Source organism: Aricia agestis, chromosome 14 (genome assembly GCF_905147365.1).
Source record: "Aricia agestis chromosome 14, ilAriAges1.1, whole genome shotgun sequence".
NCBI lineage: Eukaryota > Metazoa > Arthropoda > Insecta > Lepidoptera > Lycaenidae > Aricia > Aricia agestis.
Window position 1 is genome coordinate 2,646,133 of NC_056419.1, and position 144,179 is coordinate 2,790,311.

The 144,179-nt window shown below is 36.4% G+C and overlaps 1 protein-coding gene and 1 long non-coding RNA gene across 2 annotated transcripts; one reads left to right on the plus strand and one right to left on the minus strand.

Moving 5' to 3' along the window:
- Nucleotides 1-24,867: 24,867 nt before the first annotated feature.
- On the plus strand, nucleotides 24,868-82,637 carry LOC121733659 (spondin-2). The gene is made up of 8 exons (XM_042123983.1): nucleotides 24,868-25,030; nucleotides 55,627-55,819; nucleotides 71,222-71,421; nucleotides 77,289-77,393; nucleotides 78,894-79,073; nucleotides 79,345-79,562; nucleotides 79,867-80,042; nucleotides 80,303-82,637. The coding sequence occupies exons 2-8, from the start codon at nucleotides 55,651-55,653 to the stop codon at nucleotides 80,500-80,502; spliced, it is 1,248 nt and encodes a 415-aa protein (XP_041979917.1). The 5' UTR covers nucleotides 24,868-25,030; nucleotides 55,627-55,650; the 3' UTR covers nucleotides 80,503-82,637.
- A 22,023-nt stretch (nucleotides 82,638-104,660) lies between these two features.
- LOC121733676 lies at nucleotides 104,661-117,445 on the minus strand. Its single transcript, XR_006036593.1, has 3 exons — nucleotides 117,356-117,445; nucleotides 115,503-115,504; nucleotides 104,661-104,688 (listed from the first exon to the last, which is right to left on the minus strand). It is a non-coding gene; the product is annotated as an uncharacterized LOC121733676 (long non-coding RNA).
- Nucleotides 117,446-144,179: the final 26,734 nt, after the last annotated feature.

Consider the following 144,179-nt stretch of genomic DNA (forward strand, 5'->3'; position numbering starts at 1 on the left):
TTTTTTGACAGATTATTTATTAAATAATCTGTCAAGTTAAGTGGTGAATAGCCTATTCGGAACTTATCAGGAAGTGGTGAAACAGGCCCTTAATATTAGAACTATAATGACACACGCAACTCCGTTGTGCCAAAATTAGCTTATCGTGCGGGAACCGTACATTTAACTGGGACAAAAGGTATACTATATTGTAAAGGACATAGTATAGTATACTTAAAGGACCCGGGACTTAAAGTGTCTCCATACAAAATTTCAGAAAAATAGGTTCAGCGGTTTGGGCGCATAGAGGTGACAGACGAACAGACACTCTTTGGCATATTTTATAATATTAGTATGGATGTAAAAGTCGAAAACCGAAAGACCATAGGATATTTTTCATTGAAAACGTTTGTTGCACTATTGGCTGCATTTAATGGTGACTACTCGCTGCAAGCTCACCAAATCGAATGTTTATTCGAGAATATAATATTATTTATATAATAATATGAATTCATATGCATAAATATATAATAACTTATGAAAAAGACCGTATACATCATATTATTATTTAGTGCTGGATTTATCGCTGGGAATGAACCCAAGCAAGCAATAATATTTTCCTACATCAGATGGTTTTCAAATCGATAAAAGAGAGTAGTAAAAAATTATTCCCACTTTTCCAGTGTTATCGGGCTGTAATAATAAACTTAACATCAACTTTACGAACTATCTTTTAAAAGCCTCGCAGCCGAAGTATTTTATTACGGAGTTTGTCGCGACACCGAATCTCCCAATAAACCTTTCGAGTGTTATCAGAAAAGTTGTAGGTTTAGATCTAGGGATGCTTCATTCATTTTCAGGCCCCTCTCCACGTTGTCATGATGGAAAACCATGATTGCTAAGCGATAGTTTTCACAAGCAATCACATGTGAATGTTATCCACTGTATCTCACTCTATAATACCGAATTATCTTACTTTCTTTCTTTCGTTCTGCATGTTCCAGTGTTGGCATTACCTGTATCTGTATATCACCTGTATCTTTGAATTGTGGCCTAAGGTGGAGACAACAGATTTAAGTACCGAGTTTAGTTTTTTCACGATTGCGGTCTGTTGATACGACGCACATTTGTTTTTATGCAATAAGGGGGCAAAAGAGCAAACGGGTCACCTGATGGAAAGCAACTTCCGTCGCCCATGGACACTCGCAGCATCAGAAGAGCTGCAGGTGCGTTGTCGGTTTTTAAAGAGGGAATAGGGTAATAGGGAAGGGTAGGGAAGGAAATAGGGGAGGATAGGGAAGGGAAAAGGGTAGGGGATTGGGCCTCCGGTCAACTCACTCACTCGGCGAAACACAGCGCAAGCGCTATTTTACGCCGGTTTTCTGTGAGAACATTTCTCCGCTCGAGCCGGCCGAAGCATGGCTCTCCCACGTCAAAAATACTGGTGAGGTACTTTAATAAGTTAAAACACCATTTCAAGAATGAACCTAGTATAAGCGAAAAGAGCTGTTCTCCAAGAAGGTCGAACGGATCCAGTCGGACTGATGACAGGCCGTCTTGACCGGTACACACACGGGAATACACAAAAGGGTTCGGTCGGTCTGCACTCTGCGGTCAGTTCTACCGGATCGATCTCCCTATGTATGGGGCCCTTTACGGACCTGTGCCTGCTATCTCAAGCGTGACGCGGAGGGAAGGGTTTTTCTGATAAACTGGGTCTTTATGACCCGGGTATTATTGAAGGGTTATGAGGGGTTGAGGCCGATTCATGGCCCATTTGTCACATACTGGCCGAAAATCTTAATTTATTACTGCAGTAGCGATTTTACTGCGAAAATCTTTTTTACATTTCTATTGCCTATATTTCGTTTAAATAGGTATAGAAAATATGTATAATTTGTAAATTTCTTATACCCACTAAAATATATAACTGTAAACTGATATGATGTAACTTGATAAGATCTTAATTAAATTTATAGAGTAATACAATTAATTTTGACGTGGGAGAGCCATGCTTCCGCCCGAATGGGCCGGCTCGACCGGAGAAATACCACGTTCTCACAGAAAACCGGCGTGAAACAGTGCTTGCGCTGTGTTTCGCTCACTCGAGTTTACCGGAGGCCCAATCCCCTACCCTAATCCCTTCCCTACCCTCCCTTATTCCCTTCCCTTCCCATCCCTACCCCCCCTATTACCCTATTCCCTCTCAAAAGGCCGGCAATGCACCTGCAGCTCTTATGATGCTGCGAGTGTCCATGGGCGACGGAAGTTGCTTTCCATCAGGTGACCCGTTTGCTCGTTTGCCCCCTTATTTCATTAAAAAAAAAAATTGATTCATTTTTGTAAATGATTATACGTTTAAAATAATATTATGTTGGTTTTAACAATGAGTTTCTAAAATACTTAGTAACATAGAATATCATTGGGTTTTAAACATTTTTTCTTTATGATTTGCGATGAATCGCGACTCAAGCATTCACTGATACCCATAAAATTCTCCCAAAACACGCTTTACAATAAACAACATAAAGATAATTCTGATCGCCCCTTAAATTCGTTATGGGCCTATCATATCGTTTCCCAATCGAAGGCTCTCAACAACGCTATAAACCGGGATTATAGATGGCGTGCAGGACGGTAAGCGTCGCGATGTTTGGGTTCCGTGCTGGGATGGAAAAGCCATGCGATTAAAAGCGATGAGATGATGCTTTGCAGCCGTTTGGCAACGAAGTGCTGCGCACCGACGCTCGTGTTACTGTCCTGTGTTGAAGAAGTACTTACGTTGCCACATTATTTTTTTACTATACAGTGTGTTAGTGTAAACACCGTTATCCTTGAAACCATCAAATGAGGCCGTCAAAATGAACAACTTTTTCTATGAGAACAATGCTGGGAACTCAAAAAAAATGCTGTCTTCATAATATTCATATTCTGTGGATGCCCGGATCGGTAATTTGTATGGGTATAAAGATGGATTTTTTTGAGTTCCCAGCATTGTTCTCATAGAAAAAGTTGTTCATTTTGACGGGCTCATATTTTGATGGTTTCAAGGATAACGGTGCTTACACTAACATCTTGTATATAAATTATTATGTTTCAACATAATTTTTTTATATTTTTGAATGCACTTTTAACGGTTTAGCTGGTAAGTATGCTAGCAGAACTGACAAAGTTGCACGTCAAAAAGAAGGTGAGATAAAATGTAGAGTAACTGAAAAAGTTTTATACGTTGTAAATATATTTTAGACACAAATATAATGCAAATTAATAAGAAACCAGAAAGTGTCGAAGTTGCACCTACAAACAGGCGTACAGAACCCTCCAGGCCGTTGCTTACTCTTGACCGATTTTTCATACTTATGGTAGGGATTTCTGCTTATAATAATATACGGTATTGAGATTCCCTGAGTTATTGTCGTGCGCTTTTGTATTTTACCGGCGATTTCACTCGGTTTTGTCCGCTATATCGTTGGCTCTTCAGCCATCTTTTATTTATTCAGCCCTAAACAAGGAGATCAAAATTCTGAATAGCATGACATTTGACAGGAAAATCCTAAGTATTAATGTTCTTCTCCACGTTGGACATAATATGATTGATTATTTATTGTTGTTATTTATTGACTAGATGACGCCCGCAATTTCGTTGCGCTAAAATTCGTTTATTGCACGGGAACCGTACATTTTTCGGTATAAAAAATATCCTATGTTCTTTTCCGTAAAATTAGTACAGCGGTTTGTGCGTGAAGAGGTAACAGACAGACAGACGGAAAGCCATATTCTCGCATAATTATAATAATTAGTATGGACTATGGATAGCTATGACGGCCACCACTATTGGGGATCCCGTCTGCAGTACGTACGGCGTTGATCATGGACGCATAATATGGCTAGCTTAATCATCGTAACAGCCTACGTGAAGATACCGCATAAAACACGCTATAGTCGTCAATCATATCTCAAATATCAAAATGGCCCTATCAACTTTAATCCGAACGACTCAAGTTTTATCCATCTTCGAGGTGGAGGAGTTTTGGCCCGCCGCGCCGGTGTAGTTTACCGGAGGTTCCGGGGGAGGCTCCCGAACGAAGCGCGCATCACGTCGCCGAAAGAGACTTTACGTGATAAAGTGTAGTGTGATTGTGTGTGTGAATGTGTAAATAATATATATTAGGATAAAATTGTTCGGCGTGCATCTGTTGTCTGATTGCCATAACACAAGTTTTTACTTAGCATGGGATTAGACGACGTGATGTACGCTACCTAGCTTTTATACTATTATTATTATTTGCTTACTAAAGAAAGAAAAGAATTTGAACTTTGAAGTCAGGCCTTTCAAGAGGCCACATGGCGCATAGTAGCGGTCACGCGAGTTTTTTGCAAATTCTTCTTACCAAGCTAATTTCAAAACCGGTGGTGGACACTAATTTGGATCGCTCTGAAAGTATTTTAAGATTTTGAATGTTTTCTTCAGTAATATTTTGAAGTTTAATTTCGGATGTGGCCCTAAGTATACTTCGCAAGTGATATTCAAATCACTAAGGTCATAATACATATTTGGGGTCACTAATCCACTTGAATTTTCAGTGGGTCCAAATGGAGTTATGGTCGAGCAGATTCGCCCACACGGTCTAGGCTCCATGAATCAAAATTAAACCCTATTTTGAACATCTCAGGGTGCAAAATCGACTGGTCCCATCGAAATCATGTATCTAGTAATTAGTGTAATTCTATTAGTGGGTACCAAAACTGTATTAGTATGCGTGGCTTGATTTAAGGAGGCACAAGATTTAGTGCACCCCGGGGATAGTCCCGCAGGACTGTCCCGGACAAGATTAATTATGGACACTCTAGTGCCGAATTTGTTCTATTGTCTGCTTTTAATGTGTTTCAACTTCCAGCTAGATAATTTAGACCCGTTTTACTAAAAGGAATAACAGACTAAACTTCCATTATTGCAAAAAAATATTGGATTTAAAATATTTCTTGCCATTATTATAATATGATATTGAAACGTTATAAGAATGATAATATGAAATAATATTATTTCTATATATAAAAAAAAAAACATTCTGCGAGCTTTCGAAAGATAATAATTTTGGCCAAAAACGGCTAAAGCTGAAGTCGCTTCTTAAAATACGTTTGTTATCTTGTCTCATAGGGAAATAAAAATCATACAAAATCAAAAACATAAACATAAATATTATAAAAATTTAACAAGTGAGAACATATTTTCTGAGTGTACAGTAATGTAATTGCTCGTACAAAGAAAAGCTCGGTGTCTCTCGTGAAATTGCAGCCGGTAATTCCGCTGAATGCTTTTAAATATAACATATTTCTTTATAAATATTTTATGGTGGCATTTGAGTAATTTTCTCATTGAAAAAGTACTCAGAACACTAAATAAGTGTTCTGAGTACTTTATCGCATCTTTGTTAATGATTTTGACTTTTATATTTTACTAGACGTGTATTAGACGTTGTCCGCTAATTCGATGCACCGAGATTCCTCTATCGCACGGGATACGTACATTTTTTGGGATAAAACCTATTTTATATCCTTTCCCGTAATTGAAAGTTTTTCCATACCAAATTTCATCAAAACCGTTTCAGTTTTACAAGAGTACTAGTAGGGTTTAAAATACACAATTGAACATTTAAATGTTCTCATATAAAATAGATACCAAATATACTGGAAATTCACGGTTTTCACGCGATAAACGAACTCTACTAATTGAGGAGCTGGCGAACGGAACCGGATTAGTCCGCGAGAAAAAAAATTACATAGTGGCTAAAAACTAGTATCAACTACTAGTACTACTACTGTACTTATTATATACTAGCTGGTGCCGCGACTTCGTCCGCGTCAGCATAGTAGATCACGTCACAAGTATTATTTTTCAAAAATATTCAATGTACAGAATTGACTTTCCTACGATTTTATTATATGTACTTATAGATGACTTACATTGTTCCTAAAAAGGAGAAAACACCACGATACCATTTCGTTATAAGTAACATATCCATGGTGGGGGGTGTTCAATCAAATGACACTCGAAAACCGTATGCTTAGTTTAGTTTTTAACTTTGTTCTTCAAAAAGGAGAAATGTAAGTCGGTGACATAGTTTTGTGTAGAGGAAAATTTTAAGGAAAATCCTAGACGATATCGTAATAATATATAGCCTATGTGTTGACCCGACCTCTAAGTAATATCCGTGCAAAATTTGAAGTAAATCCATCCAGTACTTTCTGAGTTTACCCCGGACATACATACAGACAAACAGACTAACAGACAAAAATTCTAAAAACTATATTTTTGGCTTCTATATCGATTGTAGATCACGTCGCAAGTATTATTTTTCAAAAAATTTCAATGTACAGAATTGACTTTCCTACGATTTTATTATATGTATAGATATCCGGTTTTGTTTGAAAGTATTAACAGGAATTGACGCAGATGGGTCATGAGAAGACGATTCGAAAAAAATGTACTTTCGCTCTCTGGTAGACGTATCCGGTTTTGTTCGCCAGCTCCTCAATTATAATATTATAATATAATTAATATAAGAAACTCAACATCCACCGCTATACAGGGTGTACTTAACTAAGTGATAATACTTTAGGGTGAGCATTGGTCCCCTGTATAGAGTTCACTGTGAAAGTGGGAGCACTGAAAGAGTACTCTTTTACCTTGTTCGTACAATTTACAATGCTCTTTCAGAGCTGCTACTTTTACAGTGATCTCTATTTAAGGGATATATAATTATATACACACTCTAAATTATTATAAGTTTGTTTTGTTACAACCTGTATATTTTCTCCCAGATCAAGGCATCGTTTACTGGCTACACAATAGTTATACTTGGACTTTATTTCATTCTACTGAGCTTCAGACATCTCAAAGGAAAGTAATAACTTTTATACTATTTTTATACGATTCCCTTTATACTAAACCACTTCATATTATTGCATAACATCAATTTCTCTTATTAATAATCCAGTGTAGAGTCTGGCGGTTTTAAGATCTTTTTATAGCTTGCATTACCTTCTTTCATCGGCTGAAAGCATTCCCCAAATTCGAACATTGACCCTAATAAATACATGTTTTTTCGTTTCTATTTTTAGAAGATTGTGTTGCTATTTTAGGAGCGGATGAAAAACACAATAAGGAATATTATGCAAAGGTTGGAGCGGAGGGCAGGCAACAGATACAGTAAATAATTGACGTGAGAGCCATGCTTCGGCACGAATGGGCCGGCTAGGAGAAATACCACGGGCTCACAGAAAACCGTGAATTAGCGCTTGCGCTGTGTTTCGCCGAGTGAGTGAGTTTACCGGAGGCCCAATCCCCTACCCTTTTCCCTTCCCTACCCTCCCCTATTACCCTATTCCCTCTTAAAAGGCCGGTAACGCACCTGCAGCTCTTCTGATGCTGCGAGTGTCCATGGGCGACGGAAGTTGCTTTCCATCAGGTGACCCGTTTGCTCGTTTGCCCCCTTATTTAAAAAAAAAAGACCAAAATCTGTCGTCGTATTGCACACATAAAGTTAATATACCTTTCCGCTAGGTATATTAACTTTATGGTTGCACACGACATAATAATTATTATTAGAAACGTTTGTCAAACGTCGAAAAAAACTTTTTGCTTACTATCTATCTGCTGGTGCTGCTGTCTAGCGTGCGAAAATATTGCAGTAATGTCCTATTTGACTTTAGTACTTTGTTGAAAATTCTGTGGAATCATTATTTTAATTCTTGTTTCTCGAATAATTTAGTGTAAAATGCAAATATATGACACAATACGAGAATCAAAATAATAATCACATACAATTTTAAACTGGTAACAAAAGGTACTGACTTAAACTTACATGTATTTTTAACTTATTAATCAAATATTTATTTATAAATTGTACAACACAATTAGGTTAATTTTTTTTTAATGAAATAAGGGGGCAGACGAGCAAACGGGTCACCTGATGGAAAGCAACTTCCGTCGCTCATGGACACTCGCAACATCAGAAGAGCTGCAGGTGCGTTGCTGGCCTTTTAAGAGGGAATAGGGTAAATAGGGGAGGGTAGGGAAGGGAATAGGGTAGGGGATTGGGCCTCCGGTAAACTCACTCACTCGGCGAAACACAGCGTAAGCGCTGTTTCACGCCGGTTTTCTGTGAGAACCTGGTATTTCTTCGGTCGAGCCGGCCCATTCGTGCCGAAGTATGGCTCTCCCACGTATAATTATAACTTATACCTAACAACAACAGAAGTTAACAGGTAACACTAACTATAGTCCGTTCAGAACTTTTAAGTTTATTGCGCCTAAGAGTTAAAAAGCCAGTCAAATCTTATGTGGTTGGAATAAGGGTCATATAAGAGGTAAAATAAATGAGAACATTGCCGATACGTGTCGAACGACTTAAGGCTCTTCGCTAATTGACTGTTTACAGTCTGTGTTTGCTCGGGACTCCGGTTTCAACAGGAGGCGCCTTAAACGCTAAATTATTGTCTTGCACTAAAGGAACAGGCAGGATGGTGAAAAGAAAACGAGCTAAATCGACTGGTTCTACGTATATCAGCCTCCTTATTCAAAATTCGTTATCAAAATGTATACGGTTTGACATAAGTCATCGCTAAATGACATTTCGCTTTCGAAGACTAATCTCGTCAAAAAAAGAAAATTTCGTGATCGTTTTTAATTAACGAAAGGGTCTTCCGCTACGGCCCTTTTACATGAAAGCGTAGGTTCTACTTTAGTAGCTGTTATTCCTTTTCAGGAAAAGGAATAGTTTTACTTTAAAATACTGTTTAACGCGGCGGAACCGCGTTTGTGATTAATAAAGTGAATAGGAACAACTCAACCACTTTCTTGAATCACCGAGGCAAGTTAGAAGCTATAAGAATTCTTTAATATTACACATATTGGCAATATAACCGAAGAACAATTTCTTTTTTGTTTTCTGCTAATCTAATTCTTTGAAGTTAAATTTAATTCTTGTTGTGAAAGCAGAGTGCACGGTTGATTTTCTTGCTACGTTTTAAATACTGCTCGATAAGCGAAATGGTTCTCATTTATCTTTAAACATTGAGATTAGGATTTCAGTATTGAGATAAACTGAGAGAATTCTATACTAGAAATAGAATCCGGGCAATGAAATCAACCCGCGTCGGGGGGAGCATTATAGATTCAATTTTGATAGATTCAACATTGGATCCGACATTTTCAGCACAAAATATCGGGTGACGTTTGATTTTCAAATTGTATGTCTGCCACAATTTAGATGCGGTTCGGGGACGTATGAGATTTGATTTTGGTGCGATTCGCGGCCGCATGAAACGTGATTCAACGCTTTATATGCAGCGGCTCGAACGCGCGGATGAGCGGGTATATTGCGAGATCACAAGCAAATGTATGGAAATGACAGATTGTCGCGCTGCTATTTAAATGAATCGTTACATAATATTATATTCTAAAGTGAAGCCAAACCGCGCGTTTAGGCGGGCGCATGTAAATCCAGTCTTACTGCGTTTAGCGACTCCATGAGATAGGTGACCGAATAGTGCATTTAGTTTCTTCAGGCGTATGAGATTCGATAAAGTGTGATTCACGGGCGTATATAGTTTTATGTTATGTTTTGACTTAATGACATAAAAATGTTAAAAAATAAATCACTTTAAAAAAATACAATCTTTATTAAATAAAAGAATTTCTTAATTCTATGAAAAAAATATTTTAAAAGGCTACAAGAAAACTTTGTAGATGCACAGATATTTCTCTCCTTACATTTCTCTCTTTCACGGATATTTCTCTCTTTGTGCCTCGCCGGATGAAAGAAATACACGAGATAATGCCGGGATACTTAAACGAACTTAATTCTAACTTTTTCAAAGAGCACAACAAACTATTTTTTTTCGGGTAGGTGCAAAAAAGGAACAGTAACGTTTTTGAGGACTAATTATCCTTATTAAATAGTTAAGCCTAAAATTTTGATTATTTTTGAGTATAATTGTGTTTAATACATACGGTTTTGTGGCCAATAAACATTTGTGGAACTTTATGTGAAGCACAATAACTTAATCAAGACACCACCCACCAGCTGATTCATCTCTCACAAGTAAATCAAGTTTTCTTTTAATTTTATAATGTCACAACTAAGCGAAATCACTAAGGCACAGCAAAGCCTAGAGGAACTAGTGACGAGAAAAATGGAAGAACTTCAGGCCCAGCTCCAGTGCGGTTCTGCCAAAGACACAGTCGCTAAAGTAGCTGAGGAATTTCGCACATTTAGGGACTTGACTTATGCTATGCTCAGTCTTCTTCGCAAGCAGATATCTGAATGCTTAAGTGCTATTGACACGATGGAGTGTAGGTCGCGCAGGAAAACACTCATTTTCTCCGGTGTCCCCGAACATGATGGTGAAAATTGTTCAGCACTTGTACTAAACATCATTCACAGTAAGCTGGGAGTAAATGATGTGACAACTAATTCATTTAAAGCTTGCCATCGTCTCGGTAACAAGGATCCTACGAAAACCCGGCCTATTCTCGTTAAGTTTACTTCCTTTGTAAATAAGAGTGCGGTGTGGAGAGCTAAAACCAAGCTAAAGGGCACTTCTACATCGCTTAAGGAGTTTCTAACTAAGCCACGGCAAGCACTGTTTGGCAAGGCAAGGTTTCATTTCGGCTTGAGGACATGCTGGACACAGGAAGGTGTAGTGGTCATCAAGACTAATGATGGGAAGCGACATAAGGTGATGTGCATGGAGGAGTTGCAGCCTCTGATGTCGAAATACCCTAAAGTAACTCCTGGAACATCCTCTATTTCAAAAGAATAAGTAGCACTGCATGTCTCCCAGGTTATTTTGTTTACATATGTCTCTGACTTATTTGTCACAGTGTGTAATTGTTTGTATATTACGTAGTCCTACATTGTCACGATATTATGTTTTTAGTTTTATAATTTAATATGTTAAAGGGTATTTTCAACACGTCTTGTTTGCCGATTTAACTAAGAAATTTACTTTGTTTTGGTAAAAATTGTACAAACTAGACAACTAAGACTGAGTTGCACCAACTAACTTTAACTTTAACCTTAACTATAACCGGAAAAATTGACAGATGTCGTATGAGAGGGTGTTTGGACGCCATATTTAACTTTAACTTTACCCACGCCTCTAGTGCAACCCAGTCTTATTACTATAATGTCACTTGTCAAATGACAATTTATGTCAAATTGACATAAGTCAACTTCTTCTTCTGCTTTGATTGGATAACTCAACCATAATGTAACAAGTACTAATAATGTTATAATTAATTGTTTATTAGAAAATAATTTCATATCAATATGTTTAACTATTTTGTCTGTTGAGTTAATTGCTACCTGTGTAATTTTATTTCTTAGTCGGTTGGCGGGTGGTACAGATTCACAAAATTTGTATTTTTTTTATTTTTTTATTTTAATTTTATTTTAATTTTCTTTATTTAATTATTATTTTTTACACTATAATATTCATATTAATAATATTATCTATTTTATTATATTTATTATTCTTATCTTAAGTGTACATGTCTGATACTGAATCTTATTTTACTGCCAATGAATCAAGTTTTACTTCCTCTGATGACGATAACTCTGTTATTACATTAGGTGATATTATAAGTCAAAAGTTTAGCTACCAAAAGAACAGCGTTATTAACATTTGTCACATTAATGCGCAAAGTATTCCAAGTCATTTCAGTGACTTGACTGAAGCGTTCTCTGGTAAAAATGTACACGCTGTCCTGATTTCAGAGACCTGGTTTAAGCCGCATCTTCTCTCCACATCATATGCATTGCCTGGTTACGTTCTGATACGCAACGATCGGATTGATCGGCGAGGCGGTGGTGTTGCCATCTATCTCCGTAGTGATTTCCCCTTTAAAATAATTGCCTCCTCCCCTTCCGTATGCTCTGCTGCTGCAGAATACCTTTTCCTTGAAATCGGCATCAAAGGCACTAAAATAGCTCTTGGTGTAGTCTATTGTCCTCCTTGTTCGAATTATTTCTTACAACTTGAGCCTGTATTGGAAGTTTTGGGTTCGGAATATGCACATCACATCGTCATGGGTGACTTTAACACCGATCTATTAGATCAATCCTCCCTACGTACATCTAAGCTTACACAAATAGTCGAATCAGCTAATCTCCATTTTTTACCGCTCTCTCCCACACACCACAACATCAATGGTAGTGACACCTGGCTGGATTTAATTCTTACATCTAATTCCGCCCCGATCCAATCCCATGGCCAATTCCCCGCTCCTGGTTTTTCCCACCATGACCTTATTTATATTTCCTACACTTTAAAACCACCTAAATCTCGTCCTAAAATAATATCTAAACGTTGCTTTAAAAACATGGATTTGAGTAAGCTTAGACATGACGCAGCTAACATTAATTGGGAGCCACTACTTAACGCTTCAACCATCGACGACAAAGTTGACATTTTTAATAATATTTTAAATAACCTTTTTGATATTCACGCACCGCTTAAAAAAGTCAAACTAAAACACAAACCAGCACATTGGCTTACTGCTGAAATTAGAACGGTAATGAGGTGCAGGGATCGTGCCTACGCGAAATTTAGACGTGATCGTTGTGAGGCTAATTGGAATAACTTTAAATTGGCTAGAAATCGTTGCAATCAGATGATACGCAATGCCAAACGCCGCCATATTCTCGAAAACGTTGCTTCTTCATCCCCATCTAATATTTGGAAATTTCTTGAAACAATCGGTGTGGGTAAGTCACAGGATCTTGAACTACCTAGCAACATCAGTCCCGATGATATAAATCTCCATTTTTCCAATACTAATGTTCTGGATGATAATGCTAAATTTCGGTCATTAAGGTACTTAAACAGCTTACCTAGTCCTAATCTTGTGCCACTCCAGTTTTCTCCTGTTAGTACGGACGAAATCAACAAGACAATTAATTCTCTAGTGTCTAAAGCTACGGGTTGTGACGACATTAGTCGACGCATGATTACCTCTATCCAAACCCAAATATTACCTACGATCACCCACATTATTAATTTTTCCCTTGAAACTTGTGAATTCCCTTCCTTGTGGCGCAAAGCTCACGTCCTCCCGCTTCCGAAGGTTCCCAATCCCACTCACCCTACACACTTTCGTCCCATATCCATCCTTCCCTATTTATCTAAAGTTCTCGAAGCCTGCGTTCACAAACAGTTGTCCAGGTTTGTCTACCAAAACGATTTACTTTCACCACACCAATCCGGTTTCAGACCTGGACACAGCACAATCTCAGCACTGTTAAAGGTGACAGGCGATATAAGAGCGGGCTTTGAGAACTCTAAGATTACAGTCCTCGTGTTAATAGATTTCTCAAATGCGTTTAATAATATCGATCACGACATTCTATTGGCAGCCCTTTCATGCCTAAAGATTTCGTCTGTAGCACTAGCATGGATTTCTTCCTATCTACGGGGACGTCGGCAGTCTGTACGCACAGATAAGTCATTCTCCGATTGGCTAGATCTTGAAACGGGCGTCCCTCAAGGCGGTATTCTTTCTCCACTTCTCTTCTCGATTTTTATAAATCTCATCACCAAAGTACTTCGCAGTGCGTATCATCTGTTTGCTGATGATTTGCAAATATACAGTCAAGCCGAAATCGAATACCTACCATCTGCTATCGATATAATAAATCAAGATCTCGATGCTATAAGACATTGGTGTAGTAACTTTGGCCTGACAGTTAACCCAGCAAAATGCCAAGCCATTTTAATAGGTAGTGCCAGGAATTTAAGCAAGATTGATCAAGGTGCTCTTCCACCAGTCATCTATAACGGCTCTGTCATTCCATATTGTTCGAACGTTAAGGACCTTGGATTACACATTGATTCGACTCTTACTTGGCAGCCACAAATCTCACACGTCTCTCGCAAAGTCACTGGCATCCTGCGATCCCTGTATCGGTTAAAAAACTTCCTTCCTTCTTCAGTCAAGTTAATGCTCGTTCAGTCACTTATCTTTCCCATCATCGATTACGGTGATGTGTGCTATTTCGACCTAAACGCTGACCAGCTTAATAAACTTGATCGCCTACTCAACAACTGTTTAAGATTTATTTTTAATTTACGTAAATTCGATCATGTTTCCACCTTTCGATCTAAACTACACTGGCTACCAATACGACAGCGCCGTTCTACTAGGGCCTTGTGTATGCTGTACTCCCTGTTGCATCACCCCAATGCTCCTAAATATCTAACCCCCCTTTTCCAATATCGTTCCAGTACCCATGACAAATCCCTTCGATCCTCTAACAATGCACTCCTTTCTTGCCCTTCCCATAGATCAGACATCATCCACTCGTCTTTCAACGTACAGGCTATAATACTCTGGAATGCTCTTCCTCGAGAAATCAGGCTAACCAAAACCAGGGACACTTTTAAACGCAAGGTTCGTGAATTCTATTTGACGCAATTGGCACGAAAGTATTAAATATTTGTTTTAATTACACTTTTTATTTTATAATTTATTATTATTATTCTATTAATATATATAATATATATATATTATGTATGTGTATACATTATTATATATTAAATATACATTATTTATATATGTAGGTACTAGTATTTTTAAATTATATATTATTATATAGCATGATGATGTTTTTATATAAATATATGTAGTAAGAAATTTGTATTAAATTAGGCATATTTTTATGGTATCATTAGAGTAGTTTCATATCACTAAGTGAAATGCTTACTTATGATCCTAAATTTAGATTGCATTTTGTTTATTTTCTTTACTTACATCTTTTCGCACTTTTGGCACCTACACAATTTTGTTTCTGAACACCTAAAGGTTGACTGGTAGAGAATGCCATCTGGCATTAAGTCCGCCTATGTACTAACATTGTGCAAAAGTATAAATAAATAAATAAATAAATATTTATATATAGCGGGAATAAGATTCAAACAATCCTGCGGAGCTTAGACGAATTTCCGGAGTCTGGAGCGAGGCGGGTTAGTGTGTGTGTGTATGTGTGTGTAAACAAATAGTGAAGGTTTTGTGTGGTTAGATTCTTTAAAGATAACTCTTTGATGCTAACTTAACTGCTCAACTATTTTTTTTTCTAGAAATATAGTATATTAATAATTTATTATCCTTGCATATTTTCTGCTATTTGTCAGAATTATATGCTTAAATCTTTATTAATTAGACTTATAAGTTTGAAAATTTTGGCTACTTACAGTATTTTTAATAAATAGAGTGATTTAAGAGGAATTTTTATATGTATAGGGGAATTACATGCATAATCGTGAAAGGAAAAACAGCATTTTCCTGGTAAGCTGATTATAAGTTTCTATTTCTTTAAACTTAAAGCAAAACTTTGACTAACTAATGTATTACTTGTTAGCACACAAGTTTGCAGACAATACAAATCGCGTACAAAATGCTTATACAAACTCTGTTCTTATACGATTTGTCGGACAGACCCGCTGGGAAATTCCCCGGCAAACAGCAGCCGCCGTGTGACAGGACTCGGGGCACGGGGCCCCAACAAAATGACCAACGTGGTTTAAAATTCATAATTTTCATCAGTGTTACGAGGCCCCAAACATTTTTTTTAATTTTTCATTTTAACTTGCTTTGCATAATCTATGAATGATAATATATAATGAAAATAGGCATAATTTAACAAAATTGCTAAGTATTTTTTGCGGGCGAGAAATACGATTGCCATGAAAGCCTCCTAATGTTATGAGTTTTTAGAAACTGGTTAAAACTATCAGCACATCAGAGTTCAAATTTTCAGTTCATTTCATCAAACTCCCAGTTAAGGCCTCTAAAATTCATATTCCCATTCCCATTTATTGATTGACATTACCTTTTGACGTTCTCTTTTTAAAATGCTCATTGAGTCCTAGAAGGCCTCAAAGCTAGGGCCACAAAACCTTCACAAAAAGGCAGTTATTCCTTTGAAAGTTTTTTCCCATAAGAGGGGGTAACACGGGGCACCGAGACAAAATGACCACGACAAATTCCTTTCAAATTCAATTGTCTTTGTCATCGCTAGAACAATAGCTTTGTCGCATTTTTCATAGTACGCACACACACAAAGAGATGTCCTTTGTGAAGTTCACACGAGCAGAAATGTAGTCTTCAATACGAATGCTTTCAACGTATAATTACTATTTTGGTGAAATCAATTAAGGACCTTTTGGACTACTGTTCATTTATAACGCTTATTTAGACAGGTAAATGTCTTATTCGAAAACAAAATCTTCTACCAGAATAATTATTTTGTGTCCAATACTAGGTATATTAGACTTCATCTTGTAGGAGAAAAAGAAAGAAAGAAACGTAATTTTCTGAATGTCAACAAAAATTTTTCTCTGGTTCAACTGTAAACTATCAAAAAAGCGAAAAATTACTATCAACGAAATTAAGTTTTTTGGTCTAAATTAAATACCAACTAAAAGTTTGTTCGGAATTTAAATAGAATCAAATAATACTAATGAACAAAGACATGAACTGATCGACAAAACTATCCAGATTCTAGACTAGTTCAGAGTGAATAGAAGTCCTTTCCAAATAAACTCTTTGTACGTACGGTTGTTAGTAACGAGTATAATACAATAAGGGCCTGTTTCACCACTTTCTGATAAAGTGCCAAATAGGCTTTTCACTTACACTTTTTTGACAGATTCTCCATACTTCATCTGTCAAGTTAAGTGGTGGATAGCCTTATCAGGAAGTGGTGAAACAGGCCCTAAATGAGGTATTTGTTTCGTATAAGGGTCGATTGAAACAACCTTTTGATATAATATTTCGTACTAATGGTATTGGTAAGTGCAAAACAGAACCAGCTTGCTACAAATTAATCTATTAAACGTGTAGAACTTATTTGACAGCATCTTAACTCGCGCAGAATTTCGTTTATCGTTAGCGATGACAATAATTACTTATTTTCTTTTAAAAAACCTACCCTACTAATATTAACCAGAGCAATAACAAACATGGCTGCTAGCCGGTAACAGGTTTTTCCGGCTGAAATCTCCATTACCCGAGACGCATCGGATTTAATTAATAGGGTGTCTGCACAGCCGCCCGCCGCCCGCGGCGTCAAACTCAATTGCGGTGTGCAGCTGCCTTATTGCTGGAAAATCCCGGTGTGTTTCCAAGCATTAAGATACCTAGTTTTACACTGAAAATGTTTGTAACTTCTGTGTTTGTTTGTCTAATGAAGGAGTCAAAATAATGAATAGAATAAAGTTACCTATTTAGTTTTTCAACAAGAAAATCTAAAGTATCTAAAATAAAAATATTCTCTATTCTCAATCTTGAATTCCAAATGAGCTTTTTTGGTCTAAGTATGGGTATTTAATGTAATGCAGAATATTGACCTACAAAGCTATTAAGCAATAGGCAAGCAATAATCAAAACACTTTTTTCTTTAGGCTCCAACGTTGGTTGTATCCTGAAAAATTTATATCAGAATATTATGATATCACCGCGTTGCACGTTGTCCCCGTAGAGTGCGAATTTACATGAGCAGGCGATTTGGACGATGAGTTTATATTGATCCTTGTCCGTATGGATACAATAACAGCGGTTTATCTCCCGAAAGACATTAAGAACGAAGATTTTAGCACCTTTTTACCGGCGTTTACCCCGAAAAGTTTCTCTTGGATCTAGCACCACCTATTCGTAGTAAAGTATATATTATAGTCAGCGGTATCGTTTTGACTAGGTACAAAAGAATGGATCATGTGTAAAATAAATGGAACGTTACTTTCCTACGTGGGATACGTGTGGGAGAGCCATGCTTCGGCACGAATGGGCCGGCTCGACCGGATAAATACCAGGTTCTCACAGAAAACCGGCGCGAAACAGCGCTTGCGCTGTGTTTCGCCGAGTGAGTGAGTTTACCGGAGGCCCAATCCCCTAACCCCTACCCTATTCCCTTCCCTCCCCTCAACTATTCCCTTCCCTTCCCTTCCCTACCCTCCCCTATTACCCTATTCCCTCTTAAAAGGCCGGCAACGCACTTGCAGCTCTTCTGATGCTGCGAGTGTCCATGGGCGACGGAAGTTGCTTTCCATCAGGTGACCCGTTTGCTAGTTTGCCCCCTTATTTCATAAAAAAAAAAAAAAACTAATATGGCTCCCGGCAAGATTCAGAAATAATCGGCAGGCTTTTCTGAGTTCAACTCCATCCACGGAATGCGTCACTAATATTCAAATCCACGCAGCGCCTGCTCTAATAGTAGAGGAGGGGAGGGTGCTATTTTTGTAGTCAATCGAGCGTTATGGAGACCTAGTAGGTTTTGTATAAATAAAATAAATAAAATAAAATATGTTTTATTTCTGAGTAAATTTGAATCAAATTTTTTCAGAATGGTCTACCTGATGCCTACTATAAGGTAAAGTATATTAGGTAAAGCTGATAAAAAAATAATAAGAGCGTTTTTTTATTTCAGAAACTGCAGCCATTTTCGGAAAATTGCTTATTTAGGTAAATTATAAATATATTTTAGACAACGAGGACTAAATCATTTAGTTTAGAGCAAAATAAAATATCTGCGAAACTTGGTTAAGAAAATATGAAGGCTTATTTTTTATATTTTAAAATGTCCCTACAGGCTTACCTAACCTTTGAATCGTCAGTGCTTTATATGGAAGCTTCTTTGGTGTATACTAAACATCCCCTATCTTAATCTGACAGATCCGACACATTTCAATACTAAAAAAAAAAATACTTACCACCTGAGAAATCTGATTTCTATAACATAATAACTAGACTCGCTCGAGCTACTCCCGAAATCCCCTCTTCCTCTCCCCAACTATAATGTGGCCGAAACCGCTGTTGTCATTGACAGCTACTTCGCGTTTACAACCCCATGGCAATGTTAACCTAGTGTCAAGATCCTTGAAGCCTCTGCCTTTTTACCCCAACTAGACTATAGTACAAGGATCTAAGCTTTTGTGGGATATTTAACATTATTTAGTGTTCACACGCCGTTAGCCGTATAAACAGCTGAAGTAACGTCGGCAGCATAAAATTTTACGACCACTATTACTAGCGTACCGTCAACAAATAAACTGAAAAACGATGCAGTTTCGCAGTATGTTTCGAAGAATAGTGCAGTTTCTGTTTACACCGACTCAGTTTATACATTAATAAAAGATTCATACCGTTATTTTTATTAGATTTGTCATTTTTTAGTTAAGGCGAGGATAAACCCCAATTTGTTATTCCGTGACTCCTGGTTTACCTAGTTCCAATATAATAACGAAGTGTTAAAAATATGAGATATAAAGCACAATATTTAAAATATCTTAAACCATAAACATTTTAATAAAACGTAATACTTTGGCTGTAATTAATTTACAAACTCACCTCCGATAAAAATCTATTTTATCGAAATATAAGTATTAACTAGGATAATTATACATTTTATTTGAATAAATTATTAGTAAATCTATATTAAAATGTCCTTAACCGAACAACTTTGTTTCCTAATATTTATTTCCAAAGATATTTAAATAAACATGAAAAATAGAAAAGATCCGCCCGAGTAACTACAGTTTTATGCTAAGCTAATAAAATGAATCTTATTGCGATGCGTATACGCTTGGTCTTTTGCTGTGTGCAAGGTTATCGTTTTGGATTGAGATTAATCCCCGCATCGGATCAACTGATGTGAAGCGATAGCCGCCGCCCATGGACATTCGCAACATCGGAGAAGTTGCAATTTAAAAGGTAAGTGGATGAAGTGGATATAACTAACATTGTGGATAGGTATAATAGTGGATATAATAATATTTACTCGTTTTTTCCTTGTAATTTAAACAAATCTTGTAATCTACTTCATCATCTGGCTAATATATCAGGCTATAATATATACTATAGGTTTTTATTTAAAATCATTGTCTCGGCCCTAAAGCCTACGTTCAACACTCAACCTTAGATATTATTAAGCTCAAAAATTACTAATTATTCAAAAAAGAAATTGTGTATAACAAGCAAAGATAATCCTATTTGCTATAAATAAAACTCGTATCACGCTAGAGGTCGCAAATTAAATATTTCGCTGACCCTACCTGAATCGCTAATCCCTTTTCTGCGGACCGTACAATAAATTTGGCGTCGGGAATGCTCTATTTATTTTATGCATTCCGACCGAATGATTTTCTGGCCGAGTTAATTTTCCATTTCGTTAATGTAGGGCTCGAATTGGAAAAAAATCGGGCAAGTGAGAGTTGGGTAGTAGTTGCTGGGTTCCGTAGATTTTATTTCAAGTGGGGTTGCATCGATGACATTTCCATAGGAGAAATACGAAGAAATTGTCAATTAGGATGACAGTAAAATGACTTTGACAGAAGTCTTGTCAGTCTTGTCAGTCTTTATTTGGCCGTTTGAGGATTATCTAGATTTCGTTGATTGTTTACTTATTTGTTGTAATACTAAAACATAATACTCTATACCTGTCCTTTAATTACTTCCTCTTATTACTTGATGAATAATGAATGTACAAGTACACGTTATTGGAAATAAAATCCATTTTTAAATTTTTTAATGAAATAATGGGGAAAACGAGCAAACGGGTCACCTGATGGAAAGCAACTTCCGTCGCCCATGGACACTCGCAGCATCAGAAGAGCTGCAGATGTGTTGCCGGCCTTTTAAGAGGGAATAGGGTAATAGGGGAGGGTAGGGTTGGGAAGGGATTAGGGGAGGGTAGGGCAGGGAATAGGGTAGGGGATTGGGTCTCCGGTAAACTCACTCACTCGGCGAAACACAGCGCTAGCGCTGTTTCACGCCGGTTTTCTGTGAGAAAGTGGTATTTCTCCGGTCGAGCCGGCCCATTCGTGCCCAAGCATGGCTCTCCCACGTATAAGTGGGAAGCCATGCCTCAGTTTAACGCTGAACTATAAATTCAATATGAGAAAGCGTCACGGATCTCTAAAAATAAAATTCTTTTAACGAATATCGTTAAAGTAGTCGCCAAATTGCTATGTCGATTCCGTATTCGGGGCGCGGAGGAAATTTTAAAATGATCTCCGCTACGCCTTCAAAGGATTTTGCAGAATAACACCTTTCGCTGCCTCAACTTTCCATGAACAGGTAGCATTTTTGGAGGGTTTCTCTGGCACGCAGGATATGGTACGATCTGTGGGTACGATGTATATTTCACAGAATCCTTGTGCAAGTAAAACTTACGTTATAATTTACTCAAATTTCAAATGGCCTCAAATATTCTTTTTGTGTCGTCCTAGACAAGTCAGTCGCTTGTCTACTGGACGGTGTGGCTATATAATTCTGTCTACTCTGCTATTACTTCCCAATAAAAAATGTCATACAACGGTTTCATATCATTTCACACAACGAATTCTAAAATGCGGCGCATTCGGTGCGCGCGTGCAGATAAATGTGCGATCACCTTTAAAGAGACCGAAACGAAACTTCCGGATAAGGTATTCATCACACATCGAAACCTTAATGTCCTGACCTATTAAATATGTACCATTATAGTGGAGGTAGCGCTCTGCGGTTTAAGGTCGTATTTATTGCCACCATATTGCCAGTTGCCACTAACCACCGACACGCCACAGCCCACTAAAGATCGGATTGCCAACCTCAGTCTAGGCCGTAAATTCATAAATGGTATCACATCTGGGTATACCAGACGTGATACCATAATAGGTCTATAGACAAACGAGCACAATATTATCACCCTTATTCATACATGCATAAGATCCAAAAGTATTTAACCCATCGCAGAAATAAATAATAATACTAGTTGACGCCCGCCACTCTGTTGCGCCAAAATTCGTTTGTCTCGTGGGAACCGTACATTTTTTCTGGACAAAAAGTATCCCGGGTAAGAACACATCCTTTCCCGTGACTCAAAGTATCTCCATACCCAGAAAAATCGGTTTAGCAGTTTGGGAGTCAAAAGGTAACAGACAGACACACTTTCAGCGCTGCTACTTTTACAGTGAAATTGATATAAGAAACACATACACACCCTTAAGTATTATCACTTAGTTTTTTTACATCCTGTATAATATGTATTAATTATAATGTACCATCGCGGAAATTGATTCCTAGGCAGTTGACAGACCTACGTCATGTGGTCGGCTTATGTCAATTCAATGTTAGCTGTGATCGGTCGGATGGGTTTGACGTAATGGTGCGTCCACATTTGTATCATTTGCGCGATCAGATCTCCGATCGGCGGGGCTAAAATGGTCGCTTTGAAGAATCATGATATGAAACATAATATGATTCATTTTTCTAAAATCGCAAAATGCAACTCTGTTTGCAATTCATTTCTGTATTTTTGTACTGATTTGACATTTGTCAGTTTGACAGTTTTGACAATTCATTTGCTGAATTGATTGAGAGGAATTGCTAAATGTGACCATTTTAGCCCGCATACTTGATACGGCACGATGATCGCGACGGAGATCTGATCGCACAAATGATACAAATGTGGACGCACCCTAACGCGACTAAATTACTAAGTTCGCCATCAGCCTAGGAATCAACTTCACTGATAGTACAGTTATAACAGTATCAAGATATAACTCAGCAGAACGGGTGCCAAATCAAAATCACATCCAACTCCTCCCCAACTTATATAGAACTTTGCGACTCTACGAAAGTTGTCTATGTCTCAATAAGCCACGAAGTAACTATTGTCTATGGGTCACGTCTTTCCTCAAGATTCTCTCCTTCCTTACTGTATTAATTGCGTTCAAACTTTCTCTCTTTATTTTTCTGACCGGTATTTTTGCAGTGGTATTAATTCGTCCAGATGTAAGTGATATACGTATAAGATATAATAGAGTAGTTTGTAGAGACTGTTTAATATGATTGATTTATTGATTTGATAAACAGTGTTTATCCAATCAATAAATCAATCATATTTTTAGTACACTATCTACCGCTACAATCAACAAAACTTGGTTGACTACTGAACCCTAACAAGCTGATTTTTTGTATATTGATAGGTTAATAGTTATATAATTTAAGAGTAATATTGTCCTACAAATAGAAATCCAATAAATCAATCCATAAAGTCCTAAAGACCATCAAGTCAAAGTATGAAATCCTTTCTATCTCTGTTAGCTACCACTTTCAAGATTTTTCGCAAATAAAAATGTTGTACGTCTTATCTTATAAATGAAGCTACTCACAAAAATTTTGCTTGATAGAAATAAAAATAAATGTACTATTTACTTTTCCCTGAAAATGATGCCATAAATGTTAATAAATTAACAATTTTCTTACGATTTTCACTTTTTTTTTAAACAGTTTATCGGCCGTATTTAGAGAAGAAAACTTTAATATAAGCTCATTTTCCGTCAAAATCATAATTAAATTAAACTGAAGTCTAAACTATTAACTGTAGTCGTAAGCTTTTTTACGGTATTCACGAGCAACTTTTCTTAACACTGATTGTAAAAGTTGCTGTAAAATATACTATTTTAAAAGCTCAAATTCTTACATAAAAAGACTAAGAATACCCATACAGATTCGTAAGCTCAACCAGTCACTTGAAAAGTAAGCTATATACAGACTCTTTTTGCATGAAAAAATTACATACCATCGCCACCAAAGAGCGGATATCGTACTATATTCCGTGTAAAATGCGCTACATGTAAACCGACGTGAAAACTCTTTGGTTTTCCCTGGCAATCAAAAATGTACAGCAGATAGTATTTCGTTCTATGTTATGTTTTGTCTAGTGAATAGTATAGACTTGAATACACCTTCCGAGTAGTTTATATACCTAGCGCAATAGAGCAACAATCTCGAGCTATCAAACAAAACCGAAATTGGTTTCATCTGTGTGTAAAAATATGTGTACGTATACACTTACACAAGCATGATTGAACGTGATTTATATGAGATTAAATTGTCAACGTGCGGCACGTGCCGACTGGACGTCAAAAAAAGGGTGCTGCTGTCATGTATCACACGTCTCTTTTTATCACGCAGTGTTACTGATAGTGACACCTCTCTTGCTCAGGCCTTTGTTTCTCTATTTCGCTAGGTATATTAACTTTATGGACTAGCGAGACAGTGCTTTCGGCCAATTTTTTTGCCACTGTCTCGGCAGGTGTAATAAGGCTTACCTTATTATTCAGAATTCTTTTACAAACATGATGTAAGAACTTATTATAACGTCATGTTTGTAAAAGAATTCGTGAATAAATGACTTGATCGAAGTTTAAGTTAAATAAATTTATGAGTTGGGATATTCTTCGTAAAATGATTCTGAAGCTAATCTTTCGGGCTTTGCCATATTTTCCTTTTTTTATGAAATAAGGGGGCAAACGAGCAAACGGGTCACCTGATGGAAACAACTTCCGTCGCCCATGGACACTCGCAGCGTCAGAAGAGCTGCAGGTGCGTTGCCGGCCTTTTAAGAGGGAATAGGGTAATAGGGGAGGGTAGGGAAGGGAATAGGGTAGGGGTTAGGGGATTGGGCCTCCGGTAAACTCACTCACTCGGCGAAACACAGCGCAAGCGCTGTTTCACGCCGGTTTTCTGTGAGAACGTGGTATTTATCCGGTCGAGCCGGCCCATTCGTGCCGAAGCATGGCTCTCCTACGTAAGTTTTTCTTAGTATGCTAGATGTTTTCAAAAATATTCGTCTTTATTTATCTTTAATGGCCAATTCCTGTCAATTAAACACCATCATAAAAGTAAACAAGCCATTAATTAGCGAAAACTAAAGCTCAAACGCACTTTATCCCATTACAGCCGGGCCTAAACATTTCCTGCGCACCTTTCTCTATCTTTTTCGCACAATATCTCTCTGTCTTTGCCTGTCGAGCGGCGAACTCCCAGTATCGCGCGGGAGCTCGCCGCGTGCGGACGTATTGTGTACCGTTTTACGCCGGGCGTGTTTTTACCGGGCATGTAAATGAATAATTGATGAAAACGCTTTCCCTCACGAACCCCGGTGCAAGGTGTATTTGAACTGTGGGATAAGGCCTCGTTTCGGATGCACTGTGTATTTTACAGGTATTTTCAGTGACTCACACGAGACAATACAAAAATAGTGTTTTTTAATGACCTGTTTATTTTTAAATAGATAATGCAGCTGTTAGCGAGACAGTGTAAAAATATTTCTGTAACCCCAATACAGCACCACATTTAAAATGCTGTTTGTTTTCGTGGTTTATTTTCTTACCTGTGACAGGGAAATCTAGCAAAGCCTCTACGTAGAGGTAGATATTTGTTATTGCTTATGAATGTTTAATGATTTATACCGACTTTAGAGTAATAATACTATTTTGTATTGTCTCTTATTCAAGATACTTATATTTAAGAAAACAGAAAATTATATCATAAGAAAAACTGTTCTTAAAATACTACTGTATTAAAGACTAGATGACGCCCGCAACTCCGTTGCGCCAAAGTTCGTTTATCGCGCGGGAACCGTACATTTTTTCGGGATAAAAAGTATCTCCATACAAAATTTCAGCAAATTGGTTCAGCGGTTTAGGCGTGCAACAGACAGACACACTCTTGCATTTATATTATTAGTATGGATTACAGTAAAAATGAATTCAGAAACCCAGATCAACGTGACTCAGAATAAATTGTAGAGAATTGGAGCACGTATATTGACAAATTGAAAACTATATCTCATTAACTATTAGTCACTCGTAGTAGGACATTCCCCAAGTAAAAATATACGTGGGAGAGCCATGCTTCGGCACGAATGGGCCGGCTCGACCGGAGAAATACCACGTTCTCACAGAAAACCGGCGTGAAACAGCGCTTGCGCTGAGTGAGTGAGTTTACCGGAGGCCCGATTCCCTTCCCTATCCTCCCCTATTCCCTACCCTTCCCATCCCTACCCTCCCCTATTACCCTATTCCCTCTTAAAAGGCCGGCAACGCACCTGCAGCTCTTCTGATGCTGCGAGTGTCCATGGGCGACGGAAGTTGCTTTCCATTAGGTGACCCGTTTGCTCGTTTGCCCCCTTCTTTCATTAAAAAAAAAATAACATCAAAGATATTTACTATATATGAAATAATTTCAGATAATCTGTATAATTTATAAGATTTTTAATAACCGTGTGGTTTATTTTTTAGTGTTTTAACAATTTACCGTTTCTAGGTTTGTTTATTAGTGTTTTAAAACTATTAGGTATTATTATTTCAAAATATATATTTATGATAATAATGCCATAAGTTTTTAAAATCTTCGTAAGAGAAAAGAATTAAGCCTGTTATACACTTACAAGAATTAGTAAACAATAAGACACTCTTATTGTCGATTTTGCTCGTCGATTCTTAGTTCTAAAAATTTTTTTACGTGCCTTCCAAAAATTTGAAAATGGTTTACCTGGAAAATAAAATGTATGATTAAAGCCTTGCTTACCTAAGTTTGTAATATGAAAATATTTTAAATTTTGCTCGTCGGTTCTTAATTCCAAAAAAATATTTTTACATACCTTCAAAAATTATTTGCTTATACTTTGAAGATGGCTTACCTGGAAAATAAAATGTATGATTAAAGCCTTGTTTACCTAAGTTTATAATATAAAAATATTTTAAACGGCTTTTTAGAATCTAGTGATTATAGTATCCCGCTAGAACACGGTACTTTTTAGAGCCAAAAATAGCCTATGGTTAATCCAGAGCTTAAGCAATAAGCAACTACCATACTATTAGGCCAAATCTTAAACTAAGGTTGTTTTAGCGTAAAGGCACACACAATATTATAATTGCGAAAGTGTGTCTGTCTGTCTGCCCGTCTGTCTGTTACCTTTTCACGCCCAAGCCGCTGAACCGATTTGGCTGAAATTTGGTGTGGGGATACTTTGAGTCCCGGGAAAGGACAAAGGATACTTATCGTCCTAGAAAAATGCACGGTTCCCGCGCGATAAACGAGTTTCGGCGCAACGGAGTTGCGGGCGTCATCTAGTAACATAATATTTTATCAAAAGTATAATATTTTATTATTCGCAGACAATAATATTATTTTAATACTTCAAGAAAGATATTTATAAAGTCGTAATTCTTATCCTGACATTTGGTATCAAAGCCGAACTTTCGCTAAGAGGATTAGGAGGCCAAGGCATTTCTTAATAAGTTAATCCGTTTTTGATAGCTATCCCAAATACCAAGTGTATAAGTTTACTAGCTTTATCGCGCGGTTTCGCTTACGTAAATATATGTTTTATCCCAAGGGAATGCTTTTTTTAAATAGAAGTATCCTGTAATAATATACAAATACAACAAATATAGATACAAATATTTATTGGCCAAAAAATTTTAACAGAATATGCGATAATGGATCCCCACACTAGGCAATGCCTGTCCTGTGGGGACGAAGCGAAGTTACAATAATTAGGTACATAATTTTATTTTTATTTTTTTTATAATAATTACTAATATAATTACACTAAATTAAAAGTTATTTTATTGATGTTATTAGTGTGTGTGTGTGTATGTTCATATAGATATGAACTTACAATACCTTTGGAATCTCTAAAAAATATTTCATTATTTTTGAAGTAAAAAAACTTTTACTACAACTATTTTTAAATAATATGAATGTTTGAGACATCTACCATAGCATTACCATAGTAGCAGAATAAATAGCAAAGGAAATTATATTCTACTTATTGTGAAAAATATACTATACTTACTATTGTTTTAATCCCAAACTTTTGAACGTTTACTGTATATTTGGACGCTATTAATTGATATCTGACATAAAAATTAAAAGTAGCAAGGTAAAGCGGTGTGGGCCGCTGGTCGGTAGTTCTAGTCGTCTTTGTTTTCACGCCAATGACACAGATATTATCTTATGCTAAGTACTCGCATACGGTTTTGCTCGATCGAGCAATAACGTCGAGCAATACCTGCGGCTCAGGCTTTCGTCCACACATTCAGCATTGCTCGATAGTTTTATTCTAAATCCATACATTTAATTCCATCAAGCCGGCTCAATGCGGGCCTTCGAGTGGCTCGATGCGAGCCTTCGAGCTGTCAGTTTTGCGGTCCACACAGTAATTATTACTCGATTTGGAGTAAAACTATCGAGCAAAACCGCATGTGAGTACTTAGCATTAATGATTAGGACTTGCGTAGGATTATTTAGTACTAGATGTAAATTCGTTTTTTGCGCAGGGACCGTACATTTTTCCGGGATAAAAAGTATCCTATGTCCTTTCCTGGTACTCAAGCTATCTCTATAAGAAATATCAGCAAAATTGGTTCAGTCGTTTGGGCGTTAAGAGGTAACAGACAGACAGAGAGACAGATACACTTTCACATTTACAATATTAGTAGTAAAGTAAAGTATGAATTAACCCTTTATAGATCTTCTACCTCATTATTTACGGAAAAGATATAAAGGTACTTAATACTTATACCTTACTGTAAGTAGTTATGTGGTAAACCAATTTGCTAATGGGTCACGGCAATCTTCGTTTCCGCCATAAAAGTTACGATGGTGTATGAAGAACGAGGTTCTACGAAAGATATTGACATCAGCTATTAAACTATTGAAGAAATTGTTTTATGGGCAGACGGCCGACCTACGTCATTTAGTCGGGTTATGTCATTTCAATGTTACATGATCTGTTTGTATGTCTGTATGTCGTTAGGTTTAGTTTGATATGACGCTACTAAATCATGTATATGTAGGTCCGTCAACAGCCTAAGAATCAACTTCTCTGAAAATACATTATACTGTACGTACTCGTAATTAGTGATTTTTATTTTTATTACTGAATAGATTATCAGATTATATTCAACTGTCTCATATTTAACTACAATTGGTTCAAACACTCCAATTCTTACCTACTTTTAAGCAAAATTAAATGTGATTTAAAAATAACTATGTAAGGTTTAACAGTTGTTAAATAAGCTATTAGGTTAAGAAATTCAGAATAACTTTTTTTTATAAAATAAGGGGGGTAACGAGTAAGATAGACATCTCAAGAGGACTGCCAAAACCACTTGTCGCAATTATTTCATCGATAAAGCCCCAAATTTTTTATAGCAATGCGATCATGTCCCTACCAACAAGATGGCTTTAGTCAATTGTAAATAAACTTTATAAAAAAACCTTTAGAATTTTTATATAAAATGCGAAGAAACTTTTTCCCCAAACCTAATATTATAATTTGTAGGTAGATTATTAAATTGAGTGGGTACTTGAAATATAAACTAACTCCGAGCTAACTGGAGCGGAAACTTCATTTGATCGAATGACTAAGAGAATTACTTTAATTTAATATTAATCATATATACGTGGGAGAGCCATGCTTCGGCACGAATGGGCCGGCTCGACCGGAGAAATACCACGTTCTCACAGAAAACCGGCGTGAAACAGCGCTTGCGCTGTGTTTCGCCGAGTGAGTGAGTTTACCGGAGGCCCAATCCCCTACCCTATTCCCTTCCATACCCTTTCCTATTACCCTATTCCCTCTTCAAAGGCCAGCAACGCACCTGCAGCTCTTCTGATGCTGCGAGTGTCCATGGGCGACGGAAGTTGCTTTCCATCAGGTGACCCGTTTGCTCGTTTGCCCCCTTATTTCATTAAAAAAAAAACAGTATAACAATAATATTTTACTTCTGCGTATTAAAAATTTCATTGGGTTTGAAAAGTTATTTATTTTAAAAATAACATAATATTACTATTTTTAGCCTCTAAACCAGTACATATTAAAATGAGTACATTAAATAGAACATAGATTCAAGCCACATTATCGAACACTATGTTACAATAAAAGGCGTGAGTGGAAGAACCAGATAACTAACATTTTATAACGTAAGGACAACTCATTTTTTCCCTTATAATTTGAACAAACCTTATAACTTATCTACTTCATCATCTGACTAGTATATCTGGCTATACATGCAAAACACATGTTTTTGATTTATTAATGTTCCCGCCCCTTAAGCCTCCATTTATGCAAATTTTTAACGTCTTTAATTCTTATAAACTCATGTATTATATACCAATCAATACCGATCTATACATTCCTTTGAGCTATGTGTAGTACTTAATACGACTTACTTGTAAGTCCGCGCTAACTGGGGCGTGCCGTAGCTCACCTACGGCGTAGCGGGGAGCTACGGTTTCCGTAGACAGGCTACGAGGCGCTATATTATGTGTTGATAGAATTTATTTCTATTGTCATGAAAATAAAAAGAAATAAATAGACATTTATTTATTTATTTATTTATTATGGTTCCCAACAGCATTTAAAAAAATACAGTTAATAGTGGTAGTACATGAGTACAGGCAACACAACATTCATAGTGTTAACAACAACATGAAAAATTACAATAAGACATAAAAATTGTAAGCTGTTAATGTTTATGATTTACTTTAAAGTAGGTAGGTACGAGTATAATGCGCTTTAACCAATGAAAATGTACTTAGTTAATAATTATTTAATAAATATTCCTCGTGATTTCATTGCACTGAAATTCACAAGGAAACAGTACATTTTGCCATGATAAAAAACTAGGCCTTTACATCCGTTGTAGATGATTTATTTTTCAGAGCGAAGTAACCACTCCTCAAATACTGTAGTGCCTGGGAGAAGATTTTTAAATGTCGGTATGGTTGCCCAAGCGCATACGGTATTCTCGCATCATAGTCGGCCTAGTCCAGAGGAAAGAAATAGTCAATACGTCTGGGACCAACTATGTGCGGGTTTCCTCACGATGTTTTCCTTCACCGTACGAGCGTCCGTATTATGTACTTGAGATCAGAAAATGTCTCATGGGTACACGCCTCCACCCGGGTTCGAACCTGCACTCTCTAGGAGTGCGAACTGAAGGTCTACCCATTAGGCCACGGACGCTCTTGCCATGCCATGCCATGATAACAACTGACATAATATGTCCTTTCTGGGGACTCACAGAATGTTTTAAGCAAATTTCATCTGAATTTGTTCAAAGGCAAGAGGTAAAACATAAACACGCTAATATTTTTTGCATAGATTGAGGCTAAAAGTATAATTATTTTTGACAAAGCCGTACATTTTGATAATCCAAAAATATAACATAATCCCTTTTAATCCTGTATTGGTTTCATTGAAAATGGACATCGTAAATCAAGGCTTATCGATATAAAATGCTTTGAAATATGAAAATAATAAATACGAAAATTCGCATAGTTTTTAGATTTATTAAAATTGATTTTTAGTACTATATCATGTGAACACAGTTTAGAACATGGAAAAAGAGGTATGATTTAACAATCATTGAAAAATTGGCATATTTTATTACTATTATTTTTAAACCCCTCTACTTTCATGGGCCATGATGTGTCCTATGATTATCACAATGATGCTTTAGCTAACGTTGATCACGTGATCACGTGATCATGATCATGTCGTCATCAAAATCATAGACGAATATAATTATTATATGCCCCTCTAAACTAAAACGGATTTTGATGATTCTTTAAGTGTTAGATAGCCCATTTATCGAGGAAGGCTATAGGCTATTTTATCACGCTAAAACTAATAGGAGCGAAGAAATAGAGGAAAATGTGGAAAAAACGGGAAAAATTATTTGAAAGGGCTTGAACGCGCTAATCTCAGGAAGTACTGGTCCGATTTGAAAAAATATTTTAGTGTTAGATAGCCCATTTATTGAGAAAGGCTAAGACTAATAGGATAATTTGGAAAACACGGAGGAAATTATTTGAAAGGGCTTATCTCGCGAACTACTGGAGCAATTTTTATGTTATTTGGCACAGATAAGAAGTAGACCACGTGAAGTATCATAGGCTATCGATTTTAATCATTTTTTTCAGTGGCTATATATTTCATTGCCGTGCGACGCCGGGGCGGGTCGCTAGTTATAAATATATTTATTCTGCAATAGACATCGCTCTCTATCCACGTAATATACCCGGTTCGTATTATTTCCGTCCCGGCTTCGTAGCCTTCATTTTCTGAACTACTGAACTAAAAACGACGTACCAGTTTTTGCCCCTTTGTGTTGTTGTTGTCAGTTTTTACACCCGCAAAGTAATTACTCTTACGTGAAATTTTGTTTCAGGCTTTTTCAGATAATCTTTATGGAATTTATTTTGTATGGATGGACTACGGAGTAAGAGTGGCGAATTAGCAATTTTAACTTTTCTCTCTCATCCCTAATATATTATAATTTGTCCGATTGAAACTTGTCAATGTCCTTTCTCGGGACTTAAAATATTGCCACACTCAAATTCATCTCCTCTCTAGGGCTCCCACACAAAACTGGAAATTCGCATCAGATCGCAATGTCATTTTTAAAATGAATATTGTTGCAGATTTTTACGATGCGGTGTGAATTCGCAATGTTTTGTGTGGGAGCCCTTAAGCGTGAAGAACTATCATATCACATAATATGACAGAGAGACATACATACTTTCGCATTATTAGGATATGGATGATAATAACAAAACAATGTATACCTAGTTATACATTGTTTTGTTAACGTTTGTGTAAGGTAGACATTTTTATTACTAAGGGAATAAAAATACTATATATTACCACCGCGCCACGAACTTTGACCCGCTGTATATCGCCGTTTTATTACACGGCGATGTGATAACATGTGAATTGGCCGCCATTTCATTATGGCGTCCTTGCACGATGTTTGTTAGAGCCTAGTCACGAAACGTTGGTATTGTTTCAGTGCTATCACAGACCTGATTCGACCAAATGACGTTGGTCTGTCAATTGCCTAGGAATCAAATTTCCTCGATGGTACATTTCCGCTATTATTCTTATGAAGCAACATTAGCCAATGATGGTTCCATATCTAAATGTAGAGAAAAAAATTAAAGGCGTTTTTCCACACCAGTTTTCTATGAGTCCGTTGTTTTCGTGCAAAGTCCCACGTCTTCAAGCTAAACTAACTAGTAGTTTAGCTTTAAATTGGCAGGTTAGTGAGCTTACGACTAGAATATTATATATTACTAGTCACTAGATGACGCCTGAAAATTCATAAATTTTTCCAGGATAAAGAGCGATAACCTACGTGCTTTCCGAGGATCAAATTATCTCCATGCCTAATTCCAACAAAATTACATACAGACAGACAAATAAACTTTTGAATTTATAATATTAGTATTGAAGTATGAATTTGGTGTTTGGGGCTTGTTGTGTAGTTTATAAGTAGCTAGGCTTCTGATATGGTTGACAATATTTTAAAATATAAATTTATACTTCGAACAAAATATTTATATTTTGAAATGAGGTATAACACTCAACACAAATAATATTTTAACTGTGTTTGCGAAGCATCTCATTATTTTATCTTTATTATAATGTAGATCATTCGAGATAACGAATTCTAAGACCGTCTTGAATTATTCTAAAATCTCAACTAAATATTTATTATATTTACCGTTTTGAATACGAAACGTGACTTCAAAGACTTTGGGAATCCATTTTCTTTTCTTGCTTAATATTGTTCAATGTAGATAATAATAATAGCTCCCACACCGGTTTCGGTGACGGTGGCCGGTTTCATTGAAACCAGGCCAGCTTCGCAGGAGCAATTTTATAGTGCCCAAGTGTCTGCGCAGCACACAAGAGCACTCTCTATTCCTTTACTCTCATAACCCAGTGGGACGGAAGACCGACACGACCGGCGAGAAATCAGGCGCAGGACCGACTTTTTACATGCCCATCCGACGCATTGATCATCTTACTTGTCAGACAATCAGGTGATCAGCCTGCATTGTCCTAAGTCCTAACCAAACTTGGAAATAACATGTTTCCAACGCGGGAATCGAACCCACGACCCCCAAGTCAAGAGCCGCGCTCTATACCACTAGACCACGGAGGCGTTCTTTTAAATTTTTTTATTTTTTTTATGAAATAAGGGGGCAAACGAGCAAACGGGTCATCTGATGGAAAGCAACTTCCGTCGCCCATGGACACTCGCAGCATCAGAAGAGCTGCAAGTGCGTTGCCGGCCTTTTAAGCGGGAATAGGGTAATAGAGGAGGGTAGGGAAGGGAATAGTTGAATGTAGATATTACTGAGATAACTATCAAATTACCTAAAAATTACATCCGTTTCAATATCTAGTGGGAGTGATGGTATTTAAATTCTCTTTTTTTGGCATTAGATGAATCTCGCAACTCCTTCGCGCCAAAATTCGTTAACGTACATTTTTCCGGGATAAAAAGTATTCTATGTCCTTTTCCGGGACTCACAGTATCTTTATAACAAATTTCAGCAAAATCGGTTCAGTGATTTATGAGACAGACACACTTTCGCATTTATATTAGTATAGATTACGGCGCGTTTAGATGTGCGCGTTTTCCGCGCGTGTGGAAAAACACGCGAGCTGAATACGCGTAAAAAAAAAAGCGCCCTTGGGGTGAAGCCAAACGGGCGTAATTTGTGAGTTGTGAGTCGCAGAATTTCGGCTGGCAGAAATTCTGCTGCGTTCAGTTTCATACAAAAGTCCTGTTTGATTCACACGAGCGTAATTTGATAAGTCATGATTTGTATGAAAAGATATTTACGCGACCGAAATTCTGCGTCTCACAACTCACAAATTACGCTCGTTGGCACCCTTACTCTTTCTATGTGCACACTTTTTTATGTGAACACTGCTCTTGCTCGTTTGCCGATATTCTCTAGAAAACTTCTATTATAATTATAATTGTCTACAAACTCTTATTTACAAAGTGAATAAAGCATCGGAACACAGAGTCAAAATAATCACACACGCTGAACAAAGGCCTTACAGCGAACAGCAATTACGGAGCATTTTGTAATGATGTAGCTTTCATTTTATGTTTTATAAAAGGTTTTATAATTATTGTTCTTAAGAGTTTGTTTGTGAAATATTATTATTAAAAATATTTAAACAATATATTATTATGAGCTACACGATTTATATCCTTATCTTTTTAATTGGAAAATAAGAAAGGTGGTATATTATTACCTCGATCGTGGGAATCGCAGACACAATAGGTATTCAATTGTTATGCGGCACCCAAGTGCCCCTTGGGAGTTGATGAGTTAAAAATGTAAAATTATTAAATATTATGGTGATACTTTGAAACCCAAAAAAGGAATCGGTAGGTACCCGGTTATCGTATGATGATAAATACATTGGAGCAATTAAAAATAAATAACTTAACACTATATTATCTTTAGAAATTAGAGGTCCTCAATTCATTTTTACCTAAATGATAAATAATTTAAAACTGAGAAACTCCTTAGGATTTATAAAAGCGTTTAAAAATTTCAAAGTGCACAGGGAACTAAAAATAACATCCTGTTTGTACCAAAGGTGACTTTCACGTACAATAATATATCAAAAATGCATCAAGAAAGACAGGTTATTATATTATAAGAATTTTAAAAAAATATCCTGTAGTAGAAAGTGTTCGTGTATTATGCGCATTTATAATTCAGCAAATCATAAAAGCACAGGGGATTTACGAGGCTTAACATTTAAGACGCGGTACATTATACATTTTGCCGCATTATCCTATATTTTGAACGAGATATTCTTGTATCACTATTAGGCTGGCGTACCACGTGGTTCGACCTTATAAATGCTACTGCCTCACACAAACCCGGCGTAAAATAACGCTAATATTATGTAGTTTTTTGTCGAGTGAGTAACATAAGAGAGATTATCAAGTCCATACAAAAAAATTGTTAGTCTCACTAAGACTCGAGAACGCTTTAACCAATTTAGCTTATTTCAGTGTTGAAATCATAAAGTTAATATACCTAGTGGAATAGAGAAACAAAGGCCTGAGCAAGAGAGATGTTACTGTCAGCAACACTCTTTTTTTGACGTCCAGTCGGCACGTGCCGCAAGTTGACAATTTAATCTCATATAATTCACGTTCAATCATGCTTGTGTAAGTGAATACGTACCATAAAGTTAATATACCTAGCGGAATAGAGCAACAATCTCGAGCTGTCAAACGAAACCAAAATTGGTTTTCATCTGTGTGAAAAATATGTGTACGTATACACTTACACAAGCATGATTGGACGTGAATTCTATGAGATTAAATTGTCAACTTGCGGCACGTGCCGACTGGACGTCAAAAAAAGAGTGCTGCTGCCATGTATCACACGTCTCTTTTTACCACGCAGTATTACTGATAGTGACATCCCTCTTGCTCAGGCCTTTGTTTCTCTATTCCGCTAGGTATATTAAGTTTATGATACGTACACAATATATTTTTACACACAGATGAAACCAATTTCGGTTTCGTTTGACAGCTCGAGATTGTTGCTCTATTCCGCTAGGTATATTAATTTTATGGTTGAAATAGTCTTGAAAGTCCAGGGAAGGTTCACCGGGTCATTCTGACCGATCACAGCTAACATTGAATTGACATAAGCCGACCAAATGACGTTGGTCCGTCAACTGACTAGGAAACAATTTCCTCGATGGTACTTAAAATATTTTTATGCTTGTCTGCCAGATTTCATTTCTAAAAATAATATCAAACAAAAGATTGTAAAGCTATTCACAGTGTTGGATCTTTTTATTAGTAACGGGGGTAGAATAAAACAGTAATAACAATAATAAACCTACGTATAAAACATTTTAAGGGTCACTACGCATTTTAGTGCTCATTTCAGTTAAGCCATCTAAATTCTAGGTTATAGGCTCTTAGCGAATTAGTCCCTCTGTTAATAGCTCGCTGGATTAGGTATTAAATTCAATTGACCATTTTATTAAAGCCATTCTGAAATTAGATATAAGACACTAAAGATAAAATTACTTGGGTAGAAATAAACGCACCCATATTTTTTTTAAACAAAAACATTCATTAAAGAATTAATGATAAATGCCTGAACTAAATTGGTTTGGATTATTCATCGTGATATTTTGTAGATAAAAGAAACATTGATCGAAGTTTTTAAATTAGTAAAATATATTTTTATGTTGTATATTGTTTGTTGTTGTATGTTTTTAAATGAGTAAAATATGTTTTGAAAACATTTGGATGTAGCTTTGTTTTCATTTCAAGATGAAAACCTTTGTTTTCATCTTAATTCTTAGCCAAACGGTTATGATGATAGCTGACTAACCGGCTTCGGTCTCGACCGAAATTGCGACTAAATTCGTTTATGCGTATATTCGTATTACCGTAGACACATTTTTCTGGGATATAATAACATCCTATGCCCTTTTCCGGGACTCCAAGTATCTCCACACCTATACTCCACTCGGGCTAACTTGTCGCTAGCGGTCATTGACTCCCTGTCAAAAACTTGTAATTTTTCATATAAAACCACGATTGACAATATCTGACATTTCATTGTCAATCGCGGTTTATATGGAAAGTGGCAGGTTTTTGATAGGGGTCAATGACCGCTGGCGACAAGCTAGCCCGAGTGGAGTTTAGCAAAATTGGTTTAGTGGTTTGGGCGTTAAGAGGTAATAGACAGTATTCCGCATTTATAATATTAGTGTGCCTGATATAATAAATTAAACGTTGAGTAAGTGACCTAAGAATGCCTTTATACATGTTGTAACAAAAATAAGTGATAATACTTAACGGTGTGTGTGGGTCTCCTATATAGAGTTTGCTGTAAAAGTTGCAGCGCTGAACGATATTCATATTTTTATGGAAAATTTCATGACGCGTGAGCGCTTGCCCATACAAATCACAAAAATTTGCTCTTTCAGCGCTGCTGCTTTCACAGTGAACTCGATGACAGGAACACATACATACATTTAAGTATTATCATTTACTTTAGTAACTATACGTGTTTCAGCGTTGCGGTCTAAAATGATGATGCTGATTTATCATAAACCTTCCCCATATCCGTCAGGGGCGAGGGACAACATCAATATACAGACCTCATTGTCCAGATCGACTCCACATGTAAATGGCCGCCCGCTGTGTGATCACATTGTGGAAACGTTGACATATTTAAATGTATTTCATCTATGAAACTTTTCGATAAAAATGAGGAAGACATTTTTTTTTATGAAATAAGAGGGCAAAGGAGCAAACGGGTCGCCTGATGGAAAGCAACTACTGTCGCCCATGGACACACGCAACGTATAAAATTATTGTGTTAGTCGTGGATTGAAACACTTACCTACCGATATTATTAAAAAAAATGTGTCTGTCTGTTTTTTTTAACGCTTAAGCCACTAAACCGTTTCTAATGAAGTATTGAACCGGAGATATTTTGAATCTCGGGAATGGACACAGGATAATCTTTATATGTGTATAGAAACTTTGACTATAGTCACATTCACTACTTAAACATGCTTTCTGAAAGACAGCCGACATTTATGAATAAGAATACGGTTTTTTTTCCATTTCACTACAAAAATGATGTGTCAACCCTTCGGTTTCGTAACGTTCTATACATTTCCACAACGAAATGTGAACAATTGACATTAAAACCCGACGAATACGAAAATAATTTTTTCATACGACTACGAAACGCTCAACAAAACAAAAATATCATCTGTACAATGTACATGGAATGAGCATTAATCTTCAGAACAAAAGGCGTACACAAAAATTTATGTCCTTTGAAATATTTTTTTTTCAATTGAGCGAAAAGCGTTCGTTTCCCATTAGTTCCCGCTGTCTGATTCCCAGCTGCTAAAATGAGCTATTCCTCTTTTGTACGTGTTTTAAATTATAGAACAGTGTAATTTGAGTATCACGTAGGATCAAAATAGTGTTTCATATTTGCTGGGATATTGTTTTGAACTGTGAAAAGTCTTGGAAATATGTTCGAAAATTACCATAATATTTATAAGACGTTTCTTTCGTTTTATATAAAATACAAAAGATTATTTACTTCCATTATATTATTTCAGCCTTTTACTCGATAACGACAAGGGAAAAAAGGTAGGATATTGATTTTTTAAGTCTGTACGTATGTTTGTTTTGCTGTTGCTCCTATACTGATCCTTAGAGTGATGTCACTAGATAATCATTCGGTATTTAAATATTCAGATTTGTAACTTTGTTATTACTTGACTATTAAGTTATAAAGACGATAAAAATGTATTCAGTAATGAGAACTTTTTAACATCAAATTTTTCGTACTAAATAGGATATTAAATTTTTTATCTTCTCATCAAGTGCGAAGTACACAAGTTTTAATGATCTCAAGTAAATCTGTAGCCGGTTCTTTCGAAAAAATTATTTTTGAACAGTACAGTTTATACAGTTTATACCGTTGAAAGTTGTTTCATTAAAATTTATTTTAGTATAAAATTTTCTTACAAACATAACTCATGCCTTTTAAATTTATATTTGATATGATGTTAAATTTATATTTAATATATTGATATTTGTTATTTGATATGATATACAGGGTGTAACAAAAACAAGTGATAATACTTTAGGGTGTGTACGTGTTCGTTGTAGAGAGATTACTGTGAAAGTAGCAGCGCTGAAAGACCAAATTTTTTTTTCATTTTTGTATGGGGAAACTCGTGATGGGCTCTTGCATATACAAAAGTGAAAAAAAATGTTCGTCTTTCAGAGCTGCTACTTTCACAGTGAACTCTCTATAAAGAACACGTACACACCCTAAAGTATTATCACTTATTTTTGTTACACACTGTATTCATACAAAAATTATGTAGAAAATATTGTTGTAAGTATATTACCTACGTTTTCTGTTTTTATTAAATTTTGATTTAAATATTCCGAAAACGTATCACACAAAATAACTTTCCATCGCGTACGGATTTTGATAAAAATTCAGCAAACGATGCAATTTGGGATTCAAACTTTTCTGACGCCAGCAGTTGTCATAAGATTTTTCGATATTCGGCGTTCTTACGGTACCAGCAACTCGCTGAAATATCGCGCGAGTGCCGTACATTTTGTTCATGATATCCTTTTCCTTTGGATCGCGGAAAAACGAGACACAGCGTATCTATTGTTATCGCGGTCAGATGTGGGGCTTCATGAATTAAGGAATAACAGCTTATTCTCCTTTAAATACTATCCCTCGACTCAAAATACCTTTACACCAGCTATCATCAAAATCACTTCGGCTGTTTACACACGGCGCCGCAGCCATAGTAAAAGGAGGGGAAGTAAGTTATCTTCATACAAAGGCACCGCGCGCGGCTTGTATGTGTGCGCCATAGTATCAATGCGTCGCCACGTACGGCACACAAGAAAATCTCGGCGGGGTTTTAAAGGCTGGTACCGCCAAGATTTTGTTGTGTGCTGTGTGATGACGCATTGATACAATTACGCACACATACAAGCCGCTAGCAATTCAGATTTAGTAATTCGTAATAATTTGACATATTTGTCAGTTTGACAGTTTTGACAATTCATTTGCTGAATTGATTGAGAGGAATTGCTAAATGTGACCATTTTAGCCCCGCTGACATACTTTTGCCTATATGCTTTTAGTATGACACATTCCGAGTTCAGACATCCATATTCAAATTGGCCCGTAGCCTTCCAAATAGTCCAAAACAACAAACAATTCCAGGTAAATGACTCTCTGGTAATTTAAAGAAGGCCAACAATGGATAACAAAACATAATAATATGCTCGTCACGTCGCCGCACCCACCGCTTTTATCGTCCATGTATTACTGCAGTTCTTTTACACTAGACGGTAGCACCAGCACCAGTAAACAAAAATGTTTGTTTGACGTTTGACAATGTTTCTGTCAATAATCGAATGTGCAACATATTGTGGGATTTTGGTTGGATCATTTACTGTATTTTTTTTTAATGAAATAAGGGGGCAAATGAGCAAACGGGTCACCTGATGGAAAGCAACTTCCGTCGCCCATGGACACTCGCAACATCAGAAGAGCTGCAGGTGCGTTGCCGGCCTTTTAAGAGGGTATAGAGTAATAGGGGAGGGTAGGGATGGGAAGGGAAGGGAATAGGGGAGGGTGGGGAAAGGAATACCACTTACCACGATGCGACTGCGACAAATGACAATTCACCCTGCATTCTATCTACGGCGTCGTGCCGTGTATCCTGGCACGTCACGATGTCGCGACGTAGTTTTTACGATGCTCATCGTAGATTCCCACAACGCGACGTCGCATCGTGTTTATGTGTCCCGGCCCTAAGGCATATTTTTGATAGTGTTGGAATTTATGTTGAGTAACTACAGGACAAGACGAGGTATCTTTAAAGTACAAAATATTTATCAATTGTAAATTAGTTGAAATGGGGATTGTCCATTTTTTTTTAATTTTGCTCATTACAAAAATATTTCGAGGAATAAGGTCAGTGATCGTTTCTTTTGTACATAAACGAAAAAAATACCCATTAGTTACTTATATTTTTGAACAAATATTATGTTTAACCTTTGTTTGACCTTCAATGGCGTTAAATTAGCAATAAATTCGACCAACATTACGTTTCGAACTTTTGGTAGGCTTTTCGTATCAGCTTTCACATAATGAGAACTTGCATTTGACGAAGCAGCCATTATAAATAAGATTGAAAGGAAAAAACATACTGCAGAGGTCAATTATTGGCCGCCGATGATGACGTCAGAGCGAAACTTTAAAAATTTATTGAGAAAAAACTAGCCAATGAATTTCAAAATTATTTAATTTATATTCTTACAATACCCTATTTTAACGAAAAATGTGATTTTTTTTGGACAATGCCCATTGTTTTCTAATTCTAAACAACACTATAGTCAACAATAACATTGACTACAAACTACCACGCCTCTCAAATCCCACGTAAGAGGCTAAGATTATATCCTGTGGGACGTTGTTCGGCCATTCTCTATCCCCGAAGAAATAAATCACAATATAAATTCTAACCTAACTTTAGTCTCGCGGGAGGAAAGTTTAAAATGGCGGGAGTTTCGCTGTATGATGTTCCGCGCTTTGTCGTCACATCCAAATTGAGGTTGCCATTTTGAAATGTACGTGACCTATTCTAGAATAATCTCAGAATAAAGTTATTAGCAGTTGTATACATAATACAATACTAGCTGTCCCGGCAAGTGTTGTTTTGCCATAAAATTATTTTTCCTGTTTTCCTGCTTTTCTCTTGAAGTTTTTCCTGATTTTTTTTTCTACAGAACCTCACGGAGCCCGAGACCTTTCCAACGAATGCAAAACCGTGGAAATCGGTTCGTGCGTTCTGGAGTTATAGCGTCAGGAAGGAAAACCCGACTTATTTTTATATATTAGATCAAAAACAAGTTATGGTAATATGTACCTACAGAATTTTAGAGCTATTATAGAGAAATCTCTGCTGTCTTTAAATTTAATCAAAGTTAAAATTTAAAGTCAAATTGAATCTTTAAGCTTATAATACCTCGACGACCTCTGTGGCTCAGTGGTGAGCGCGTTGGTGGCTCAAGCCGTGGGTCGCCGGTTCGAATCCCGCCGACGGAACAAAAAGTTTTCAATGTTCCCGGGTCTGGATGTGTATTAAATATGTGTATGATATAATAAAAATCTTAAATATATGTATAGTATAAAAGTATTAAATATATTTCCGTTGTCTGGTACCTGTAACACAAGTCCTTAGGTACTTAGCACGGGGCCAGACTGACGTGTGTGAAGCGTCCATAGATATTATTATTATTATTATTATTATTAATATGCTTTATTCGTCTATGATCCAAACCACAAGACAAGTTTTGACTTCGTATAGGTCCGAAGTTTTAAGGTTGTATATGCATCGTCCGTTTGCAAATCCTGATTTTTACAGGGAACATTGTAGAATAAAAAAGAGCCTGTCTATCAAATTAGTACCATGACTACCTTTTTCAATATCTTTTCAGTGGTTTACTTGAAAAGAAGTAACAAACCTACAACTGCATATTCAAATCTAAACCAACTACAAATTTAAATTCCGAAACCCATTCCTTTAAATTGTTTGGAAATCTTCAGAAATTGTAGTCGCGAGCCATTAGTTAGTATAACGACTCGACAGTGCTGCAACTGAAGTGACTCTCCAGCATTGTTCAGGCGCAACAAGCTTTGTGAAATGTTCTAATTGACTGCGCTGTTTACTTAGAAACTCTTTCAGAAACTTTGAAAAATGTTTCAGAATTTTAAAAAATGTAGGTACGTTGTTTTGGTGAGAGTTTGTTGCAGTAGAAGAGGATATTATATTAATTTAACATTTTCTTTTAAAGAAGTTATTTACTATTTTTATTATGTATCATTATTTTAAGGGCTGCAAATTATTCCATAACTTAAAACGACTAAATAGTTGCTGGGGCATAATTTGACCTTCGCAACGATTTCGAATAGAACGAGAATTGTGACGGGGCGGGGTGACCTATTGAAAAATATCCAAAGAATTGAAAATTACAATTAGGTCACAAGAAACCACCCGAGGGAATACTGTTCATAGCAAAAAGTGTATAAAACCAGGTATCTCTTGTGAAAGAGAATCTATATGGCCATAAAAAGCAGAAAAAGTTTGCATCCAGGCCACACAGACCGAGCTAAGAGCGAGTGCACACGGTACGTTGCATCAGCGTTGTGTCAACGCAGCGCTGTTGCTTGGTTTTATTTACACGATGCGCTACGTCAACGTAACTCTGTGACGACGTATAAATAATGGACAGCACCGTCTGAAACGAAGTTGGAAAGGTTACCTGCGATGCCGCAGCGTCACCGTTGTTGTATTTATAAATGAGAAGACACTGTGTGTGAGTGAGTGGATGTCTATTTTGATTATTTTCACCACTGCTTTGACGTAACTTTAAGACTCTCCCCCCACGGAGATGCCGTAATTTACCGTTTTTAGAGTATTATTAACTCATAATTTGAAATGTGTGGTTAAGGTCGTTTGCTCAGGGGATGGCCTTAAGAAAGTTTCGCAATAACACTACGTTGATGTACGCCCGTGTGCCTATCATTACGTTAATATGTATGTCAACGTTGCGTCGACGCAACGCATCGTGTGGAACCACCCTAAAGGCTCTGACCCACTTCCGATATCTCCACCCGCTAATGACGAACAAATACGGGTATCATTAAAACTTTATTTCCGACGTTGACAAAATGGCTTAATGATTGGTTTTTTATTGGTGAAAAAGTTTTGCAATTTAAAGAGCGTTTTAAATACGACCGCGACGTTTCATTAAAAACGTCGGACATTCTGAAAGTGTTACTCTTTCCTTTTTGAACTGTTTTATTACCAGTAGCTTTTTTAAATAGTGAATTAGTGATTGATGTTAAAAGAGTTGTTTTTTTCAGTCATGTGTCTTAAAAACTGTTAATATTCGGCCATGATGGAAAACTATCATCGCTACTATGTCGTCGATATGTTCGTAATTGCTCGTATTGGTTCATCGTGAACCAACGAGGTAATAAATAAGTATTGTAAAGTTAATGGGATTTATTTTATAAAATAAATCCCATTAATTTTATAAAGAGATTACAATTTCTTCAGATAATATGGTTCTTAAATAATACTCCAGCTTTAATATCCAATACGCTTCTTTGAAAGCGTTTGCAGTGGATACAAAGTGTGCTGAGGAACTGTTATTAATAGCTACGTCGGGCTGTTACCTGTAGTCTGTAGATAACTATCGCGTTGTAGGTCACAGCGGCGACGTGTTTGAAATAGATTGTTTATGAGAGCGTGTTGTTGGGGCATCATCATCATCACCATCGGAATCGTTATCAATATTATCATTTTCGTCATTATTGCTATTGCTATTATCATTGTCATTGCCATTCAATTATCGTAAATCATCGTCACTACTATCACCCACGCTTGCAGATTCTGCGAGGAGGACGAGACACCTATACAGAAGAAGTCTGGATTGTCCTGCTCTACTACAGTCTACAGAGCAGAAACAGGCATTTTGGTTGCTACGAATATCCATCCACAGATTAAATTCGTAGCACCAACCCCAACCACATGACACATCATTCAATTCGTGAGCAGCAATGGGTTGAGGACGGTACTCTAATACGAAGGAGTCACAATACATCCTCAAGGGTCACAGTGACATCAAGGCTACTGCCTTTAGCACAAAAAAATACCCACACTGCCATTTAATGAATCATTAACACTATTATTTTCTCCATCATTATCATTATCATTATCATTGGCATTAACTATACAACTGTCATAATCAATTTTCTTAGAACTTTTGTTATCAGGTTCCAAATCTTTTACAGAAATTGTTCGTTCTGTTTCTGTGTCAATTTTAGGATTTGCTGTAAAATACGTAGATATGGTAATCTTCTGTTAAAAAGACTTATACTCCACGTCCATTTTATTTATAATTAAGTATTTTATATTCAACAATTATTTGTAACTTTATACGAATCATCTTTGTCATTCTGAAAAACACCCACCCACGAAACAATACCTATTACGTTGTTTATTATTAATTGAACTCATAATAACATAATGAAGTGAAATGACTCAACCGATGTTCGCTCGGAAATTAATTTGCGAGCTTCTTTGTATACATCCGTTTGCTTTTGTGTTTCAATTGAATCGATTTTAATAATTTATCAACTAGAATAACAATGAGTTTTATAAGAGGTGCTTTGAGTTAAATATCGATTTTCTTATCAATGGTGCCATTTCTTAGGAGAATGCTACCCTACATCTATAACTTATACAGAATACACTGTATACTTTTACACACGTATGTTTAATAGTATGATGTAGGTATAAGCCATAAAGTTAATATACTCGTACCTAGCGGAATAGAGCAACAATCTCGAGCTGTCAAACGTAACCGAAATTGGTTTCATCTGTGTGTAAAAATATGTGTACGAATACACTTACACAAGAATGATTGAACATGATTTCTATAAGATTAAATTGTCAACGTGCGGCACGTGCCGACTGGACGTCAAAAAAAAAGTTGTGCTGTCATGTATAACACGTCTCTTTTTACCACGCAGTGTTACTGATAGTGACATCTCTCTTGCTCAGGCCTTTGTTTCTCTATCCCGCTAGGTATATTAACTTTATGGTATAAGCCGTGTTGATGTTACGGTTGTCATGGTAATAGCAGGTAATAGTAATGCCCTTTCATAACCCATATTCATTATTATTTATCTTCAGTACTGCAATAGGGACACATAGGGATATAGTGATAGTCGCAAAGTAAAACGTAAGATACAAATATTATCATATAGAAGGTTTGGAAATTTCAATTTACTGATCTCTCTTGGTAATTAATACAGGTTGTAACAAAACTAAATGATAATAATTTAGCATGTGCGCACGGACGTAAAAAAAATACATGTGCGTTCCTTGTAAGGAGTTCACTGTGAAAGTAGCAGCGCTTTATACGTGGGAGAGCCATGCTTCAGCACGAATGGGCCGGCTCGACCGGTTAAATACCACGTTCTCACAGAAAACCGGCGTGAAACAGCGCTTGCGCTGTGTTTCGCCGAGTGAGTGAGTTTACCGGAGGCCCAATCCCCTAACCCCTACCTAGGGAATGTTATTATTCGAAAAATTTACTATTCGAATAATTCGAATATTTTACAAAACTTTTCGAATAATTCGAATACTATTCGAATAATTAAAAAATATTGAAAAATGCTGAAAACTCTGGATTAAAGTAACAAAAAGCTTCGTACAGCCATGTACAACCTATTTTGTTAATGCTATAAAGTAAGCAATTCTTATTTTTACTTTTATCAACATAAATCTTTATAAAGACATAATTAATTTTTATTGTGAAACACTTTAAAAATGTATATTTTAAGGTTACAGCTGGGCAATAAAAGAAAGGCTGTAAAGTGTAAACCGTTTTCGATCGTAGCGCCTTTTACTTTTCTCATGTGATTATGCTTAAGTCTTGCTAGGCAGCAGTTGAGATTAAATAATAATATGATATTCGACGTTATGATATCTGTTCATTAATACTAAGCCAGCTTACCCGTCTTTTTGATATTTTCGATCCACGTTCACCTAGTTCACCTAGTCGGCTTCACCTGTGTCAATGTGGCTCGAAATTATAAAAAACGGCCACTAGAAAACCAACCCCACAACAAAGAAAAAAAATTGCAACGAAGCCCTGGGGGATGGTGAAACAATCCTAGAGCTGGTGAATTTAGCAACTTGAAGTTTGATAACACAAATAACATGATATTAAGGAGCCATCGACATTTTTTGATACTGTACTAACTGTTTCAATTATCAGTCGAGGACTGCCGTGGTAAAGCTTTTGAATAGCAAATTTTTATCAACATATCGAATAGATCACATCGCGAGCTTCAAGCCAGAAAGCCGTATAAAAGAATTATCTTTTGTATTTTAACTACATATTTTAAAAATCTCAATATTGCACTTACATTTATTACCTTCTTAAAAAACGAGTTTGTTTTAAATACATTATACACCCTTCTGGCGTAATGAACATAAACAACAATGAACTAAAAACATGGTCAACGGCGACGATGAATGGTCATATACTCATTAGTTAGACTAAAAACAGATTTATATACTTATATCATTAAAGATGTAGAATATTCATAAATAATATTATTTTTCTGAAATAAACTTAATTATGTTCTTATTCCATGTTAATTTTATGTTTGATAGCATTTTAAACAAAAATAAAAAATATTTTTAGTATTCGAATTATTCGAAAAATAATTTGGCGAATATTCGAATAATAAAATCGTCGAATATTCGAATAAAACGAGTATTCGAATATTCGAATAACATACCCTACCCCTACCCTATTCTCTTCCCTACCCTCAACTATTCCCTTCCCTTCCCTTCCCTACCCTCCCATATTACCCTATTCCCTCTTAAAAGGCCGGCAACGCACTTGCAGCTCTTCTGATGCTGCGAGTGTCCATGGGCGACGGAAGTTGCTTTCCATCAGGTGACCCGTTTGCTCGTTTGCCCCCTTATTTCATAAAAAAAAAAAGACCAAATTTCTTCTTCACTTTTGTATGAGGAAACTCGTAACGCTGGGGCGCTTACCCAGACAAAATGAAAAAATATTTATTTTTCAGCGCTGCTACTTTCACAATAAACTCTACTTTTCTATACATAGCCTGACGTAAAAGACGGTTGACGTAAGCCATAGTGACGTAGCACGTGGATACGATCAAACGATAATATACTGTGTATTATACAACATTCAACACTTCCTTAATAAAGGCCATTTCCCCTACTTCAGCCCCATCATTAGAAGCCGTAATAATTATCTGCCGCTGGTAATAATTATTACGGTACAACTTGATGAAAACCACAAATATCAGGATATTTTTGGTTTTCACCATATTTATAATATTAGGTGAGTAAAGATACTCATCTAATATTATAAAGCTGAAGAGTTTGTTTGTTTCTTTGAGTGTTTATTCGGAAACTGCTGGTTGGAATTGAAAAAATATTTTTGTGTTAGATAGTGAATTTATTGAGAAATGTTTTACTTAGGGCTTAGGGCGCGTTCAGGCGTGCGCGTTATCTGTGCGCGCGAATTCAGTTTGCGTGTTTTCCCAAACGCTACAGCAGAAAACGCACACGTCTGAAAGCGCCGTTAGAAAACATCACGCTGCGAGTTGCGACCTAATAGGAACGAAGAGTCGGTGAAAATAAAAACGGGGAAGATTATTAATTTTTAGAGTTCCGTACCCAATGGGCAAAAACGGGACCCTATACTGATGTCTGTCCGTCTGTCTCCAGGCTGTAACTCAAGAACCGCTATAACTAGAATTCTGAAATTTTCACAGACTGTGTATATCTGTTGCTGCTATAACAACAAATACTAAAAACAAAATAAAATTAATATTTAAGAGGGGCTCCCGTACAACAAACGTGATATTTTTGGCCTTTTTTGCTCTATATCAATAATGGCAACAGGTAGTACTTGATTTTTTTCTCAAAATCCTTAATTAAAATATGTGTGCTTTAATATTTTATTATAATATTAAAATAAAATAAAAAATTAAGAGGGGCTCCCATACAAAAAACACAATTTTTAGCCTAATTTTGCTCTACAATGGTACGGAACCCTACGTGCGCGAGTCCGACTCGCACTTGGCCAATTTTTTTTTGACAAGCTTTTATAATTTTACTAGATTACGAAAATTAGTATATCGCGCGGAAACTGTTATATTTCCGGGATAAAAAGTATCCTCTGTTCTTTTCCGGGACCGGCAAATTTCAGCAAAATCGGATCAGCGGTTTTGATGTGAAGAGGTACTTAACAGACTGATATACACACTTTCGAATTATATAGCAACTCTTGTATATATATACGGGGGCGATAAATCGATCTAGCTAGGAATCATTTTTGGAAAATGTCTTTTTACTCGTGTTTTATCGATAATCGATAAACTAAAAAATATGACTCTTCCTGACATCTATTGGCGAATAATGATACTATTTGTTAGCAACTAATTGTTTTAACGACCTGCAGATGGCGTTATTTAGTAACACGAAGTCAATGAGTGTTTGCTATACCGAGCAAAGCTCGGTCATCCAGGTACTTAAAGTATGGATATAAAACAAAATGTATAAAGTTTACTTTGCCCAATGTTAGGCAAGTCCAAACCAATGTAGTATTAAATGATGAGAAGATGAATTTGGTAGACAACACTGTATTCTTAGGTATTACACTTGATAGTAAATTACAGTGGGGTCCTCACATTGTTAATCTTGCAGGTAGGCTCAGTTCTGCAGCATATGCAGTCAGAAAAATTAGGGAAATTTATGACGAAGATACGGCACGATTAGTATATTTTAGTTATTTTCATAGTAGGATGTCGTATGGAATCCTTTTACGGGGAAACGCTGCCGACATTAATACAATATTTGTGCTGCAGAAGCGAGCCATACGTTCTATTTATAAAATATCTGCTTTAGAATCTCTGAGAGATAAATTTAAATAAATTGGTATTCTAACTGTTGCTTCTCATTCACATTTTCGATAATGTAATATATGTTAGGTAAAAATATAAGTAAATTTAAAGTTAAAAGTGACATTCACTCTAGGAATACTAGAAATAAGCACAAGCTAGATATGCCGGTGATCAGACTTAGTAAAGTCAGTAAATCTTTTAAAGGTCAATGTATACGCCTTTACAACAAAATCCCAGAAAACGTTCAAAATCTTTCCATTAATAAATTTAAAAAAGTAGTTAAAGAACGTTTGTGTGCCAAAGCCTATTATAAGGTCAATGATTTCATAAACGATGGCACACCTTGGGAGTAGGATGGCTTCTTGCAAGGCTACTTCTTCATTATTATAGGACTTACAATTATGTATGTGGATATTGTATATAATATTTAGTTACAAAATTGTAAACTTTATTTTAAAAGATTAATTTTTTTCTCACTTTTTTGGTAAAAAGGGGGCCCCGTGCGAGTTTCTTACGCCGGTCCTTCTCGCCGGGTTAGTTCCCGAACCGGTGGTAGGCATCATGTGGGACTTTCTGAAAACATTTATTTTAAATTTATTCAGAAATAAAACAATTTTGATTTTGATTTTATGTGTTGAGCTCATAAAGTTAATATACCTTAGGTATATTAACTTTATGGTTGAGCTATTATATGAATATCTCTAATGTTACCATTAATAAAATTGGTTACACATAAAACGTAACACGGGTACACCGAAACAATGGGAAATATGAAATGAATAAGCGCCGACAGCGAGGCAGATGTCAGCTCTGTGTGCGCGGCATAACAAATTTTTCTATTGTAAGCTACGTAATAACAAAGGAATATTTAAAGAAGTTTTGAATTCACAAGACATTTCTGTTTCATATTTCTATGCGTTCTGTTTATGAGCATCAGCCTTTTTTGTGGAATTGTTGTTTATGATTCGCGGTAAAATATGAAGTGAATTTGTAATATGCATGCTGGCGAATAGTCTGAAAAAACTTAAGAAATTAAAAAGTTTGTTCTCATTCAAATACTAAAGTTTTGTTTTAACAAATATAAAAAATAGTATTGATTATTACGACATAAACCGTCAGGCACTTTAACAGTCAAAGATTAGTTTTAACGACGGAAAAAAACCAAAAATACCTGAAAGAAACGATTTAAAAATTAAATAACATCTTAGCTATTATACGTGGGAGAGCCATGCTTCGGCACGAATGGGCCGGCTCGACCGGATAAATACCACGTTCTCACAGAAAACCGGCGTGAAACAGCGCTTGCGCTGTGTTTCGCCGAGTGAGTGAGTTTACCGGAGGCACAATCCCCTACCCTATTCCCTTTCCTACCCTCCCCTATTCCCTTCCCTTCCCTAGCCTCCCCTATTACCCTATTCCCTCTTAAAAGGCCGGCAACGCACATGCAGCTCTTCTGATGCTGCGAGTGTCCATGGGCGACGGAAGTTGCTTTCCATCAGGTGACCCGTTTGCTCGTTTGCCCCCTTATTTCATAAAAAAAAAAAAAAAAAAAGAAAAAAAAAAAGCTATATTGACATTTCCGACCAAAAACAACAGTTAAGGTACAGTTTCTGTAGTAAAGGTACAATTCCGGGCTGCGCGACAGTCGTAAGCCGCGCGCGACCTACGACTGTCATCGGCCGCGCGCGCCAATCAAAGTAGCCGCGCGCGACCTACGACTGTCATCGGCCGCGCGCGCCAATCAAAGTAGCCGCGCGCGACCTACGACTGTCATCGGCCGCGCGCGCCAATCAAAGTAGCCGCGCGCGACCTACGACTGTCATCGGCCGCGCGCGCCAATCAAAGTAGCCGCGCGCGACCTACGACTGTCATCGGCCGCGCGCGCCAATCAAAGTAGCCGCGCGCGACCTACGACTGTCATCGGCCGCGCGCGCCAAAGTAGCCGCGCGCGGCTCACGACAGTCGCGGTAGGTCGCGCGCGGCCTACCGCGACTGTCGCGCAGCCCGGAATTGTACCTTTACTACAGAAACTTACTTCTCGTAATATTATGTAACATTTTAATCCAGAGTTTAACTTTTTTATTATTTTAAATTTTATGTTTTGGGCGATCTCTAGTTATTATTATTATATTAATCGTCCATAGCAAACTTTCAATAATTGTTCTGTGTAACACGGGCCGAGGGGATTATAATTTATAACTCGTCGAATATTTCGACCAGATTATGCGAAGTTAGCTTAGGCGTGTTTAAATTGGCGTACTTTGTATTATCATTAACATACAGGCATTGGTTATCGTAAAATTTGAAAAAACATTAATTTACAAAATTGAATGACACTAACTTCGTTTGCGAAGAAATTCGTATAATATATGAGTGTTATTCCCAAAGATTACTCTAAATCATTTTGAGTTCAGCGGCTTAAGAATGAAGAGATGACAGACAGACAGTTTTGCGCATACTTTATAAGTTATAACAAACAATTATTGTGGTTTCGATACAGATAAGAACAAATACAAATAAGTACATCATGTTGCGAAAATGTATTACTCATATTTAACTCTTAACCTAAGCTAACGACAAAAGGATGACTCATAACCACAGGAATAAATCAAGATAGAACGGCTAAGCGGGTGGAGTACGCGTGTTTCAATCTTGCTCTGTCGGGCAAGATTCCTTGAACGTTCATTCAGTCAGCAGCGTCTCGACTTGATTACACCGGAGCGGTTGTGCAAAAATGCCTCTCATTGTGCAGTGTCTAATTGTAAAAACAGAAGTACGAAAGTAGGTAAAAGGAGGTATTTCTTGCCACGGGTAAGTTATTTGTTTTAACTAAAAGCAAAGCAAAAATTGACACAAGCGATTCCTTAGCAACGGAAGCGCGTCGCCGTTCTATCTTGATTTATTTCTGTGCTCATTAACACACAGTCTCTTCCAGGCAAAATACCTCTTTAACCTAAGAAAGATTTCATCTTACGAATCCTCTGAAATCCAATCTTCCAGGTGCATTTCAACACTATCTGACATCTCTAGCTATCCAGCTTGAACCTTAAAATAGACGAGTTCATCGGCCCCGCATCACAGAATTGATGTGTTTATAATAACTCCGTATATTTACTCAACAAATCATTATAGAATTCTGTATATGTTTATTTTGGATGGGAACGGACTATGAATAGAGTTCATTCATATGGATTCGAAAGTCGAAAAAATATTTTTATTTTACATTGACTGCACTATGAATATGAATGCGAATATTCATGTGTTGTGTGTATTAATATCGAAAAATTTTTTGAATATACGTTATCTTATGCAAAAAACTTCTAAATATAATGTAGATAAATTTTAGTGAACATTACTTTTCAAGAATTTAGAAATGACCTAAAGTAAAACAAATTTTTGCGCGCCCAAATGAAGAATTTCAATTTTCATGGAAACCGTACGTTTCCCTCGAAAAAGTAGCCCTTCCCTGTTGTCTATTCTATTTGTATGCCAAATTAACAAACTCTTGTTTTCAAAGAAACTTCTCAGCTTTAAAATCTTAGTATAGACAGAGTAGACACAACTAAGGAGTACCTCGACTTGAAATAAACGTGCTATCTACGCGAGTTGGGCTAGAGCACCACTTTCGACATGTGTCACAATCCTGAGCGCATTAAGAGCCCATATGACCCTAACTTGACTACATACATTAACCTAGATCTCAAAATCTGTAAGGTCTAGAAAACTGATTTTTTGACACAAGTAATTTCAGTTCATAAAGATTAAATGCTCAAGACGAAAACACGATTACTCAAAAAATGCTCGATAGTTTTTTTTTTTACAAAAAACCTTGTTTTAGGCCGCCTCCCCATATAGGCGAACGCGTTGGCCAACGCGTTCGCAGACGCGTTGGCAGTGCGCTTGCAACGGCGTTTGTGAGTAATCCACACATAGGAAGGTCGCTCAGTATGCTTTGGATCGCGCCAATGTGCGGACGGATTCAAAATGGATGTTGAGTCGCTAACAGCTGTAGCTGTATATTTATTCACAGCATATAATTACTTTGTAAATGTGGACAAGAAAAAGTTTCTAAAGGGTATTCTCGAAATAAATAAATAAAAGGCGAGAAAACGTAACAAACAAAGAAATAAACTCACTTTTACATAATATTTTATAATATTAAAATAATATAAGTAATTATTTTATTACCTACTTATTATTTATTTAATTATTACATATAAAAATTATTACATATTATTATAATTATCAAAACCTATAACTCCGGGCGAACTCATCGCGCGGCCTATGTGTGGATGGAGCACGAAGCTTGCGACAAATGTCCTTTGATCTTTGCCGGCATTTCCGACCCGCGCGGCAAGCTCGCAGACGCGTCGGCCAACGTCTAAATACCTACGGCCAACGTGCGAACGCCCGTTCTACACATTGGGCCAACGCATCTGCAGACGCGTTGGCCAACGCGTTCGCCTATGTCGAGAGCCGCCAATAGACACATTTTTGCTTGGATCTTCGAAATTTGCTTTCTTTTCTTTGATATTTTTTAATATCTAAAAAGGTATTGATAAAACCTAAATTTGCTCAAAACACTTTTTTCATAATCATTATAGTTCGTCTTTTATTCAAGTAAAACTAACTCGGCGATGATTCCGCGCCGTCCTTTTTCACCTGGCATATGAAAGACGGGCGTGAGTGTGAAGAGAGAAGGACGATGTTTGATTTTTAGAGTCAGGTGAGCTCTTAAGAGGATACACCAGGGGCTAGAGAAATGAAAAAAAAAGTACGTGTAATATCTATGGCTGTCTCCCTTACCTCAAGCCTAACCGCAGAACGCGATAGAGACAACTGCAGTAAAACAAAGATTCGTTGTCCCTGATTCCTTCTCCAAAACTTAACCGATTTAAGTACTTTTTTCATTAAAGATTAAAGAAAGGCTTGAACTGTGTTCCTATGTTTTATTTTTTTGTTGTATAATCTAGCCAAATCTGTTTTCTGGATGTTTGAACACAGATGAAAATCTAGCCAATTTTTTGGGTTTTTGAACGTAATAATAATTAAATTATGAAAAAAAAGAAAACATAGGGATATTGTATTAGTGGCCGTAGATATTCAGGAAAAAAATTATAAATCTACTAGCATTATCCAGGGAGGAAACAGGGGACAACGTTTGTATGGAAAAAAGGACGGTGTGGACTCATCTTAAGGCCATCCCCTGAACAAACGATCTTGACCATACATTTGCCGCGTTGCCGAGATCGCGCCAAAATCCTATTTTTTTACTTACGAGTATCTTAGTTCAACATTGACCTAAAAATAATTCAAACGATCAGTAGTTAATGAAATTATCGATCTATTGGCGTGTGTTTCAAATAACCGTAACTCATAAATACTAGGGAGATACTGTATATATATATTACTTTGGAAGCTGATATCATGAGTATAAAAAACGAAATTAGGAAATTAATCTGTTCTATGAAAGGAACGTTCATATTGCTGTATTTTTATTATAATTTTCTAGCTTTCAAATTATGAGTTAATAAGGCTCTATATTATTAATATTGTAAATCCGAAAGTGTATCTGTCTGTCTGTAACCTCTTAACATACAAACCGCTGATCCGATTTTACTGAAATTTGGTGTAGAGATTCTTTGAGTTTGAGTAGGGGGAGCGTCTTAATACGGCGCACAGGCCGATATGGCATACTACGTCGTATAAATTTCGAGATCTCTTCTGAGTCGGCCTACTCGTTATTTCTGTTTACTCTGGTATAGATGTTGCAAAACGTCAACAATTCCTTTAAATATTGTCCGTGTAGTAAGTATTATAACTATCGTTATTCATTCCAGGCGTGCTATGAGCACATAGCCAACATGTGGTACCTGCTACTGCTATTGCCGCTGGTGGCGGCGTCGGAAGACACCTGCAACCCCGACAAGATGACGGTCTACCGCATGGTGCTGCACACGTACTGGACGAGAGACAAGTTTCCCAAGCACTACCCGGATTGGAGGCCGCCGGCGCAGTGGTCGAGGGTGTATGGTGAGTATTATACTTTGAAAGGCAGTGTATATTTACACACAGTCGATCAATAGCTCAATATTTATTTCAAAATTGGTAAAAGCATACACCTTTTTGTACAACAATACCTACCACCGTGAACCAGTCCGGCGAGAAGAACCGGGGTAAGAAACTCAAAAAAGAGTAAAAGCTGGGTGGCCAAGCCATTACTCCTTTTTGAGTTTCTTACCCAGATACAGACTAAATACCGCAGTAGGCTAAAACTTTGAACACATTACTTCTGTGAGGCCAATCAGCGTTGGGCGGGCGCATCCACGCGAGTTCGCGCGTATGCGCGCGCCTTTTTTAAATTCTCAGAAGTAGTAAAGTGCGTTAACGCTTTGGAGTTAAGGTTGAATTTGTTATGTTCAGTTTTAATAATTCGCTTCGATGCGCTTCGACTTTAGTATAAATTTACCCTAACAGGTTAAGTAGTAATAATATTGTAACCGACATACAAAGCCACGTTTATACGTTTTATAAAAACATTTTCGATGATGATTACTCATTTAATTTAGGTTAATCGTTTCATTTAATTATACTTAACCTTGATATAAAAATTATGAAATCCGTATTTAAAATACTTAAGCGTTAAATTATAAACCTCTAGACGCTGAAAAAATATTTCCATCAAACATTTTATTTTGTGCTACTAGTATTTAAAATGAGCAAAATAAAAATAACGTTAAGTAAACTTCATTTTAAATGTTCATAAGAGTATCTTAAAATGTACTTTGTTTTATTTAGCCTCCCATAAGCAAAAATTAAATTTTAATCTCCAATGAAATATGCGACTGAAATTAAATGAATCTTACTGAAAACACTTCATTTAGTAAAATAGGGTTGTCGGATTTTTGAAATCAAGTCCTCACTAATATATTTTAAAATGCGAAAGTGTCTCTTTTTGTCTGTCTGTTAGCTTCAAGGCTTCAAGAATTCCAGTCTTTCTAGTGTCAACGGCTCAGCCGATTTAGATGAAAATTGATGTAGAGGTATTTTGAAAGTCTGGAAAGGTCTTTTTTTTTTTTTTATGAAATAAGGGGGCTAACGAGCAAACGGGTCACCTGATGGAAAGCAACTTCCGTCGCCCATGGACACTCGCAGCATCAGAAGAGCTGCAGGTGCGTTACCGGCCTTTTAAGAGGGAATAGGGTAATAGGGGAGGGTAGGGATGGGAAGGGAATAGGGGAGGGGATTGGGCCTCCGGTAAACTCACTCACTCGGCGAAACACAGCGCAAGCGCTGTTTCACGCCGGTTTTCTGTGAGAACGTGGTATTTCTCCGGTCGAGCCGGCCCATTCGTGCCGAAGCATGGCTCTTCCACGTATAGGATAGTTTTGTTGCAAAAAATGTACGGTTACCGCAGGGTAAACTACTTCGGGTGTCATTTAGACTTAATAAGTCACTATTTAGCCGGATATAATTTAGATGTGACAGCGGAACTTATCAGTGAGTTACTACGAAACTCTGAGCGTATTTTAGTCGAATAGACTTGGCTGAATGGATTCTTGGAAACCTTACTAATACGTGTAGCCTCTCATCTACATAGTACTATACTGTACTCGGCGAAACATGGCGGTAGCGGTCATTGACACCCTTTCAAAAACTTGTAATTTTCTATATAAATCGCAATTGACATTGGCATCAGATGTTGTCAACCTCGGCTTTGTATAGAAAATGACAAGTTTTTGACAGGGAGTCAATGACCACTATGTTTCGCCGAGTACAGTATAGTATAAACTTTTATGTACTGGGTTTAACACTGAAGTGACTCTATGTGATTGAAGTGACAGGGGACACATACAAGACTTGTTATAACCCGACCAAATAGCGTAATTATGTCATCTGATTATTAAAAATCAATTTCTGTAGTGGAACATAATGACACGATATACATCCACTGTCATAGCTTTCCGAGAACCAAGTATCCGAAAAACCGGATTGCTTTTTTTTGGAACGAAGTTCCTTATTTTTATAAAATCAGGGGGCAAACGAGCAACACCAAAAGAGCGTGCAGCAACACCAAAAGAGCGTGCAGCAACACCAAAAGAGCGTGCAGCAACACCAAAAGAGCGTGCTTTATTGGCCTTTTAAGAGGGAATGGGGTAAAAGGGTAGGGGAGGGGAGGGAAGGGTATAAAGTGGGGGATTGGGCTTCCGGTAAACTAACTCACTCAACGAAACACAGCGCAAGCGCTATTTCACGCCAGTTTTCTGTGAGCTTCTGGTTGGATGGTTCTCCCAAGTTAGAGGTTGCTAAAGGATCCGTAATTCGTGATTTTTAATTTCGGAGGAAATAATTCGTAAATCCGGTTCAAAATCCAGTTTAATCCTTGGTAACCCTAAATAAAAAAAGTACTGTTGACAGACAAATGAGCTAAATGAGAGCGCTGAGAGTTGAGCGACGTTTGTTCCGGTCACTATTGTATAATTTACATTTCTAACCAACTTCCAGAATATAATATAGAGGGTGTAACAAAAATAAGTGATGATACTTTAGGGTGTGTACGTGTTCCTTGTAGAGAGTTCACTGTGAAAGTAGCAGTTTTTGTTACACTCTGTGTAGGTGTAATTATCCATAATATGGATATTATAAATGCGAAATTGTGTCTGTCTGTTACCTCTTTACGCCCAAACCGCTGAGCCGATTTTGCTGAAATTTGGTATGTAGATACTTCCGAGTCCCGGGAAAGAACAAAGGATACTTCTTATCCCCTGAAAAATGTATGGTTTTCGTGTGATAAACTTATTTTAGGCGCAACGGAGATGCAAGCGTCATATAGTTATCCATAATATCTTATATCTTTAAACGAGCAATTATTCTTGTATAATACGAGTATATATTACTGGAATCTCGGAATCGGCTCCAACGAATCGATCTAGCTAGGAATCATTTTATCGAATACCGAGCAAGGCTCGGTCAAATAGTTAGTGTTTATTAAAATGCGAAAGCTTATCAGTCCGTCTTTCTGTCATAGCATGTTTTTTTGCCTTTCTGTCTATATGTCAGTATATCTGTTTACCTATAAAAAAAAACCGAACCGGTCTTAATTGACATATTTTCAGTCCCGAAATTGGAAACAGCTTTATTACCGAAAATACGCCCGTACTCGGTGTCTGGGCTATAATAGACCATAGTACATTACGCACCTAGGGCAGGAAAATAAGAAATGTCTCAGATCACAATATTATGTAATTGTTGGCCGTGGCGAAGCCGATGTCAAGAAACATGTGATCTGAGGCTTTCTTATTTACTGCCCATGGTGCGTATACTATTTTTCTCATCGACGGAGGCGAAAAACGGCAACATCGGTAAGCGCAGCGGGAAGAAAGTTGACGCTTTCCGCCCGGAGGTGAGAAAAAATAATTTTAGCAGATCAAAGGGGAAACATCTAGTTCTAGATATATTTTCTAATACATAGAGAGAAGTTAAAGAAACATCATTCATAATGGCAGTCATATTCTTATACGCTAAGATCAAAATGTGTATGAATAATGAAACCAAACGTAATTTTCACTATATACCTAGTATATAACATTTTCGAATCTTAATACTTCAGCAGGTGATTCCTAAGCATCATAAAACTAAATTACTCTTTAAGAAGTTTAAAAATATCTCATGACACAACGATCAACCAAAAAAAACTTACGGTTCAACACAGAGCCACCGTTATTCATTTCTCGCTAATAGTCCAAGAGCCAGCGACAACCAGATTTTCGTCATTTTATAAATGCTGAAAGTTTCCCTGTATATAATTTTTATAGAGGTAAGAACTATAATATCACTGCCAGACATCCCTAAAGCTTGGATTTTAGATTTGAGGTGGTCTGGCAGTGGAAAGCAACTGTCAAAAATGTCCGGTAGTAGAAAACAAGAAAATTAGTTAAAAAAAATATATATATATATATATATATATATATATATATATATATATATATATATATATATATATATATATATATACTTTTTCGAAGGTAGACCTTCAGAACTGGATAAAGTAAAACCGAAATTCTATATTTTCTGGTCATTCTTACCTCTATAGGGGTCATATACAAAAAACTTTTAGCTTTTATAAAACTAGATCATACCCGCAACTCCGTTGCGCCAAAATTCGTTTATCGCGCGGGAACTGTACATTTTTCCAGGATAAAATGTATCCTATGCCCTTTCCCGGGACTCAAATTATCCCCATACCGAATTTCAGCAAAATACGTGAAGGGGTAACAGAGAGACAGACACACTTTCGAATATTAGTGTGGATGACGAAAGTCTGGTTGTCGCTGGCTCTTGGGCTATAATCAAATGAAGTGTCACGTTCCATGGTGTTATTTTTAACGGTATATTTCATTAACACACTATTTCCAAGACACTAACGTACTATGACATTCTACAACGTGTCTGGCGAGCGGCCAGGTTTCGTAACATCGATAGAAAAAGGAATTTGTGGCACAACACTATTGTGTTTCAGGAAGTGCAGCGTAATTGGTGTCGTTATATTTTAGAACCTTTTTTTAATTGTGTTTTATTTTCCTTTTTTTAATAGTAGAATGTTTTGGTTAAACTATTTTCGTTTAGACTTCATCACAGACATAGATCAAGATAGATACCGCACGTGTATGCACTTCACGTGCCATATGACATATCGCGTTCCCAAACGACGAGCAATGCTCGTCTTTCGAAATTCTGTTCTTTAGTCTGCTATCGGAATCGGACGTCAATCGGAATTTAAAAAATGCCTAATTGCCTAACTGTGCCGTATTGAGCTGTAGAACTTCAAATAGAAACGTGGGCCTAGATAATAGACACATTTCTTATCATCGGTAAGTCACAGTTATAGGTAGGAAAATAGTGGCACGCTCGTTTTCATACAAATGGACGGACATGCGGTATTTATCTTGATCTATGTCTATGGACTTCATGAGTAAGGAAAAAAAATAATAACTTATAATTAACTAATAACTATTATGCCCGTTTCTCATTGTCTAGGCTATAATATTTGTGCCCAATTTTATCAACATTGGTCCAGTACTTTTAATCATATACTTGTCCAATGTTGCCGAATAAAATTTTATAATCTTTTTTTCTTCTTTTATTATAAATATGATTTAGTAAAATTGTATTCATTCGTTATATTTAACAAAATGAATCAATCAAAGAAGTTTTTAAGAATTTAAAAGGAAACGAACGTTCACTTATGCAATTTAATTCAGCTTTATAGAGTTTAAATAATAAAGTAAAATTAATAATTAAGCAATAAAGTAAAATGTTAACATCATTCCAATCCAGTGATCCAATCCAGCACTGGATTGGAATACTATAAACCGGCTATTATGTCAATTTTCTATCTAAGGGTACCCGCCCTGCACCAGAGGTGTAGTTATTGTCGTCAAATATGGCGTCCATTATGGACTTTTACTAGGGATTTGACATTATATTTGACATTTTATTAAGGTAAAAGTTAAAGTTATAGTTAAAATAGAATTAGCATGAAAAATACCAATCGATAAACCGATTATTTTCCACAACCCTAATATTTCAGGAAGTGGTGTTGTGTAATGGATTTGTAGCGTTTTGTAGAAAATATTTTTTACGCAACCGTAACATTTATTCGCTGGAAATTGAATGAGTCACATTTTGTGGAAAAGTGGACACGCGAGCGTAAAACAAAATCCGTCATCACAATAATTTTTAGGAATGTAAAAAATATCCTATTTCAATACCGTATTGGGTACTGTTTTTTGAATTGCTAAGTTAAAGAAGGTCCACTTGCGCCATTAAATATTATGCTTTTCCTTTCGTTCCTCGTACTTATGACAGAGAAAGTTTGATATTTTAACACCGGTCTATTATACAGCCCAAGATGTGAGGTACATAAAGAATAAAAAAATTCAAATTTCGAGAAATTCAACCTTCTTTTCAGAGCTGTTAAAAATACCTCTAAAATTCTTCCTAATCTCCTAAACAGTGTAACAGACTAAAACAGCATAGTCAGTCTTATCCGAAACTTCGTAAAACGTCCGAAGAATTTGCTAAATCCCATAAAACTGGTAAAGATTTGCGCTCCTTTAATTACAAGTTTTATTTCGTATCTGCGCTCGACGCTCCCTGAATACTTTTCTAATTGTGCCCTTCAACATAATTTGTAACACTTTATCTTGTTAGGACAAAACCTTTAAGAAATTTTCCCTTGTTTTATGCTAGCGTATACCCTGGCGCCGGGCTTTTCTTAAGTATCTACGGGCAGTGACGGATTAAGACTACTTGATGCCCTAAGCAATCTATGCCTGTGGCGCCCCCTATCCGTATCTCCACTAGTATCGGTCTTTGAAGCTTTACTCTTTTGGTGCCCCCTTAGTGAGCCCATTGAGACGGGCCGTGCCGGGGCTCAGCGTGCCGGGGCTCATCGCAAAAATCCGTCTCCATACAATTTGTATAGAAGTGGATGCGCGTATCGCACACTGTGTCGGGGCGCAGCGGATTTCCGTCAATGCGACAAGGCCCGGCAAGGCCCGACAAACCCGCTGCGCCCCGGCAACAGTGTGACCACACTTCACATAGATTTCCACTTTTTGGTAGATTTGAGGTCAAATGAATGACGATTTAGTAGTCCAAAATTTTTTGTAAATTTTAATAGAAGATCGATATTATATAACAAATAATATAAAAAAATGCATAATGAAGACAGTCCATATAAACATTTTAGTTTTATTTTAGTTTTAACCACGTAGAATACATTGATTAATAAAAGTAGATTTTCGGTAGAATCTAAAACACAGTATAGTAGAATATAGCAACGTTTTTGATATATCGAGTCATGAGTGATTTAAGAGTGGTCACACTGGAGCTATCCAAAGTACTCAAAATCCGTCAATGCGATGCGGCTATAATAGCGTATTTTGCGCTGCGCTGAGCCCCGATCTGCCCCGGCACGCGCCGACAAAGTGGGCGCGAACCTTTAGACGTGATGCCCTAGGCAATTGCTTAATTTGATTAAAGGTTAATACGTCACTGTCTACGGGATCATTGTATTTTTCGGAATAAAAGGTAAATCCACTAACCACTGCTATGCAAAATAGGATCAAAATTCGTTCAGTACCTTTTGCAAGAAAAAAATACAAATATTCACATAAACCCTCTTTTTACTATTATTATCACATTAAGATCGTAATAATATTCATGTGATAAGAATTATAGTCGTTTAGAATTCGTGCAGAACAGAGAACGAGATTTACACACGCGCAAGGTAACAAAATCTGTTGTAACACTGCATGATTCATCTTTATGTTACTTCAAACAATTTTGGAATCACGCAAATGTGTGCGTGCACCCGATTCCAATGGGTTTGTATGAATAATTAAAATCTGGATAATAATTATACTGATGCTGTATTCCTGTCAACAGCACTTCTCACGCCACGTTCACTCACAAGTATGCCTTTGTTAATTTTATACAACTGCATGTGTTGTCATTCAGAGCTTTAAAAAAGCACATAATTAGAAGCAAAATCTTTTTATTTATACTCCATATTATTAACGGGCTTCAAAATGGGAGGTTTTTTTAGTTATCAATTCTACCTGTATGTATTTCCAGAACTGCCCAGTTTTTATATTATTATGTTAGTATATGTATATTATCAGGGTATTAACAAATGTGCCAAATTTCAAAAGACGTGTATCAAAGTTTATTATAAATAATTCTTTTTTTGGTTGTACTAGTTATCTTTCAACTTAGGGAATAATGCAAGGAATTTTTGAAATGGAATTTTAACTATAATATTATACAACTTGTTATGTCAGTACAACTGCATAATAATAATATAATAATTGTGTATAGTGTATACCCGTGGTCCCCAACCTTTTTTTCATACGGGCCACAAATATTTCTTGGTCTTAAAAATGTTTTTAACCAAAAAAACGTTCCTCAAAGTTAACGATTTAAAAGTGGAAAAAATTTCACGCCTTCACGACGACTTTAAACATTTAATTTTTCCGGTGGGCGTGAATTTCAAAATGGTTCAACATTACGCGGGCCACAGATAAAGTCCCGGCGGTTGGGGATAGCTGGTTTATTACTGTATAGTCATCTAAACCTATACAAAACCACATAATTAGAGTCAAAATATTTTTATTTATTCGTATAAAGATAAAATTCATACGTTTCATGAAAACATTTTTACTGGATGCACGAGGAGGATGAAATATTTAAAATGTTAAATCCACCCGCGGTTATCCTTTCACCTCAGTTTGTGTGTCAAGAGTTTTATGTGGGTTTTAACATTTTAACTAGCTGGTCTTTTCAATGCAGATTTAAACGAGCACATGAATCGCCTGATGTTAATAACTGCGACGATACGGGATCCTAGTTATTATAGCACATAATATTAACATGGATCTCGTTATTGTGCAGTGAAATTGGGAAAAATATTTTCGTTGTTTGTTAAAGTAGTTTTTTTACTAATGATTTTCTGTGTAAAAAACATTTTCTTCGTTGTAGATTTTCACTATAAACTTTTGTTTAATAATAATTTTTAAGACGTAAGTTAATAAAATAACTAACAATTTGAAAATAATATAACATAGTTTTTTTTTGCATAATTAGAGGCGTTAGGACCGGATTAAAACGGGAAGACCGGATAAAAAATGTGGATATTATATATAGCCAGATATTATATTAACCAGATGATAAAGCAGGCAAAGTCGGGCAGGCTTGTTCAATTTTTTTGGAGAAAAATTAGTAATTCTCCTTATCTTATAAAATGTTAGTTATCTACTTCATCCACTTACCTACGTCTTTTAACTTATCTTTCGTATTTTCTAATTTAACCACTTCATCTAAACTAAAGGCAATTAGCAAATAGTCCTTCGAAACTGCGGGTGGAAAATAGGCGTGCGATAAATCAGGGGGGCAATTATGTAGTCACGTGATACGCCGGTATCAATTTATCGAACGCTTTCAAGATTGCCTGCCATTCGATATTCAAATTTATTACAATATGGAATTATCGCGAAGAATATCGTTACCATAAATTTTATTCCTCGGCCAATATTTGAGAGCCCCATAATTACATATTTTCATAATTTATTTCATTTTTGTTGCCATAACGAATTATATAGGTGGTTAAAATTTATACGTAGGAGAGCCATGCTTCGGCACGAATGGGCCGGCTCGACCGGATAAATACCACGTTCTCACAGAAAACCGGCGTGAAACAGCGCTTGCGCTGTGTTTCGCCGAGTGAGTGAGTTTACCGGAGGCCCAATCCCCTATTTCCTTCCCTACCCTCAACTATTCCCTTCCCTTCCCTTCCCTACCCTCCCCTATTACCCTATTCCCTCTTAAAAGGTCGGCAACGCACTTGCAGCTCTTCTGATGCTGCGAGTGTCCATGGGCGACGGAAGTTGCTTTCCATCAGGTGACCCGTTTGCACGTTTGCCCCCTTATTTCATAAAAAAAAAAAATAAAAAAAAAAATATATAGGTAGCGCAGAACTTTAAGACCGTTTGGCGAAACTGTACAATATTTCATTACTAGTCAGAGTCTGATTTCCATCCAATAACAAAGGGAACGAGCACGACAAAGATACTGCAAACTGTTATGGCAAATTCGAAATTTAAAATAGATTTTACTTGACAAGTGCTGCCACCTATAGCTCCTTTCACTTCTCAATAAACACTGGAGATACTTTTAAAAAGTTGCTGTACATCTAAGCTTGTACATGTAAACTTGCAATGTGTCATGTAATATTTTGCTATTAGTGTATCGAGTCGTCATCGAATTATCTTCTACTGGGCTCCAATATCAAGACACTTGGCATGTTAATTGTGTTAATTCCATAGTTTAAACTGCGTCTTTATGTTGTTTAAGATTGGGTTTGTATATGGACCATACAGCAAACCAACTATATGCACCAACTTTTGGGGGTTGCTTTACATAATATGTATTGTAAAGCAACCCCCAAAAGTTGGTGCATATAGTTGGTCAATTTTAAACAACGTAAAGACGCAATTTAAATGATGGAATTAACACAATTTACATGCCAAGTGTCTTGATATTGGAGCCCAGTAGAAGATAATTCGAACCCACAAATAAATTGGCTGACAACTATCTAATAATACACACTGAATCACGCTTGGCAGCTTCTCAACTGCACTTATTACGAGATCCATTAACAAAATTATATTGTCTATGCCGACTGATTTATTAAAAAAAAACTCGTTGACAGATACGGTTGACACATCGGCGCTTATTTTTTTTAATGACTTTCGGGAATCAAGGAAAAATGTTAAGAAACTTGGCCTCTTTTTAACGATTTATACATAAAGCGATAAAGTCGTAATTTCACTGGGACTCCAACTAAATAACTAAGGACAATATGATTTGAAGATTTGAAGCCGTTTAACACTTCAATAAACTATACTCTGAGGTTCTGGATTCAAGAGGACGCGACAAGTCTTTAGATCTTTGAATGATTGACAAATTAAAAGAGAATGTTCGGGACACTTGAATATTCAAATTACGAGTATAATGACGCGTTATAATTGGAGAGAATACTCATGTGAAGTCACCTTTACGCTTATCACAGTTGATAAAGTTGTAGACGCAATTCCAAGAACTCCGAAACAAATTGAAAGTCAAACATTATTATGGCCTCATTAATTTGTGCCAAGTTAATCGTCAGTCCACCTAAGGTTATGTGTAGGGTTGCCAATATTCTAGCACTTTATCCAGACTAAAATATGGTTGTCTGGATAAGTTAGATTATTACTAGACTAGCAAAGGAACCGTTTGATTGATGACTATATATAAAAGAACCAATGACTTCATCTCAGATACTAATATTATAAGGTTAGGTTTGTAAGTAGAGATTCGAATTAAAGAAATCTTTTTGTGTTGCAAAGTCCATTTATCGTGAAAGGCTGGTTATATATAAAAATCATACTGCAACGAATAGGAGCTAAGAATCAGAGGAAAATAAGAAAAAAAAAACAGGGAAACTAATCAAATTTGAGGATTTTCATTCGAGGATGTGTGTATGCGTTGCGTGTACTCCTTAACTGCTGAAGCTTTTTTTTTTTATTTTTTTATGAAATAAGGGGGAAAACGAGCAAACGAACAAACGAACGAAACGAAACAAAACAAAAAACCTGATGGAAAGCAACTTCCGTCGCCCATGGACACTCGCAGCATCAGAAGAGCTGCAGGTGCGTTGCCGGCCTTTTAAGAGGAAATAGGGTAATAGGGAAGGGTAGGGAACGGACGACGGAAGTTGCTTTCCACCAGGTGACCCGTTTGCTCGTTTGCCCCCTTTTTTCATACAAAAAAAAAACGTCTTACGTGTTGCCTACCAACGGTTCGGGAACTAACTGGACTTGAAGAACCGGCGTAAGTAACTGTCACGAGGCCACTTTTAGGGCCAAATTCATCTTTTAGGGTTCTGTAGCCAAATGGCAAAAAACGGAACCCTTATAGATTCGTCATGTCCGTCCGTATGTCACAGAAGAGCTGTTCTATTGACAATTGGTAAATAGATGTAGTCTGTGAACCGCATTAAGATTTTGATACAAAAATGGAAAAATTATTAAAAAATTTAGGGGTCCCCATAGGTAGAACTGAAACAAAAAAATTTTTTTTTCATCTAACCTATACGTGTAGGGTATCTATGGATAGGTCTTCAAAAATCATATTGAGGTTTTTTTTCTAATTTTTTGTTTCTCATATAATTTTTTTCTAACTTGAATAGTTTGCGAGAGAGACTCTTCCAAAGTGGTAAAATGTGTGCCCCCCTCCCCCCCTCTAACTTCTAAAGAAGGGATAAGTCTATACCTATATATAATATATATAATACCAACGAAAATTGGTTTGAACGAAATCTATCAAGTAGTTATTTTTTACACGTCATAAATGATAAACCTTAAATAAACTTTCATTAAATCAACTGAAACGTAAAAATCAAAACCCTTTTAATTTCATAAAAATAAACCTTACTGCTGCTGCGGAACCCTTCATGGGCGAGTCCAACTCGCACTTGGCCGCTTTTTTGAAAATTCTGACGAATTTATTTGTCGTGTGTTCTCAGGAACTTCTAAGTAGCAGCCCTGTCGGCGAGGCTGTCGTTACCAGGAAAGCGAATTAGAAGCCTCCGGAAAAACACCGCCATTACAGCTCGTGTTCCTAATTATTCCCGTTTGTCCGACATTTATTTATACTCTATTACTCGGAAACTATGAGCGGAAGTAAATAGCTTACCTTACTTAACTATGTATGTATGAAATAAACGAGATTTATTTAAAATAATATTATCAAAGAATAAGTTTCAGTCAACATATTAATATAAACTGTGATATATTATATAAGCTTCATTTTAAGCCTAAGTCAGCCAAACATCCCGAATAGAATCCCATCTGAATTCATAATCTAATTTACGTTAACATGCCTCTGACCAGCGTTACATAGCCAGAAACGCTCGTTGGGATTAGTCCCACAGTTGGGCAAAGGCCTGCCCCAAAACTTCCATGCTACTTTCTCCTGCGCCAGCCTGGCTGACATGCCAGCTCATCGCGCCATCTTTTCCCAGGCCAGCCTCGACGATGTCGTCCGTCTTCGGGGGCCTACTGTGTTGAGATCTTTGCCCAGCGATCTGAATGTATGCGGCCAACGTAACTCACCCAATCCCACTTAAGCTTGGCCCCAGCCTTGACACAGGCAATCGATCTCAGAAAATCATAATCTTAAAAATTCTGTGGAGCATGTATTCTGAAATTATAATATGAAATTCCTGTCGACCTAAAAATGATAAACACGTTCACGATAATAATTTATGAGTCTGCAAGTTAATGTCGACGTATAAACATGAACCAGCAGTGTCAAAGTTTATTTAAATGGCAGAAATGTGTTTTACGCAACTTCACTATTTTCGGATTGGATTAATAATCTTCTTACATATAAAATTCTCGGGTCACAATGTTCGTTCCCGTACTCCTCCGAAACGGCTTGACCGATTCTCATGAAATTTTGTGAGCATATTGAGTAGGTCTGAGAATCGACCAACATCTATTTTTCATACCAAAAATTATTTATATTGCAAAACAACGTTTGCCGGGACAGCTAGTAATATGTATAAAAGTGAATGTGTAACAGAATGAATATAGAGTAAACGATACGCTATTTAAATAAACATTTCGCTATTTCATGTAAAAACAAATGCAGACGTGAGTGGATGAACACGGTAACTGACAATAACAAAATTGCCGTTTTTTTGCATAAATGTTTTGAAATAAAAAAAACTGTGCATTTTATATGTAGCCAGATACATAAGCGAGGTGATGAAGTAGATTTGAAAATGAGTAAAATTTCCGTATGTTACAAAATGTTACTTATCATGTTCTTTCACTTACGTCTTCAAAAGTGATTCACTTTCATGAAAAAGTGTGACAAAATTACCTGTCACAGGCGTCACAGCTGCCACAAGTCGTGTGAAACTAAATGTTATTAATTGGTTGTGTGGCATAAAATATTTGATAGTGAGTAATGTTGTAACATGCCAACTGGCAGGGTAGCGGGTTCAATACTCTGTGAATCATTGTATAGAGCTGGAAACTCGAGTGGATTTGTGCGTGATAATTTAATGAATTTGAGGGAAAAAGAACGTTATGTAAGGGTTATGTGTATTTAGTTGTCTGTACTGTGTGCTTAGCTTTGTAGAATAGATGTTTCGACCTAGGGTAAAATAGAAACCCACAGAAATTATGCATTTTACGGTTAAAATAAGCCAGAGGCTAGTTTTCCTGTCGGCCTTATTCTATACTAGATAACGCCCGCAACTCCGTTGCGCCAAAACTCGTTTGTCGCGCGGAAACCGTACATTTTTTCGGAATAAAAAGTATCCTATGTCCTTTCCCGGGACTAAAAGTATCTCTATGCCAAATTACAGCAAAATCGGAAGTGAAGAGGAAACAGACAGACAGACAGACAGATAGACAGACACACTTTCGCATTTATAATATTAGTATGGAAGTATGGAAATGGAGGTATGGATATTTTGTGCTAAATTTCATTAAAATTGATCCATTCGTTATTTTCGTGGGATAAAAACCTAAAAATATTAAAAATAATTATGAATTATTTAAATCCAAATCAAATCAAATATATTAATTCATAGTAGCATTTGTGGCTACCATGATATTTTGTAGTATCCGGTTATTCCAAATAAAATCAAGAAAAAAGTCTAAAAAGCCTACAGGCTAATATTTATTTCTGGAGTAGTCTCCAGTCATATTTTATGTCATTATTTTTATCTTCATTTTAATTTATGTTCTTCTGATTGGTTGTCATCGCAAAGACTTTCCAATTTATTTTGTATCCGTGACATAATTTAGCCGTAACATGAACGCAATATCCGCTTCCCCTTAAGAAGTTACGGGGTGGTCCCGGGAAATACTCATTAGAATTTAAGCATTAATATTTATTATGTTTATCACTTTATTGTTATTTATTTTGTTGTGTATAATTAAAATGCATCTCCTAATTTGAATTTATTATCCAAACATTATTTAAGTGTAGGTACTCTTATTAGATTTGTGAATTAATTTTCATTAAAATATTTAAAAAAAAATTATGCCCAATGTCCACATGTACACATAGTATTATGCGAATGGAGTACGGCCATAATTTTTAACTCAATAATTTTAGTCACCTTTAAGTTTTAACTCAATGTTAATTAGATACTTATAGAAAAAAAAATGTTTTAATTTTAGATTCTTGTCTTACAGCCCAATTCTGTCCTTGTCGTTGCAATAGCATAATATGACAGCAGCAGCCCTATTCTCTACCGAATACCGATCCATGCTGTCGCTGCTTTATAATAGCGTAGAGCAAAATGGAACCAATAACCTAGTCCATAAAGTGGCAAAATCTTTGAAATGTTGTCGGTCGCGGTCGTTTTCGTCTAGGATCGGAAAGCCACCATTTCATTCCTAACGTATACGCCTTTATAATAAAAACGTTCAAAATCTCTCAATTAATAGATTTAAAAAAGTTGTTAAAGAACGTTTGTGTACCAAAGCGTACTATAAAGTTACTGATTTCATGAATGATATAAAATGATACACCATGGCAGTAAGGTCGCCCCCTGCAGAGCTGTTTCTGTATAATAATATGTGTATTTTATTTGACACTGTAATTTTATATATTTTTTGTAATTTTCTATATTTTTAGTAAAAGATGGCCCCGTGCGAGTTTCTTACGCCGGTTCTTCTCGCCGTGTTAGTTCCCGAACCGGTTTTAGGCACCATTGTAGTCCCGACGTTCAGAGAATATTTGAAAAAAATTATTCTGATAAAAAAAAATGTAATACAAAAAAGTTTAACCGCCTCTCAATTGTTTCAGGTGTATCCCACAGCCGGCAATACGTGCTGTTCCGCCTGGGCCGGCGCGTGCCGGTGCCGATCAAGCAGTTCGCGGAGTCCGGCCGAACGGACGCGCTGTCGTCCGGCCCGGGCACCATGGACGTGTTCGGTGCGCCGGCGATCACGCAGGGCGCGGGACGGACGGAGGCGGAGTTCTTCGTTGACGGGAATCATTCTAGGGTGAGTTGAAGCTGGCAACGCACCTGCAGAGAGGCTTCTGATGTCTCGAGTATCCATGGGCGACGATAGTTGCTTATTTTATTAAAAAAAGCAGTTGCACCTGCTCCACCCCTGATGATGCATTCTAGCCTTCGATCACATATAATATATTCTGACCCCTGTTAAAATACATCATCATCATGTCAGTGATGCCACTTAAGTGAAGTTAAAGGGCCCCAAGTGGCCCAAGAGCCACGTACATTGGACAACCAGAGTTCCATTATTTTATTAAACCTGCGGGGCTAAAATGGTCGCTATGGAGAATCATAATATGATTCATTTTTTTAAATCGCAAAATGGTCACTGCTTGCAATTCATGACGTCTAGTAATTCGTAGTACTAATTTTACATTCGTCAGTTTGACAGTTTTGACAATTCATTTGCTGAATTGATTGAGAGGAATTGCTAAATGTGACCAATTGACCATTTTAGTCCCACTGATCTCGCAATGATTCTATTGAATCTTGAATGTTAAAACAAAATTGTCTTTTAATGTAGCTATGATGGAAACGCAGTCCATTACATACATAATTAATATTCAAAAGCTAATTTGTTTTACTCCATGACAAATTTGACCAATTCATACAAACGCGGAGGAATGACCATTATTATAACAATTTAAATGCTAATGTCATGATAACCGCTGAATCAAAGTCGTTATCATGTTCCGCGAAATCGACAATGAACTGAAATAATGTATGATAATATATGCGACTTCGATGTACATGAAATTTTGATTAATCATATTCCAAATTCAATTATTCTGTATGTCTAATGGTATCAATGCCTCTTAATCACCATTGCTTTAACAATGAACACAATAGAAATATACACAGTGGACAATAATATTATTCGTACTTGAACAACTTAATATTTTGTAATGCATTCACTAGTTTCAATAGCGAAGTGACATATCGATAATGGGATTTGACAAAGATGTCAAAATATCGCAAACCGAAGTTATACAGAGCAAAACACTGCAATATCACGTCCCATCCGTGTAAAACTTATCTTTAAAAGCATTACCGCCACCTATAACATGATCTTAATTAACATTACCATAATTAATGTTCCTCTCATCCATATCTAATGAAAACTTACTTTTTACTCATTTAATCAAGAGGAGCGATAAGGAGGATGACCAAAAAATAAAAGAAGATTCAAAGAACTGTCTTTCTCAAAGCATTGGATATTCTTTGAGTGCGGGGCCACATTACTCTGGTGCATTGCGTTGTACAAACGAAATGACGCATTGTACGCAACATAGTTGCGTTGCGGCTACGCACGTATGACGTCGTATACACGTAATACAATACCATAAAGTTAATATACCTAGCGGAAAAGAGAAACAAAGGCCTGAGCAAGAGAGATGTCACTATCAGTAACACTGCGTAGTAAAAAGAAACGTGTGATACACGTTACGCACGTTGACAATTTAATCTCATAGAAATTATCTTCAATCATGCTTGTGTAAGTGTATACGTACATATATTTTTACACACAGATGAAACCAATTTCGGTTTCGTTTGACAGCTCGAGATTGTTGCTCTATTCCGCTAGGTATATTAACTTTATGAATACAATACATAAGACGGTTACAGCGCCATATTTCATAGTTCATACACTCTCCTACATAATCAGAAATGATTTATCTTCTGTACGTAAATCCATAAAAAATCTCATTCAACAGTGTAACGCATCAATGAGGCATATTATCCATACTCATATTATTATTATTATAAATTCGAAAGTGTGTTTGTCTGTTTGACTGTCTGTTAACTCTTCAAACCCTCTACCCGCCCAAACTCGAAACTGCTAAACCGATTTTGCTGAAATTTGGCATGGAGATTTTGAATCCCGGACTTTTTATCTCGAAAAATGTACGGTTCCCGCGCGATATACCAGTTTTGGCGCAACGGCGGTACGGGCGTCTTACCATATTTTTTAAAGACGTCGGAGCACTGCCGCTGCGGTGACATACCAAAACACTTAAAACGCAAGCAATGTGGCTTCGCTCTCAAGCTCAAGAAGTTCCTTAATATTCCCTCACTAATTGTAAGTGGCCCAGTTTAAAGTTTCTTGGAGCACGCCGCTCAAGGAAGCTTTAAAAAAGTTAAAAATCAAACCTCCAAGTTTTAAACAAACTTCTTCAAAGTTTATCAGGCTGACCGTTTTTACCTCTAGTTCGTATATTTTGGTGCCAATCTCAAAGAAAAGTATCGGTAGTTTACACATAATATATAACTAGCTGTTTGACCGAGCTTTGCTCGGTATCCGATGAAAATGACATTTTCTAGAAATGATTCCTAGCTAGATCGATTTATCGCCCCCGAAACCCCCTATATACTAAATTTCATGAGAATCGTTGGAGCCGATTCCGAGATTCATATATAAGATATTTGTCACAATGTAATATTGACTACATCTCATCTCGTCTAATTTTTGTCGCATACGCACGCTGTACTTCATCTGTCATTAGAACTCATTTTATCTGTAAACAAATTTTATGGAAGTACAAAAAATGTCACAAATGCTGTTCTGTTGGTGAGTCTATAAAAATAAATCCATACTAATATTATAAATGCGAAAGTATCTCTGTCTGTCTGTCTGTCTGTCTCGCTTTCACGCCAAAACTACTGAACCGATTGCAATGAAATTTTGTACACAGTTATTCTAGAGTCTGAGAAAGGACATAGGCTACATTTTGATGTGGGAAAATATCTTATTTCCATGAAAATATCGATGAAAATGAATTCGCATTACGCGTGGCCAGCGCTCATCCCGGGGGTCCTGGGTTCGAGTCCCGCAGGCGGAACAAAAATTTTTAAATGTTCCTGGGTCTTGGATGTGTATTAAAATAAAATTTCAAAAATCTTAAATATATTTTATGTATAATATTATAAAAAATCCAGGAATATATCGATGCAATGAACATTTTAGTTCTAATGCGATTCAACAGATGGCGTTTTATTTTTTACTTCATTGTAACATAGAACTAATCTTACTTATTAGTTACTAGCTGTTGCCCGCGACTTCGTCCGCGTGGACTTCAGTTTATAAGGCGCGATGTCAACAAAATTGGTGTCAAAAGCTTTTATAAAAAAAACCCTGGTACCCCTTAAATCAATACATCTGTCCAGTGTGCACACAATAAGTATTTCATTTTTATATTAAACTTTATATTTTATGCCAAATTTTAAAGCTTATTTAGCCCCCAATTACACAGCTTTACCCATAAACTATTTATCATTGATAGGTTTAAGGTTACGTCACTGCACAGATAAAGTACTGAGTTATTTAATACCGTAGAATAGATATAACAATCGAAAAAAATTACGAAACTTAAATGTAAGATAATACCACCTCTTATAGTAAGACTTTTGAGCAAGCGTCAGCGCGATGTAGAAGACGCACGGCGCCATCTATTATGAATTTTTGGAACTAACTTAATTTGAACAAATTTACGCATTTTCACCCCCTGACAACCCTTTTTTCCAGTAAAAAAGTAGCCTATGTCCTTTCTCAGGCTTTAGACTATCTGTAAACAAAATTTCATTACAATCGGTTCTGTAGTTTTGGCGTTTGGCGTGAAAGCGAGACTGACAGACAGACAGACAGAGATACTTTCGCATTTATAATATTAGTATAGATTATGTGCACACTGCACAGCTGTTTTTGGGTATTTTGATTAATTAAGGGCCGCGCTACACCGGAATGGCAGCGGCGAGGCGAGCACTTTCAGCGCTGCCATTCCGGTGTAGCGCGGCCCTAAGAGGGGTACCACTTACCAGGGTTTTAAAAAGTTTTTAAATTTGACAAAAATTTTGTTGACACCGCGCGCTATAAACTAAATTCCACGCGGACGAAGTCGCGGGCAACAGCTAGTAAATAAATAAATAAAAGGGATCTTCTAAGAAGGGATCTCTATATATAGTTTATCAAAATCGGTTTAGCGGTTTAATCATGTAGAGATAACAGGACAGACACTATTTATTATTTCATTAAACAACATTGCATACTAAAATTTATGTAAATTTGGCGGTATATTGGACGCTGATAAGACTTAAGCACTTGTGTATTATCCAACAAAAAATCACGTATGGAGTTATGAATGCGGTCATTTTCTTCAGATAATATAGAACAAGACTACATTCATAACTCAACACAAATGTTCTGGGTTAGTACACAAATGCATAACAGCGACCAATTTGATAATATTGATCCCATTCCAAGTAATTAGATCCAGACTTGAAGGTTCGGTGCCTTGAATTTCAATCACTTTAAAGTAGCTTATTTTACAGCTTTTTTTTATCAGATTTGAATTTAAGTTACATTAATCCATGCTAAGTCTATCGGTAAGTGTACTGCCGGACGGATACTTAATGGAAATTCATTAATTACTTAAAAACGCAAAGAGGTTTCTTTTCATAATTTTATTTTTTTCTGATTTAAAAAAGGAGTCTTCCTTTAGATTTTGCGTTTGTATTTTGAAAATTCAGTAGATAATAATTATGATATTAAAACAAGTGTTGCATTAATAACGGTTTTTAACTTTTTATTAATACTCCCTAACGCTGTGTCCTCTAGCGTTTTTAGACTCATGTATTGCTATTCTCAAGACAAAAACTTTTTAATCATCATTTATTCGTCACCTCAATTCGTAGACCCTATGAAATAAGATGACATTAAAAAAAAAACGTTGATAAAATCTTTATGTACCAACAATTCATGGCCGAGGTGACACTAAAGGTTGGTTAAAGGTACAAAAAAATAATAATTATAAGCGCCTCTCCCAAGCCTGTTTAACAAAAATCGCATATCTACAATTCACTCGACGGAAATGTGTAATCAACATTTCAATTAAGCGTGCACTCCCAGCACCTATCGATACAAACGAACAAAAAGCTATAAAGCGGTAAATTACCAAAATTGGTCACAACTGGTAATAAAACGGCGATGCTCTATAAATTCCCCCTTTATTACTCGATCCTACTTTATTTGCTTGACGTTCTGTAATTATTGACTCATGGTGTTTTGCATTTTCGTTTTCCACTTCGTTGTGTTTTCTGTTCAATTTCGTTTGTTGTTTTACTGTTAAGGGTTGATTCAGACAGCAACGCGACGCGTAGATGCATTTGAATCTGAATTGACCCTTACGGTTTAACTGCTGTCGATGGCGAAATGACAAGTTAAATTAATAATTATATTTGGTTACGTTATTTTAAGGTTTTTTCTTTTAAGTATGGCGATACCAACATTTTTAGAATATTTCCTTTATTATAGTTAAAAATACATCGATACATCACAATGAAATCATATTATGTACTTTTAACTGAGAAAGGTGTGTGTCTCAAAACAAATTAGCTTAGGTATTATGACGTGGGAGAGCCATGCTTCGGCACGAAAGGTGCCGGCTCGACCGGAGAAATACCACGGACTCACAGAAAACCTGTTTACCGGAGGCCCAATCCTCTACCCTTTTCCCTTCCCTACCCGCCCCTATAATTTCCTCCCGGTAGGGGAGGAACCCCTATTACCCTATTCCCTCTTAAAAGGCCGGCAACGCACCTGCAGCTCTTCTGATGCTGCGAGTGTCCATGGGCGACGGAAGTTGCTTACCATTAGGTGACCCGATTGCTCATTTGCCCCCTTATCTCATAAAAAAAAAACACACGGAACTTCTATGAAGTTTTATGCCACATCTCATGTTTTTGACTACATCGTTGTTCGTTATGTTACCAACGTGAATTATTTTCCCATGACCATCAACTAAACGTAGATTAAGCCCATCTTCCAATAAATTGTCTACAGTTAATCAATTGATTTAGGTGTCTGTGATGGCTCGTATGGTGCCGTCTCCTGACTGGTTCATCGGAGTCGACAGCTTCGATCTTTGCGTTGACGGCAACTGGCTCGACAGCATCACTATAGAGGTATTTACAATATAATTTATTTACTTAATTTTATGTACTAATTATGTAATTTCTAGATGTTATGATTTCAAAAATAATCCAGTTTCATATCATCATTAAAATAAAAAGGGTCTCAAAAGGGGTATAGTACACCCAAAAATAGATGTTTTACATCTAAGAATGTTGATTTTATAGGGAAAATGTTCGAAAGACATCAATTACTGTTTTTAAAATACCATGATTGCTAATTTAATTGCTCAACATTTACCTTCAATTTAGTATCAAATTATTTAATTCTTGCTATAAACAAGCCCTCGTCGGAGGGATTTGCTAATTATTTACAATTCAAAGTGAAGAGTTTGTTATCCTGTTATTTTCCGAAGAGAAAACGAATTAATCAATCTAGAGATACCTTTCCAGGAAGGATGCCTTAGATCATTTCGTTACATTTTAGATTGCAGATAGACTAACTTTCTCGGAAGACTTATAATAATTTAATAACTACGAGTTTACATTGTACGCTTATTCTGCAAAGTAGTTTAATATTTTATTATTTAAGGAACACATGAAATATAAGCGAAGAATTTGTCGGTTGTTTGTTTAGAGCCATTCATTTGATTGCGAATTGCTAGGCTTTGTCTTGTCCCTCGGGCATCCTGAAATCATATCAAAGCGACTTTTGTGGTTGCCGCTGTCGATCCTCATTACACCGGTATTATAGTGGTTTGCAAATTAGTATGCTTGATAAAAAAATAGTTAGTATTTATTATCAAAGTCTACCCGACCGACCCGTTACATAACTTTATTAAGGTGACGCGGCGTTAAAGTACAAAACCGTGTTGGATATGTTTTAGATTGCTTGTTTTCTATGAGAGGCCAGCCCGGCCTCTCATAGAAAACAAGGAATGGAACAGCAAAAAATGGAAAGGGCGTAGCGACAAAATGGTTTTTGTTGCGTAATTTAAAAACCATAAATACATTTCATATAAGCTATGGGCAAATTAAAGTGTATGCTTGAACCAATTTATGTACAAATTTTGGAAGCTTAAATCATTCTCCTTTGTTGGAAAAATGGGAATCCCTGTTTACAGAGGTATTTTTGATGGATTATTCTGTATTATAAAAGTTGAGCAATCGTGTTATGCTATATGTAATTCAAAGACAAAGACATGGTGAATACTGACAATGAACTATAATTTCTTAGCTTTAGTCATTGCTGAGAAAAATCGATATCGCTACAGCCAAATTATCAAGGCGTCGCCTTAATAATTAGTACTATTTTCACCACATTATTTAATGCTCACACTGCTTAAATCTTCTCTAGGCTTACACAATTATATTTCTATCGGTCCAGCCGTTATTGATTTAACGTTAGCAAGACTACGATTATACCAGAATCATTTTTTGTGTAACCAACCGCAATCGATTTTCATTTAAGAACCTAATCTCGTTAGATAAAAATAACTTACAGTAGGGATAGATAAGTAGTAAAAACTATTACTAAACCTACTGTACTTACAGGTGGATCCGTTAGACGCGGGCACCGACAACGGGTTTACCTTCACTGCACCGAACTGGCCAACAGCACCCCAGGGGGTCGCGTACCGCATCACTTCCAAGTACCCCTCTCACCCCGCTGGGTCGTTCTTCTACCCACACCTCAGACGGCTACCCCCGATAGCTACTTTCCAATTTATCAAGGTATGAAGTAAATAAGTAGACGCGGAGGCGGAAGCCTCGTAAGATTCTTCGCAGTTCTAAAAATTGTTCAGACAGATCAGTGAGGATAGTACTATTTATTGATCTATGGATTTTGGATATGATCGAATATAGTAATTAGATGAAAGCTATAAATAAATTTTTAAATTTTTAAATGGAACGTAGTCAAGCTGACTCCTCGCATATTAGCAACAGTCAGTCAAACTCCATATTTATGTTTAACTTCATCATCATAATCTAAAATTTCTTCTAGCTCCGCGAATATGAGCTGTCGGAAGTGTTCCATCGGGACAGCGATGAACGGAAATACGATGTATTGAACTTGGATAAGCTGAACCACAACAGCATAGACATGCCGGACGGAAACCGCGCGTTGAATATAGCTGAGGAGGTGGAACGAGAGGAGGCGCCGAGGATCTACGCTGATGGATCTCTGACTACTCCAGACAGCGCGTACTCTTATTATACTTTGTGAGTAAATATTTAGTGGGCACCTTTGTTTCTTATACACTAAACATTTTGGACAAACTCGTTTAGTCAGTTTTCTTTTGTTTGATAATGAACAGCGTTAAATATAACGCAAGAATAAAAGATGGTACATATACGCCTGCATGGAGCTTAATCAATAGGCTAAACTCTATAGGTTAAGCTTAACCAATAGGTTTAGGTCCATACAGGAGTAGGTCTCTACATCTACCATGGCCAAAGCATATTCAATAGCCAGGATGACTTTTCTTTCAAAATAACTCCGTACAACTAATATTTCTCATCATAGGACGAACAACACAGTATCCACGGAGGAGCCTCGCTCAGCCAACGAGCTGCCCACAGCCACCACGGCAGCTGACCGGTCAGCGCTGCGCAGCATGGCTCGCCGGTACAGAGCGCGGCGCAGGCGCCCCAGGCCAGACAGTGCAGACCCCGCGCAGAGGAGGAAGCGAAAAAGAGCAAGTGAGTTACCATGAATCACAATTTAGCTGGAATTTCCAGATAATTTCAGATATTTAGCTCACGATTGATTGGTTGCGACCAGAGAAATGTTTCTATATTTCACGATTGTTCCAATTATGACCAAGGAAAAATGCCTATCTGGTGTAGTAGCAGACGCTTTTTGCAGATTGTCTGATTCTTTATTAAAACAGGGGATTGATTGGAATAGCAAAATTAGCTTTTTCACAATGACCATGACTTAACTATGCAATTATTTCCAGGACTACTAGACTGCCGCGTATCAGAATGGGGCGAATGGAGCCCGTGCAAGAACGACGGCAGCTGCGTGGGTTCCGCGCTGCGCACGCGCCGCATCATCCGTCGGGCGAGGCCCGGTGGCAGCGCCTGTCCCCCCACAGCCCAATCCCGCTGGTGTGCCACAGACTGCTCCCACGACGACTGGCGAAACAACCTCACGTAATTCCATTTTCAAATTCCAGATTTTTTCAATTCTCAGTTTCCTGTTACTTTTGTCTCTGTGTCTCCGTCCAAATTTTCGTTCAGCTGTCGACCCTATTCGATGTAAATTGGCGTGTAAAAATATGTACAAATAAAAGACGATCGTCAACATTCTAGAAATTTGCTGCGAGGATTGTGGCACATCAATTATTTCATGTATTTTAAGGCGAGTGTCGCATGCGATATTTTATCGAAGGGTTGAATTCCTCGATATCGTAGGAAAGTTACAAGACTCGAACTCTGTGTATCGTTGGATTAGATGTAATATATTGTAAGTATAGCAGATATCGAAACCACCTCATTTGCCTTTTCGAAGTCGCTAGAGACTTTACCTACAATAGTCCGCATGGGTAGTCAATTAGTAGAGATCAGTAAAGATACATATCGCTTAAGTCTTCACGTTCGTGGCGGTCAATCATGTAGCAAGGGCTAGGGGGAGAAAAAAATTAGGGGGTGAAAATATATAGACATAAAAACATTATTAAAAACCATAGATTTTAATTAGAGGGAAACTAAAAATACAAACTGGGAAAATCCTAAGGTATTGTAAAAAAAAATATTTTAAAGGATGGTAAACTTTAACCGAGGTGGTGAAAATTTTTGTAAAATACAAATTACTTTATAAAATAAGTATTACTTATACTTAACAATTTCATGGAGTGAATGTGTATTTTTGTTGGTGAAAATGGTGTGAAAATATGTTGAAAATAAACCCCTCCCCAGCTCTGTCCCTTCATAGCCCATTTTAGTCGTATTCCAAAGATGCAGCTTTTATTTTTAATACGTTAAAGTGAAAAAACTAAAAATGTCTGTTCAAAATCAATTTTCCGTGGTCAACCGAAGCCGTGTTAAAAGAAAGCTTATTTTGACAGTATAGGACTGATAGCATTGATGTTAAATAATGTGGATTCACGGAAAATGATGTTGAACGTTTAATTAAGTATGTATCTAGGCTAGGTCGATATATCAAAGCCTTCTGTGAAGATAACCTTAACATTAAACTAACATTTTATTGAAAACTTTGAATTCTTTACCATCTGCCAAAGATTAAATAATTACTAGACTTGTTACAAATAACAATAATAAATATGAAACCTACTAAACGACATTGTACTGAAAAGGAATGGAAGTTGTTTAAAAGTCTATTTGTTAGTTCTTAATGCTTTTAATACATACCTATTCGAATAAGGAGCGTTTTAATGGTATTCTGTTTTAATATTTAGCTTATCCTTTAACGAAAATTTGTATTTCAATGCCAAAGAGGAAAGAAATGATAATGTAAAATAATAAAGTAAAAACTGTTGTTTCAAACACAGTTGTTACAGGAAATACAAGTTATTTTATTGTTCTTTTAAATTTTCAACTGTGCTTGATGTTTTAACAATAATATTATGCAAAATAAATCAATAAGGTAAAATATTATTTTCTTTTATACCTATCTAAGTTTAATCGAAAAGAGTGGTCCGTTATATTAAAATATGGTTTTTGAAGTTATTATATTTCACAAAGGAGGTTTGATACCCTATCCTTTATGGGTAAAACCACAGAATCCATGGAAAAGTAGGTCACGGGGAAGCGGAATGGGTATATCTTCCTTCCTTATCTCCCATCCGGGTTTACCGATACAGCCATAAGGTTTTTATTACTTAAGTGCCATAGTATGTTTTTCTTTAAAGATACGTGAGATTATTTAAAAGACGTAAAAGTACTGTGTATCTAAATGCGAGTATATCGTTGTTTTGAAGTTTTTGTGTATCTTGTAAAATGCGCTATACCTCCTGAATTATTTTGCTCCAAAACATGAGTTCATATAAAATATTTAATTATCCTAATATGGGGTAAGAGGGTCTACATGATTAAAGATTTATAAAAAAATTGTGTTTCTTTTGGCCCCAAAAGAAAATAAAGACCCTCTGACCCCAAAATTATTTTTGGTAGCAAATCTAATAAATGTTCGAAAAATAATTGTTTTAACTACCATACCTACTGAAATAACTTGAAAATGTAAAATTGAATGTTAACCTTAGTGTATAATGAGTACGTGTATTTTTTACAGTGTAAATTATTCTGATTTAAATAATAAAATATAAAATTACATACTTGACTTTCATTTTGAACCTAATAATCCTAGAGAAACAAGTCAGTTTTAGACCAAAAGAGCTATCTTATATCTAGAAAAACTATAAAAAGCAGTAAGATTATTCTTATAATTTCTTATTGTAGAGTCGTAAATTGTAACAAGAATAAATTATGAAAATCATCAAATTGTTTGTGACTAAAATTTCCAATCTTAGGGTTTACATAACGTTTTGTAAGGGCTAAGATAAAAAATAGCTTAGCCGAAAATCGGAATTAGAGCTAGCTAGTGTTTCACTCAAATGGCCCTTTCACATGGCACCACCGCCACGGCGGCGATTCTTGTCCGTGAAAGGCCCATAGAAATACAAGGATGAGTAAGCGGCACGGCGGCGGCACCGTGTGTAAGTAGCCAGGGTTGATTCCATAGACTTATTTATATACTGTCGTAGTTGATTCAGACCGCAACACGACGCGTAGATGCATTTCTAAATTAGTATGGATTTTGACGCAATTGAAATCTGTCAAATCCATATTAATTTAGAAATGCAGTTTCAATTTGAATTGACCCTTAAAGTGCTAAAAGCAGGTTGGTTTGTTGCGCCAAAATCCGTTTATTATGCGGAGACCGTACATTTTTTCGGGATAAAAAATATCCTATATCCTTTCCAGGGACTCAAAGTATCTCTAGGACCTAAGTATATCAAATTTCAGCAAAATCGATTCAGCGATTTGGGCCTGAAGAGGTAACAGACAGACATACACACAATATTAGTATGAATTTGGGCCATGATTGTCATGTTGATTGCGCAGATGGAACAGCGTCAACAAGGGTTTACCCTGCTCCATCTATGTGCCAACATAGAGACTAAATTATTATGCTTCAGTATAATGTAATCTTTAACCAAAAAAAATAATCCATACTAATATTTTAAAAGCAAAAGTGTATATGTCTGTCTGTAACCTCTTCACGCCCAAACAGCTGCTAAACCGATTTCTCTGAAATTCTTTGTGGAGATACTTTGAGTCCCGGGAAAGGACGTTGGACCCTGTTTATCCCACGCGATTATCGAATTATGGCGCAACGGAGCGGCCGTCATCTAGTTAGTTTATATTTCACAGAACTATAGTGACTATTGTAGTACACTATAGACTATAGTAGCTGTACCATGAGTGTAAAGCTATAGTATTTATCGATACTCGATACCGACTACTGTAAATTTTTAGTATGGCAAATTTTACAGCGCCTCTAGCGGTTACTTGCGGAACCAAAATCGCCATACTAAATATTTACGTAGTCGGTATCGATTATCGATAAATACCATAGCTTTAAACTCATGGTAGAGCTACTGAACAATCTACAGCTGCCTGTACAAGTAAACTACGTAACACCATATAACACTAACCTAACCGAACGCGTTACTAAGTTTAATGAAGTTACTGTTAGTTCATCCTTTCGGACGTCAACTTTGTGACTGTTACAGAGTACAGCCGGGGAAATGTGTGCTTAGCATACTGACAAACTTTATACTGATCATTCCGATAAGGAAAACTGCTAACACAAACACAAAAGTTAACGTATACTTAAAATATTCTAGTATTTTTTTTTGTTACAAATTTTGCAAAACACACAAAAAAGGATATTGGCTGAAAACCCGTAGAGGTATTTAAGCATTAAAAAATAAAACCATTACTACGCGGTCATATAGATTCCCCTTTCTGAAAGGTTGAAAATGCTACTTGATAATTCAACAAAGAAATAACCAATTAACAGAAAGAAAGGTAATCAATTATCATCGCTTCCCACAAAATCATTAACATTGATACAAAATAAAATTTTATCTGATAAACTCTCATATTCAGCTGCAGAATTTTAAACTTTAAACTTCACACAAAAGAGCTATTTTCGTTTGCACTCCAACTGCACTAACTCTCCCTCTCAAAGTGCTTCAAGTCTTAATTCCCGGCGATTACAACAATTCGGCCCACTTCTGTAGGGTTGCCAGCAAGTAGTTTTTTCATTGGAAAAAGTTTCATTTGCAGATTTATATTCGTGTAAATTTTTTAGCATGTTGAGAGTTTTAGTTTACTATGGTGTTATTCTTAGCACGCATTGTTGTGACGCCTCGTGGTCCAGTGGTAAAGGACGTAGGTTCGGAGGTCGTGGGTTCGATTCCCGCGTTGGAAACATGTTATTTCCAAGTTTAGTTAGTACAATGCAAGCTGATCACCTGATTGTCTGTCACGTAAGATGAAGAAGAAGTCCATGCGTCGGATGGGCATGTAAAAATGACGTTGGTCCGGCAGCTATGCCTATGACATAAGTTCCCGAACCGGTGGCAGGCACCATGTAGGAACTTCTGAAAATATTTGAGTTTTCAATTGATGTTCCTGATACAATCTGAACACTTCTTTATTGATTTTGATAATTTTTCTGGTGGCCCAGGGGCTGCTTTGCCAAGAAATGCGTGAAACCGCTTACAAGAACCTCTCAGTATCCAGGTTTATATCTTTCCGATTTTTCATATCTTCTTCTATGAAAGTCATACTTAATTTGTTCATATTCACGAATATTATTTAATTGAAATAAATTCAAATATGCGTGAAAAATAGATTTTTTCACATTTCACAATATTCTGTCTATACAACTTTTTAACGACGTCCTGAACTACGTGGGGTTTGTGGGACCCCAGCACACTTTGTGTACGTCTGTTCGTTGCATAGGTGAAGAAAATCCTAAACTTCTGCCGCCAAACGGTAAGGCAACGTCTTAACTCCAGCTACATAAAGCGTCAAAAAAATCACATGAATTTTAAAAAAGTTATGAAATTTTTTGTACGTCTGGGGTTTGCCAGACCCCACGTGGTGCACGGAGGGTTAAGGGCTGTGTGCCAGCCCTATGGGGGTACTTTACCTACTTTCGCACAAAGTGATGACCTCGCAGGGTTTCAACAGCTTCATTAGAATGTTGCAATTAAAACTCTTCAACTTTTTCGTATTTCCTTATCTCTACGCGAGAAATTTATGGCATAAGTTATATCTACGGAAAGAGTTGAAATACTTTATGAAGTAGATGATAATATGAGAGATAGAGTACTGAGTTATGAACTTATGACAAAAAATATATACAAAAACATTTTTTTTTTGTTCTAGTGTAGTTTTTTTTTTTAGATTAGCAATAAATAATAATTAAAATACTGATTAATATACTGTGGTCAAAAATGTCGACTATGTGCTACGCAAAAACAAATCTTGCCACTATGACATAAAGTAAGTTATCACGTGCGCAATTTTTCAGAATTTACGTTATTTATAACGTAAAGAGGCGTCCGTTACTGAGATAGTGATCTTTAATTTCCTGCGCGTCACTCCCACTCTAAATTATCGTAAAGACAGATAGGGATTAAGTTAACTAAAGATAAAGTCTAGAAATTTCTAGTTCTTAAATAGGGAAAAATAGCTCATGTTTTAGCCCGGCCGCACATTGTCCGAATTCTGATCAGAAACAGTTGAATTTCGCCGGACCGCCACCCCGCACACTATCCGAAATATCCTTCCGGCGAGTTCGAGCTCACTCGGCTCAGTACAAAATGTAAGAGACAGCGCGGACGTCCAACTGTTTCGTATCAGAAATTTCGGACAATGTGCGGCCGGGCTTAATCTAGGTTTCTGTATAAAACATACTAGATTAAGGCGGGGATTAATCTCAATCAAAAACGATAACCTTGCACACAACCAAAAACCAAGCGTATTCGCATCGCAATAAGATTCATTTTAGCTTAGCATAAAACTGTAGGTTCTCGGGCGGATCTTCTCTATTTTTCATGTTTTTTTTAAATATCTTTGGAAATAAATATTAAGAAACAAAATTGTTCGGTTAAAGAATTTTTAATATAGATTTGCTAACAATTTATTCAAATAAAATGTACAATTATCCTAGTTAATACTTATATTTCGATGAAATAGAGTTTTTTCGGAGGGAAGTTTGTAAATTAATTACAGCCAAAGTATTACGTTTTATTAAAATGTTTATGGTTTAAGGTATTTTACATATTGTGCTTTATATCTCATATTTTTTTAACACTTCGTTATTATATTGGAACTAGGTAAACCGGGAGTCACGGAATAACAAATTGGGGTTTATCCTCGCCTTAAGAGCCTGCGACAGCCAGACCTTCCTTTGTTTTATAAAGCTGAAAGCTTACAAGTTTGTAACCACAGAGGTAATACCGACCAGCAACTATGAAATTTCGGTCGCGGCTGCTTTAGGAGGTATCGAGTTCTGAAGGTCTACCTGACTTTCGAGAAAGAGTAAGGTAAGTGTCAAAACGAGACCCCTCCACTTACCGCGAGGAATATAAGCTATCTTTACTCTTTCTCGAAGGTCAGGTAGACCTTCAGAACTGGATAGCTCATAAAGTAACCGTGATACTCCATAGTTGCTAGTCATTCTTACCAGAGATAAAAGTAAGGTAAAGTTCACAAACAGGTAATCATTCAGCTTTACGAAACAACAGAAGGTCTGGCCGTCGCAGGATCTTGGTCCATGCCCCTTTTATATTAAATTTATTTAAACAAGGAATAACTATAAAAGGTCAACTTTATCACAGCGAAATTTTAATATTTATACGCTTCGCAATTATCTTAATTATAAGACAGTAAACTATAATAATTATTTCATTTTATAATAATGTTCCTTTTGAACACTATTTTTTTGTATTTTGAATACTTTGGTTAAATATTGGATTAAAAAAGTATATTATGATCAAAGTTAAGGAACGGGTACGAACATTATAATTTGATCGAAAAACCTTTTAATAAGTAGGACTTACGATTTGTTTGGCATTCAGCCAAATTAGACGAAATCTCAAAATGTCCCAATACAACACCGAAATTAGGCCAGTAATTTTACCACACCTTTTGGGAGTAATGAGTATATTATTGTATACCATGTCTCTATGCAAGTATCATTACAATATTTATGTTTATTACAATTGCTATGTTATGAATAAAGTTATATTATGAAGTATGGTAATATGTGGAATATTTTAATCATGTCTAAGTATCCATTTTCAAGATCTATATTCCACATCAAACAAATACATCACTTATATTGAAAAATGGTTTAATTACAACAAATAATATTAAATAACAAACAATTTGGAGCCTCATTAAAATGTTTATTAGGCGCCCTCGACGTCCCAGTTGTAGAGAGCTCTCAAACAAAGTTGGCGGTTTTATTCAATTATTTCCACTATAATTTGATTTAAAAATGTTAAAATGTGTCTAGTTGAGAGTGCTTTGAATTTAATGCAGTTTAAGCCAAGCGTGCAGTGATTTAAGAGGGCAAAAGGACAGATGAATCATTTGATGGCATTACCGTCGCCTCGTCTATATGACTCGTGACTGGCAATCCAAGATAGCAAGTAAGCCAGCAACTTCTTACGGCCGTTCCCAATATTGGATCTATCTCTGGTTTTGCCCTACTAGAGATATGAATAGCTCAGATTAGACATTAGAGACATATTTTATTTTATGTCAATTGTGAGCTATTCTTATCTCTAGTAGGGCAAAACCAGAGACAGTACCTACGTAGATGTATGCGACGAAAAAATCTTGCGCGCGCGTCACCGCTCGCTTGTGAGTCCCTTGTGATCTGCCCCTTTAAAGGGGTACTTACAGTTCGATACCTAAAGGCGCTAGTGGGACAGGCCTGCTTTAACCAAAGATTTGACATTTTGCACTGTAGTTATGGTTAAAGTTACAGTTATAGTTAAAGTTAGTTGGTGCAGCCCAACCTTAGTAATCACAATATTATGTTATGCTCATGTCCTATATTATAAACTTAATTATAATACCATGATGATTGATAATAATCAAATTTAATTTTAATAAATACTCAGCACTAAGTTAATTAACGTAGACGATAGAATCTAAAAATGTAGCACGTATTAAAAATTAAAATATTAATAAAAATTCAAGTATCAAGACTAGATAAGGGCGCGCTCAGACCGGAAGTCGCGTCCGCGCGGCCGAACATTATTCATGCGCCCATCCGGCCGCCACAACTTCACAGAAATTGCCTTATACGCTCACCAAAATGCACGCTAATTTGAGGACTCGGGTGTATACAATTTCGGACTTGAATATACTCGGATTTTTCAAGTACTCCTTTGAATGTATAACATGATACTGAAATTATACTCAGTTTTCGAGGAGAATATACGGAATATTTAAAAATATGTCTTTGAATATCTCACTTGAAACGTCTTGTATGTAAATGGCGTGTATATTTTATGAGGCGTATTTAATGTTACGAGCAGCAAGAAAATAAGGGAAATGTTACATTTTACAGATACCAATCACAATTTCAACTTTAAGTTACTTGTCCCATCCAATGTCCATAAATTAATTATGAAATAATTACGTTTAAGGCAAAGTAGTTAAAAAATCTTCTCAAGTCGGCAAAACATGGCCACCCAATTAATATTATCAATGGCTTTTAATGCAGCATTATATTGAGTAATTTATTAGCGGATCCCGGAGAGGAAGTCTTTTGTATGCTGCGGAAATCAAAATTTAATTTGCAAGTATCAAAATCTTTTGTTGTTCTCTATTCGTTAGAAACGAACGAAGATAAAATTTTAATCAGCTTACTTTGAATTTGTCGAGTTTAATTAAAAAATCAACATCAATCAGAATTAGGCTCTGTTGTTAATTTAGGAGCTGCTAGGTATTTTGTTACCAATCAGGTTGTAATAAAAAATGTACACTTTTATTATATTAGCGGTATATAAATAATACCTATTATATTATGTTCAATGATTTTGTATTTTAAAATATACTTACATCAAAGTTGTTTCACGTAGTCTGCCTTATTTAATATTCTAATTTCTAAAACCTTCAAACATACGCAACGAATTGTCATCCAATTTGCAATATATCTATATAATATAAAGCAATTGGAGAGCCCTATCCCAGAAAGTAAATTTTGGTGGTCACGTCCCTCAGCCATGAGGATACGACTAGGAAGGAAGAAAGGATATATATAAAAATGGATTTTCAATTGTGTTAGTAACGCTAAAACTCGAAAACGGCTGAACGGATTGGGCTGATTTTAGTCTTAAGATATTCGTAGAAGTCCAGGGAAGGTTTTAAAGTGACAAGAAGTTCACCGGGACAGCTAGTTTGATATAATATCTTATATATAAAATTCTCGTGTCACAATGTTAGGCCGCATACTCCTCTGAAACGGCTTTACTGATCTTAACCAAATTTTATATTATGCATATTCAGTAGGTCTGAGAATCGGCTACTGGGTACTTTTTATATTGATAAGTGCATTTGTTGAATAAATAATAGTAAATTATTACAACTCGAGACTGACAGCGACCATTGTTTGTGCGACGGGATAGCGATGGACGTTGCCATGGTGACATACTTATTTAGTCTCTTCAATAAAATAATACGGGCGAAATACTTTATATGGCAAAGAAACGTTTGCCGGGACAGCTATATATTATATATTAATATAAGTGTTTGTTTATCCATACTAATATTATATATGCGAAAATGTATCTGTCTACTACCTCTTTACACCCAAGCCGCTGAACCGATTTTGCTGAAACTTGGTATGGAGATACTTTGAGTCTCGGGAAAGGATCCTATCCTATGTGCTCTCCCGGGATTCCATACCAAGCAGACATTTCGCATTCATAACATCAGTATGGATGTAACATAACTTTTCGGCACATCGCAGACGATAGACTGTCCGTGACGCACTTTTTAGTCCGTGGAAATAGAAAGTATGCAATTATATGCAGTAACGCACACGACGCGCAGCGCGGACGTGCAGCGCGGACGTGTGCGTTACTGCATATAATTGCATACGTTCTATTTCCACGGACTAAAAAGTGCGTCACGGATAGTCTGTCGTCTGCGCTGCGCCTAAAGATCATTTGAATGTTAAACGAGCAAAGCCGATACATTACAATAATATCGTTAAAAAAAATACTTTCTTTCTATTGAATATGCTCCGAAATGCTAAACTAATTTTGATGAAAACACACAATTATAATCATCACGGGAATCATCATCATCGGCTTAGCATAACAATGATACATGTACAGAGTAATGGAATACATTAGTCGCATAATCTTATAGGGTTTCTGATGGGATTGTCCAATCTTAGTTATCCATATTAATTGTGTATGGAATTCAATTGTGTATTAGAATTAATATAGTTATATTTTGCAAGTATGTTTGTTAATCTGTTTATTATGATTTTTACAAGAAATGCCCTTATAATTTTTATTGATGGCGTATAATAGGTTCATCTAGCCATGACCCTAGTCTGCATAATATTATATAAACAACACATCTTAAGAGTCCGGGTGCTTTATAATTTCTCATACGAGAATATTTACCATAATATTTATGTTATTATTCAGCTTAAGATAGTAATTAGCTAGGGTCCTGTACAAAGATCCACTGCAAAATATTTACATACCAAAAATATGAACGATTACAATATTTACATACTAAACTGTAATCGTTCATATTTTTTGGTATGTAAATATTTTGCACTGAATCTTTGTACAGGAACCTAGGTAATTAGTAATTACTATCTTAAGCTGAATACTAACTCAAATATGGCAAATATTGTCGTATGGGAAATGATCTTGGTATTACATTTGTATAAGAATTACAATGGGACCCGGACTCTTAAGAATTAAGTCTTGTAAAATGAAAATTTTTATATTAGGATATTTTCAGTTGCAATAAAATACACTTATTTTTAAAAAGTTCTAGAAACATCAAAATTGTCTATGTTGCTTTTATGATTAAAGGTATTAGGTACGTATTTTTAATGGTCTTAATGAAGCAGAATAAAAAGCAATCACTGAAGCATCTTTAGACCAATTTAATCTAACGTAGAAAGTTCTAGAATCTAGATTAATTGAAGACATGAGTGATGAGTGGATGAACCAAATAAGTAACAATTTAAAAACTGTCCTTTTTTGCATTAAGGAAAGCTTTAGGGCCGGGAAATGATTTAAAGTTAAAAAATGTGGATTATTTTTTATATCAGCTAGATGATGAAGTAGGTAAGTTACAAGATTTGTTCAAATTATAACGGAAAAAATGAGTTGTTGTTCTTATGTTGTAAAATGTTAGGTACCCGCTTCTTCCACTCATGTCTTTAATTAAGGCTGGACAAGACGGAGTATGCACGTCGTTATCATGTCAGAGACCTTTAATTACTGTGGACTATACACTATAGTGACAGTAATTATTGTCTAATGACAGTCCACTTGCAGTTTATTGTGAGTTATTACAAGAGAATGTTGGAACTCTACTACTAAACATGGAATTTGACTATATAATATATAGCTTGTACAGGATCTCTTACTCGTAAAATATCGTTTTGTACTCTAACGGCCGTTCCCAATATTTGATCTATCTCTGGTTTTGTCACAATTGACATAAAATATATGTCTCTAATGTCTAATCTGAGCTATTCCTATCTCTAGTATGGCAAAACCAGAGATAGATCAAATATTGGGAACGGCCGTAAGGAACACTTTAGAGTAAATTGTTCCTTAGATAGAGTCTAAGGAACAATTTACACTAAAGTGTTCCTTTACGTAATAATGGACGCTTTTAAGATTTTTTCGTGGAATGATACTTAAATGTCATTCCACAAAAATGCGTATTGAGTTATGATTTATGAAAGTAACTAGTTCATTTAGAACAACAGCTGAAGACTGAATTTATAATTAAACAAAAAAAAAATTGGGCTAATACACAAATGCTAAACAGCGACCACATACCGTTCACTTTGTACATAGTAGAGCTGAAAGAGTTAAAAGAGACACATACACAGCTTGTATTATCACTTAGATTTACAACAGCCTGTACATTGTACAACGTCCACCTTTTTATAAGCCATGTGAAAGGATCGTATTGTTGCAATGTGAATTAACCCTAAGGCAAACTCAGTTATAAGCTATAACAGCTGTCGTTTCTTCAATTTGTTTTGATATTGATTTATAAACATAAATTGTAATGAAATAAATTTCCAAGAAAGATAAAATCAAACTAGACTAGATAATGATAACGGAGTAAGCAAACATAACTTAGCAAATACAGCCATATTTATTGCGAACGAAAGTGCTCAAGTACATTCAATATTCATAATACCAAACTTACCTTTAATATAAAAGATGCTTACATAAACGAATTCGTATCCTATTGCCAAGAAGTTAAAGTACAATTTGCTGTGGGAACGCGTGGGGTATATTCATTTTAGACTGTCATAACATTGTTTATCGAATATTGTCTAAATGTTCGTGTTCTCAAATGGTATCATAAATTCCATATTTTTTCAGTGAAAAAGTTTCAACTACATTTTATTTATATGGTACAAGCTCATACTTAACGATCATCATACATAACGATCATTAATCAAAACATAATTAAAGGCAGTTCGAAAATAAGAACATAATCAGAAAGCCGGTACTTCCATGTACTATCAGAGAAGTTGATTCCTATGCAAATCGGGGAGCTAAGTAGTTTGGTCGCGTTACGTCAAACCCAGCCGACAGATCACAATTAACATTGAATTGACATATTCGACCAAATAACGTTGGTCTGTCAATTGCATAGGAATCAACTTCCTCGATGGTACAAACTTTGAATCAGAGTCGTCCAAAGACTTCTATTTAAATAGAATTCTTTGGAGTCGTCAAAATGGATTCTATAAGTTTCGATAGCGAAGTGGATTTGACATAGCGCTTCACATTTTTTTTAATGTCATGACGGATGAGTTACATGATACGACAAATCCTATACATTCTTGATATTTAATTTCTCTACCGAAACTAACGAATTATTTTCCTAATCTAACCTAACCAGTTCCGCTCCGATAAGCATTTTGACTAGACAACATATGGCATGACATTTCAAGAAACATAATATTTTCTTGTTTTGTAGAGAATTTACGGATGCTCCCTTTTACTTTCAGCACGTTAACAAATGCCCCCTTAATAAGAGTCTTTCTAAATTTCGTTATGACCTGACAAAATGAAATCAAAATTTATGAGATGGTTCGCGAGTTTTCACACAGAAAGTTGGTACCGTTGCGTTTATTACGCACCTGCTCGCGTTTTTGCGTATAGAGTCTTTTACAAGAGGTTTCAGGATATTAGAGTTCCTACTTATTAATGGATGAGATATTAATAAATGTAGCGGAACTTTTAGCCTAAATTAATATTTATTGAATGGCAGGCGAATATTTTTTTAAATTATTTGCACGAGCAAAAAATTCACAATAATATCATCGATAGCAAATTAGAGGATCTTGCCAATATAATATTATGACGTGTTTAAATATATACATTATATATTATTTATTACCACGTAGATGTACACGTTACAAAGCACTAGAAAAGTCACATTTCAATACACTATGTATAATTAAGTCTATCAGACAAAAATATTTAATATTTACGCAAAAACGCAGCGATCGCGTGCCCGTGTGAAAACTTAAGGCCGGGTGTTCATTACCATTTGTATTCTACACCTGGAAGTCTGTCAGACGGCAAGATTTATGCTCCCTCTTAACTGAGCACAACCCGCCTTTTGTATGGAAATCAACTCACTTTTTGTGAACCACGGATTAATATTCGTATACTTTAAGAACTTAAGCTTTAGGTGTTCAATGTTAATGCTATTTATTACGTATATTTTAAGAACTTAAGCTTTAGGTGTTCAATTATGTATTATGTAATTTATAAAACAATAAATATATATTTATTTATTTATTATATATATTAGATCAATGAGTTTCTAAAATACTAGAGTAGCAATGTCTTACAAAAAGATTCTCAGAAATGCGTAACCACTTTTTTGTTCAAAAGACAATGTCAAGTCATATATTCGTTATGTCATTATGTATGTGAGATATGCCTGCAGGCATCTTCGAAGTGGCAACGCGTTGCTACCGTAAACTTCCAATCTAGTTACGTTAGTAACATAGAATATCATTGTATTAGATATTTGAAATAATATTATGAATTTTAATTCATTGTGGTCCATCACGCCATGGACACGTTTTTTTTTGGTTATATATATATATATATATATATATATATATATATATATATATATATATATATATATATATATATATATATATATATATATATATATATATATATATTTCCACCCCGGAGTTGATATTACGTCCTACATGGCGGTTTTTACCGATGATATTGCGTCCGACTGACTTGTTGCATCCTGTATACGGACGCAAGATTGACCATCTCTCAAATTCAGCCAGAAGTAGTGTTAAGGTTAGTACAATGGCTGGGTGAAATATTGGCATGGACGTTGTTTTGTCACCGGAGTGCTTTTCGGCGTATTTCTTAGTTCCGCTATTTGGCGCGCGAATTTTGGAGGTCGCTACTGTGCGCCCTATATCAGTGGCGTATATTCGATACTTTGTTTACGTATAACACGCCGATAATGTGGATTCCTGTATATAATAAAAGTTTTTATCAATTCTAATGTGTGATTTAATTACGTCCCACAAAACGACATCGTCCCAGAGGAGACGCGGGGGTGACAGAGGCGAGGGGCGGAGTTCGCACGCGATATGCAAGGGCATGTTTTTGTTTATATTTTTTGCCGGCCAGCGCGGACGTAATGACGCTTGTGGTATAAATATTGTGTAGTGGGGCGAATATTTGAGAGAGACTAAATTCATGTCTTTGTAGTTGGGTTCAAAACGCCTTCGTAAATTTGATGTAACATTACACATTTCAATGTCTAATTAACTTACGAAAATGCTGCTAAAACTATTTGAAAGTAGAGTTAATATTTCAAAAGTTATTATTAAAAAAAAGTACCAAATTATGAAATTTTTGCGTGTCGTTTTGTTCCTGCCGCTTACAATTTATTATTTATAAAAAAAATGAGCTAGAAAGGATTAAAAATTTAATGTTAATTTGAAGATAAAGAACTAATAAACTATCCGATACCAACAAATAACACATCAACTTACATTAAATAACTAAAAATTATATTTTTAAAATGTTCATAAAATTCGCGTCATTGTCCTGCGCATTGCTTGTTTTGAATGCCTTTCCGATATACTCAACGTGACGGGTTGAAACCTTTTTGCGATAAAATCTGTTGGCTCACTTTATTTGATCGCAGTGCTTTGGTGTGGATAGAGGTCTTCGTTTTATGCAGGTGAGTCTTTGAAATACGTTCTACAAAAATTTCCAAATAAGACGTCATTTACATTTCTCGATGTGTGCCAACATTTGTCTGTTTTTCACTACTTTTTTTATACCAAGTTATAAAGGCCCGCAACATTTCTAAGTTCTTAATAATTTTCTTAGTTTTCTTTATATCAATACTTAATTATAAACGAATTTAGTGAATTCCTCATTTTCCTGAACGTCTTTTTCCTGAATAGCCCTAAAAACATAATGACGATCATTCAGAATAATGATCAAATCTGTAACTGTATTTCAGGAAAACAGGGACAAATATATCGAATCGATGCAATGTCGATATTACAATTAGGTAGTTATTTGACACATTTTCGAAAAATAGTAGTAGAATAGTAAGAAAAGTAGTAAAAATGTTATCTACACTTTATTATTATAAAGCAGGAGAGGTTGTTTGTTTGTTTAAACGCGCTAATCTCAGGAACAACTAGTCCGATTTGAAAAATGCTTTCAGTATTAGATAGCCCATTTATCGAGGAAGGCTATAAACAATATTTTATCACGCTAAGAATAATAGGAGCGAAGAAATAGAGGAAAATGTGGAAAAAACGGAGGGAAATTATTTGAAAGGGCTTATTTGAACGCGCTTATCTCAGGAACTACTGGTCCGATTTGAAAAATTCTTTCAGTGTTAGATAGCCCATTTATCGAGGAAGGCTATAAGGAATATTTTATCACGCCAAGAATAATAAGAGCGAAGAAATAGAGGAAAATGTGGAAAAAACGGGGGGAAATTATTTGAAGGGGCTTATCTCACGAGCTACTGGAGCAATTTTTCTGTTATTTGGTACAAATAACTGATAAGAATTAAGAAATTGACCACGTGAAGGATCATAGGCTATTTTTTGTGCCCTAATTTGTCTGTGAAATATCTAATTTACGCGAGCGAAGCCGCGCGGAACGTTTGATAATAAAATATTATTTGAGAAATAATAATAAATAGGTATCAGAATTATTATTAATTAACAGGTGTACATTTTTTATTGCAGGTGACTCGAAAAGGTAGAATATTTTTTTTAAAGGCAGATTTTGGCATTAGCTATATTTTAGGAAATACATTTTTATAATAAATCAACACTTTTACTAACATACAAGTTTTATTGAAAATCCTTTTTTTACTTATAATAATAATAACCCCCACACCGGTTTCGGTGACGGTGGCTGGTTTCATTGAAACCAGGCCAGTTACGCAGGAGTAATTTTATAGTGCCCAAGTGTGTGCGCAGTACACATGAGCACTCTCTATTCCTTTTAACTCACATAACCCAGTGGGACGGACGACCGACACGACTGGCGAGAGATGCGCAGGACCGACTTTTACATGCCCATCCGTGATCCGACGCATGGATCATCTTACTTGTCAGACCTTATTTTCCTGTTCTGAGTGTCAGACAATCAGGTGATCAGCTTGCAATGTCCTAAGTCCTTACTAAACTTGGAAATAACAATTAACAATATGTTTCCAACGCGGGAATCAAACCTCTGAGTAAGAGTCACGCTCTGGACCACTGGACAACGGAGGCGTTTATAATAATAATAATAATAATATAATCAGCACGAATATGGATAAGATTTTTAAAATAATCATTATTCTCAACAAATTGTCAATATTCTAAGTAAATACGTCATTTTCCACAAATTTTGTCATTGTCATGAACAACAGTTTTTACTTAATATTAAATATCTCTTAATTTTTTTTTTTCGTGACTCTTACAGAAAGGGAATTCTATTTCGGTGTCTTTTAACACCAGAAACATTCAGAGCAATATTTTAAGGGTTTTTTAAAAAACACAATTTTTGGCCTAAAATAACATTTTGAGTAGATTCACCCAGTGGAAGTAAAATAACAGGCACAATGAAAAGAAGTGCTATTAGTAAGTAAGTATCCCATTAAGTATATTAAAAATAATGAATAGGTAAGCACCTAGTAGGTTTTAATTTATACTTGGTTTGTAAATTTAAATTATGGTTATTATCTATAATAGCACCTATTATTTCTGTTTATTTGTTTTGTACAAAAAGAGGACGGTATTTGATTATAATACAAGTTCACAATAATAATTTTTTCGTAAGTAGTAGGTTAACGCGCGCGCGTAAACAAACACGACGCGACGTTGCGTTCTGTGCTGTGATGGTCATAGTCAATCATGGTTGTCGTGATTGATGTAGATCGTTTTTTTAAAAGAAGTGATTTTAAAAACTATTTTAAAGACAAAATAAAATGGTATATATATATTTAATAGAATAGAGTATAATATGTTATACATATAATAAATAAATATATATATTTATTGTTTTATAAGTTGCATAATAATAATATTAATGTTTTGAACGGTGAGGTCCCAGTCGGTGTGGCGGCCAGTAGATCCGACATTTTCCGATTTCCTTAGATTTTATGCTGCTCCACCCTTTGCCTTTAGATGTTGTGACATTGGCTTGGTGGAGAGGGGTCACTCAAGCTGGGTGGAGTTTCTAGGTTGTTAAAAAGATATCGTTCTGTGTCGAATCTACCCGCCATGTGGCTTAGGACTTTATCGTTCCTGTCTTTTATAGCCATTTTTATATTATAATCTTTTATGTGTTCGGTTGACACCTCCGTGGCTCTTTTTATGAAGCTTGCCACAGCGTCTCCATCAGTTTCAGTGTAATAGACACAGGTGTTAGTGTGCCGGGATATAGCTACAACTGCGTGAGGAACGCTGTCATGGATTGCCAGCTTTCGGGACTTGGTCTGTATGATGATCACCGAAGGACTCGTTAATCCCTGAGCTTCATGGATTGTGAGGACGCGAGAATCCGTTCCCGATCCATAGCCTGTATTAGTGAGGGCTGCTTTCTCCTCTTGTGTGTGGACAAGATACAGGGTATTTAGATCGGTTTTAGGTATTCTCGCTCCTGTATACTTCATTAGCTTTAGGGACCGCACAATTTCCTTCGATGAATAGATGTTATTATAGACCATGTTTAAGGCGTATGCCACATCCATAGGGCTCCTGTGTGTGCAAGACAACTCCTGGGTGATGCTGGTTACCAGGTTTGGACGAGTGTAATTAAGTTTAAAGAGGTTTTCAAGCTCTATAAACGGAAGTTGGTTAATATCTCCAATGAGGATGACATCGTTGGCGCCTGTTAACTGATTCGCCATGACGATTGAGCCGAAATGGTTCATGAGGGCCTCGTCAACTATCAACCTTTTGTAGGTTCCTTTTGTCCCATTTACCAGCAAAGAGGCCATGGTACGAACTTTATCTTTAACTTTGTTGCCAGTTAGTAGCGATAGCCTTTGCTTTAGATCCTCGGCTGCTTCGATTGTAGTTGTTATTATAACGTCTGTTTCCTCATTGAAGTTATTAATGATCCAAGTTGTCTTCCCACATCCAGGAACCCCATTGACCCACGAGTAGTTGATAGGTTTCGCGAATATGTCCCAGTCCATGCTAGATTCGGGGTCCCCAGATAGGACTTCTGCCATTTCTAGTATCCTGTCTTCCAGCATTATTCTGGTACATTCCGCTATTACCACTATTGGATCCTCAGATTTTGTGATAAATTTGAGTGTTCCCGTGCGTTTTGTCTCATCCTCGTCCAGAACCACGAATCCGCAGTCGGCACTTAATGCCGCCATATACTGCCCTGTCATCGCCCCGGCAATTATTGTGGAGGTGACATTGTCGTATATGGCAGCTTTTGCATCCTCGAGTCTCACTTCTAACAGCTTTTGATTTTTCCGCTGATAGGCCTGCATGATCTTATTGCAGGTCAAGAGCTTTATGGTCTTGTTTGCTCTTATTATCGCCTGGAACTCGAGGAAGGCATTTATTATATGATCTTCGGGGTTCTGGGCCAGTCTGAGTTTTGGCGGGAGCACTTGCCCGAGATCGGCCCTATATCTTTTGTTTTTATTTGCCGGTGTTTGTGTAGATGGTTCCCTCAAAAAAGCCTCCATTGCTAAAGCCTGCCGATTTGTTTGTGACGAAGCCTTGATCCGAGAAAGGGTGTTTTTATCCTCGATCATTCTTTCACGATGAAGTACTTTTTTGATGGATCCCACAAACGCTTTTAAGTTGGCCATTGAGTTAAGAGACTTCTTAATTTCATTTTTATCTCTCTCTTTCTCATCCTCTTTTTTGTCCTCCCGTGATGCTTGGAGTCGTTCACTTGCGGAGGATGAGTTCGCCTTATTGCTGGGTTGGGACGCTGCTGGCTGATCATCACGATTCCTTTTGAGGAAGCTTAGGTCATCCCCTCGGTTCTCGTAGACGATTATCTCATGATGTTCTGAGGCTTTTACTATTCCATAGTAATTTGCAGCCCTGCCTTTGTCCTGTCCCAGTGACATGGCGTCTACACTGATTATGCGTGGGGTGGTACTGTGTCTTATCCCCATTGCTCCCAACTCCTTCAAAGACGAACATGCCCGTTCAAAGGCTGTTTGCGCGTCCCATTCGAATACTATTATCGTTTTGGTGTCTGATTTCAGTACTCTGCATGGTTGGCCAGCGAAGGTAGTTGTTGGGAGAGCTAAATATTTGCTCAATTTCATGTTCGTCTTTGATGTACTTCCGTTTAGGATTGCTGCTAGTCCCGGTGAGATGTTGACGTGGTTGGGAGTGCTAAGACGGCTGTATGTTATACCCAATGTTTCCGTTGGATTTGACATAAAGAGAGGGATCGGCCTTAGTTTAATTTTCGGTTCCCCGTTTTGTCCACGGGCTAATAATTGTTGGGTTTGCTCTAGGGTCGGCTGTGTTACAATTTCGGTTGAAACTGCCCGTTGTGTTTCTGTGTGTGCCTGTGATTGTGTTGGCGCATGTATTTCTCCTGGCCTGTGGGTTGATGTGAAATGCGAATTGGGTTGGGACTAATGTATTTTTAAATATCTATACTTACTAATATTGTAGAGACGAAATATTTAATCGTTTGCTTATTACTATTTCACTTACGAGTTACGAGACTACTGAACCAATTTAAATAATTCTTTCGCTATTAGAAAGCCACGGTAATGAGAAGTGAAATAGCCCAAACAAGTGCATCGAAACTCAACGTCAAGTGGTTACCGGGTCATGGACTAGGCTGTACACTGTACAGTGTTCTGAGATTTTTTTTAAATCTTGACTTGGTGACTTTCTTCATTCATAAATCGACACCCTTGACAAGATTTATAGTAACTGTGATGGCATACTTATATATATATTAGAATGTTAAGATCGCAACCGGCAGCTTAGCTAGGTTACAGTATAACCTGTGTTAAAGCCACCGGACCCTTTCCCAACTACTGATCGCATATCGCTGATTTTACATTTCAGGCAATTAAAATTAGATTACAAATCAAATCAATGTTTAAAATTAATCAAACTTGATACAATAAACAATACAAAAAACGATCGAAACGATCTACATCAATCACGACAACCATGATTGACTATGACTATCACAGCACAGAACGCAACGTCGCGTCGTGTTACTACTTACGAAAAAATTTATTATTATTGTGAACTTGTATTATAATCAAATACCGTCCTCTTTTTGTACAAAACAAATAAACAGAAATAATAGGTACTATTATAGATAATAACTATAATTTAAATTTACAAACAAAGTATATATATTGTTGTGTAATTTTTGTGTAGTTGTGTAATTTTTTGAGATTTTGGACTGATTTATCTTATTTTTGATAGGTACGTTAATAATTTTTTAAGCGTTTTTATTTTTCTTTTCGACGCTTAAAGGGACTTTTTTTGAGACTTTGTACTTATAGGTATGTCTGATATGTGATTCTTCAGGTTAATATTTTTCTAAGCATTTTTGTTTTATTTTCTTAACGCCTAAACGGCTAATAACGAATTTCAATTTGTTAAATTTTATCAACTTGTCACGTGGGCAGAGCCACGATTGAAAGCTAGTATTGCTTACATACACAAGTTAATTATAGTCAATGTCACAGTAAATTAGCCTCTCAACTGGTCGTTCTTAAAATTGTTAATTTCTTAAATTACTTTTATGTTCCTATTTCGGTGTATTTGATTTGTCCGACACTTTGATTATTATGACTATGGGTTTATTATTGTACCTACTTGATTTTAAACAATAAAACTTAAAAATACCTACTACCGAAACAATTGTTTTATTTTGTGTTCAAACTTAAGTTCAGAAGAAACACGCTCACATAAATAAAATGCTCCCACATCATATCTATCATAATTATCCTTAATATTTTTTAGTTAGCCTAGCGGACTTACCTAATTATAATTTAAAATTTAATTAATCTATGTATATAGGGATAACTTGTTTTTAATGTCTGTTATGTACTCCAAGTTATAGAAATAAGTATTTCATTTTAATCGACTTCATAAAGAGGGATGATTCTCTATTCATACATACATATCGTCACTCCTGTCCCTCATTGGGGTAGACAGAGACCACATCACGCAATGAATTTATTGGGATCTATTATATAGGTACCTATGTATGTATCGATATAACATATAAGGTTAGGAGGAAGCAACAAACTCAACAGTTTATGGCGTACATACAAAAATAATATACGGTACCGATATAATCTCAAATATAGTAAGGAGTCATTTAATTAGTAGAATGCATGGAATTAATATAGTACAATATACGGTATCAATATATCCATACATTTAAATGGATGTAGGAAAAACGATTAAATGCATGGAACGAATACAAAAATATACAATGTGTCACATGATTTCCATCGAGAACGGAAGCAAAAAACCAGCGAGAATTATTTCAAATTGAATATCTAATTTTCGTACGTAAACAAAATTTCTCGTCGACAATAGAATTCACATGACAACAATGTAACTATATTCGCACGAATAACAATTAAAAAGTCATTGGAAATGGTAGACGCCATAGGGTTCGACTTTGAAAAGACGCAACAAGTCTTCGGCGATTTAAATATATATATATATATATATATATATATATATATATATATATATATATATATATATATATATATATATATATATATATATATATATATATATATATATATATATATAGGATATGTATATATATGTATATATACATATCCTTGGTGCGAAAAATCTAAATAATAAAATAACAAAAAAGGATATGACGCCGTCATAGACGGCCACAATTTTATAATAATAAAAAAAAATGTTAATGCTAGATTAAGCAATAAGGATGCTGTAAAAGGATAGACTCAAAAGTCTTTCCTTTTACAGCATCTTTATTGCTGTCAAACAAGTGTTCTTAAATAGCGATAGTCATTTAAAAGTATTATTTTCTTGAATTCACCAAGTGTTGTGGGATACTTAAAATATATTATTAAGCTGATATCTGAGGCGTTTACTACTCAATACATACTTATATGCTTCATTTTTCTGTGTGACGAATGTCTTATCTTGTGTGTATACTGTATACTGTATATCTAACAGACGCCACTACTCGCTAGCCGTGCTAGGAACGAAAATCCTGATATCAGATTTCTGATGCCTATGAAGATCAAATACACTAAAAACTAAAGCATTAACGAATTGATAAATTTTTAATCCCAACTTCTAGCACTTTTAACTTACATAAGTTCAAAAGTGAACGCAAAGAATAAGCACGGTTTGAGTTGTAAGAGTTGGAAGTCAAAGCGTCGAAAGTACGGCTCACCTTTAATCCCCCAGAAGTTCCACTCGTTAGAATGTTAATTCGAGACCATTACATATGAAAGTGTGACTTCAAAGACGCGAGGGTCGAAGACGTCATTATATCTTTTCATAGTATCGCACCTGAGATATATTACGAAGTAAACAAGACTATAACCCGTTGAGATAGGGTTGAATGTTGTATGTAGGAGACACTGGTTTCTGTAGACCTGATTAGACCATTGAAAGCCTTCTTTGCTATGAATGGGGCGACATATTAGGTGTACTTTGAGCTGTAAATATTAAGTACCTGCAAGATTTTCTTATGTTTTTTCTATGGTGTGTTTTCTTTTATGATACTGATGGTTACGTAAAGGATAAGCTAAATAAAGTATCAAGTTATGCTATTACATTAGATACTAATAAAAATATTTGCGCTGTGTACAATATTAAGGCAATTGTACGATAGGTCTTTGTCTGAAGGGGTGACAGACGTGCGAGTAAGTACGCAGACTAATGGCTCGACGATCTTAATCGCCTGTATGTCAGCAAAGAGCCGCGAGCTGCGAGCCGCGGGCCACGAGCCATGAGCCTGGGGGCATGGTCTAGTGTGAGCTATTCTCGTGTGTCACCGACGCGAGCCGAGTAAGTTCGCGAACTTAAAACGTTCGTACGTCTATCAGACCTTTCAACCGTGAAGCGACCTTTAACCAATTCCTGAAAAGTATCCATATCCATACTAATATTATAAATATTATGAAAGTGAGTCTGTCTATTTCTCTGTCTGTTTGTCATCTCTTCACGCCCAAACCGCTGAACCGATTTTGCTGAAATTTGGTATGGTGATACTTTGAGTCTTGGGAAAGGACATAGACTGTATAATTTGTGACAACTGCGCGTGATACACGGTGACACAGTACAAGGGTTGTCAATTAGGTGACATAGAAAGGAAATGAAATTATTTATTTTATACAAGTTATTAAACAGTGAGGTGAGTGGTATAATGAGCTCATAGTTAAAGATAACGCAGCGTACGTTCGTGTTGTATTCATTGTTATTATAATGTAAATAAATGTAATCAGGTGTCCGCAGCGGTCATTAGTTTTGTCCACATTGTGCCTTTTTTGTTCATCAAGGGCATGCCTTATAGCGCTGTTAACAGCGAACGTGAGGCATGCCCGTAACGCGCGTCAAAATCTAGTCATAGTCATAGCGCGCGCTACAATTTCAGCGCACGTTACGGGCCTGCCTCACGTGCGCTGTTGACAGCGCTATAAAGCATGCCCTTGATGAACAGAAAAAGGCACAATGTGGATGTGTCCACGTTGTGCTAATGACTTTTTTAGTCTAGGAACTATATGAAAAATGTTCTCAGTGTATTCAGTTAACTTAAGAAACAAATTGAACTACTATAAAGACACAGACTATTATAGATTCATCGGAAAACCTCTTGGTAACTCTTAGCATGATAATCTCAACTTTTTATGACTTCCAATACTTATTTAATACTTCATACTCAGTTCTCTTCGAGTTTAATACGATATCGCCCTTTGAGTTTTGACTGACAAAAGGCTGAAGCTGAAGTATTTCTGAAACTCAGTCGTTTACTCTTTATTCTTCGTATTTATTTCTGAAACACTGTTCTGAATTATTCAGTGTTGTTTCTTTTTTTTCAATTTCGTATTGTACGGCTTTGAATCTGTTACCATTATTTGCCACTACACCATTCCGTTCGATGCTATTATAGTTCGAACCTTCAGGGTGAAAATTATTGATATAATCTTATGCTCAGCAACCACCACTCTTACTCCAAGTTTCTAGTTTCTATAAAAATAATCCTTACATCCTTAACATAAAGATCATGTTAAAGCTAATATATTGACTTCATCACACTCTCGAAACCTTAAGAGGTATTTCGAAAATGTTGCTTTTGAATTGCCTTTGCTTTAAAGCGATTAATAAAACCGAATACAAATTAAGAAGTGAGAGCATCCATCATTGATCGAGTGACTGAGCCGAATTAATCCATACCGCTCCTCTGACAATAGGGATGGGAAGAGGATATCGCTATCGAAAATATTATGGTTTTTTTTAATGACAAAAGGGGGCAAACGAGCAAACGGGTCACCTGATGGAAAGCAACTTCCGTCGCCCATGGACACTCGCAGCATCAGAAGAGCTGCAAGTGCGTTGCCGGCCTTTCAAGAGGGAATAGGGTAAAAAGGGGAGGGTAGGGAAGGGAAGGCAATAGGGGTGGGTAAAGTAGGGGATTGGGCCTCCGGTAAACTCACTCACTCGGCTATCTTTTATCTATCTTCTATAACATTCATACCTATCTTTTATAACATTCATACCAAACGACAAATCCAATCCAACATTAACTATAGCAAAAACACAATAGTTTTTGTTTAAGTACTCTACGTTAAGTTTGGATTAGCAATACCAGAAGATTTTGAACGCTTTCATTGTGCAGGTAGAGCAACCAGGAAATTACCAAGCATTCCCCAAAAACAGGTCAAACACTAAAATTTGATTTTTTTTAATCAGATTAGTTAAGAGCTACGAATAATAAAAACTAGAGTATACATTACTCACATCAAAAAGCATATTGATTTCACACCTTTCAGTGGCAGGTTCCAAAATTAAATAAACCAGGCCATACATAATACATATATCGATCATATTCAATATAATAAGAATAAAACATCGACAACCAATGTATCGACACCTGTTCTTCCCTATACATAACGAATGCTCATTTATACGAAAGTGATAAATAGGCCTGTATGAATTTGGCGCCCGCGGTGGGGTGTGGGGGGCCTTAATGAATATATTATGTGAATCTTTACCTGCAAGACTGGGTCGCGAATTTATTCATGGAAATTGGTTATGTTATAATTAATAGATTTTTGGTAGCATGACAGGTTTTGGTACGTGATAGGTTTAATAAACCTAAGGACATATTAGGTATGTGATAGGTCTTATCACATACCTAGTATATCCTTAGTGACCTCCGTCATGTGGGCTTTTCTAGGCCACCCCGCGGGACGACCTAGCAAAGTCTACATGCTTTGATGAGTCTGCGAGACGCGGACAACCGCTGGTAGAGTTACGGTGGGTGACTGTGCCTAGGCGGGGAGTGGAGCACCATGGGGTTTTAGTGGATAGTTCCTCGGAGAGTCCCACATATCCCGGCCGATGTCCCCAACCGCCGGGTATGCGCAGAGCATTTCACCACGTAAAAAAATGGTATGTGGTAAGTATAACATACCTATAAGGGACAATTTGTACACCCTGCATATTATACAGTGTGTATATATTTTTGTCCTTTGTATGAAGTTTACTGAGTAGTATCAGAGGTGAAAAAGTTACATATTTTGACTTCGGTGTTTCCATGAAAATTGCCCAAACATAATTAATTTGCCTATACAAAAATTAAAAACAAAGTTAGTAGGTATTTTACCGCTGCTACTTTTACAATTACTGTGCGCAGTACACAAGAGCACTCTCTATCCCTTTACTCTCATAACCCGGAATCGGAAGTGGGTCGGAAGACCGACACGACCGGCAAGAGATCAGGCGCAGGACCGACTTTTTACATGCCCATCCGACGCATCATCTTACTTGTCAGACAATCAGGTGATCAGCCTGCATCGTCCTTACCAAACTTGGAAATAACATGTTTCCAACGCGGGAATCGAACCCACGACCTCCGAGTCAAGAGCCGCGCTCTATACCACTAGACCACGAAGGCTACTTTTACAGTGAACTTTACGAGTATCTAATAAATGTGTGTGTGTGTGTGTGTAGTTGCAATATGTAACATATCCAACAGTGTGACAAAAGTATGCCTGTTTGTCAGTTACTTCTTCACGTCTAGCCGTTAACGGCTTTTAAAATTGTGGTAGAGAAGTTGATTTCAGGATCAGCCGCTGACATATCGTCACTAAAAACATTTCAATGCTAATACAGGTAACAAAAATATAAGGAACATATACCGCATAATTTCAATATTCCTAAACACAGCTTAGCTGCTCTAAAAATATACGGTCCCCGAGGGATCTATGAGGCGGTCAGCTCGTAATAAAACAGTTTTAGCGAAGACCGCGTCGAAGGTAACTGGCCCGTAACGAGAAAAGTTGGGATTTCTGGAACTAGTTGGAAAAACTGGGAAAAGTTGGGAAAGCTGGTAAAAATATTCATAAATCGTTGGCACTATTGTATTGGCGCGGCCATGTTGTGGTTATCGCGCGTCGATGTGATATTATAGATACACAATTTATTAGTATGGATATTGATTTTGGCAGGTTTCATGGTGTTAATTTTTTAATTAGGGCTGGCATGCTATGGAAAAAGCCCTTTATTTAAATAAAGATAAAAATAAATATTAACCGCTAGTAGAGACAAAGGTGTTAAAAATTTATCAATTAACTGGTTTTTTTTTTAAGATATATGGTTTTAAAAGGATGACTAAACAAACTCCTCCTAATTTTATTTTCTGGTAACAATTTTATCTTTCTTATTCAGATTTTAAATATAACCTATTAATGTCTGTTTTTTATTGATGAGTTAACGTGGATACAGCATTTCCAAAACGAATATATAATCAAATTGAAATATTAATAAATTCAACCCTCGAAAATGTATTTCACTACACAATAAGCTAATTGTCGGTGGATAACAGCCATTGTCCTTTCCTAGTTCATTTCTGTCCCTTTGAAAGCGATGTTTATATCTTCGTAATAAAAGTCTGTCAAAGGTAGAATAATTTTGAATTGTATAGTTTAATATTCGTCGCCGGTGTGAGACAAAAGGTACAATAGTTATTGTTGCTGATAATTATATTTAAATGCGCTGAATTATGGGTGAGCCATACTATAGTTTGGACGACGACATTCTATACGGCTAATACGAAGGTTTTATAAGTGCAAAAGAAATAGCTTCATATAGCTATCAAAGGCTCCTGGTTTTTGGTTATGTTTGACTTGCTTATGTATACTTTTTTCAAACGCTCGAAAACATATTATAACAGCTCGGTTGCGTGCTTGTTGGCTAAAGAATACTGGGTAATTCGTATTTTTTTAAAGAATTTGCTTTAATTGATGGTGGTGCTTTCTTTTTTTTTTTTTTTTTTTATTTATGAAATAAGGGGGCAAACGAGCAAACGGGTCACCTGATGGAAAGCAACTTCCGTCGCCCATGGACACTCGCAGCTTCAGAAGAGCTGCAGGTGCGTTGCCGGCCTTTTAAGAGGGAATAGGGTAATAGGGGAGGGTAGGGATGGGAAGGGAAGGGAATAGGGGAGGGTAGGGAAGGGAATAGGGTAGGGGATTGGGCCTCCGGTAAACTCACTCACTCGGCGAAACACAGCGCAAGCGCTGTTTCACGCCGGTTTTCTGTGAGAACGTGGTATTTCTCCGGTCGAGCCGGCCCATTCGTGCCGAAGCATGGCTCTCCCACGTATATATCTTTTTTCTTTTCCCTATACGGTGTAAAAAGAAAAACCTTTACGACAGCGACATCTATTGCATATTTCGAGTCTTCAAGTTCTTTTTAACACAGAATATTTTGATATTCTAGATCTATATCTATAATACCTACATCGCAGCATTACTTTATTATTGATCTACAGTGACGGGATTCCCGGCGGGAACACGAAATGTTCATACCGAATTACGTTACTGTACAACTTGACGCAGAGATGTTAACCCGACCTTAACACGGGCCTAAATTAACTGGGGAAACACTGCATTATGATTAACGACGACTTATCTCTACGAATCATTGCCCTTATTGGCCCTCCACGTTGGCCAATGAAAGACGGTTGGTGACAATCATTGTTATTCATCATGATTTATGACCGAAAATGTAGAAAGTGGCTCGTAGATGTACGTCAGTACTGCATTCGTTAAAAGTATGTTCAGAGGGGTTGTTAGTCATAGTTTTTAAGAAATACATTGTCTTTACTTTTTTAATTAATGAGTATGATTAAAACATGATAAAATCGTGCATAAGATTTTGTATAACGATTTGATCATGATGATGAGAATCAGAAGTTTTTTTAAACTATACGAAATCCAGATGTGGTGGCATAAATTAGTACAGTCTTTGATTAAAAACATACCTATACATTATACAATTTTGTACTTCATATATTTTGGTGAATACTACTACGTAGACGTACTGTAATAGTGTAATTTGTACGGTAAAAGCTAGTACTTAATAAAATTCATAACTATAAACCACCATGATGGTATTACACGGACAGTTCAATTTGCAGTTGGGTGCATATTAATTTCATGGCTTAACAGTCCTCCGCGTTAATGGCTGCTAATGGTCTGGACAAATCGATATATTTAATGACCTAGCTTGTTGTTTGTATTCGATATAATGACCGGTACAACACTAGCTTCTGTGTGTATGTAGGTCGTATATTTTCATAATAATACATTTTATTGTATAGTTGTATGTATGTATATTTTCATGATAAGATGAAATGGGCCTAAAATTTTGCGTTTTTGGAAAATATTTTTTCATCCCTACAGGGGGGTGAATTTGGAAAATTCATCCTCTTTGCAAGAAAATGATAAAAATTATGCCTGTTTACTAATAAATATTTTTACAAAGGCTATATTCAAGGAATACTGTTATCTTCTGTCATGCGACTTTTCTAATATTATGCCAAACGAAAGCAGCTTAATAGCTTGTTGAAATGTTATTACTTATTAGTAAGGTTCTATAAAATGTACTATATCGATGTCAATAAAATAATAAATTCATTGAAATAAAAATCCAATTAGCTTTACAATTTAATATTAATAGTATTCCAGGTTATGTTTGTACAGTGATTTCTGTTGTAACACGTGTAACATATTGAGTTTTATATTTTAACGTTGTGATTTATAATATTATATTGACTACTAGATGACACCAAAACTCATTTATCGCGTGGGAACCTTACTTTTTTCCGGGATAAAATGTATCGTATGTCCTTTCCCGGGACTCAAATTATCTCTATGACTATTAGCAAAATCAATTCAGCGGTTTGGACGTGAAAAGATAACAGCCAGACAGACTCACTTTTTACGTGGTAGAGCCATGATTCAGCACAAATGGGCCGGCTCGACCGGAGAAATACCACAGGCTTACAGAAAACCGGCGTGAAACAGCGCTTGCGCTGTATTTCGCCGAGTGAGTGAGTTCACCGGAGGCCCAATCCCCTACCCTAGTCCTTTCCCAACCCTTCCTATTCCCTTCCTTACCCTCCCCTATTTCCTCTTAAAAGGCCGGTAACGCACCTGCAGCTCTTCTGATGTTGCGAGTGTCCATGGGTGACGGAAGTTGCTTTCCATCAAGAGACCCGTTTGCTCGTTTGCCTCCTTTATTTCATAAAAAAAAGATAGACGGACAGACAGACACACTTTCGCATTTGTAATATTAGTATGGATATCCAACAGCGCATTTGTTCCATCAACGATGCATTTAGTATATTCATCCCCTGAAAGAAGCATAGACATCGTGATACTGTCCATATTTAATGACTGTCTAGCCTTCCCGTACATGCTATTGTGGTACAGCTGTGCTCATTAGACTATATGACATGGAGTGACAAGCCGGCCGTCATAAAGCCATGTCATTTAATCCCCCGAAGCTCCCTGTACCCGTTTAATAAATAATTAACACAAAGTCTGATGTATGATCATCATTTGATACCTCGTGCTCGTGACATTTCATTAAAATGTATGGGATTTGCAATGGGTCTATGTTGTGACAAAATGTAATGGGCTTACTAAAAACGGAATGTCGACGCGCATAGCTTTAAGATTGCCTGATGAAACTGGAGGGGGCAATCACATGTGTACGGTAAGCAAGTAGCAACCAATAATGTATGTACCATCGAAGAAATAAATTCATAGGCAGTTGACGAACCTACGCTACGGCATTTGGCCGGATTGTGTCAATTCAATAGCTTCGTCCACACTGTGCCTTTATCTGTTCGTCAAGGGCATGCGTTATAGCGTAGTCAACAGCGCACGTGAGGCATGCCCGCGACGCATGCCCTCTGACCGTATCCAAAACTTCAAAAATGACAATATTGGCGTTGCGTTCCTTGACGCATTCAATTATTGAATGCGCCAATATGAAAGTTGATGACGAAAATTGAAGATGAAAGTGCACAGTGTGGACATAACTAATTCGTGATCTGTCGGCTGGGTTTGACAATCAAATTAGGCCCCCATTGTGCCCGCGTGCTTATTGATTAACTTCTCTGATAGTACAAAACTACGTTACCGATATACAAACTCAAACATTGAACATACTTCTTCCAATTTCGCCGAAAGGAAGAAAAGTTACGCACGATCTATGCATAATACATGTAGTATATTGTACGTGGGAGAGCCATGCTTCGGCACGAATGGGCCGGCTCGACTTGCGCTGTGTTTCGCCGAGTGAGTGAGTTTATCGGAGGCCCAATCCCCTACCCTATTCCCTTCCCTACCCTCCCCTATTCCCTTCCCTTCCCTACCCTATTACCCTATTCCCTCTTAAAAGGCCGGCAACGCACTTGCAGCTCTTCTGATGCTGCAAGTGTCCATGGGCGACGGAAGTTGCTTTCCATCAGGTGACCCGTTTGCTCGTTTGCCCCCTTATTTCATAAAAAAAATAAAAAAATCAGGGCTTATCAGCGAGCGAGCGAGCCCTAGCATATCCCACTACCTGAACATTGTGTGGTATACTTTACGGAAAAACTATCACGCCTATAATTGATTTGTGCTTTAACATAGTAATTTTTATTTATAATTATGTAGATGTGTTATCATGAGTCAGTCAAGGTGTGACGAGTGACGACGCGAACCCTCACAAAGCTCCACTTTTAGCTTATACAGTGTGTAACAAAAATAAGTGATAATACTTTAGGGTGTGTACGTGTTTCACATACACACCCTAAAGTATTATCACTTATTTTTGTTACACCCTGTATAGTAATATGCCTGCCTACAATCATTTTAAGTGTATTAATAAAAGAAATAGGTATAGGTCTACCAGGATCTGATGGCAAAAAGTGAAAAAAGAAATTGACTATAGCAATACCAGGGTATTTGGAATAAATAAAAACATTTTGATCCTTCTTTTTTCTTATACTTAGCGGCGATTCAGTGTGTGAAACATGCAAATATATAAATTTATCCAATAATTAAGGCGAGGATAAACCCCAATTTGTTATTCCGCGACTTCCGGTTTACCTAGTTCCAATATAATAACGAAGTTTTAAAAAATATGAGATATAAAGCACAATATTTAAAATACCTTAAACCATAAACATTTTAATAGAACTTAATACTTTGGCTGTAATTAATTTACAAACTCACCTCCGATAAAAATCTATTTCATCGAAATATAAGTATTAACTAGGATAATTATACATTTTATTTCAATAAATTGTTAGTAAATCTATATTAAAAATTCTTTAACCGAACAATTTTGTTTCTTAATGTTTATTTCCAAAGATATTTAAAAAAAACATGAAAAATAGAAAAAATCCGCTGGAGTGACTTCAGTTTTATGCTAAGCTAAAATTAATCTTATTGCGATGCTATACGCTTGGTCTTTGGTTTTGTGCAAAGTTATCGTTTTGGATTGAGATTAATCCCCCGCCTTAAGGATATTTTTTTAATGCCATCCAAATTTGCCTTCGGATCCTGGTGTATAACAGCTACTTTGCGAATTTAAATTACGTAAGTATATGTAATGCAACCTTTTTGTTAGAATTATTTAAACTCTTTGATAAAAAAAGAATAGAATAGCTTTAAACTTGACATATTTTGATATGTCGATTTTATTTTACATTCAAATTTCGGTGACAAACAATGTTTAATATAATATTTTAGATTTTTTTTATAACAAATTAGCAAGTAATTTTAAAATCATGAGTACCAAAGAAGAATCCAATTCGGACCCTGATATAAATATCATAAAGAAATACCTGAAGAAAAATAAAGGAAGCATCAAGATCCAGGAGCTGGTATCCCATCTTCAGAAAGCAGACACCGGTGAGCAGGCTTCAGAAACCTTGCAAAGCTTCGTAGAATCCCTGCTCGAGAAGGGAACCGCTCTTGGGTTGTTGGAGAAGAAGGAGTCGCGGTACTTGCAGTTCAGACCACGCCGTGCGTGTGGGCTGAGAAGAACGAGACGAAAACGTTGCGGGAGACGACGCAGTAAGTCCAGAAGACGGCGCAGCAGGTCCAGACGTAAGCGAGGATGCTGCTGCAGGCGACGAAGACCCAGACGTAGATGCCGTTAACGCAGATGATAACAACAAAAAAGAACACGACAAAATAAGACCAATATGATTACCATTGATGACGAGATCATTTTGAGATATTCCATGTCTTTAGTACAATAAATAGACCAATACAATATATCGACTACGTATACAAAATTCACAGTGTATGTTTTTATTGTTTTGTATACCTAAATGTTTTTTTTTTTGTTTTTGCTTTAATACATTTTTAAAACGAGATTAGTTTTGTTAATTATTATTTGTGCTTGTTCAGACACAGCGGAAACCGCGCGGAGTAAACCCGCGGGAACTAAGGCCAGGCGCGCTCTACCGGCCAGGCCGCAGCGGCCAGGTCGCGGCGGCCATCTAAAGTATGGTGTGGCCGCTGGCCGTCGTGCGGCCAGGTGCGCGTGGTCTACGGCGGTTTCATACAGGTGATTATCTCGATGGCCGTCGTGACCGCCGCCGCTAGTGCGCGCCCGGCCTTAGGCCGTTTACAACGTACCGCAGCGGCAGCGGCACGGTATCGCCACAGTATAGCAATATGACATATTCGCCGGTGCCGCTTCAACTCATCCTTAATTTCTCGCGCGCGGCGGCGGCGATAACGTGCCGCTGCGGCGTGTGTGTAAACAGCCACCGCTCACAGCTCGTTGTATTACAGCGTTCACACTTAAGAGGGCGACTAACCCCAAAACCTTCCTTCACTCCTTCTCTCTTCACACTCACGTCCGTCTTTCATATGCCAGGTGAAACAGTACGACGCGGATTCATCGCCAAATTAGTTTTTTCTCAATAATTCGATAAATATACAACATTTTAAAAATCCGCTAGGTCGATCTCTCAATGATAGAATTTTATACAATGTGTTAAAATATTAACTTAGTTCAACGCACGGTTATGGCAGTAAATGAAAAATTCGTGAAAATTATATGCATCTTTGTGATTTTTTTCTATCGAGAAAATTTTTAAATTTCGTGTTTTTGCTCAGATCGAATTCTCGGAAATATAATGTAGTATCTAATGTTAGAAAATGAAATAGTTCGGGGCTTATTTTCAAGTATAAAAATGAATTATAAAATCGACACTTTAGGGTTAGTCGCCCCCTTAAGAGCCCATATGACCCTAACTTGACTACATACTTTAACCTAGATCTCAAAATCTGTAAGGTCTAGACAAAACTGATTTTTTGACACAAGTAACTTCAGTTCATAAAGATTAAATGCTCAAGACGAAAACACGATTACTCAAAAAATGCTCGATAGTTTCTTTTTTACAAAAAAACCTTGTTTTAGACACATTTTTGCTTGGATCTTCAAAGTTTGCTGTCTTTTCTTTAATATTTTTTAATATCTAAAAAGGTATTGATAAAACCTAAATTTGCTCAAAACACTTTTTTCATAATCATTATAGTTCGTCTTTTATTCAAGTAAAACTAACTCGGCGATGATTCCGCGCCGTCCTTTTTCACCTGGCATATTATGAAAGACGGGCGTGAGTGTGAAGAGAGAAGGACGATGTTTGATTTTTAGAGTCAGGTGAGCTCTTAACCGCTCGGATGCCTCTCGGATTTTGCGCGGGAAACGCGCGGTTCCCGCACAACAAGCACTCACGTCGGTACTGTAGCGTCTGGGAAAACACGCGAACTCTATCCGCGCGCGCAGATAACGCGCACGTCTGAACGCGCCTTTAGCTGGCTCCTAGACGATCAATTGTATTGTGCAATATCACGCTTCAATTTTATTGAACAGTTTATTTGATAATATTGAAGGCGCGTGGTGTTCAATATCAACCCTAGACGGTCAATAATATTACACAATACGCAAATATTGCGCAATAAAATTGCTCGTCTAGGGGCCCGCAGATGTTGAACATCACTGTCACAATAGTTTTGGTATGGCCACCGGCCACAACCAGAAGTCGCCGGTAATCGGTACAGACATTTCTAGTACCGTACTTATAGTTTTCATACATGTGTCGGCCACCAATAATATGAGGCTCCATATTATAAAATGTATAAAAACTATGAGAAACATGTTTTGTTGCTGTGGCTGGCCCGCATACGGTGACCCTAGTAAACCTTTATTTAATTAACAATTTGATATGCCACAGATATCTAAAATACTTTTGTTTATAAAATTTCACCACGAATTCCAATTACAAAACATCTTGGATGCCGTGAGTTGTAAATTAGGGGTGATTTAATTAAAGGCTCGGAAATATTCGGACTCGCTGCTCCCGGCGCGGTGATTCCGAATCAATTAATTATCAAATCTTCAACAGGTCTTGTTTGTGGCGCTAATTGCTCCGAAGAACCCTTTTTAGGTAATATTTTAAAATAATCTTTGACTTAAAATACTCCCCATAGTTTTAAGTAGTAAGTATTTAGTATATTATTGTATACTGTATAGCAGGGTTCCCGATCTTCTTTAGCCGCCGTGACGAACTGCACCGCACTGCACCGCACCGCACTGCACGGCGTACAACTATATTTCTTTACAGTAGCTATTACAAAAAGATACATTGATAAACACCTATAATGATTATAGTTAGGTTAAGCATGTAAATAATAATAAACAAATTTATTCAATAATCTGCATGCTTGTTTAACTCATATTATCATTTTATTTTTAAATAATATTTGTAGTTACGGAAAATAATGAAGGATCGACTCACGGCGCCCCTCTTGCCTTTTCACGGCGCACCAGCGATCCTACCATAGCCAGTGGCCACAGTAGAAATGCGAAAGTATAAATAATCGGCCAAGTGCGAGTCGGACTCGTGCGCGAAGGGTTCCGTACCGATATAGAGGAAAAATACACCAAAAATAGTGTTTTTGTATGGGAGCCCCCATTAAATATTTCATTTATTTTAATATTATAATTAAATATTCAAGTTCACATATAATGAAGGACTTTGTGAAAAATTCAAGTACCTATCTGTTGCCATTATTGATATACGGCCGTTCCCAATATTTGATCCATATCTGGTTTTGCCCTACTAGAGATAGGAATAACTCACAATTGACATTAGAGACATATATTTTATGTCAATTGTGAGTTATTCCAATCTCTAGTAGGGCAAAACCAGAGATAGATCAAATATTGGGAACGGCCGTTAGAGCATAAAAGGCAGAAAATTTCACGTTTGTTGTATGGGAGTCCCCCTTAAATATTTAATATAATTTATTTTCAGTATTTGTTGTTATAGCGGCAACAGAAATACATAATCTGACCAAATTTCAGAAGTCTAGCTATAGCGGTTCTTGGGTTACAGTCTGGAGACAGACAGACGGACGGACGGACGGACGGACGGACGGACGGACGGACGGACGGACGGACGGACGGACGGAGAGACGGACAGACGGACAGACATCGAAGTCTTAGTAATAGGGTCCCGTTTTCACTCTTTGGGTACGGAAGCCTAAAAAACTGTAGAGGTAAACTGAAGTGTACCATTCCGATCTTTACCGCGGCTAACCGCGACCGACAAAAAAATTAATATATAATGCCACTTTGTAGCATAGACTATTCGGAACGTGCACTTCAGTAGTGACATATTTAAAAAGAAGTTTTAGGGGCATGTGTCAAAAAATAAACAACAAGAGTTTGTTTATTTTGTAAATAAACATAGAATATCATTGCTTTCACTATGGATTCTTACTCGAGCAATATCATAAGTCCTTTCGGTTTCCTCTTGAGAGTACTCGTTTTATTTTGCTCAAAATGGGCGCATAATAATTTTAACTTTTTTACTCCTTTCATCTAAGACTTGCTTACTTGAAAAACCTTTTTCATTCAATACTCTATCTCCAGCTCCTAAAAGATCAGTTAAACCAGAAGTAGTATCTGGTTTATCGTCATTTGTGAGTCACTATTTCTTCCACCTGATATGTACTTTGGATTTAAATGAAATATTCTATGAAACTATTACTGCAAGTTTTGTCCAGAGAGAGAGACCATGGTGATCCATCATTCATCAACACTAAAATAATAGTTAGGTACTCAATTATATCTTTATAAAATGCAACTCAAATAAAATTGACTTGACTGATAATGCAATTTTAGGTTATATCGAATCACATACTTTTTCATTTTTACAGCAGCTATCCATTTATATCTGATCTAATTTCCTAGTGGATTTAGGAAAAACATTAAATTTGTATACTGACTACCTATTTCTGCTGTTATTTTTGCAGTCTACGATACAAAAATAATTAAGACCAATTTCTAAAAAATTCAAAACAAGATTGACAAGTTTGATTAACTATTAGCTGAGCCCCTTTGGTTGCATATTTTTGCCACGGCAAGCGCGGCAATCGCTTTCTTTACCCCCTCCACCCACTTCGCACGCTCCGAATAGCTGTTGAACTATAGTCCTAAAAATTAAAATAAAATCCTATTAGTCTCTTTTTACATTTATTCGACATAATATCATAACCTATTTATTTTATTTCTATGTCCGTTACAACATTTTTCGATACAATAATGATGCAACTAATTTTCTACCTCCATTCCGCGTTATTCAGCGCAGCATTTTCGTGATTAAAATGGCCGTGCTTTTGATATGAATGAAAGGGGACGTCACGGTCAGTTACACGCGGTGACTATGAATGCAGAATTTGTAGGACTCCCTTTTTTATTTTTATCTTTTACATAGTTTTCACGACTATTTCTGTCAAATCTGAGGTCAAATCCATGCTAATTCATATCCATACTAATATTATAAATGCGAAAGTGTGTCTGTCTGTCTGTTACCGGTTCACGCCTAAACCTCTCAACCGATTTTGTTGTTTGGTATGGAGATACTTTGAGTCCCGGGAAAGGACATAGGATACTTTTTATCCCGAAAAAATGTACGGTTCGAAAACGAGTTTTGGCGCAACGGACTTGCGGGCGTCATCTAGTAAATGAAATAAATGCGAAAATGTGTCTGTCTGTCTGTTGCCTCTTCACGCCCAAACCGCTAAACCGATTTGTCTGATTCTTTTTATATTGGAAACATGTACGGTTTTTACGAGATAGACAAATTTTGGCACAACGGAGTTGCTGGCGTCATGATGTAAATAAATACCAGCTTTTTGACCGAGCTTTGCTCGGTATTCGATAAAACACGAATAAATTGGCATTTTCTAAAAATGATTCCTAGCTAGATCGATTTATCGCCCCCGAAACCCCCTATATACTAAATTTCATGAAAATCGTTGGAGCCGATTCCGAGATTCCAATTATATATATACAAGAATTGCTCGTTTAAAGATATAAGATAAGATAAGATATTATTAGGATAGTTTTAAGGCCTTTACGTTAGCAATCATGATTATCTATAATGATCCAAAAGAAGAGAGGGGTCCTTATAAGCAAAATATTGCCGTCTCATACTGACCTTTCATAATAGCTACTTTTAGGGCCTGTTTCACGACTTCCTTACAAAGTGCCAGATAGCCTTATTCACAACTTATCTTCATATACTTTCTCCATACTTTATCTGTCAATTTAAGTAGTGTATATCTATCCTTTTGCCTATCCATCTTGTCAGGAATTGGTGAAACAGGCCCTAAATCTAAAAACCAGTTTTTAAACCTTTGGATCGAAGCACAATCAGTGAAATTTTCGGCTTAAGCCCACTGTACACAGTGGATTGGGCCCAACGCATTACGCCAGCACATTGAACTGCCGTACAACGACGACGTGTAGAGTACGGGGTATCGCTATCAACTTACCGACAAGTAGGCCTTTACACGTTGGCTTAATGCGCTGGCTTAATGAGTTGGTCCAATATGTACAGCGGGCATGATTATAATAATCTAATATATAACAAAAATAAAAAATATCCACAGCCGAATATATAACCTCCTCGATTTTGGAAGTCGGTTAAAAATTAATCGGGTTTTCCTTCCTGACGCTATAACTCCAGAACGCACGAACCGATTTCCACGGTTTTGCATTCGTTGGAAAGGTCTCGGGCTCCATGAGGTTTATAGAATAAAAAATCAGAAAATACTTCAAGAGAAAAGCAGGAAAACAGACAAAACAACGTTTGCCGGGACAGCTAGTATTACATAATATATATCTGACTAGTTGATGCCCGCAAGTCCGTTGTGCCAAAATTCGTTTATTTATTCGAACCGAACAATTGTCCGGAATGAAAAGTATCCTATGTCCTTTACGGGGACTTAAAGTATCTCGATACCAAATTTCAGAAAAATGGTTCAGCAGTTTGGGCGTGAAGAGGTAACAGACAGACAGACGGACAGGCACTCTTTTTTTAATTAATTCTTTTACTATGTTTCCATAAATCATGGTTGCCGTAGTTACACTGCGTAAATCGGAATACGAATTAAAATGATAATTCGCTACATTAACAATCATTCGGTCGAAAATCCAAAATTCAGAATTTCTGATGCGTTATCACAATTATATCATTTTTCACTCAGCTCATTTAATCCCCGCTCAGTTGCTAGCTTTTATTGTAATTGCGAATTTACTATACTCCACTCGGGCTAACTTGTCGCTAGCGGTCGTTGACTCCCTGTCAAAAACTTGTCATTTTCCATATAAAACCACGATTGACAATATCTGACACTTCATTGTCAATCGCGGTTTATATAGAAAATGACAAGTTTTTGACAGGAAGTCAATGACCGCTAGCGACAAGTTAGCCCGAGTGGAGTATAATATTTTGATACTTCATGCCTCATGGATTCAAATGCCAGCGAAAACTATGAATTAATGTAATAATAATATGAATAATAATATAAATAAGGGTCAGTTCACATACACAGGCGTCGCGTATAATGTGAACTGAACTTTATCCACTCAACCTAACCTAACCTACAAAATTTAAAAAGTTACCTTAATAATATCCTTATCGCTGTAAAAAGAAAGTAAGAAGTACCAAAATCAAATTAACATTTGTATGTTAATTTGATTTTGGTACTTCTTACCATGTAATATGTAAGCATGAAATATATTATTTTTAAGCATTTGAAGACTTTCAATTTTGACAAAATTAATCACTTATTAACGACAACAACAAAAACGTTGTCGTTGTCGACAGCAGCTTCGTCTACTGCGCTGTCTACTTGGTCTACTCTGTCTTTCACTGCATCTTCGTCTTCTTGGTCTACTACGTCTTTTTGGTCTTTTTCGTCTTTTTGGTCGGCGAAGGAGTACCGCTTTTTCGCGCCACAAGCAGTTCTCATTTTCGAGTAAAATGGACATGGTATTATGAATCTTTCTTCTCCAAAAATTCCAAAGTTTTTCCTTTTTCCAGCAGATCAATAATAGGTTAATAATAGTCAGCAAAGGTATCAAAATTAAAAAAGAAATGGGTTGGAATTGGAAGTCAATAATACACTACAAAAGCACATTCTAAAACCAGGTCAAGTGTAATAACTTATTTAGTACTATTGTCAAGTTAATCAACTAGACCCGACCGGAAACTAATTAGTGGGCCCTCAAAAACCGGGCCCTAGTTTTAAGGGCCCTCAGACACCGTATGTCCATTGCGCGGTGCCCTTGAGGGCCCTTCAGGGAACTGGACTCGTGCGCAATTACAGAATACGACGTACGTGGTCCTAACCCAACACTAGACCGAGGACCAAAATCAGCTGATTTTTAACGCGTTGATTTCTCGTTTGAACACTCTTGAACTTCGAATATAACTGACTTATGAAGACGGTCGATTTTTTCTTATTATTATATTATAGTATTCTGAAAATCACAAATTAATAAATGGGAAATATTATGCGTTCGTTAATTTATTTTAGAAAGACGGGTTGATATTAATTTTTACCCTCTCGTGTGTAAGGACGCCCGGATTTTGATAATATTCAGTATTGTAGTAGTTAAGGCTTAAAATAATAATTAATAACTTTTTAAGTAATTCTAAGACACATTCTTAACCTACACAGTAAAAACTTCTTGAAAAACTACAACTAAAATCTGCCAAGTGCGAGTCGGACTCACGCACGAAGGGTTCCGTACCAATACAGAGCAAAAATAGGCTAAAAATTGTGTTTTTTGTATGGGAGCCCCCCTTAATTTTTTATTTTATTTTAATATTATTATTAAATATTAAAGTACACATATTATAACAAAAGAATGTGTGAAAAATTCAAATGTCTACCTCTTGCCATTATTGATATAGAGGGAAAAAGGCCGAAAAAATCATGTTTATTGTATGGGAGCCCCCCATAAATATTAATTTTATTTTGTTTTCAGTATTTTTTGTTATAGCGCAGAATATATATTAGTTGGTTATAGCGGCAACAGATATATTATACAATCTGTGGAAATATCAGAAGTCTAGCTATAGCGGTTCTTGAGATACAGCCTGAAGACAGACAGACGGACAGACAACGAAGTCTTAGTAATAGGGTCCGTTCCGGGTCGTTTTTACCCTTTGGGTACGGAACCCTAATAAACTTAGGAATTGATATTCCACTAAGTTCAACAATGGCGTCACATTTAGCTTGCATTCAACATTAAATATGCAGTAATTTCCATCGTTTAAAGTCGCGAATTTCCCAGCTATAAAAGTTGGTCTTGTGATAGACGTTTTTTCGCATCCCGTTATAAGTTACCTTGTTATAACTTGTTTCATTCGCTAGACTACCCCGACTCCGTATTATGATAAATTATGTTCCTGCAGAAAAACATGTGTGGATTTTTCTGATAGTCTTTGATTTACTATTTGCGAAAGAAAACAACCTTTCGTGTTTTTTCCTTTGATTGTTTTTGTTTAGTTTTTTTTCTTTTATTTTACTATAGCTTAGTTTTTTGTCCAACTTCGATACAAAGACAAAAGAAAGAGCAATTATTTAAGCAGTTTATCTACACACTTAAACTGCCCAAGTATAATATCTGATTCTTATGTTTAAAACAAAGTCATTTTCCACTGTCTACCCTTTTTGCATTTTATCTATAACGTACTAGAGGTTTCATCTTAAGAGGAAGATTTATAATAATAGTATGTATAATACACGCTTAATAAATAATATAACGTATATAGCAAAACAACGTTTACTAGGTCAGCTTACATTATATTTTGTAAGTGTGTTACCCCACTCATATTACAGTGCTGCTTACATACAATCCGAAAGGGCCGTTTGTCTGTTCAGGTCACGTGGCCCCTGCGGCCCTCAATGGGCCAATTAGCCCCGGCCTTATTTGTGCCCCTAATGAAGGCACATTATGCAGCTCATCAGAACAGCCTTTCAGCAGTCAGGGCTTTTACTAAGTAGGGTTTTTATTTAGCATTCTAAGAGTCATGATTAAAGCATTAACTAAAGTAAATTTTAACTACCAATCTGTAGCAAGATTTTTATTCTTTAAGAGCTCACCTGACTCTAAAAATCAAAATCGTCCTTATCTCTTTACACTCACGCCCGTCTTTCATATGCCAGGTGAAAAAGGACGGCGCGGAATCATCGCCGAGTTAGTTTTACTTGAATAAAGGAGGAACTATAATGATTATGAAAAAAGTGTTTTGAGCAAATTTAGGTTTTATCAATACCTTTTTAGATATTAAAAAATATTAAAGAAAAGACAGCAAACTTCGAAGATCCAAGCAAAAATGTGCCTAAAACAAGGTTTTTTGTAAAAAAGAAACTATCGAGCATTTTTTGAGTAATCGTGTTTTCGTCTTGAGCATTTAATCTTTATGAACTGAAGTTACACTTGTGTCAAAAAATCAGTTTTCTAGACCTTACAGATTTTGAGATATAGGTTAAAGTATGTAGTCAAGTTAGGGTCATATGGGCTCTTAAATGTCGTTAAATAGCATATAAACTCATATAAACTCACAAGTTTTCGCTTTTATAATATTAGTGTGATCGCCCCTCTCCGTGCGTATCACATAATTTAAACTCAAAAAATATATTTCTATTTCTATCCTTTGCCAGAATAGAATTTCTTAAATATCGAAGTTTCATCAAAGTTTTTATTTTAAGTACTTAGTGTCACATGTCACTAAATAATAAGTAATTACAAGTTACTAGTGGTGGACAGTTGGACATATAAATAAAGCGTATTAGACCTTAGAAGCCTCACAGAATAAGCTTCTTATATCTTCAGAAGTGAGCACAGAATCTTAATAACGTTTTAATTCAAATTTCAATTTAAATTACCCCGAAATAAGGGGAAATGAGTGTAAAGTGAATTCAATTTTCGTATTTAAACTGCGTCTGACGCAGTCCGCACGTCTTCGAGTACGCAAACGCGAAAATGTAATTACTCCAGCCAGATGTCCCTCACCGAATCACTTGATTAATTCAAATATTTCCCCATCTTTATAAGGGTTGCCAGTTTCGTTACTCAATTCTCTCTGAGAAAGAGGTTTATTGTAATTATTAATTTCTAGTAGCCAGCAACTTTACTCTATAGGTAGTTTTGTTTAGGGTTTTTTTTATTCTTAGTCCCGTAAGCGTACATAAGAATTAAAAACTGAACATTATGGATACACACAATGTGTATCTTTTTGTGTATGTTGACAGACAAGTGTTATCCATGTAGGCTGATAATTCCAATTTCAATAGCTCTACATTTAATATTGTATCGTCTCGTCATGTAGCAATGTAAACTGACCCTTAGTTACTATTTTTGTAAAGGAAATTTTCCAATACTTGACAGCCCTAATTCCAACCCTTCTTTTGCAGTAAATAAACGCTGCTACTGAAAACTGCTGTATAAGATTTCATGGGGTTATTAATGTGATCAATCATTCACTCATTTCAAACACTAATTTCAACAAGACTTGGTTTGATGTGCTTTTGTAAGAGATTACTAAGTTTCTAATTAAAATCTATTTCGTTTTATATATAATTTGATTTGAAATATAAATATGTTGCAGTAATCATAGATTGTTTCTACAATACAAAGTACCTTTCTCTGGTACTCTATGTACGAGTAAATGACAATTTTTAGTAAAATCGGCCCTGTAGTTTCGGAGCCTCGATATTCGATGCAACCAAACTTTTCCTCGTTTATAAATTTTATTATAGATTATCACGATCAAAAATTTATTATTTTCTATGTACGCTACTCATATTTTTCTAAAATATACAACAATTCTAGTATTTCTTGCAAGGTATAAAAACTATTCTATTGGTATCATACAACAATCAGGCTATAAAATTAAGAGCACGTGAAACAATGTTAGAGCACTTAGTTGATTACGGTCCCTGGTGTAAAATTCAAACATCCCCTTGTAATTCCATAAAAGCCTGCGAGGGTGCATGTTACATGTGTACCCTACTGTACCACTCGATTGACAAATATCATGAATAAGTATGAGATTCAAGGGGTTTTCCGATGTTTTGGATGTAGTTCCGCCTTATTCTTTTCGTTGTAGAAGAGGCCATGTTGTGTTCAAACCTTTTTGTAGAGTATTCGCTTGTGATGTAACGTTACAGGGTCGAGCATGACATCGGTAAAGGAGGAGAGCCGAGCATTACAATGCGCACCTTGTAATGATACAGTGTAATATCTTGTTACAACCTGTAACATCAATCAATAAAATCAATAAACTTGTAATCATGGAATCCACTAGCTATGGAATGCTCAAAGTCGAATGTTACATTACATGCGAATGCTCGTCAGTCAGGGAGTAGTATTGTAATGTAACGCTTAAAGTCGAATTTTTAATGTTACATAAATGTGAATATGAAAGTAAAATATGTAAATATATTTAATGTGAATATGAATACATTACATGTGAATGCTCGTTAGACAGGGAGTTATTTTGTACTTAAATGCTCAAAAACGAATCTATTTAAAGAGGTCAACACAATCCAAAATAAATCGTCTAAATAACATTAAGTTTTCTTCCCCTTATTCTCAAAGAAACGGCCATAATATAAGGATGTAAGCAATAAAAAATCTATTTTGGATGGGTCGAGTAATTGCATTGTTCGTCAATAAAAACCCCCCCTCCGCGTCCTCACAAGTGAAATTAACTGCGTTGAAGACAAGTGAAGCAGTTAACAAACCCCCCTATTTCGTCCATTTTTCATCAGTTAGGGGACGTCACGTTTAAACAACTCGTCATCCGTCAAAATTCACGTAAATCTATGTTCAGCTCGTGATTCTGAGTTTTTCTTTTCAATTTATAACGTCAGCCAGCTTTAGAATAGAATGAAGAAAATGTTGGTTGAAAATGCTGTGAAAATGTACATGCTAGTAATAATAAATAATAAATAAAATATATACTTTATTGTGCACACGTTAATGTTCAATAGATGGTTGTTATATTTTTACCGAACCAATAATATGACAATATTATAATATCTAGTTTGGATTTGGGCTTAGGACAATAATTTAGATTATTGTCCTAAGAAATAGATTAGGACAATTAGGATAGGCTTCATCAAAAGTACAGTGTTTTATAGTAAACACTAGCTGACCCGGCAAACTTTGTTTTGCCATATAAAGTATTTCTGTTTTCGCCCATATTATTGAAGTGACTAAATATTAATATGGCACCATGGCAAGGTCCATCGCTATCCCGTCGCACAAACAATGGTCCCCGTCAGTTTCAAGTTCAATATAAAAAGTAGCCAGTAGCCGATTCTCAGACCTACTGAATATGAATATAAAATTTGGTCAAAATCAGTAGAACCGTTCCGAAGGAGTACGGTAACTAACATTGTGACACGAGAATTTTATAACTAAGAATATTATAATGCTGGTGGAGCCGGGGGTAAAAGCTAGCTTATAAAACGAAACTGCACTTATACAATACCACTCAGTCAATATTTACTTTCCTTCAACCAGCGTCCCTAAAAATTCTTGCAGACGCAAGAAAACCGCAAGCAAACTTTACGGCATCGCGTCGCAAACACGGGGTATTCGTGGACCCCAAACTTTACCCCCCAAAGTTTGCCCCCAAGGGGTCTGCGGTCACGAACTAGCAAATGTTTACGCGTGACTGCACTCGCTTCTTTAAATAAGACCCCCTGAGGGCAAGTCTTTGATGGCTTTGATTTATTAATCAATTATTACTTTCTTGGAGTTTGTAGGGAAGAATTTGTCAGAATTACCCCTTGAAGGGTTACTGTAGGAAAAGAGTAGACTCTTATTAGCTAGTGACTTTAGATGACGTAGAAAGTAGCATGATATATGCATTTGGTTTGAAAAAGAGCACTTTTTTCTTTTAGCATTTGCAGCTAATTTTTCCAACATTTACCTACACACTTAGGGCCTGTTTCTCCACTTCCTGATAAGTGACGAATAGGCTATCCACCAATTAACTTGACATATCAAGTATGAAGAATCTGTCAAAAAAGTTGTGAATAGCCTATTCGGCACTTTATCAGAAAGTGGTGAAACAGGGCCTAAATGTAATTTTTCTAAAAATATTCAATAGATAAAAAGCTAAATCCTTTTTTCGGCTTGTAAGAAATTAGCGAACGATATCTCGTAGTATATAATATGCTTTTTCTGGTAGTATATTATATGCTTTTAATTCACATAGACTAACTTTTCAATTCAATAAAGTACAATGTCCCCGTGGGATACTGTATAACCCCACGTGTTTTAAGGTTAGCATTATAATAATTTGTTAACCTCATACATCAAAATGGGTTCAATGACTCACTTCATTAAAGTTTCCATTCAATTAGTCTCTCATTATGTATTGAAATTGCTTTTGTTATAAAATGTTTGATTTTATAATAATCGGGTTATTTCATAAATTAATTGGTAGTTAATTATTGTTAAACACTTAACATTTTGACTTCCTCTCTAAATGAATGTATTTTTTACTAGTTTATTATAGAGTGTAAGGAAACGAAGATGTATAAAAGAAGCGATTAAAATGGTTATCGCTATACGATTTTTTTTTACTATTACTCACAGAAAAGGCCGGCAACGCACCTGCAGCTCTTCTGATGTTGCGAGTGTCCATGGGCGAAGGTAGTTGCATTCCATCAGGTGACCCGTTTGCTCGTTTGCCCCCTTATTTCATAAAAAACTTTTTTTCTTATGGACTTCACTTAGATATTATATTGAGGTATCAAAACAAGAATGCTATTTTATGGCGCCACGAATAGTGAGGCTTAACTACAGATCTGAAAAAAAGCACTCTCAAGTCTTGTACAACACAATTTTCCAGGAAAACTACTTAAAAGTCTTGTCCCATACACAAATCGTGTAACTTTGTAACTCTTGTAACCTACTCAAAACTCTCCTTGCAAAACCAAGTTGCCGAAAAGGGGTAGCTTTCTTTTAAAATACACCACAAAGTAAACAAAGTCCGAAACAGTCAATTTAAATACCACATTGCCTATGGTCACCGATAATAATCCAGGTATCCTTCCTGGTACAATAAAAACGCTCAACTTTGTAAGTCGACTTCAAAGGTTTTAGCGTAGTTAGGGGCGGTATTCAGGGAGAAATTCATAATTTCGCTCATTACGAGGGGCTCAGGGCCCCAAGGACAGGGAATCCGCAGACAATGGCCCTAAACGAATCCTCTGCACGCAATTTGCCCACGTATGTTCAGAAGAATCTGGAAATCTTTGCACGAGAGAAATATGACCCTAATTTTCGTCATTCAATATTTTTGTGAGGGGGGTTTTAGTTCATAATGTGTAAATATAAATAATTAGGTTTGTTTTTTTAGTATTTAACTGGTCTATCTAAGTATAGTAGATACAACAAAGAAAGAATATTAAAAAAAAACCGCCCTAGATGCTCTGTTAGCTACGTATAGGATCTGGGGTCACTGCGACGAGTCAGATTTACATAAAACGTATATTAACTTACCTAACGTACATCTGACTAGTAACTATAATAATTATAACAACACATTGTAGCGCCGAAGAAAATAATTAACTAAATCTACGTATTTTTTATTCTTTGCAAAGAATTATTAAAATAAAAAGCTACCCGCAAAAACATTTTATTCACAAACAGAAAAAAGCCGCTAAATACCCCTTCATCCCTTCAGTCTTCAGGTAAAACGCAAAAGAGTCTCGATATAAAACCTCTTTTGTCTGAGTGTCACTTGTCGCAGGATTACCTCTGAGGGTGATTATGAGAGTATCTCAGGATGAGAGCTACAGGAGTACCTAAAGTGAAGATCAAAATAAAATGAAATATTTTGGAACTTTTTAAATGTGACTGTACTTTACTCTGAAAGAAAAGGAAACTCAACAGGTCTTAATCACAAATTGCACGCGGAATTTTTTTACCTTCAGTTTCGGGAACTGGATGAAAAACTTGCAAGCGAAAAAGACAGAAAATTAAAATATATATTATGCTGGTAATGTATCGAATCTTTGCAGAAATAGCTTGTACTAGTAGTCCGGAAGTGGTTCGGGCCTTATCACACTGGCGATTAGTGAGCGATTTGAAAGCGACGCGACTGCGCAGCGCACACGCCGCGATGACGCCGCGATTGTGCGGCGTGCACGCAGCTTGCCTTCGGCGTTTTGGACACTCAGCAGCAAAATGGATTCTGACGTCACTCCCTAGACGAGTCTACTATATATAATAATAAATCCCTCGCTAATCGCCAGTGTGATATGGCACGAAGGATTGCATAGTTGTAAGCGATTTAACCTTTTGCACCTAGAAGGAGAATACCGTAACGGAATTATCCTCCTGAAACGTAAAATTCCTTCAAATAACTATTTCAGTAGCGGCATAGGAGCGAGTACAATAGAAAACCTTGTAGGAGGCTTTAGTTTAGCAGTGGGACAATACAAGCTAAGAAAAAAATACTCATTGTATCTTTTTATAGTATAGTAAAAAATTTGTTTGCAGTATATATTTGTATTTGTAGTTATATATTAACTCAAGACGTACTATAAACATCCATCATCTACTATGTAAAATTCAATGTAGACACTAGACAGGATAATACACTCCCCTCAAAACCACCAATCAGCGATGCGACACCAAAAAATCCATAAGGCCATTATAATTTAGCTATTTCGCTGACAAGATGGCCGATATGAAGTCACAAACTCATTATAAAAGCATTAAATCTAATCACCGTGCGATGTCGAAGAACTTTGTCATTCCTTCATGCAAAATTACGTTTCGGGTTTCCCCTCTTTTCATCCGGTTTTCGTCCCCTTTTTTCCAAAACAAAATCTCGAAGGGACGGATTACATCGAGCGGTAAGAATATTAAAAAACTTTCCCTGTCCAACTTGGATTGTCTTTTTGAGGACCGTTTCCTCGAGGATGTTTGTCGTGACCTTTATGGGATGACGAAAATTTTTACTGGATACTTTATTTGAAAAGAAAGTTTAATAATTGTTAAAATTTTAACGATAATATTATTGTTTCCTTGAAAGTCTTGAAACGTACCTGAAAAATAATTTTGTTAACAGGCTTTCCTAAAATATGTTTACGTTTCAGTAGCTGGATACTTGTTACTTAGCAAACAGTAAGTACTTTGCAAGATGTACGGTTCCCGAGCTTGCTGCAGGGCAGCGGCTCTCAAACTTATTTGGTGGCGACACCCTTTTGAAAAGCATTGGCAGAGCCCCAAAAAAATTGAGCCCTGTGACATGAAGTAGATATTTATGATGGACTTTGAGACATGCTTATGATGTTTCCAAAGAAGATTTAGGCATCGCTCGCGGAGCCGCTATAAAGGCCTTGCTGAGCCCAAAGGCACTGCGGAGCACACTTTGAGTAACGCTGATGTACCATCGAGGAACAATTCCTAGGCAGTTGACAGACCAACGTCATTTGGTCGGCTTATGTCAATTCAATATTACCTGCAGCGATAGGTCGGATGGGTTTGACTGACCAAATTACTTAGGTCCGCCATCTGCCTCGGAATTAAGTTCTCTGATAGTACGTAGTACCTACGTAAGATCCCTGCGCTTGTAACTACTAGAAAGCTAGTATTAACGACTAATGCTAAGTACTCACATACGGTTTTGCTCGATAGTTTTACTCCGAATCGAAGGAAATGACATAATATTTGCAACATTTAATTCCATCGAGCCGGCTCGAAGCGAGCCTTCGAGCTGTCAGTTTTGCGGTCCACACGGTGGTTATTGCTCGATTTGGAGTAAAACTATCAAACAAAACCGTATATGAGTACTTAGCTTAACGTGTAGCTTTGTCCGCAGTATATGCCACTAGATGACGTCCGCAACTCATTTGCGCCAAAATTCGTTTATCGCCCGGGAACTGTACATTTTTCCAGGATGAAAAATATCCCTATTTAAAGGACATACTAGAATACCCGGGGCTCAAAGTATGTCCATACCAACTTTCAGCTAAATAATTTCAGCGGTTTGGGCGTTAAGAAGTAACAGACAGACAGACAGACATGCTTCCGCATTTATAATATTAATTAAACGTATGGATTTAAAAGTGGTATGAAACTGGCAAAATATTCTATGGAAGTAGCTTAACCCTAAAATGCTACAGCTCGAAATCAATACTAAAGCTGACCGTAAATACCGAAATGACAAGCTAATTACACAGTCATTAGACCGCTTAGTAGGACATTAGCTGTACGCTAAATTGAAACCGAAAATATGATAGCAAGTGCACATAATGTATGCAATGTAAGGGTTATCAAAGTTACTTGAAATAGCTTTTTGTTGATTTTTTTTATACAATAAGGGGGCAAACGAGCAAACGGATCACCTGATGGATAGCAACTACCGTGGCCCATGGACACTCGCAACATCAGAAGAGGTGCAGGTGCGTTGACAGTATTTTAAGAGGGAATACGTTATCATCTTGAAGGCTTGCAGGTCGAATTGATCTAATTAGCTTATATTGTCTTATATAATATGTTGATAGCTCTTGTTAAGTGACACCTAAAACTATTTATAATAAGTGCCTAGACAAGCCAAAATCACGAAGGCTAGGATAGGATTCAAAGAGGAGCATTATAATTTGGAATTGCACTTTGATTCACATATTTTTTAAATGTTAGTAATGAATGAACAAATAATTTAAACAATACTGTACTAATATATTAAGTAATATTTTTTTTATAAAGTAATCATAGTATTTAATGTAATAAAAATATCTGTGATGTTTAAATGCGAGCTGCGAGCACAACAATGTATGCAGATGTAATCTTTTAAGGAATTAATAAAGGCTTTTTTTTTTTTTATTTATTTATTTAATGAATGAATTATTAATTTACTGACTTCTGAACAAATCTTAAATTCTGTCGCGAAAGAGAAGACACTAACTTAATTTTACAAAAGCTATCACGATTGAATGGTGTTTTTTCTCCATGTTTTCATATGTATCCGAAAATTTACATCATTTTAAGTTTCTTGTCAATTTTCAGTAACTTTTAAGTTTGCAACCCTACACAGTTAATGTGTGTCCAAAACGATTTTGAGTTTTCGTTTACGTCATCTACTTTTTCAGTTACTGGCAACTAGCTGGCAACCCTACACAGTTATGAGTTGGCGATAAATTAACAAACAAAGCGCCATAGCTAATGTTCGCCATTTACGCCGGCAGACCACATAAACTGCGCAACTTGCTGTGTCATCGCTTCAGCTATTTAGCTACAATATACATTATAATACTCTGCAAGTTTGTACTAACGAGAAATTCACTAGCTAGAAGATTACTAGTGAATGTATTTCCCGCTAGCAATCTTAGCGAATTACATAACTTCACAAACATAATCAGGTATGGTCTATGGAGATACCGGCCGGCAACGCACGGTCTGCAGCTCTTCTAATGTTGCGAGTGTCCATGGGCAACGGTAGTTGCTTTCCATCAGGTGACCCGATAGCTCGTTTGCCCCCCTTATTTCATAAAAAAAACCTTTGAGCCCCGGGAAAGGACATAGATACTTTTTATCCCGGAAAATGTACGGTTCTTGCGCGATAACCGAATTTTGGCACAAATCTATTATGAATAAATGCTCAAGATTTTCTTTCCGTGTCCTATTAAACCATACCTACAGTCAGTATATTAAATTAGTATCTATACTTATATTATTAATGCGATAGTGTGTCTGTCTGTGTGTTACCTTTTCACACTTAAATAGCTGAACTGAATTTATAGAGTAGAAATTCGCAACAAAAAAGTTTTTTCTCGTTTTTACGGCACCCGTACGATATACAAATTAGCAACATCCAATAATCAGACAAACAAAATTATACAAAAATTCAACCGATGCAAAGGCCACGAACAAAAATTCATATTCTCTTTGAAAGAAACTAGGCGCACTGTCAGTCATGTAGTCACACACTCGAGTACAAACAGGACTTTGTGGGACTACACTGCACTGGAGTGAGCCGTCACTGCGAGCCGATTTGAAACTCAATGAGTGAATCCTTTTGGCTTTTCGCATTCATGAGTTGGGATTTGTTATGAACGATTTGTATCTTTGTGGCCTACTTGCTTTTACAATGTTAAGTCCCAAATCACAAACTATTTCGTATGCTATAGTTGTTTGCTGGATAAAATGTTGTTCGTATTAAATACTAGCTGTTGCCCGCGACTTCGTCCGCGTCAGCAAAATCGGATAAAAAAAGAAAATAAAAAAGAGAGGAATTTTCCCCTTCCTTACCCAAATTACCAAAATAGTAAAAAGGGGATCTTGTTAAGTAGTTGATCTGATCACTTTTCATGAACCTAAAGTTGTAGATAAAAACGCCAATACTGTATAGAAAATCTTAAGGATAACGAATAAGAGGAAAATTATTATTTTTAAACAAAAAATAAAACCGACTTCCAAGGTAAAGATAATAGTAATTTTCATAAATGAACTAAAAATATTAATTAATAACACTGGTCAACAGTAAATTTGGTACCTGAAAACTAAAAGCTGTTTCTGTAAGAACTTTGTGCCCCGATCACATGTTTCTAAGAAATTTTCTTTCTATCAGCTCAGGTTTTTAAGATATTTCATTCCAAAGTTTCAAGAATCTCTAATTTTAGTCTATTTCAGAATCGCTTTACAACTATTGAAATAATTTATTTTCATGAGTTTTGATAAAATATGTTTAGTAAATATACACAATACTTATCTATTATTTAGATCTCAATTTAAATTGCATATTATATTTTTTTATTAAAAGAGAGTAAACTAAACTTTCTTTTTTCATACAAAAATTGTTACTCCACGTAGTATCAGCTAGGTAAAGTATTTTGAAAACCGTCATAACATTGGGGAAATTAGTCATAATTCATTGAAACAAATATATGAATACTTTCAACTGCAATGTGATTCTGAAATGGGCTAAAATGCGAGATTTTTGAAACTTTGGAATGAAATATCTTAAAAATCTGAGCTGATAGAAAGAAAACTTCATAGAAACATATCCTGGATATTTTTTGTGACACACATAGAACTAAAAAGTATTAAATAATCTGTGTATGTAAATGTAATTCATATTCTGCACTCCGTATTCTGTTCTCAGTCTTCTTTTTAGTTCTATGTGTGTCCCAAAAAATATCCAGGAGTTCCCTCTATATCTCATGATCACCACTTTTTTAAGCATTGTACCAAATTCGGGTTATTGTACCTCTATAAACAGTAAACACTAAATAACAACAAAAGAGTTTTGAAAATCAGTCAACAAACGGTGGAAAAATAAAATAATCAAAGGCTAGATTTTTGATAATAATGTGATGATTCATGGCATAATTATAGTGATGAGATGATTAGTATAATTATTGACACATTGACATAATAATATTCTTTTAGTTGTTGAAATAACGCCAAAATTGCCGAACATTTATCTTATAAGGATTCAAGAGTTCTGTACAGCACCTTCGGAACCAGGGTGTACTTCGGCGCAAATTCTTATTTTTTGGTAGTTTAAGCTTAAAATCCTTCAGAAAAACGTAAAATCACTATACGTTTCCATATAAATTTTAAGGAGTCCTGTCAATTTCTCATGGATTGCATCATCAGATCACCACTTTTGTGATCATGTTACCAAATCCGGGCTACATCTCATACAACAACAAAATAATTTTGGAAATCGGCCTACAAACGACAGAGTTGTCCGCGAACCAATATAAAAAAAGTGAAACATGTCCTCCTCCTTTTCGGAAGTCAGTTAAAAAGTAGCCTAAGTTGTGCCTTACTACATCAGCTATGTGCCAAAAAAAGTCCCGTCAAAATCGCTCCAGCCATTTCAGAGATTAGCCGGAACAAACAGACAGACAGACAGACAGACATACAGGCAAAAATTGTAAAAAATGTTGTTTTGGTGTATGTACCCTATATACATTCATATGCATACACTCCAATTTTATTTATATGTATAATGTATATGTATAGATTAAATCATAATATTATACATTTTTAGGGTTCCGTACCTCAAAAGGAAAAAACGGAACCCTTATAGGATCACTTTGTTGTCCGTCTGTCCGTCCGTCCGTCTGTCAAGACCCTTTTTCTCAGGAACGCGTGGAGGTATGAAGCTGAAATTTATATCAATTACTCAGGTCTACTGTCCCTTGAAGCTGTGAAAAAATCAAACTTCTAAGCCAACGCAATCAAAAGATACAGCTGTTTATGCCGCAAATTTTCGACACTTGCAAGGGAATCAAAACCTACAGGGTGCTTCCCGTGAACTCAGAATCTTGAAATTTGGTACGAAGCAACGTCTTATAGCATAGATAAAGGAAAAATTACGAAAACCATAAATTTTTAGTTACATCACATAATATATTTTTTTTTAATAATTTTAAACTTACTACCCATTTCCTCATAAACGCGTAGAGGTATTAAATTGAAATTCATACCAAATACTCAGGTCTATAATACCTTTAAGCTGTAACAAAATCAAACTTCTATGTCAACGCAATCAAAAGAAACAGCAATTTAAGCTGCATATTTTGAAACTCGCAAGTACTCGCAAGGGAATCAAAACCTAAAGGGTACTTCCAGTCGACCTAGAATCTTGAAATTTGGCATGAAGCAACGTTTTATAGCACACATAAAGGAAAAATTCCGAAAACCTTAAATTTTTAGTTACATTACAAAATATATATTTTTTAATAAATATAAACTTATTACTTTTTTCCTCATGAACGCGTAGAGCTATCAAGTTGAAATTCATATCAAATACTTAGATCTAATTGCCTTTAACCCGTGAAAAAAAAAAAATTCTAAGTCAACGCAAAAACGCAAAACGCAAAAGTACAACCATTGATACCGCATATTTTGAAACTCGCAACTACACGCAAGGGAATTAAAACCTAACACAATAAAGGATTACTTAAACGATAAAGAGATCTTTGTCTTAAATTTATGCTCCTCCATCTTTCCCCATTGTAATGTTATGAATTTCATTTTGCAATAAAAATACCATAGTTATGACTCGATTGTCGTAATGAACGAACTTTGTAAACCTTGCAGGTTTGTACGGAACCCTCGGTGCGCGAGTCCGACTCGCACTTGGCCGGTTTTTTATTGATATTATAATGACCTTACATTATAAATGCAAAAAAGTGTGTCTGTCAGTCTGTCCATGATCTCTTTAGGCTAAAATCGTTATATTAATAAATAAAACAAGTGTAGATCCCTTTGTACCTTAGGTCCGGACTCCGGAATAGGGCATATAATTTTATCGATATTCATATTTATTATCCAGGAAAACATGTTGGTTCTGTGTGCCAAACTCTTTAGTTTACTCTTTAGTAACTTCTGGTGTCAATTTTTTCCGTGAACATTTGTGATAACGTAAATAAATAATATTATTTTTATCGACATAAAAATAATCCATAGTCCCTAATACAAAATATAAAGAAGGAACCTATTTGCTGTCAGAGATTTATCCGAAACAAATAAAAAGGGAGGATTAGAGAAAAAATGGGGAAAACAAAGAACTCCCTTCGGATTACACGGCATTAGGGACCACGCTCCTGCGTGCCGCCGATTACTGCAGATTGTGTCGATGGATGTTTGTGGCCAGACAGACATAATAAAAAGAGTTTTCACACCTTCACAAATCACAGTATAATGAACCTGTCTAGTGTCTATCTTGTGCAGTGAAATATCCTAAGATCCGACCGTAAATTTCTGCAGGAATCGTTTTTTTCGATCAAATATATTTTAAAATAATCTTTAGAACGTATAGAATGGATCAATGTTGGGTTGCCTTAAAAGCCGCAAGTACCTCTAATTGAGCAAAATGAAATTCAATAGAAAAGTAAGAACTAAGAAGGAATGACATTGAGGAATGACAGGACACTACGCATAAAAATAAAAACGCCTGTTAAATAAAAATAGCAATGCTGCGGGTTCTCGACGTCCTCAAATCCAGCTAGGCATAGTAATTGTAGGCCTGAACATTTGTCATATACAAAAGTGATGGCAACCCCAGTTTGCGGCTATCGTGCTATATTAAAAAAAATTTTGATGATGAACTATGTTTGTTTACGGGCTGGCAACCATAGGTTGCGGCCGACTTAGAGCTGGCAACCTGAAAAAAAAGATACATGCAAATTTATGCATTTATCTCATGAACATTAAACTTAATTAAAGGTACTTGCGGCTACTTTTGACAAGGCAACCCAACATTAATCCATTCTATACGTTCTAAAGATTATTTTAAAATATATTTGATCTAAAAAAACGATTCCTGCAGGATTTTACGGTCGGATCCAATACTAAAAGAAATATTCGTTGTTACTATATGACATCCGCAACTCCGTGGCGCCAAAATTCGCTTATCGCGTGGAAAAACATTTTTCCGGCATAAAAGTATCATAAGACCTTAATTCGGGATTCAAAATATTTACACATCAAATTTCAACAAAATCGGGTTAGCAGTTAGGACGTGAAGAGGTAACAGACAGACCTGTTCGTATTTATAATATTAGTATGGACTCTCAAACTCAAAACTCAAACTCATTTTTTTTATTCAGAATATTTTTTTGCTAATTTTCTCTGAAAGTCTACATGATGCCTACCACCGGTTCGGGAACTAACCCGGCGAGAAGAACCGGCGTAAGAAACTCGCACGGGGCCCACTTTTTTACCAAAAAAAGTGAGAAACAAATTAATCTTTTAAAATAGGTTTTGCAATGTTTACAATGAAAGCAATATAGATAAACTATCGTAGCAAACGTGGTTTAGAATATATGGGCTCAAAACCGCACTGGCACTGGTAACTTAACACTAACAGTCTAAGACCTAAGTGCATGTCAAATTTACTATCTTAGGGGCTAGCCACAGAAACTATGTGAATATTGCAGAAGTTGCATATGGCTATTTGTAGCCCGTGGCTTCCCAGGTAAGACATTAACTCAGGTTAAAATATAGTTTAGACTCTGGCTTAAAACATTTATTACATCTTATCATGAAAAAGTAATTTTTTGTAATAAAATAGATACAATTTTGGCATCTTCTCGAATCTTGCCTTTATAACAAACTAGAGGCAAACGTTATTTTGTCATATAAATATTTCTAGTATCAATATAAAAGTAGATAAAAACCTAATCACAGGCCAAACGAATGTACTACTAGTACTATAAGTTATAACCTAATTTGGTCGCGTTATACTGCCTAGAAATCAATTTCCTCCATGGTACATACAAAATTTCATTAAAATCGGTTAAGCGGTTTTGGACGAGTTCCAGCACAAACACAATGACACGAGAATCTTAAATATTATTAGATATAGAGAAGACTAGATGACGCCTGCAACTCCGTTGCGCCAAAATTCGTTTATCGCGCGGAAACGTCAAATTTTTCGGGATAAAAAGTATCCTATGTTCTTTTCCCGGGATTCAAAGTATCTCCATGCCAAATTTCAGCAAAATCGGTTTAGCTATTTGAGTGTGCAGAAGAGGCAACAGACAGACAGATAGACAGACAGACAGACAGACAGACGGACAGACAGACGGACGGACGGACAGATGGACGGACGGACGGACAGATGGACGGACGGACGGACGGACGGACGGACAGATGGACGGACGGACGGACGGACGGACGGACGGACGGACGGACGGACGGACGGACAGACGGACAGACAGACAGACAGACAGACAGACAGACAGACGGACAGACAGACAGACGCACTTTCGCATTTATAATATTAGTAAGTATGGAAGAATTGATATTACTTCACACTGGTCAGCTCACTGCTCAACATAAATGTATACATAAGTGATGATGATTAATGATAGTCCGACCACTGCGAAATTAACGTACGTTCGACGCCGCATAAACTAGGTAACTCCTAGCCAGTAGCCGTACCGAAATATAGAGATTAAAGGTACAGGATGTAACAAAACTAAATAATAATACTTTAGAGTGCGAATGTACCATTTAAATAGAGTACAATGTGGAAGTATCAGCGCTAAAAAATACTCAAGACTTCCGTGTTTTTATATAGAAATGCAATAACCATGAATTTACCCTGAATACGAGAAATGCCCCAATGTCATAGATTTGCCTACGCAATAATTAAAAACTTGAGAGGTGTCAAGGGACACCCGAATGGAACGAAGTTATTTCTTATGTTCAAAAAACCTGTATACATAATATACACTCAAAAATATAAAAAAACGCCATCTACTGACGCCCAGGAATACTAACAACGCGTCGCTGTGCTTTATTCTCAAAAACGTTAAAGCACAGGAATACTATCAACGCCCTCTGCATGCAGGTAGTAATAAAAAAGTGTCATCACAACTTTTTCATGCTAGCCCAAGGCGCAACGCGTGATAAGGAACTACATTCCAAAAGTAACTCTTTCAAAAGGAGCTCTGTTAATTTTACAGTGAACTCTATGATGGGGCACATACACACCTTAACACCTCCATCGTGGGTATAGCAGACACAATAGATTTTCAATTGTTATGCGGTAGCCGGCTCCCGCTTGGGGATTGTCTGTAATCTGTATTTTCCGGTACGGGAGGTTGTTTATAAAGCGACGAACATACGTTAAGTTCTCAGTGGTCAGACGATCATTAATCATCATCACTTATGCATGGATTTATGTTGAGCTGGCCGGCTGTAGTAATATTCGTAGTAATAAGCAAGATTCCAGAGATGCCATTTTATTTCTTACTATATTCGTCATATTACATACTATGTCAAATAACACCCGAAATTAATAAATCAAGGAAACGATTCCTTGAGATTTCATCCACTCGATATTATGACGTTTTGTTGATTAGATGTTTTTAGATGTTTTTTTTTAATTTGTATGGATTTGACAGATTTGCAAGACGTCTCACACTCACGAAATCTGTTAATTCAGTACAAATTTAGAAATGCATCTACGTGTCGAATTGCGGTCTGAATTGACCCTTCAGCGAAGCGAATTCCCAAAAACTGAACACAGAAAATTCAACCTTAACTCCAGAGCGTAACGCATAGATTACTTCTGCGAGGCCAATCAGCGTTGGCCGGGCGCATCGACGCGAATTCGCGTGGATGTGCGCGGATGCGCGCGCCTTTTTAAATTCTCAGAAGTAATAAAGTGCGTTAACGCTTTGGAGTTAAGGTTGAATTTGTTATATTCAGTTTGAATAATTCGCTTTGATGCGCTTCGACTCTGCGCTATTATAAATTGACCCTTGATCTGTCGGCTGGGTTTGACATACCGCGACAAACATTAACGGAATGAATCAACTTCTCTGTCGGTACGTTAGTTTTGTTACACCCTGTATTAGGGAGGTGTTATTTGTTCTAGGGCAGCGACGGTACCCGGAATTTATTGTACAGTATCGGAAAGATTAATGTTACGCTGCTGGTTGTTAACAACACGTCCATTCCGTACACTTCAATTTCTTGCTGGTCTTACCTGAGTAAGTGTGGTGTAAATGGTAAGAGTTAGCAATTCGGAAATATTGACTTGAATGAGCTCTATGGCATGCACATCATCATGGTATGTACAATAGATATCTGAATAATTAGGTACTATCAGAGAAGTTGATTACTAAGCAGATGGCGGACCTAAGTAATTTTGTCGCACATTGAATTGTCATAAGCCGACCACATGACGTAGGTCCGTCAACTGCCTAGGAATTAATTTCCTCGATGGTACATGGAACCTGGTTCGGAAATTTTATAATATCAGCAGAATGGTTTACTCGTAAATACAAAGCTAGTTACTTCGGTCAAACCAATTTTACCAAAATTGCTTATCTTTAGAAGTAAACAAAAATGTTTGGCTCTATATGGTGTGACAAAGATTTATTAAAATAACATTATAATTAAGTGTGTATTTTATAGTGCACCTGACATAATTAATTAAATGGACATATTAAATCTGCACTATGTAATACATATTATAATTATAATATTATGCTTAATAATAAACACCTGGTTTCAGGAAAGAGCATAAAAACATATTTACAATATAATATAAAACCATACTCTCCTATGACTTGTACCACACACGGAGCGGAACCGAAGCTCGGGTCTCGGAAATTGGCCGGTCTGAGAATTAAGTCGAGCGACGGACGAGCTCGCAATTATGCGCACCCTGCAGTGTACACGGACCCTTATAAAATCACAGCCAGTGTGATTCTATGTTTTGTTATACGTTTCTACTACCTGACAAAATGTTGCTAGGTTCGTAATGTCCTCCTGAGGTGTCTAAAATGAATGGTATTTTTATAATTAATTTATTAGATTTTGTCTTATTACTAGCTAAAAGCCGATCTTTGTGAAGGCTCGCGTCGTCACACCTTGACTGACTGATAATAACACTGACTGACTGGTGATGACATATAAATACAAATTACTGTTAAAGCACAAATCAATAGGCGTGATAGCTTTTCCGTAAAGTGTACCACAAAATTTTTAACTAGTGGGTTTACTAGGGCTCGCTTCGCTCGCCCTGATTAACTGGGTTATGTTAGCTTTACGGCGGTTCCCAATATTTGATCTATCTCTGGTTTGGCCCTACTAGAGATAGGAATAGCTCACATAAGACATTAGAGACATATATTTTATGTCAATTGTGAGCTATTACTATCTCTAGTAGGGCAAAACCAGAGATAGATCAAATATTGGGAACGGCCGTTAGTTGTGCTAAACCTAACCTTGCCTAAAGTGGTGGTAGATACCACAGCGAGAACCTACTTATAAAAGGAGAACACTGTGGCGGTACCCACAATTCGCCTAACATTCCTGCATCGCGCTATCGAAGTTTCGGAGAACGGCAAGATATATACAACGTCTGAAACGACGTCAGTGGGCTTCGGCCTGACCGAGCATGCTATCTCGCTCGGTCGGAAGATCTTCCTTTTCGGCCGCCACTAACAACGTTAAAACACTATTATTTTTCGGGAAAAATCATTATCTTTGTTTTAAAATACATAACTCTTTTTTTAATAATATACTCAATTTGATCAGTATGCGTTCATTTTTTGTGAAGAAGTTACAAAGTACAAACATACAATATTTCGCTAATACGAAAAACAAAAACGTCAGTGCCCAGGCTTCGAATTCAGGTTATATTAAATATCAAAGGTCCCTCGGGTCTCGACCTTACTGGATGTTATTTCATCACAAAACAATATTAAACTTGTCTTCAAATCTATCACCAACTCCTGGGACGAAATGCTCCACTTAGCTCTAATGTAATTTGACACTTACCTAATAATAGTGTTTTTTGAATAATTTAATATTTAAAGTTTTACTTTAGAATAATTGCAATTTTCTATAATACCTATCCGGCATTATAAGTGACGAATAGGCTATCCACCAATTAACTTGATAGATCAAGTATGGAGAATCTGTCAAAGAAGTGTGTGTGCCTATTCGGCAGTTTATCAGAAAGTGGTGAAACAGGCCCTTAGTCAATAATAATAATCATTGGAATTCTCATTGATAATATCTAATCTGTCCTAATTAGTCATTAATAGGTAACTAATCAGACCTAATATAATATCATTAGTGATATAATAACTCTTCATTAGTTTGCAATTGATTAAGTGTTGTTATCTACTTTAGATTTTAAATTTTTTTTTAAGAAATTCCCTACATTGCACAACATATCTTTTAAAAAAATTATACAAACATATAATATTATGTTACAACTTACAAGTTACAAAAATAAAACACTGATGCCGTAACTAGTCTAGCCTGTTTAAGTGTAATAATTTGAAAAAACTTAAAAAACACGTTTTTTTCGAATTCATTTTAACAAATTATTGCATTGCCATTGGCTCTTAATACGTATACAAAGTTTCGAATTATTTAGATACTGGAGATAGGTAAAAATCGTGCTCAAAGATTCCGTTACATACATACAAACTAATAAAGCGTGTTAAAAATGTTTTTTTTTTTTAATCTTTTCATCGCCAACGAAGCGACATAATATTTCGAACGCATTATGAAGGTTTCGGGCAATTTTGCGCGGAGTCCCAAGTGGAACAAATCAGTCGGCTTCATTGCACCCACGTAAAATATAGAGTCAACCTGACGCGTTATTACCTCGGCCCGCCGCGCTGCCATTATATCCACGTATATTGTTATGGGTGCTGACTGTTATTGTAATGTACTAATACTGTAACTTCTTGTACAGTCTAAAACTGTACTATTGTAAGATTAAATGTGACTTACCTGATAGACTTTGTGACTTACACTGTATTATTCCTACCTATTAATTACTTTTACTTTAATAATACAGGGTGTAACAAAAATAAGTGATAATACTTTAGGGTGTGTACGTGTTCCTTATAGAGAGTTCACTGTGAAAGTAGCAGCTCTGAAAGACGAATTTTTTTTTAAAATTTTGTATGGGCAAGGGCCTGAGCGTCACGAGTTTCCCCATACAAAAGTGAAAAAAATTTTTGGTCTTTCAGCGATGCGACTTTCACAGTGAACTGTCTACAAGGAACACGTACACACCCTAAAGTATTATCATTTATTTTTGTTACACCCTGTATAATTTATGTTGACATAATATTGTTGTTAAGTCGTATAATATTAAGAGACTTGTGTTGTGACGAGCTTTAAGAAGTATTAAGTTAACAAGTATTATTATATACAAACTTTCATCCCCTATTTTAACCCCTTGGGGTTGGAATTTATCAAAATCCTTTCTTAGCGGTGGCCTACGTCATAACATCTACCAGCATGCCAAATTTCAGCCCGATCCGTCCAGTGGTTTGGGCTGTGCGTTGATAGATCACCTTAGAGTTTTATATATATACTAGCAACCCGCCCCGGCTTCGCACGGGTATAAAATATAAATAGCCACTGAAAAAATTATTAAAATCGATTCAGCAGTTTTGATTTATACTCATTATAGCGGTCGCCCGCGGCTCCGCCCGGTGCAAAAAGCATACCTAGGATTAAGACTCGGTCAGCAAAAGGATTGCCAGGTCAATTCACAGACTCCGACACTAAATCGACGACGACGACGGATTCATTATAGGTAGGTACCTATAATGAATCCGTCGTCGTCT

What these genes read in the sequence shown, in the direction of transcription:
- LOC121733659 (XM_042123983.1), top strand. Translation starts at nt 55,651, where the DNA reads ATGTGGTACCTGCTACTGCTATTGCCGCTGGTGGCGGCGTCGGAAGAC. An exon ending in GCAGTGGTCGAGGGTGTATG is followed by an intron (nt 55,820 to 71,221) that starts GTGAGTATTATA and finishes CAATTGTTTCAG; the next exon opens with GTGTATCCCACAGCCGGCAA. An exon ending in CTACTTTCCAATTTATCAAG is followed by an intron (nt 79,074 to 79,344) that starts GTATGAAGTAAA and finishes AATTTCTTCTAG; the next exon opens with CTCCGCGAATATGAGCTGTC.